A 144,179-nucleotide genomic window follows, 5' to 3' on the forward strand; every position below is an offset into this window, starting at 1 on the left:
CAGTGTGTGGTACTCCTGCAGTGTGTGGTTCTCCTGCAGTGTGTGATACTCCCGCAGTGTGTGGTACTCCCGCAGTGTGTGGTACTCCCGCAGTGTGTGGTACTCCCGCAGTGTGTGGTACTCGCGCAGTGTGTGGTACTCGCGCAGTGTGTGGTACTCGCGCAGTGTGTGGTACTCGCGCAGTGTGTGGTACTCCTGCAGTGTGTGGTACTCCTGCAGTGTGTATACTACTGCAGTGTGTGGTACTCCTGCAGTGTGTATACTCCTGCAGTGTGTGATACTTCTGCAGTGTGTATACTCCTGCAGTGTGTGGTACTCCTGCAGTGTGTGGTACTCCTGCATTGTGTGATACTCCTGCAGTGTGTGATACTCCTGCAGTGTGTGGTACTCCTGCAGTGTGTGGTACTCCTGCAGTGTGTGGTACTCCTGCAGTGTGTATACTCCTGCAGTGTGTATACTCCTGCAGTGTGTGGTACTCCTGCAGTGTGTGGTACTCCTGCAGTGTGTGGTACTCCTGCAGTGTGTGGTACTCCTGCAGTGTGTGATACTCCTGCAGTGTGTGATACTCCTGCAGTGTGTGATACTCCTGCTGTGTGTGGTACTCCTGCAGTGTGTATACTCCTGCAGTGTGTATACTCCTGCAGTGTGTGGTACTCCTGCAGTGTGTGGTACCCCTGCAGTGTGTGGTACCCCTGCAGTGTGTGGTACCCCTGCAGTGTGTGGTACTCCCGCAGTGTGTATACTCCTGCAGTGTGTGGTACTCCTGCAGTGTGTGGTACTCCTGCAGTGTGTGGTACTCCTGCAGTGTGTGGTACTCCCGCAGTGTGTATACTCCCGCAGTGTGTGGTACTCCTGCAGTGTGTGATACTTCTGCAGTGTGTGAAAAACCTGCAGTGTGTGGTACTCCTGCAGTGTGTGGTACTCCTGCAGTGTGTGGTACTCCTGCAGTGTGTGTACTCCTGCAGTGTGTGGTACTCCTGCAGTGTGTGGTACTCCTGCAGTGTGTATACTCCAGCAGTGTGTGGTACTCCTGCAGTGTGTGGTACTCCTGCAGTGTGTATACTCCTGCAGTGTGTATACTCCTGCAGTGTGTGGTACTCCTGCAGTGTGTGGTACCCCTGCAGTGTGTGGTACCCCTGCAGTGTGTGGTACTCCCGCAGTGTGTATACTCCTGCAGTGTGTGGTACTCCTGCAGTGTGTGGTACTCCTGCAGTGTGTGGTACTCCTGCAGTGTGTGGTACTCCCGCAGTGTGTATACTCCCGCAGTGTGTGGTACTCCTGCAGTGTGTGATACTTCTGCAGTGTGTGAAAAACCTGCAGTGTGTGGTACTCCTGCAGTGTGTGGTACTCCTGCAGTGTGTGGTACTCCTGCAGTGTGTGTACTCCTGCAGTGTGTGGTACTCCTGCAGTGTGTGGTACTCCTGCAGTGTGTATACTCCAGCAGTGTGTGGTACTCCTGCAGTGTGTGGTACTCCTGCAGTGTGTGGTACTCCTGCAGTGTGTATACTCCTGCAATGTGTGGTACTCCTGCAGTGTGTGATACTTCTCCAGTGTGTATACTCCTGCAGTGTGTGGTACTCCTGCAGTGTGTGATACTCCCGCAGTGTGTGGTACTCCCGCAGTGTGTGGTACTCGCGCAGTGTGTGGTACTCGCGCAGTGTGTGGTACTCGCGCAGTGTGTGGTACTCGCGCAGTGTGTGTTACTCCCGCAGTGTGTGGTAGTCCCGCAGTGTGTGGTAGTCCCGCAGTGTGTGGTAGTCCCGCAGTGTGTGGTTCTCCTGCAGTGTGTGGTACTCCTGCAGTGTGTGGTACTCCTGCAGTGTGCGGTACTCCTGCAGTGTGTATACTCCTGCAGTGTGTATACTCCTGCAGTCTGTGGTACTCCTGCAGTCTGTGGTACTCCTGCAGTGTGTGGTACTCCTGCAGTGTGTATACTACTGCAGTGTATGGTACTCCTGCAGTGTGTATACTCCTGCAGTGTGTATACTCCTGCAGTGTGTGATACTCCTGCAGTGAGTGGTACTCCTGCAGTGTGTGGTACTCCTGCAGTGTGTGGTACTCCTGCAGTGTGTGATACTCCTGCAGTGTGTGATACTCCTGCAGTGTGTGATACTCCTGCAGTGTGTGGTACTCCTGCAGTGTGTATACTCCTGCAGTGTGTGTACACTCCTGCAGTGTGTATACTCCTGCAGTGTGTGGTACTCCTGCAGTGTGTGGTACTCCTGCAGTGTGTATACTCCTGCAGTGTGTGGTACTCCTGCAGTGTGTGATACTCCTGCAGTGTGTATACTCCTGCAGTGTGTATACTCCTGCAGTGTGTGGTACTCCTGCAGTGTGTGGTACTCCTGCAGTGTGTATACTCCTGCAGTGTGTGGTACTCCTGCAGTGTGTGGTACTCCTGCAGTGTGTGATACTCCTGCAGTGTGTGGTACTCCTGCAGTGTGTGGTACTCCTGCAGTGTGTGGTACTCCTGCAGTGTGTGATACTCCTGCAGTGTGTGATACTCCTGCAGTGTGTGATACTCCTGCTGTGTGTGGTACTCCTGCAGTGTGTATACTCCTGCAGTGTGTATACTCCTGCAGTGTGTGGTACTCCTGCAGTGTGTGGTACCCCTGCAGTGTGTGGTACCCCTGCAGTGTGTGGTACTCCCGCAGTGTGTATACTCCTGCAGTGTGTGGTACTCCTGCAGTGTGTGATACTTCTGCAGTGTGTGAAAAACCTGCAGTGTGTGGTACTCCTGCAGTGTGTGGTACTCCTGCAGTGTGTGGTACTCCTGCAGTGTGTGTACTCCTGCAGTGTGTGGTACTCCTGCAGTGTGTGGTACTCCTGCAGTGTGTATACTCCAGCAGTGTGTGGTACTCCTGCAGTGTGTGGTACTCCTGCAGTGTGTATACTCCTGCAGTGTGTATACTCCTGCAGTGTGTGGTACTCCTGCAGTGTGTGGTACCCCTGCAGTGTGTGGTACCCCTGCAGTGTGTGGTACTCCCGCAGTGTGTTTACTCCTGCAGTGTGTGGTACTCCTGCAGTGTGTGGTACTCCTGCAGTGTGTGGTACTCCTGCAGTGTGTGGTACTCCCGCAGTGTGTATACTCCCGCAGTGTGTGGTACTCCTGCAGTGTGTGATACTTCTGCAGTGTGTGAAAAACCTGCAGTGTGTGGTACTCCTGCAGTGTGTGGTACTCCTGCAGTGTGTGGTACTCCTGCAGTGTGTGTACTCCTGCAGTGTGTGGTACTCCTGCAGTGTGTGGTACTCCTGCAGTGTGTATACTCCAGCAGTGTGTGGTACTCCTGCAGTGTGTGGTACTCCTGCAGTGTGTGGTACTCCTGCAGTGTGTATACTCCTGCAATGTGTGGTACTCCTGCAGTGTGTGATACTTCTCCAGTGTGTATACTCCTGCAGTGTGTGGTACTCCTGCAGTGTGTGATACTCCCGCAGTGTGTGGTACTCCCGCAGTGTGTGGTACTCGCGCAGTGTGTGGTACTCGCGCAGTGTGTGGTACTCGCGCAGTGTGTGGTACTCGCGCAGTGTGTGTTACTCCCGCAGTGTGTGGTAGTCCCGCAGTGTGTGGTAGTCCCGCAGTGTGTGGTAGTCCCGCAGTGTGTGGTTCTCCTGCAGTGTGTGGTACTCCTGCAGTGTGTGGTACTCCTGCAGTGTGCGGTACTCCTGCAGTGTGTATACTCCTGCAGTGTGTATACTCCTGCAGTCTGTGGTACTCCTGCAGTCTGTGGTACTCCTGCAGTGTGTGGTACACCTGCAGTGTGTATACTACTGCAGTGTATGGTACTCCTGCAGTGTGTATACTCCTGCAGTGTGTATACTCCTGCAGTGTGTGATACTCCTGCAGTGAGTGGTACTCCTGCAGTGTGTGGTACTCCTGCAGTGTGTGGTACTCCTGCAGTGTGTGATACTCCTGCAGTGTGTGATACTCCTGCAGTGTGTGATACTCCTGCAGTGTGTGATACTCCTGCAGTGTGTGGTACTCCTGCAGTGTGTATACTCCTGCAGTGTGTGTACACTCCTGCAGTGTGTATACTCCTGCAGTGTGTGGGACTCCTGCAGTGTGTGGTACTCCTGCAGTGTGTATACTCCTGCAGTGTGTGGTACTCCTGCAGTGTGTGATACTCCTGCAGTGTGTATACTCCTGCAGTGTGTATACTCCTGCAGTGTGTGGTACTCCTGCAGTGTGTGGTACTCCTGCAGTGTGTATACTCCTGCAGTGTGTGGTACTCCTGCAGTGTGTGGTACTCCTGCAGTGTGTGATACTCCTGCAGTGTGTGGTACTCCTGCAGTGTGTGGTACTCCTGCAGTGTGTGGTACTCCTGCAGTGTGTGGTACACCTGCAGTGTGTGGTACTCCTGCAGTGTGCGGTACTCCTGCAGTGTGCGGTACTCCTGCAGTGTGCTGTACTCCTGCAGTGTGCGGTACTCCTGCAGTGTGCGGTACTCCTGCATTGTGCGGTACTCCTGCATTGTGCGGTACTCCTGCATTGTGCGGTACTCCTGCATTGTGCGGTACTCCTGCAGTGTGCGGTACTCCTGCAGTGTGTATACTCCTGCAGTGTGTGATACTCCTGCAGTGTGTGGTACTCCTGCAGTGTGTGGTACTCCTGCAGTGTGTGGTACTCCTGCAGTGTGTGGTACTCCTGCAGTGTGTGGTACTCCTGCAGTCTGTATACTCCTGCAGTGTGTGGTACTCCTGCAGTTTGTATACTACTGCAGTGTGTGGTACTCCTGCAGTGTGTATACTCCTGCAGTGTGTATACTCCTGCAGTGTGTATGCTCCTGCAGTGTGTGGTACTCCTGCAGTGTGTGGTACTCCTGCAGTGTGTGGTACTCCTGCAGTGTGTGGTACTCCTGCAGTGTGTGGTACTCCTGCAGTGTGTGGTACTCCTGCAATGTGTGGTACTCCTGCAGTGTGTATACTACAGCAGTGTGTGGTACTCCTGCAGTGTGTATACTCCTGCAGTGTGTATACTCCTGCAGGGTGTGATACTCCTGCAGTGTGTATACTCCTGCAGTGTGTGGTACTCCTGCAGTATGTGATGCTCCTGCAGTGTGTTATACTCCTGCAGTGTGTGATACTCCTGCAGTGTGTGGTACTCCTGCAGTGTGTATACTACTGCAGTGTGTATACTCCTGCAGTGTGTATACTCCTGCAGTGTGTATACTCCTGCAGTGGGTGATACTCCTGCAGTGGGTGATACTCCTGCAGTGGGTGATACTCCTACAGTGGGTGATGCTCCTGCAGTGTGTGTACACTCCTGCAGTGTGTATACTCCTGCAGTGTGTGGTACTCCTGCAGAGTGTGGTACTCCTGCAGTGTGTATACTCCTGCAGTGTGTATACTCCTGCAGTGTGTGGTACTCCTGCAGAGTGTGGTACTCCCGCAGTGTGTATACTCCTGCAGTGTGTGGTACTCCTGCAGTGTGTGATGCTCCTGCAGTGTGTGGTACTCCTGCAGTGTGTGATACTCCTGCAGTGTGTGGTACTCCTGCAGAGTGTGGTACTCCTGCAGTGTGTATAATCCTGCAGTGTGTGGTACCCCTGCAGTGTGTGGTACCCCTGCAGTGTGTGGTACTCCTGCAGTGTGTGGTACTCCTGCAGTGTGTGGTACTCCTGCAGTGTGTGGTACTCCTGCAGTGTGTGATACTCCTGCAGTGTACGGTACTCCTGCAGTGTGTATACTCCTGCAGTTTGTATACTCCTGCAGTGTGTGGTACTCCTGCAGTGTGTATACTCCTGCAGTGTGTATACTCCTGCAGTGTGTATACTCCTGCAGTGTGTGATACCCCTGCAGTGTGTATACTCCTGCAGTGTGTGATACTCAGCAGTGTGTGGTACTCCTGCAGTGTGTGGTACTCCTGCAGTGTGTGATACTCCTGCAGTGTGTGGTACTCCTGCAGTGTGTGGTACTCCTGCAGTGTGTGGTACTCCTGCAGTGTGTATACTCCTGCAGTGTGTGGTACTCCTGCAGTGTGTGGTACTCCCGCAGTGTGTATACTCCTGCAGTTTCTGCTACTCCTGCAGTGTTTGGTACTCCTGCAGTGTGTGGTACTCCTGCAGTGTGTGGTACTCCTGCAGTGTGTGATACTCCTGCAGTGTGTATACTTCTGCAGTGTGTGGTACTCCTGCAGTGTGTGGTACTCCTGCAGTGTGTGGTACTCCTGCAGTGTGTGGTACTCCTGCAGTGTGTATACTCCTGCAGTGTGTGGTACTCCTGCAGTGTGTGATACTCCTGCAGTGTGTGGTACTCCTGCAGTGTGTGGTACTCCTGCAGTGTGTGGTACTCCTTCAGTGTGTGGTACTCCTTCAGTGTGTGGTACTCCTTCAGTGTGTGGTATTCCTTCAGTGTGTGGTACTCCTGCAGTGTGTGATACTCCTGCAGTGTGTGATACTCCTGCAGTGTGTGATACTCCTGCAGTGTGTGATACTCCTGCAGTGTGTGGTACTCCTGCAGTGTGTGGTACTCATGCAGTGTGTGGTACTCCTGCAGTGTGTGGTACTCCTGCAGTGTGTGGTACTCCTTCAGTGTGTGGTACTCCTGCAGTGTGTGATACTCCTGCAGTGTGTGATACTCCTGCAGTGTGTGATACTCCTGCAGTGTGTGGTACTCCTGCAGTGTGTATACTCCTGCAGTGTGTGGTACTCCTGCAGTGTGTATACTCCTGCAGTGTGTGGTACTCCTGCAGTGTGTGGTACTCCTGCAGTGTGTGTACTCCTGCAGTGTGTGGTACTCCTGCAGTGTGTGGTACTCCTGCAGTGTGTGGTACTCCTGCAGTGTGTATACTCCTGCAGTGTGTGGTACTCCTGCAGTGTGTGGTAATCCCGCAGTGTGTGGTACTCCTGCAGTGTGTGGTACTCCTGCAGTGTGTGAAACTCCCGCAGTGTGAGGTACTCCCGCAGTGTGTGGTACTCCTGCAGTGTGTGATACTCCTGCAGTGTGTATACACCTGCAGTGTGTGGTACTCCTGCAGTGTGTATACTCCTGCAGTGTGTGGTACTCCTGCAGTGTGTGGTACTCCTGCAGTGTGAGGTACTCCTGCAGTGTGTGGTACTCCTGCAGTGTGTGGTACTCCTGCAGTGTGCGGTACTCCTGCAGTGTGTATACTCCTGCAGTGTGTATACTCCTGCAGTGTGTATACTCCTGCAGTGTGTGATACTCCTGCAGTGAGTGGTACTCCTGCAGTGTGTGGTACTCCTGCAGTGTGTGGTACTCCTGCAGTGTGTGATACTCCTGCAGTGTGTGATACTCCTGCAGTGTGTGATACTCCTGCAGTGTGTGGTACTCCTGCAGTGTGTATACTCCTGCAGTGTGTGTACACTCCTGCAGTGTGTATACTCCTAAAGTGTGTGGTACTCCTGCAGTGTGTGGTACTCCTGCAGTGTGTATACTCCTGCAGTGTGTGGTACTCCTGCAGTGTGTGATACTCCTGCAGTGTGTATACTCCTGCAGTGTGTATACTCCTGCAGTGTGTGGTACTCCTGCAGTGTGTGGTACTCCTGCAGTGTGTATACTCCTGCAGTGTGTGGTACTCCTGCAGTGTGTGGTACTCCTGCAGTGTGTGATACTCCTGCAGTGTGTGGTACTCCTGCAGTGTGTGGTACTCCTGCAGTGTGTGGTACACCTGCAGTGTGTGGTACTCCTGCAGTGTGCGGTACTCCTGCAGTGTGCGGTACTCCTGCAGTGTGCGGTACTCCTGCAGTGTGCTGTACTCCTGCAGTGTGCTGTACTCCTGCAGTGTGCGGTACTCCTGCATTGTGCGGTACTCCTGCATTGTGCGGTACTCCTGCATTGTGCGGTACTCCTGCAGTGTGCGGTCCTCCTGCAGTGTGTATACTCCTGCAGTGTGTGATACTCCTGCAGTGTGTGGTACTCCTGCAGTGTGTGGTACTCCTGCAGTGTGTGGTACTCCTGCAGTCTGTATACTCCTGCAGTGTGTATACTCCTGCAGTGTGTGGTACTCCTGCAGTGTGTGGTACTCCTGCAGTGTGTGGTACTCCTGCAGTGTGTGGTACTCCTGCAATGTGTGGTACTCCTGCAGTGTGTATACTACAGCAGTGTGTGGTACTCCTGCAGTGTGTATACTCCTGCAGTGTGTATACTCCTGCAGGGTGTGATACTCCTGCAGTGTGTATACACCTGCAGTGTGTGGTACTCCTGCAGTATGTGATGCTCCTGCAGTGTGTTATACTCCTGCAGTGTGTGATACTCCTGCAGTGTGTGGTACTCCTGCAGTGTGTATACTACTGCAGTGTGTATACTCCTGCAGTGTGTATACTCCTGCAGTGTGTATACTCCTGCAGTGGGTGATACTCCTGCAGTGGGTGATACTCCTGCAGTGTGTGGTACTCCTGCAGAGTGTGGTACTCCTGCAGAGTGTGGTACTCCTGCAGTGTGTATACTCCTGCAGTGTGTATACTCCTGCAGTGTGTGGTACTCCTGCAGAGTGTGGTACTCCCGCAGTGTGTATACTCCTGCAGTGTGTGGTACTCCTGCAGTGTGTGATGCTCCTGCAGTGTGTGGTACTCCTGCAGTGTGTGATACTCCTGCAGTGTGTGGTACTCCTGCAGAGTGTGGTACTCCTGCAGTGTGTATAATCCTGCAGTGTGTGGTACCCCTGCAGTGTGTGGTACCCCTGCAGTGTGTAGTACTCCTGCAGTGTGTGGTACTCCTGCAGTGTGTGGTACTCCTGCAGTGTGTGATACTCCTGCAGTGTGTGGTACTCCTGCAGTGTGTGATACTTCTGCAGTGTGTGGTACTCCTGCAGTGTGTGGTACTCCTGCAGCGTGTGGTACTCATGCAGTGTGTATACTCCTGCAGTGTGTATACTCCTGCAGTGTGTATACTCCTGCAGTGTGTGGTACTCCTGCAGTGTACGGTACTCCTGCAGTGTGTATACTCCTGCAGTTTGTATACTCCTGCAGTGTGTGGTACTCCTGCAGTGTGTATACTCCTGCAGTGTGTATACTCCTGCAGTGTGTGATACCCCTGCAGTGTGTATACTCCTGCAGTGTGTGATACTCAGCAGTGTGTGGTACTCCTGCAGTGTGTGGTACTCCTGCAGTGTGTGATACTCCTGCAGTGTGTGGTACTCCTGCAGTGTGTGGTACTCCTGCAGTGTGTGGTACTCCTGCAGTGTGTATACTCCTGCAGTGTGTGGTACTCCTGCAGTGTGTGGTACTCCCGCAGTGTGTATACTCCTGCAGTTTCTGCTACTCCTGCAGTGTTTGGTACTCCTGCAGTGTGTGGTACTCCTGCAGTGTGTGGTACTCCTGCAGTGTGTGGTACTCCTGCAGTGTGTATACTCCTGCAGTGTGTATACTCCTGCAGTGTGTGGTACTCCCGCAGTGTGTGGTACTCTCGCAGTGTGTGGTACTCCTGCAGTGTGTATACTCCTGCAGTGTGTATACTCCTGCAGTGTGTGGTACTCCCGCAGTGTGTGGTACTCTCGCAGTGTGTGGTACTCCTGCAGTGTGTATACTCCTGCAGTGTGTATACTCCTGCAGTGTGTGGTACTCCCGCAGTGTGTGGTACTCCCGCAGTGTGTGGTACTCTCGCAGTGTGTGGTACTCTCGTAGTGTGTGGTACTCCTGCAGTGTGTGGTACTCTCGCAGTGTGTGGTACTCCTGCAGTGTGTGTTTCTCCTGCAGTGTGCGGTACTCCTGCAGTGTGTGGTACTCCCGCAGTGTGTGGTACTCCCGCAGTGTGTGGTACTCCTGCAGTGTGCGGTACTCCTGCAGTGTGCGGTACTCCCGCAGTGTGCGGTACTCCCGCAGTGTGCGGTACTCCCGCAGTGTGTGGTACTCCTGCTGTGTGCGGTACTCCTGCAGTGTGTATACTCCTGCAGTGTGTATACTCCTGCAGTGTGTATACTCCTGCAGTGTGTGGTACTCCTGCAGTGTGTGGTACTCCTGCAGTGTGTGGTACTCCTGCAGTGTGCGGTACTCCTGCAGTGTGCGGTACTCCTGCAGTGTGCGGTACTCCTGCAGTGGGTGATACTCCTGCAGTGGGTGATACTCCTGCAGTCTGTGGTACTCCTGCAGTGTGTGGTACTCCTGCAGTGTGTATAATCCTGCAGTGTGTGGTACTCCTGCAGTGTGTGGTACTCCTGCAGTGGGTGATACTCCTGCAGTGGGTGATACTCCTGCAGTGGGTGATACTCCTGCAGTGTGTGGTACTCCTGCAGTGTGTATAAACCTGCAGTGTGTGGTACTCCTGCAGTGTGTGGTACTCCTGCAGTGTGTATAAACCTGCAGTGTGTGGCACTCCTGCAGTGTGCTGGTTTCGCTGCAGCGTGCTGGGTTTTCCTGCAGTGTGCTGGTTTCTCTGTAGTGTACTGGTTTCCCTGCTATGTACTGGTTTCCCTGCTGTGTACTGGTTTCCCTGCTGTGTGCTGGTTTCCCTGCTGTGTTCTGGTTTCCCTGCTGTGCACTCGTTTCCCAGCTGTGTTCTGGTTTCCCTGCTGTGTACTGGTTTCCCTGCAGTGTGCTGGTTTCTCTGCAGTGTACTGGTTTCCCTGCTGTGTACTGGTTTCCCTGCAGTGTGCTGGTTTCTCTGCAGTGTACTGGTTTCCCTGCTGTGTGCTGGATTCTCTGCTGTGTACTGGTTTCCCTGCACTGTGCTGGTTTCCCTGCTGTGTGCTGGTTTCCCTGCTGTGTGCTGGTTTCACTGCTGTGTGCTGGTTTCCCTGCAGTGTGCTGGCTTCCCTGCAGTGTGCTGGTTTCTCTGCAGTGTGCTGGCTTCCCTGCTGTGTTCTGGCTTCCCTGCTGTGTACTGGTTTCCCTGCTGTGTGCTGGTTTCCCTGCTGTGTACTGGTTTACCTGCAGTGTGCTGGCTTCCATGCTGTGTGCTGGTTTCCCTGCTGTGTACTGGTTTCATTTCTGTATGCTGGTTTCCCTGCAGTGTGCTGGTTTCCCTGCTGTGTACTGGTTTCTCTGCAGTGTGCTGGTTTCCCTGCAGTGTACTGGTTTCCCTGCAGTGTGCTGGTTTCCCTGCTGCATACTGGTTTCCCTGCTGCGTACTGGTTTCCCTGCAGTGTACAGGTTTCCCTGCAGTGTGCTGGTTTCCCTGCAGTGTACTGGTTTCCCTGCTGTGTACTGGTTTCCTGCTGTGTACTGGTTTCCCTGCAGTGTGCTGGTTTCCCTGCTGTGTACTGGTTTCCCTGCAGTGTGCTGGTTTCCCTGCAGTGTACTGGTTTCCCTGCAGTGTGCTGGTTTCCCTGCTGCATACTGGTTTCCCTGCTGCGTACTGGTTTCCCTGCAGTGTACAGGTTTCCCTGCAGTGTGCTGGTTTCCCTGCAGTGTACTGGTTTCCCTGCTGTGTACTGGTTTCCTGCTGTGTGCTGGTTTCCCTGCAGTGTGCTGGTTTCCCTGCTGTGTACTGGTTTCCCTGCAGTGTGCTGGTTTCTCTGCGGGGTACTGGTTTCCCTGCTGTGTACTGGTTTCCTTTCTGTATGCTGGTTTCCCTGCAGTGTGCTGGTTTCCCTTCAGTGTACTGGTTTCCCTGTAGTGTGCTGGTTTCCCTGCTGTGTACTGGTTTCCCTGCAGTGTGCTGGATTCTCTGCTGTGTACTGGTTTCCCTGCACTGTGCTGGTTTCCCTGCTGTGTGCTGGTTTCCCTGCAGTGAACTGGTTTCCCTGCTGTGTGCTGGTTTCCCTGCAGTGTGCTGGATTCTCTGCTGTGTACTGGTTTCCCTGCTGTGTGCTGGATTCTCTGCTGTGTACTGGTTTCCCTGCAGTGTGCTGGTTTCCCTGCTGTGTGCTGGTTTCCCTGCAGTGTACTGGTTTCCCTGCAGTGTGCTGGTTTCCCTGCAGTGTGCTGGCTTCCCTGCTGTGTACTGGTTTCCCTGCTGTGTGCTGGATTCTCTGCTGTGTACTGGTTTCCCTGCAGTGTGCTGGTTTCCCTGCTGTGTACTGGTTTCCCTCCAGTGTGCTGGTTTCCCTGCAGTGTGCTGGCTTCCCTGCTGTGTGCTGGTTTCCCTGCAGTGTCCTGGTTTCTCTGCAGTGTGCTGGTTTCCCTGCTGTGTACTGGCTTCCCTGCTGTGTACTGGTTTCCCTGCTGTGTGCTGGTTTCCCTGCTGTTTACTGGTTTCCCTGCTGTGTACTGGTTTACCTGCAGTGTGCTGGTTTCCATGCTGTGTGCTGGTTTCCCTGCTGTGTACTGGTTTCGCTGCTGTGTGCTGGTTTCCCTGCTGTGTGCTGGATTCTCTGCTGTGTACTGGTTTCCCTGCAGTGTACTGGTTTCCCTGCAGTGTACTGGTTTCCCTGCAGTGTGCTGGTTTCTCTGCAGTGTGCTGGTTTCCCTGCTGTGTACTTGTTTCCCTGCAGTGTGCTGGTTTCCCTGCTGTCTGCTGGTTTCCCTGCAGTGTACTGGTTTTCTGCAGTGTGCTGGTTTCTCTGCTGTGTACTGGTTTCCCTGCAGTGTGCTGGTTTCCCTGCTGTGTACTGGTTTCCTGAAGTGCGCTGGTATCCCTGCTGTCTACGGGTTTCCCTGCAGTGTACTGGTTTCCCTGCTGTGTGCTGGTTTACCTGCAGTGTACTGGTTTCCCTGCTGTGTGCTGGTTTCCCTGCAGTGTGCTGGTTTCCCTGCTGTGTACTGGTTTCCCTGCTGTGTGCTGGATTCTCTGCTGTGTACTGGTTTCCGTGCACTGTGCTGGTTTCCCTGCTGTGTTCTGGTATCCCTGCTGTGTGCTGGTTTCCCTGCAGTGTACTGGTTTCCCTGCTGTGTGCTGGTTTCCCTGCAGTGTGCTGGCTTCCCTGCAGTGTGCTGGTTTCTCTGCAGTGTGCTGGTTTCCCTGCTGTGTACTGGTTTCCCTGCTGTGTACTGGTTTACCTGCAGTGTGCTGGTTTCCATGCTGTGTGCTGGTTTCCCTGCTGTGTACTGGTTTACCTGCTGTGTGCTGGTTTCCCTGCTGTGTGCTGGTTTCTCTGCAGTGTACTGGTTTCCCTGCAGTGTGCTGGTTTCCTTGCTGTGTACTGGTATCCCTGCAGTGTACTGGTTTCCCTGCTGTGTGCTGGATTCTCTGCTGTGTACTGGTTTCCCTGCACTGTGCTGTTTTCCCTGCTGTGTGCTGGTTTCCCTGCAGTGTACTGGTTTCCCTGCTGTGTGCTGGTTTCCCTGCAGTGTGCTGGTTTCCCTGCTGTGTACTGGTTTCCCTCCAGTGTACTGGTTTCCCTGCTGTGTACTGGTTTCCTGCAGTGTACTGGTTTTCCTGCTGTGTACTGGTTTCCCTGCAGTGTACTGGTTTCCCTGCTGTGTGCTGGTTTCCCTGCAGTGTGCTGGCTTCCCTGCTGTGTGCTGGTTTCTCTGCAGTGTGCTGGTTTCCCTGCTGTGTACTGGTTTCCCTGCTATGTACTGGTTTCCCTGATGTGTGCTGGTTTCCCTGCTGTGTACGGGTTCCCCTGCAGTGTACTGGTTTACCTGCAGTGTACTGGTTTACCTGCAGTGTGCTGGTTTCCATGCTGTGTGCTGGTTTCCCTGCTGTGTACTGGTTTCGCTGCTGTGTGCTGGTTTCCCTGCTGTGTGCTGGTCTCTCTGCAGTGTACTGGTTTCCCTGCAGTGTGCTGGTTTCCTTCCTGTGTACTGGTATCCCTGCTGTGAACTGGTTTACCTGCAGTGTACTGGTTTACCTGCAGTGTGCTGGTTTCCCTGCTGTGTGCTGCTTTCCCTGCTGTGTGCTGGTTTCGCTGCTGTGTGCTGGATTCTCTGCTGTGTACTGGTTTCCCTGCACTGTACTGGTTTCCCTGCTGTGTACTGGTTTCCCTGCTGTGTACTGGTTTCCCTGCTGTGTGCTGGATTCTCTGCTGTGTACTGGTTTCCCTGCACTGTGCTGGTTTCCCTGCTGTGTACTGGTTTCCCTGCTATGTACTGGTTTACCTGCAGTGTGCTGGTTTCCATGCTGTGTGCTGGTTTCTCTGCAGTGTACTGGTTTCCCTGCAGTGTGCTGGTTTCCTTGCTGTGTACTGGTATCCCTGCTGTGAACTGGTTTACCTGCAGTGTGCTGGTTTCCCTGCTGTGTACTGGTTTCCCTGCAGTGTGCTGGTTTCCCTTCTGTGTACTGGTTTCCCTGCTGTGCACTGATTTCTCTGCAGTGTGCTGGTTTCCCTGCTGTGTGCTGGTTTCCCTGCAGTGTACTGGTTTCCCTGCAGTGTGCTGGTTTCCCTGCAGTGTGCTGGCTTCCCTGCTGTGTACTGGTTTCCCTGCTGTGTGCTGGATTCTCTGCTGTGTACTGGTTTCCCTGCAGTGTGCTGGTTTCCCTGCTGTGTATTGGTTTCCCTCCAGTGTGCTGGTTTCCCTGCTGTGTGCTGGCTTCCCTGCTGTGTGCTGGTTTCCCTGCAGTGTCCTGGTTTCTCTGCAGTGTGCTGGTTTCCCTGCTGTGTACTGGCTTCCCTGCTGTGTACTGGTTTCCCTGCTGTGTGCTGGTTTCCCTGCTGTTTACTGGTTTCCCTGCTGTGTACTGGTTTACCTGCAGTGTGCTGGCTTCCCTGCTGTGTGCTGGTTTCCCTGCAGTGTCCTGGTTTCTCTGCAGTGTGCTGGTTTCCCTGCTGTGTACTGGCTTCCCTGCTGTGTACTGGTTTCCCTGCTGTGTGCTGGTTTCCCTGCTGTTTACTGGTTTCCCTGCTGTGTACTGGTTTACCTTCAGTGTGCTGGTTTCCATGCTGTGCACTCGTTTCCCAGCTGTGTTCTGGTTTCCCTGCTGTGTACTGGTTTCCCTGCAGTGTGCTGGTTTCTCTGCAGTGTACTGGTTTCCCTGCTGTGTACTGGTTTCCCTGCAGTGTGCTGGTTTCTCTGCAGTGTACTGGTTTCCCTGCTGTGTGCTGGATTCTCTGCTGTGTACTGGTTTCCCTGCACTGTGCTGGTTTCCCTGCTGTGTGCTGGTTTCCCTGCTGTGTGCTGGTTTCCCTGCTGTGTGCTGGTTTCCCTGCAGTGTACTGGATTCCCTGCTGTGTTCTGGCTTCCCTGCTGTGTACTGGTTTCCCTGCTGTGTGCTGGTTTCCCTGCTGTGTGCTGGTTTCATTTCTGTATGCTGGTTTCCCTGCAGTGTGCTGGTTTCCCTGCTGTGTACTGGTTTCTCTGCAGTGTGCTGGTTTCCCTGCAGTGTACTGGTTTCCCTGCAGTGTGCTGGTTTCCCTGCTGCATACTGGTTTCCCTGCTGCGTACTGGTTTCCCTGCAGTGTACAGGTTTCCCTGCAGTGTGCTGGTTTCCCTGCAGTGTACTGGTTTCCCTGCTGTGTACTGGTTTCCTGCTGTGTACTGGTTTCCCTGCTGTCTACTGGTTTCCCTGCAGTGTGCTGGTTTCCCTGCAGTGTACTGGTTTCCCTGCTGTGTACTGGTTTCCCTGCTGTGTACTGGTTTCCTGCTGTGTGCTGGTTTCCCTTCAGTGTACTGGTTTCCCTGTAGTGTGCTGGTTTCCCTGCTGTGTACTGGTTTCCCTGCAGTGTGCTGGATTCTCTGCTGTGTACTGGTTTCCCTGCACTGTGCTGGTTTCCCTGCTGTGTGCTGGTTTCCCTGCAGTGAACTGGTTTCCCTGCTGTGTGCTGGTTTCCCTGCTGTGTGCTGGATTCTCTGCTGTGTACTGGTTCCCCTGCAGTGTGCTGGTTTCCCTGCTGTGTACTTGTTTCCCTGCTGTGTGCTGGTTTCCCTGCTGTGTGCTGGTTTCCCTGCAGTGTACTGGTTTCCCTGCAGTGTGCTGGTTTCCCTGCAGTGTGCTGGCTTCCCTGCTGTGTACTGGTTTCCCTGCTGTGTGCTGGTTTCCCTGCTGTTTACTGGTTTCCCTGCTGTGTACTGGTTTACCTGCAGTGTGCTGGTTTCCATGCTCTGTGCTGGTTTCCCTGCTGTGTACTGGTTTCGCTGCTGTGTGCTGGTTTCCCTGCTGTGTGCTGGATTCTCTGCTGTGTACTGGTTTCCCTGCAGTGTACTGGTTTCCCTGCAGTGTACTGGTTTCCCTGCAGTGTGCTGGTTTCCCTGCAGTGTGCTGGCTTCCCTGCAGTGTGCTGGTTTCTCTGCAGTGTGCTGGTTTCCCTGCTGTGTACTTGTTTCCCTGCAGTGTGCTGGTTTCCCTGCTGTCTGCTGGTTTCCCTGCAGTGTACTGGTTTCCCTGCAGTGTGCTGGTTTCCCTGCAGTGTGCTGGCTTCCCTGCAGTGTGCTGGTTTTCTGCAGTGTGCTGGTTTCTCTGCTGTGTACTGGTATCCCTGCAGTGTGCTGGTTTCCCTGCTGTGTACTGGTTTCCTGAAGTGCGCTGGTATCCCTGCTGTCTACGGGTTTCCCTGCAGTGTACTGGTTTCCCTGCTGTGTGCTGGTTTACCTGCAGTGTACTGGTTTCCCTGCTGTGTGCTGGATTCTCTGCTGTGTACTGGTTTCCGTGCACTGTGCTGGTTTCCCTGCTGTGTTCTGGTATCCCTGCTGTGTGCTGGTTTCCCTGCAGTGTACTGGTTTCCCTGCTGTGTGCTGGTTTCCCTGCAGTGTGCTGGCTTCCCTGCAGTGTGCTGGTTTCTCTGCAGTGTGCTGGTTTCCCTGCTGTGTACTGGTTTCCCTGCTGTGTACTGGTTTACCTGCAGTGTGCTGATTTCCATGCTGTGTGCTGGTTTCCCTGCTGTGTACTGGTTTACCTGCTGTGTGCTGGTTTCCCTGCTGTGTGCTGGTTTCTCTGCAGTGTACTGGTTTCCCTGCAGTGTGCTGGTTTCCTTGCTGTGTACTGGTATCCCTGCAGTGTACTGGTTTCCCTGCTGTGTGCTGGATTCTCTGCTGTGTACTGGTTTCCCTGCACTGTGCTGTTTTCCCTGCTGTGTGCTGGTTTCCCTGCAGTGTACTGGTTTCCCTGCTGTGTGCTGGTTTCCCTGCAGTGTGCTGGTTTCCCTGCTGTGTACTGGTTTCCCTCCAGTGTACTGGTTTCCCTGCTGTGTACTGGTTTCCTGCAGTGTACTGGTTTTCCTGCTGTGTACTGGTTTCCCTGCAGTGTGCTGGTTTCCCTGCTGCGTGCTGGTTTCCCTGCAGTGTACTGGTTTCCCTGCTGTGTGCTGGTTTCCCTGCAGTGTGCTGGCTTCCCTGCTGTGTGCTGGTTTCTCTGCAGTGTGCTGGTTTCCCTGCTGTGTACTGGTTTCCCTGCTATGTACTGGTTTCCCTGATGTGTGCTGGTTTCCCTGCTGTGTACTGGTTCCCCTGCAGTGTACTGGTTTACCTGCAGTGTACTGGTTTACCTGCTGTGTGCTGGTTTCCATGCTGTGTGCTGGTTTCCCTGCTGTGTACTGGTTTCGCTGCTGTGTGCTGGTTTCCCTGCTGTGTGCTGGTCTCTCTGCAGTGTACTGGTTTCCCTGCAGTGTGCTGGTTTCCTTCCTGTGTACTGGTATCCCTGCTGTGAACTGGTTTACCTGCAGTGTACTGGTTTCCCTGCTGTGTGCTGGTTTCCCTGCTGTGTGCTGGTTTCCCTGCTGTGTGCTGGTTTCGCTGCTGTGTGCTGGATTCTCTGCTGTGTACTGGTTTCCCTGCACTGTACTGGTTTCCCTGCTGTGTACTGGTTTCCCTGCTGTGTGCTGTTTTCCCTGCCGTGTGCTGGTTTCCCTGCTGTGTACTGGTTTCCCTGCTGTGTGCTGGATTCTCTGCTGTGTACTGGTTTCCCTGCACTGTGCTGGTTTCCCTGCTGTGTACTGGTTTCCCTGCTATGTACTGGTTTACCTGCAGTGTGCTGGTTTCCATGCTGTGTGCTGGTTTCTCTGCAGTGTACTGGTTTCCCTGCAGTGTGCTGGTTTCCTTGCTGTGTACTGGTATCCCTGCTGTGAACTGGTTTACCTGCAGTGTGCTGGTTTCCCTGCTGTGTACTGGTTTCCCTGCAGTGTGCTGGTTTCCCTTCTGTGTACTGGTTTCCCTGCTGTGCACTGATTTCTCTGCAGTGTGCTGGTTTCCCTGCTGTGTGCTGGTTTCCCTGCAGTGTACTGGTTTCCCTGCAGTGTGCTGGTTTCCCTGCAGTGTGCTGGCTTCCCTGCTGTGTACTGGTTTCCCTGCTGTGTGCTGGATTCTCTGCTGTGTACTGGTTTCCCTGCAGTGTGCTGGTTTCCCTGCTGTGTATTGGTTTCCCTCCAGTGTGCTGGTTTCCCTGCTGTGTGCTGGTTTCCCTGCAGTGTCCTGGTTTCTCTGCAGTGTGCTGGTTTCCCTGCTGTGTACTGGCTTCCCTGCTGTGTACTGGTTTCCCTGCTGTGTGCTGGTTTCCCTGCTGTTTACTGGTTTCCCTGCTGTGTACTGGTTTACCTGCAGTGTGCTGGTTTCCATGCTGTGTGCTGGTTTCCCTGCTGTGTACTGGTTTCGCTGCTGTGTGCTGGTTTCCCTGCTGTTTGCTGGATTCTCTGCTGTGTACTGGTTTCCCTGCAGTGTGCTGGTTTCCCTGCAGTGTGCTGGTTTCCCTGCAGTGTGCTGGCTTCCCTGCAGTGTGCTGGTTTCTCTGCAGTGTGCTTGTTTCCCTGCTGTGTACTTGTTTCCCTGCAGTGTGCTGGTTTCCCTGCTGTGTGCTGGTTTCCCTGCTGTGTGCTGGTTTCCCTGCAGTGTACTGGTTTCCCTGCAGTGTGCTGGTTTCCCTGCAGTGTGCTGGCTTCCCTGCAGTGTGCTGGTTTTCTGCAGTGTGCTGGTTTCTCTGCTGTGTACTGGTTTCCCTGCAGTGTGCTGGTTTCCCTGCTGTGTACTGGTTTCCTGAAGTGCGCTGGTATCCCTGCTGTCTACGGGTTTTCCTGCAGTGTACTGGTTTCCCTGCTGTGTGCTGTTTTCCCTGCAGTGTACTGGTTTCCCTGCTGTGTGCTGGTTTCCCTGCAGTGTGCTGGTTTCCCTGCTGTGTACTGGTTTCCCTGCTGTGTGCTGGATTCTCTGCTGTGTACTGGTTTCCCTGCACTGTGCTGGTTTCCCTGCTGTGTTCTGGTATCCCTGCTGTGTGCTGGTTTCCCTGCAGTGTACTGGTTTCCCTGCAGTGTGCTGGCTTCCCTGCAGTGTGCTGGTTTCTCTGCTGTGTGCTGGTTTCCCTGCTGTGTGCTGGTTTCCCTGCTGTGTACTGGTTTCCCTGCTGTGTACTGGTTTACCTGCAGTGTGCTGGTTTCCATGCTGTGTGCTGGTTTCCCTGCTGTGTACTGGTTTACCTGCTGTGTGCTGGTTTCCCTGCTGTGTGCTGGTTTCTCTGCAGTGTACTGGTTTCCCTGCAGTGTGCTGGTTTCCTTGCTGTGTACTGGTATCCCTGCAGTGTACTGGTTTCCCTGCTGTGTACTGGATTCCCTGCTGTGTGCTGGATTCTCTGCTGTGTACTGGTTTCCCTGCACTGTGCTGTTTTCCCTTCTGTGTGCTGGTTTCCCTGCAGTGTACTGGTTTCCCTGCTGTGTGCTGGTTTCCCTGCAGTGTGCTGGTTTCCCTGCTGTGTACTGGTTTCCCTCCAGTGTACTGGTTTCCCTCCAGTGTACTGGTTTCCCTGCTGTGTACTGGTTTCCTGCAGTGTACTGGTTTTCCTGCTGTGTACTGGTTTCCCTGCAGTGTGCTGGTTTCCCTGCTGTGTGCTGGTTTCCCTGCAGTGTACTGGTTTCCCTGCTGTGTGCTGGTTTCCCTGCAGTGTGCTGGCTTCCCTGCTGTGTGCTGGTTTCTCTGCAGTGTGCTGGTTTCCCTGCTGTGTACTGGTTTCCCTGCTATGTGCTGGTTTCCCTGCTGTGTACTGGTTCCCCTACAGTGTACTGGTTTCCCTGCTGTGTGCTGGTTTCCCTGCAGTGTGCTGGCTTCCCTGCTGTGTGCTGGTTTCTCTGCAGTGTGCTGGTTTCCCTGCTGTGTACTGGTTTCCCTGCTGTGTGCTGGATTCTCTGCTGTCTACTGGTTTCCCTGCACTGTACTGGTTTCCCTGCAGTGTACTGGTTTCCCTGCTGTGTGCTGTTTTCCCTGCCGTGTGCTGGTTTCCCTGCTGTGTACTGGTTTCCCTGCTGTGTGCTGGATTCTCTGCTGTGTACTGGTTTCCCTGCACTGTGCTGGTTTCCCTGCTGTGTACTGGTTTCCCTGCTGTGTACTGGTTTACCTGCAGTGTGCTGGTTTCCATGCTGTGTGCTGGTTTCTCTGCAGTGTACTGGTTTCCCTGCAGTGTGCTGGTTTCCTTGCTGTGTGCTGGTCTCTCTGCAGTGTACTGGTTTCCCTGCAGTGTGCTGGTTTCCTTCCTGTGTACTGGTATCCCTGCTGTGAACTGGTTTCCCTGCAGTGTGCTGGTTTCCCTGCAGTGTGCTGGTTTCCCTGCAGTGTGCTGGTTTCCCTGCTGTGTACGGGTTTCCCTGCAGAGTACTGGTTTCCCTGCAGTGTGCTGGTTTCTCTGCAGTGTACTGGTTTCCCTGCAGTGTACTGGTTTCACTGCAGTGCGCTGGTTTCCCTGCTGTGTACTGGTTTCACTGCAGTGTACTGGTTTCCCTGGAGTGATCTGGTTTCCCTGCTGTGTGCTGGTTTCCCTGCTGTGCACTGGTTTCCCTGCAGTGTTCTGGTTTCCCTGCTATGAGCTGGTTGACCTGCAGTGTGCTGGTTTCCCTGCAGTGTACTGGTTTCCCTGCTGTGTACTGGTTACCCCGCAGTGTACTGGCTTCCCTGCTGTGTACTCGTTTCCCTGCAGTGTACTGTTTTCCCTGCTATGAGCTGGTTGACCTGCAGTGTGCTGGTTTCCCTGCAGTGTACTGGTTTCCCTGCTGTGTACTGGTTACCCCGCAGTGTACTGGCTTCCCTGCTGTGTACTCGTTTCCCTGCAGTGTACTGTTTTCCCTGCTGTGTACTCGTTTCCCCGCAGTGTGCTGGTTTCCCTGCTGTGTACTCGTTTCCCTGCAGTGTGCTGGTTTCCATGCTGTGTGCTGGTTTCCCTGCTGTGTACTGGTTTCGCTGTTGTGTGCTGGTTTCCCTGCAGTGTGCTGGTTTCCCTGGAGTGATCTGGTTTCCCTGCTGTGTACAGGTTTCCCTGCTGTGTACTGGTTTCACTGCAGTGTACTGGTTTCCCTGGAGTGATCTGGTTTCCCTGCTGTGTGCTGGTTTCCCTGCAGTGTACTGGTTTCCCTGCAGTGTGCTGGTTTCCCTGCTGTGTACTGGTTTCCCTGCTGTGTGCTGGTTTCTCTGCAGTGTACTGGTTTCCCTGCAGTGTACTGGTTTCCCTGCTGTGTGCTGGTTTCTCTGCAGTGTACTTGTTTCCCTGCAGTGTGCTGGTTTCCCTCCTGTGTGCTGGTTTCTCTGCTGTGTACTGTTGTCTCTGCAGTGTTCTGGTTTCCCTGCAGTGTGCTGGTTTCCCTGCTGTGTACTGGTTTCCCTGCAGTGTGCTGGTTTCCCTGCTGTGTACTGGTTTCCCTGCTGTGTGCTGGTTTCTCTGCAGTGTACTGGTTTCCCTGCTGTTTAGATTAGATTAGATTAGACTTACAGTGTGGAAACAGGCCCTTCGACCCAACAAGTCCACACCAACCCGCCACCCACCCATACCCCTTACCTAACACTACGGGCAATTTAGCATGGCCAATTCACCTGACCCGCACATCTTTGGACTGTGGGAGGAAACCGGAGCACCCGGAGGAAACCCACGCAGACACGGGGAGAACGTGCAAACTCCTGGTTTCTCTGCAGTGTACTGGTTTCCCTGCAGTGTACTGGTTTCCCTCCTGTGTGCTGGTTTCTCTGCTGTGTACTGTTGTCTCTGCAGTGTTCTGGTTTCCCTGCAGTGTGCTGGTTTCCCTGCTGTGTACTGGTTTCCTTGCTGTGTACTGGTTTCCCTGCTGTGTACTGGTTTCTCTGCAGTGTGCTGGTTTCCCTGCAGTGTACTGGTTTCCCTGCAGTGTACTGGTTTCCCTGCTGTGTGCTGGTTTCCCTGCAGTGTGCTGGTTTCTCTGCTTTGTACTGGTTTCCCTGCTGTGTGCTGGTTTCCCTGCTGTGTGCTGGTTTCCCTGCAGTGTACCGGGTTTCCTTGCTGTGTGCTGGTATCCCTGCAGTGTGCTGGTTTCCCTGCTGTGTGCTGGTATCCCTGCAGTGTGCTGGTATCCCTGCAGTGTACTGGTTTCTCTGCAGTGTACTGGTTTCTCTGCAGTGTGCTGGGTTTCCTTGCTGTGTAATGGTTTCCCTGCAGTGTACTGGTATCCCTGCAGTGTGCTGGTTTCCCTGCAGTGTGCTGGTTTCCCTGCTGTGTGCTGGTATCCCTGCAGTGTGCTGTTATACCTGCTGTGCAATGGTTTCTCTGCAGTGTGCTGGATTCTCTGCTGTGTACTGGTTTCCCTGCAGTGTACTGGTTTCCCTGCTGTGTCCAGGTTTCCCTGCTGTGTACTGGCTTCCCTGCAGTGTGCTGGTTTCCCTGCAGTGTACTGGTTTCCCTGCTGTATACAGGTTTCCCTGCTGTGTACTGGTTTCCCTGCAGTGTGCTGGTTTCACTGCAGTGTACTGGTTTCCCTGGAGTGATCTGGTTTCCCTGCAGTGTGCTGGTTTCCCTGCAGGGTGCTGGTATCCCTGCAGTGTGCTGGTATACCTGCTGTGCAATGGTTTCTCTGCAGTGTGCTGGTTTCTCTGCTGTGTGCTGGTTTCCCTGCTGTTTACTGGTTTCCCTGCAGTGTGCTGGTTTCCCTGCAGTTTGCTGGTTTCCCTGCTGTCTACTGGTTTCCCTGCTGTCTACTGGTTTCCCTGCAGTGTGCTGGTTTCCCTGCTGTGTACTGGTTTCCCTCTTCTGTACTGGCTTCCTTGCAGTGTGGTGGTTTCCCTGCTGTGTGCTGGTTTCCCTGCTGTGTACTGGTTTCCCTGCTGTCTACTGGTTTCCCTGCTGTGTGCTGGTTTCCCTGCAGTGTGCTGGTTTCCCTGCTGTGTACTGGTTTCCCTGCTGTCTACTGGTTTCCCTGCTGTGTGCTGGTTTCCCTGCTGTGTACTGGTTTCCCTGCAGTGTTCTGGTTTCCCTGCTATGAGCTGGTTGACCTGCAGTGTGCTGGTTTCCCTGCAGTGTACTGGTTTCCCTGCTGTGTACTGGTTACCCCGCAGTGTACTGGCTTCCCTGCTGTGTACTCGTTTCCCTGCAGTGTAATGTTTTCCCTGCAGTGTGCTGGTTTCCCTGCTGTGTACTGGTTACCCCGCAGTGTACTGGCTTCCCTGCTGTGTACTCGTTTCCCTGCAGTGTACTGTTTTTCCTGCAGTGTACTGGTTTCCCTGCTGTGTACTGGTTACCCCGCAGTGTACTGGCTTCCCTGCTGTGTACTCGTTTCCCTGCTGTCTACTGGTTTCCCTGCTGTGTGCTGGTTTCCCTGCTGTGTACTGGTTTATCTGCAGTGTTCTGGTTTCCCTGCTATGAGCTGGTTGACCTGCTGTGTGCTGGTTTCCCTGCAGTGTACTGGTTTCCCTGCTGTGTACTGGTTACCCCGCAGTGTACTGGCGTCCCTGCTGTGTACTCGTTTCTCTGCAGTGTACTGTTTTCCCTGCTGTGTACTGGTTTCCCTGCTGTGTACTGGTTTCCTGCAGTGTGCTGGTTTTCCTGCTGTCTACGGGTTTCCCTGCAGTGTGCTGGTTTCCCTGCTGTGTACTGGTTTCCCTGCAGTGTGCTGGTTTCCCTGCTGTGTACTGGTTTCCCTGCTGTGTGCTGGTTTCCCTGCTGAGTACTGGTTTCCCTGCTGTGTACTGGTTTCCCTGCTGTGTGCTGGTTTCCCCGCAGTGTGCTGGTTTCCCTGCTGTGTACTTGTTTCCCTGCTGTGTACTGGTTTCCCTGCTGTGTACTGGTTTCCCTGCAGTGTGCTGGTTTCCCTGCTGTGTGCTGGTTTCCCTGCAGTGTGCTGGTTTCCCTGCAGTGTGCTGGTTTCCCTGCTGTGTACTCGTTTCCCCGCAGTGTACAGGTTTCCCTGCTGTGTACTCGTTTCCCTGCAGTGTACTGGTTTCCGTGCTGTGTACTGGTTTACCTGCAGTGTGCTGGTTTCCCTGCTGTGTACTCGTTTCCCTGCAGTGTGCTGGTTTCCCTGCTGTGTACTGGTTTCGCTGTTGTGTGCTGGTTTCCCTGCTGTGTGCTGGTTTCCCTGCTGTGTACTGGTTTACCTGCTGTGTGCTGGTTTCCCTGCTGTGTACTCGTTTCCCTGCAGTGTGCTGGTTTCTCTGCTGTGTACTGGTTTCGCTGTTGTGTGCTGGTTTCCCTGCTGTGTGCTGGTTTCCCTGCTGTGTGCTGGTTTCCCTGCAGTGTGCTGGTTTCCCTGCTGTGTACTGGTTTCCCTGCTGTGTGCTGGATTCTCTGCTGTGTACTTGTTTCCCTGCAGTGTGCTGGTTTCCCTGCAGTGTGCTTTTTTCCCTGCAGTGTACTGGTTTCCCTGCAGTGTGCTGGTTTCCCTGCTGTGTACTGGTTTCCCTGCTGTGTGCTGGTTTCTCTGCAGTGTACTGGTTTCCCTGCAGTGTACTGGTTTCCCTGCTGTGTGCTGGTTTCTCTGCAGTGTACTGGTTTCCCTGCAGTGTACTGGTTTCCCTCCTGTGTGCTGGTTTCTCTGCTGTGTACTGTTGTCTCTGCAGTGTTCTGGTTTCCCTGCAGTGTGCTGGTTTCCCTGCTGTGTACTGTTTTCCTTGCTGTGTACTGGTTTCCCTGCAGTGTACTGGTTTCTCTGCAGTGTGCAGGTTTCCCTGCGGTGTGCTGGTTTCCCTGCAGTGTACTGGTTTCCCTGCTGTGTGCTAGTTTCCCTGCAGTGTGCTGGTTTCTCTGCTTTGTACTGGTTTCCCTGCTGTGTGCTGGTTTTCCTGCTGTGTGCTGGTTTCCCTGCTGTATGCTGGTTTCCCTGCAGTGTACCGGGTTTCCTTGCTGTGTGCTGGTATCCCTGCAGTGTGCTGGTTTCCCTGCTGTGTGCTGGTATCCCTGCAGTGTGCTGGTATCCCTGCAGTGTACTGGTTTCTCTGCAATGTGCTGTTTTCCCTGCAGTGTACTGGTTTCCCTGCTGTGTACTGGTTTCCCTGCAGTGTACTGGTATCCCTGCAGTGTGCTGGTTTCTCTGCAGTGTGCTGGTTTCTCTGCAGTGTACTGGTTTCCCTGCAGTGTACAGGTTTCTCTGCAGTGTGCTGGTTTCCCTGCAGTGTACCGGGTTTCCTTGCTGTGTGCTGGTATCCCTGCAGTGTGCTGGTTTCCCTGCTGTGTGCTGGTATCCCTGCAGTGTGCTGGTATCCCTGCAGTGTGCTGGGTTTCCTTGCTGTGTAATGGTTTCCCTGCAGTGTACTGGTATCCCTGCAGTGTGCTGGTTTCCCTGCAGTGTGCTGGTTTCCCTGCTGTGTGCTGGTATCCCTGCAGTGTGCTGGTATCCCTGCTGTGCAATGGTTTCTCTGCAGTGTGCTGGTTTCTCTGCAGTGTACTGGTTTCTCTGCAATGTGCTGGTTTCCCTGCAGTGTACTGGTTTCCCTGCTGTGTACTGGTTTCCCTGCTGTCTACTGGTTTCCCTGCAGTGTGCTGGTTTCTCTGCAGTGTGCTGGTTTCTCTGCAGTGTACTGGTTTCCCTGCAGTGTACTGGTTTCCCTGCTGTGTACTGGTTTCTCTGCTCTGTGCTGGTTCTCCTGCATTGTGCTGGTTTCCCTGCAGTGTACTGGTTTCCCTGCTGTATACGGGTTTCCCTGCAGTGTGCTGGTTTCTCTGCAGTGTGCTGGTTTCTCTGCAGTGTACTGGTTTCCCTGCAGTGTACTGGTTTCCCTGCTGTGTACTGGTTTCTCTGCTGTGTGCTGGTTCTCCTGCATTGTGCTGGTTTCCCTGCTGTGTACTGGTTTCCCTGTTCTGTCCTGGTTTCCCTGCAGTGTACTGGTTTCCCTGCAGTGTGCTGGTTTCCCTGCAGTGTGCTGGTTCTCCTGCATTGTGCTGGTTTCCCTGCTGTGTACTGTTTTCCCTGCAGTGTGTTGGTTTCCCTGCTGTGTACTGGTTTCCCTGCAGTGTGCTGGTTTCCCTGCAGTGTGCTGGTTCTCCCGCATTGTGCTGGTTTCCCTGCTGTGTACTGGTTTCCCGGCTGTGTGTTGGTTTCCCTGCAGTGTGCTGGTTTCCCTGCAGTGTGCTGGTTTCTTTGCATTGTACTTGGTTTCCCTGCAGTGTACTGGTTTCCCTGCAGTTTGCTGGTTACCCTGCAGTGTGCTCGTTACCCTGCTGTGTACCGGTTTCTCTGCAGTGTACTGGGTTTCCTTGCAGTGTGCTGGTGTCCCTGCAGTGTCCTGGTTTCCCTGCAGTGTACTGGTTTGTCTGCCGTGTACTGGTTTCTCTGCTGTGTACTGGATTCCCTGCTGTGTACTGGTTTCCCTGCTGTGTACTGGATTCCCTGCTGTGTACTGGTTTCCCTGCTGTGTACTTGGGTTTCCCTGTAGTGTACTGGTTTGCCTGCTGTGTACTGCTTTCCCTGCTGTGTACTGGTTTCCCTGCTGTGTACTGGTTTCCCTGCAGTGTGCTGGTTTCCCTGCTGTGTACTGGTTTCCCTGCTGTGTACTGGTTTCCCTGCAGTGTCCTGGTTTCTCCGCAGTGTACTGGTTTCCCTGCTGTGTACTGGATTCCCTGCTGTGTACTGGTTTCCCTGCTGTGTACTGGATACCCTGCTGTGTACTGGTTTCCCTGCTGTGTACTTGGGTTTCCCTGCAGTGTACTGGTTTGCCTGCTGTGTACTGCTTTCCCTGCTGTGTACTGGTTTCCCTGCTGTGTACTGGTTTCCCTGCAGTGTGCTGGTTTCCCTGCTGTGTACTGGTTTCCCTGCTGTGTACTGGTTTCCCTGCAGTGTACTGGTTTCCCTGCTGTGTGCTGGTTTCTCTGCAGTGTTTTTGTTTCGCTGCTGTGTACTGGTTTCCCTGCTGTGTGCTGGTTTCCCTGCAGTGTACTGGTTTCCTTGCAGTGTACTGGTTTCACTGCAGTGTGCTGGTGTCCCTGCAGTGTGCTGGTTTCCCTGCAGTGTGCTGGTTTCCCTGCAGGGTACTGGATTCCCTGCAGTGTGCTTGTTTCCCTGCTGTGTGCTGGTTTCCCTGCAGCATGCTGGTTTCCCTGCTGTGTGCTGGTGTCCCTGCAGTGTACTGGTTTCCCTGCAATGTGCTGGTTTCTCTGCGGTGTACTGGTTTCCCTGCTGTGTGCTGGGTTTCCCTGCGGTGTACTGGTTTCCCTGCTGTGTTCTGGGTTCCCTGCAGTGTGCTGGTTTCCCTGCTGTGTACTGGTTTCCCTCCAGTGTGCTGGTTTACCTGCAGTGTGCTGGTTTCCCTGCAGTGTACTGGTTTCCCTGCAGTGTGCTAGTTTCCCTGCAGTGTACTGGTTTCCCTGCAGTGTACTGGTTTCCCTGCAGTGTGCTAGTTTCCCTGCAGTGTACTGGTTTCCCTGCTGTGTACTGGTTTCCCTGCAGTGTACTGGTTTCCCTGCTGTGTACTGGTTTCCCTGCTGTGTACTGGATTCCCTGCTGTGTGCTGGTTTCCCTGCTGTGTACTGGTTTCCCTGCTGTGTGCTGGGTTTCCCTGCGGTGTACTGGTTTCCCTGCTGTGTGCTGGGTTCCCTGCAGTGTGCTGGTTTCCCTGCTGTCTACTGGTTTCCCTCCAGTGTTCTGGTTTACCTGCAGTGTGCTGGTTTCCCTGCTGTTTACTGGTTTCCCTGCAGTGTGCTGGTTTCCCTGCTGTGTACTGGTTTCCCTGCAGTGTGCTAGTTTCCCTGCAGTGTGCTGGTTTCCCTGCTGTGTACTGGTTTCCCTGCAGTGTACAGGTTTCTCTGCAGTGTGCTGGTTTCCCTGCAGTGTACTGGTTTCCCTGCAGTGTGCTGGTGTCCCTGCAGTGTGCTGGTTTCCCTGCAGCGTGCTGGTTTCCCAGCTGTGTGCTGGTTTCCCTGCAGTGTACTGGTTTCCCTGTACTGAGCTTGTTTCTTCGCTGTGTGCTGGTTTCCCCGCAGCGTGCTGGGATTTCCTGCATTGTGCAGGTTTCCCTGCTGTGTACTGGTTTCCCTGCTGTGTGCTGGTTTCCCTGCTGTGTACTGGTTTCCCTGCTGTGTGCTGGTTTCTCTGCAGTGTGCTGGTTTCCCTGCAGTGTACTGGTTTCCCTGCAGTGTGCTGGTTTCCCTGCTGTGTACTGGTTTCCTGCTGTGTGCTGGTTTCTCTGCAGTGTACTGGTTTCCCTGCAGTGTACTGGTTTCCCTGCTGTGTACTGGTTTCCTGCTGTGTGCTGGTTTCTCTGCAGTGTACTGGTTTCCCTGCTGTGTACTGGTTTCCCTGCAGTGTACTGGTTTCCCTGCTGTGTGCTGGTTTCTCTGCAGTGTTTTTGTTTCGCTGCTGTGTACTGGTTTCCCTGCTGTGTGCTGGTTTCCCTGCAGTGTACTGGTTTCCTTGCAGTGTACTGGTTTCACTGCAGTGTGCTGGTGTCCCTGCAGTGTGCTGGTTTCCCTGCAGTGTGCTGGTTTCCCTGCAGTGTACTGGATTCCCTGCAGTGTGCTTGTTTCCCTGCTGTGTGCTGGTTTCCCTGCAGCATGCTGGTTTCCCTGCTGTGTGCTGGTGTCCCTGCAGTGTACTGGTTTCCCTGCAATGTGCTGGTTTCTCTGCGGTGTACTGGTTTCCCTGCTGTGTGCTGGGTTTCCCTGCGGTGTACTGGTTTCCCTGCTGTGTTCTGGGTTCCCTGCAGTGTGCTGGTTTCCCTGCTGTGTACTGGTTTCCCTCCAGTGTGCTGGTTTACCTGCAGTGTACTGGTTTCCCTGCAGTGTGCTAGTTTCCCTGCAGTGTACTGGTTTCCCTGCAGTGTACTGGTTTCCCTGCAGTGTGCTAGTTTCCCTGCAGTGTGCTAGTTTCCCTGCAGTGTACTGGTTTCCCTGCTGTGTACTGGTTTCCCTGCAGTGTACTGGTTTCCCTGCTGTGTACTGGTTTCCCTGCTGTGTACTGGATTCCCTGCTGTGTGCTGGTTTCCCTGCTGTGTACTGGTTTCCCTGCTGTGTGCTGGGTTTCCCTGCGGTGTACTGGTTTCCCTGCTGTGTGCTGGGTTCCCTGCAGTGTGCTGGTTTCCCTGCTGTCTACTGGTTTCCCTCCAGTGTTCTGGTTTACCTGCAGTGTGCTGGTTTCCCTGCTGTTTACTGGTTTCCCTGCAGTGTGCTGGTTTCCCTGCTGTGTACTGGTTTCCCTGCAGTGTGCTAGTTTCCCTGCAGTGTGCTGGTTTCCCTGCTGTGTACTGGTTTCCCTGCAGTGTACAGGTTTCTCTGCAGTGTGCTGGTTTCCCTGCAGTGTACTGGTTTCCCTGCAGTGTGCTGGTGTCCCTGCAGTGTGCTGGTTTCCCTGCAGCGTGCTGGTTTCCCAGCTGTGTGCTGGTTTCCCTGCAGTGTACTGGTTTCCCTGTACTGAGCTTGTTTCTTCGCTGTGTGCTGGTTTCCCCGCAGCGTGCTGGGATTTCCTGCATTGTGCAGGTTTCCCTGCTGTGTACTGGTTTCCCTGCTGTGTGCTGGTTTCCCTGCTGTGTACTGGTTTCCCTGCTGTGTGCTGGTTTCTCTGCAGTGTGCTGGTTTCCCTGCAGTGTACTGGTTTCCCTGCAGTGTGCTGGTTTCCCTGCTGTGTACTGGTTTCCTGCTGTGTGCTGGTTTCTCTGCAGTGTACTGGTTTCCCTGCAGTGTACTGGTTTCCCTGCTGTGTACTGGTTTCCCTGCTGTGTACTGGATTCCCTGCTGTGTGCTGGTTTCCCTGCTGTGTACTGGTTTCCCTGCTGTGTGCTGGGTTTCCCTGCGGTGTACTGGTTTCCCTGCTGTGTGCTGGGTTCCCTGCAGTGTGCTGGTTTCCCTGCTGTCTACTGGTTTCCCTCCAGTGTTCTGGTTTACCTGCAGTGTGCTGGTTTCCCTGCTGTTTACTGGTTTCCCTGCAGTGTGCTGGTTTCCCTGCTGTGTACTGGTTTCCCTGCAGTGTGCTAGTTTCCCTGCAGTGTGCTGGTTTCCCTGCTGTGTACTGGTTTCCCTGCAGTGTACAGGTTTCTCTGCAGTGTGCTGGTTTCCCTGCAGTGTACTGGTTTCCCTGCAGTGTGCTGGTGTCCCTGCAGTGTGCTGGTTTCCCTGCAGCGTGCTGGTTTCCCAGCTGTGTGCTGGTTTCCCTGCAGTGTACTGGTTTCCCTGTACTGAGCTTGTTTCTTCGCTGTGTGCTGGTTTCCCCGCAGCGTGCTGGGATTTCCTGCATTGTGCAGGTTTCCCTGCTGTGTACTGGTTTCCCTGCTGTGTGCTGGTTTCCCTCCTGTGTGCTGGTTTCCCTGCTGTGTACTGGTTTCCCTGCAGTGTGCTGGTTTGTCTGCTGTGTGCTGGTTTCCCTGCAGTCTACTGGTTTCCCTGCTGTGTGCTGGTTTCTCTGCAGTGTGCTGGTTTCCCTGCAGTGTACTGGTTTCCCTGCAGTGTGCTGGTTTCCCTGCTGTGTACTGGTTTCCTGCTGTGTGCTGGTTTCTCTGCATTGTACTGGTTTCCCTGCAGTGTACTGGTTTCCCTGCTGTGTGCTGGTTTCTCTGCAGTGTACTGGTTTCCCTGCAGTGTACTGGTTTCCCTCCTGTGTGCTGGTTTCTCTGCTGTGTACTGGTTTCCCTGCAGTGTGCTGGTTTCCCTGCAGTGTGCTGGTTTCCCTGCTGTGTACTGGTTTCCTTGCAGTGTACTGGTTTCCCAGCAGTGTACTGGTTTCTCTGCAGTGTGCTGGTTTCCCTGCAGTGTGCTGGTTTCCCTGCAGTGTACTGGTTTCCCTGCTGTGTGCTGGTTTCCCTGCAGTGTACTGGTTTCCTTGCTGTGTGCTGGTATCCCTGCAGTGTACTGGTTTCCCTGCTGTGTGCTGGTTTCCCTGCTGTGTGCTGGTTTCCCTGCAGTGTACTGGTTTCCTTGCTGTGTGCTGGTATCCCTGCAGTGTGCTGGTTTCCCTGCTGTGTGCTGGTATCCCTGCAGTGTGCTGGTATCCCTGCAGTGTACTGGTTTCTCTGCAGTGTACTGGTTTCTCTGCAGTGTGCTGGGTTTCCTTGCTGTGTAATGGTTTCCCTGCAGTGTACTGGTATCCCTGCAGTGTGCTGGTTTCCCTGCAGTGTGCTGGTTTCCTTAATGTGTACTGGTTTCCCTGCTGTGCAATAGTTTCTCTGCAGTGTGCTGGTTTCTCTGCAGTGTACTGATTTCTCTGCAATGTGCTGGTTTCCCTGCAGTGTACTGGTGTCTCTGCAGTGTACTGGTTTCCCTGCAGTGTGCTGGTTTCCTTAATGTGTACTGGTTTCCCTGCAGTGTACTGGTTTCACTGCAGTGTGCTGGTTTCCCTGCTGTGTACTGGTTTCCCTGCAGTGTGCTAGTTTCCCTGCAGTGTGCTGGTTTCCCTGCTGTGTACTGGTTTCCCTGCAGTGTACAGGTTTCTCTGCAGTGTGCTGGTTTCCCTGCAGTGTACTGGTTTCCCTGCAGTGTGCTGGTGTCCCTGCAGTGTGCTGGTTTCCCTGCAGCGTGCTGGTTTCCCAGCTGTGTGCTGGTTTCCCTGCAGTGTACTGGTTTCCCTGTACTGAGCTTGTTTCTTCGCTGTGTGCTGGTTTCCCCGCAGCGTGCTGGGATTTCCTGCATTGTGCAGGTTTCCCTGCTGTGTACTGGTTTCCCTGCTGTGTGCTGGTTTCCCTCCTGTGTGCTGGTTTCCCTGCTGTGTACTGGTTTCCCTGCAGTGTGCTGGTTTGTCTGCTGTGTGCTGGTTTCCCTGCAGTCTACTGGTTTCCCTGCTGTGTGCTGGTTTCTCTGCAGTGTGCTGGTTTCCCTGCAGTGTACTGGTTTCCCTGCAGTGTGCTGGTTTCCCTGCTGTGTACTGGTTTCCTGCTGTGTGCTGGTTTCTCTGCAGTGTACTGGTTTCCCTGCAGTGTACTGGTTTCCCTGCTGTGTGCTGGTTTCTCTGCAGTGTACTGGTTTCCCTGCAGTGTACTGGTTTCCCTCCTGTGTGCTGGTTTCTCTGCTGTGTCCTGGTTTCCCTGCAGTGTGCTGGTTTCCCTGCAGTGTGCTGGTTTCCCTGCTGTGTACTGGTTTCCTTGCAGTGTACTGGTTTCCCAGCAGTGTACTGGTTTCTCTGCAGTGTGCTGGTTTCCCTGCAGTGTGCTGGTTTCCCTGCAGTGTACTGGTTTCCCTGCTGTGTGCTGGTTTCCCTGCAGTGTACTGGTTTCCTTGCTGTGTGCTGGTATCCCTGCAGTGTACTGGTTTCCCTGCTGTGTGCTGGTTTCCCTGCTGTGTGCTGGTTTCCCTGCAGTGTACTGGTTTCCTTGCTGTGTGCTGGTATCCCTGCAGTGTGCTGGTTTCCCTGCTGTGTGCTGGTATCCCTGCAGTGTGCTGGTATCCCTGCAGTGTACTGGTTTCTCTGCAGTGTACTGGTTTCTCTGCAGTGTGCTGGGTTTCCTTGCTGTGTAATGGTTTCCCTGCAGTGTACTGGTATCCCTGCAGTGTGCTGGTTTCCCTGCAGTGTGCTGGTTTCCTTAATGTGTACTGGTTTCCCTGCTGTGCAATAGTTTCTCTGCAGTGTGCTGGTTTCTCTGCAGTGTACTGATTTCTCTGCAATGTGCTGGTTTCCCTGCAGTGTACTGGTGTCTCTGCAGTGTACTGGTTTCCCTGCAGTGTGCTGGTTTCCTTAATGTGTACTGGTTTCCCTGCAGTGTACTGGTTTCACTGCAGTGTGCTGGTTTCCCTGCTGTGTACGGGTTTCCCTGCAGAGTGCTGGTTTCCCTGCAGTGTGCTGGTTTCTCTGCTGTGTACTGGTTTCCCTGCAGTGTGCTGGTTTCTCTGCAGTGTGCTGATTTCTCTGCAGTGTGCTGGTTTCCCTGCAGTGTACTGGTTTCACTGCTGTGTACGGGTTTCCCTGCAGAGTGCTGGTTTCCCTGCAGTGTGCTGGTTTCTCTGCTGTGTACTGGTTTCCCGGCAGTGTGCTGGTTTCTCTGCAGTGTGCTGGTTTCCCTGCAGTGTACTGGTTTCCCTGCAGTGTACTGGTTTCCCTGCTGTGTACTGGTTTCCCTGCAGTGTGCTGGTTTCTCTGCAGTGTACTGGTTTCCCGGCTGTGTACTGGTTTCCCTGCTGTGTACTGGTTTCTCTGCTGTGTGCTGGTTCTCCTGCATTGTGCTGGTTTCCCTGCTGTGTACTGGTTTCCCTGTTCTGTCCTGGTTTCCCTGCAGTGTACTGGTTTCCCTGCAGTGTACTGGTTTCCCTGCATTGTGCTGGTTTCTCTGCAGTGTGCTGGTTCTCCTGCATTGTGCTGGCTTCCCTGCTGTGTACGGGTTTCCCTGCAGTGTGTTGGTTTCTCTGCAGTGTACTGGTTTCCCTGCAGTATGCTGGTTACCCTGCAGTGTGCTGGTTACCCTGCAGTGTACTGGTTTCCTTGCTGTGTGCTGGTATCCCTGCAGTGTGCTGGTTTCCCTGCTGTGTGCTGGTATCCCTGCAGTGTGCTGGTATCCCTGCTGTGCACTGATTTCTCTGCAGTGTGTTGGTTTCCCTGCTGTGTACTGGTTTCCCTGCGGTGTGCTGGTTTCCCTGCAGTGTACTGGTTTCCCTTCAGTGTGCTGGTTTCTCTGCAGTGTGCTGGTTTCCCTGCTGTGTGCTGGTTTTCCTGCAGTGTGCTTGTTTCTCTGCAGTGTACTGGTTTCCCTGCTGTGTGCTGGTTTCCCTGCAGTGTACTGGTTTCCCTTCAGTGTGCTGGTTTCTCTGCAGTGTGCTGGTTTCCCTGCTGTGTGCTGGTTTCCCTGCAGTGTACTGGTTTCCCTGCAGTGTACTGGTTTCTCTGCAGTGTGCTGGTTTCCCTGCAGTGTGCTGGTTTCCCTGCAGTGTACTGGTTTCCCTGCTGTGTGCTGGTTTCCCTGCAGTGTACTGGTTTCCCTGCTGTGTGCTGGTTTCTCTGCAGTGTACTGGTTTCCCTGCTGTGTGCTGGTTTACCTGCTGTGTGCTGGTTTCCCTGCAGTGTACTGGTTTCCTTGCTGTGTGCTGGTATCCATGCAGTGTGCTGGTTTCCCTGCTGTGTGCTGGTATCCCTGCAGTGTGCTGGTATCCCTGCAGTGTACTGGTTTCTCTGCAGTGTACTGGTTTCTCTGCAGTGTGCTGGGTTTCCTTGCTGTGTAATAGTTTCCCTGCAGTGTACTGGTATCCCTGCAGTGTGCTGGTTTCCTTAATGTGTACTGGTTTCCCTGCTGTGCAATGGTTTCTCTGCAGTGTGCTGGTTTCTCTGCAGTGTACTGATTTCTCTGCAATGTGCTGGTTTCCCTGCAGTGTACTGGTGTCTCTGCAGTGTACTGGTTTCCCTGCAGTGTGCTGGTTTCCTTAATGTGTACTGGTTTCCCTGCAGTGTACTGGTTTCACTGCAGTGTGCTGGTTTCCTTAATGTGTACTGGTTTCCCTGCTGTGCAATGGTTTCTCTGCAGTGTGCTGGTTTCTCTGCAGTGTACTGATTTCTCTGCAATGTGCTGGTTTCCCTGCAGTGTACTGGTGTCTCTGCAGTGTACTGGTTTCCCTGCAGTGTGCTGGTTTCCTTAATGTGTACTGGTTTCCCTGCAGTGTACTGGTTTCACTGCAGTGTGCTGGTTTCCCTGCTGTGTACGGGTTTCCCTGCAGAGTGCTGGTTTCCCTGCAGTGTGCTGGTTTCTCTGCTGTGTACTGGTTTCCCTGCAGTGTACTGGTGTCTCTGCAGTGTACTGGTTTCCCTGCAGAGTGCTGGTTTCCCTGCAGTGTGCTGGTTTCTCTGCAGTGTGCTGGTTTCCCTGCAGTGTATTGGTTTCACTGCTGTGTACGGGTTTCCCTGCAGAGTGCTGGTTTCCCTGCAGTGTGCTGGTTTCTCTGCTGTGTACTGGTTTCCCTGCAGTGTGCTGGTTTCTCTGCAGTGTGCTGGTTTCCCTGCAGTGTACTGGTTTCCCTGCTGTGTACTGGTTTCCCTGCAGTGTGCTGGTTTCTCTGCAGTGTACTGGTTTCCCGGCTGTGTACTGGTTTCCCTGCTGTGTACTGGTTTCTCTGCTGTGTGCTGGTTCTCCTGCATTGTGCTGGTTTCCCTGCTGTGTACTGGTTTCCCTGTTCTGTCCTGGTTTCCCTGCAGTGTACTGGTTTCCCTGCAGTGTGCTGGTTTCCCTGCAGTGTGCTGGTTCTCCTGCATTGTGCACGTTTCCCTGCTGTGTACTGGTTTCCCTGCTGTGTGCTGGTTTCCCTGTTGTGTGCTGGTTTCCCTGCTGTGTGCTGGTTTCCCTGCTGTGTGCTGGTTTCTCTGCTGTGTGCTGGTTTCCCTGCTGTCTACTGGTTTCCCTGCTGTGTGCTGGTTTCTCTGCAGTGTACTGGTTTCCCTTCAGTGTGCTGGTTTCTCTGCAGTGTGCTGGTTTCCCTGCTGTGTGCTGGTTTTCCTGCAGTGTGCTTGTTTCTCTGCAGTGTACTGGTTTCCCTGCTGTGTGCTGGTTTCCCTGCAGTGTACTGGTTTCCCTTCAGTGTGCTGGTTTCTCTGCAGTGTGCTGGTTTCCCTGCTGTGTGCTGGTTTCCCTGCAGTGTACTGGTTTCCCTGCAGTGTACTGGTTTCTCTGCAGTGTTCTGGTTTCCCCGCAGTGTGCTGGTTTCCCTGCTGTGTACTGGTTTCCCTGCAGTGTACTGGTTTCTCTGCTCTGTGCTGGTTCCCCTGCATTGTGCTGGTTTCCCTGCTGTGTATTGGTTTCCCTGCAGTGTGCTGGTTTCCCTGCTGTGTACTGGTTTCCCTGCTGTGTGCTGGTTTCCCTGCTGTGTACTGGTTCCCCTGCATTGGGCTGGTTTCCCTGCTGTGTGCTGTTTTCCCTGCAGTGTACTGGTTTCCCTGCAGTGTACTGGTTTCCCTGCTGTGTACTGGTTTCCCTGCAGTGTACTGGTTTCCCTGCAGTGTGCTGGTTTCCCTGCAGTGTACTGGTTTCCCTGCAGTCTACTGGTTTCTCTGCAGTGTACTGGTTTCCCTGCAGTGTGCTTGTTTCCCTGCAGTGTACTGGTTTCCCTGCAGTGTGCTGGTATCCCTGCTGTGTACTGTTTTCCCTGCTGTGTACTGGGTTTCCTTGCAGTGTGCTGGTTTCTCTGCAGTGTGCTGGTTTCCCTGCTGTGTACTGGTTTCCCTGCTGTGTACTGGTTTCCCTGCAGTGTATTGGTTTCTCTGCAGTGTACTGGTTTCTCTGCAGTGTGCTGGTTTCCCTGCAGTGTACTGGTTTGTCTGCAGTGTGCTGGTTTCCCTGCTGTGTGCTGGTTTCCCTGCAGTGTACTGGTTTCTCTGCAGTGTACTGGTTTCTTTGCAGTGTGCTGCTTCCCCTGCAGTGTGCTGGTTTCTCTGCAGTGTACTCGTTTCCCTGCAGTGTGCTGGTTTCTCTGCAGTGTACTGGTTTCCCTGCTGTGTACTGGTTTCCCTGCAGTGTTCTGGTGTCCCTGCAGTGTACTGGTTTCCCTGCAGTGTGCTGGTTTCTCTGCAGTATGCTGGTTTCCCTGCAGTGTGCTGGTGTCCCTGCAGTGTACTGGTTTCCCTGCAGTGTGCTGGTTTCTCTGCAGTGTACTGGTTTCCCTGCTGTGTACTGGTTTCCCTGCAGTGTGCTGGTTTCCCTGCTGTGTACTGGGCTTCCCTGCAGTGTGCTGGTTTCCCTGCTATGTGCTGGGCTTCCCTGCAGTGTGCTGGTTTCCTACAGTGTGCTGGTTTCCCTGCTGTATACTGGGCTTACCTGCAGTGTACTCGTTTCCCTCCAGAGTGACCCAGAACCATTCCCTAGAATGACACTGAGCCATTACCTAGAGTGACCATCACCCATTCGCCGGAGTGACCGTCACCCATTCCCAAGACTGACCCTGACCCATTCCACTGAGTGACCCTCATCCATTCCCCACAGTGACCATCACCCATTCCCCAGAGTGACCCTGACACATTTCCCAGAGTGACTATCACCCATTCCCCAGAGTGATAATCACCCATTCCCCAGATTGACCCTGGGCCACTCCAGGGAGACCCTGACCCATTCCCCAGAGTGACCATGACTCGATCCCCAGAGTGACCGTGACCCGTTCCCCAGAGTGATAATCACCCATTCCCCAGATTGACCCTGGGCCACTCCAGGGAGACCCTGACCCATTCCCCAGAGTGACCGTGACTTGATCCCCAGAGTGACCGTGACCCATTCCCCAGAGTGACCATCACCCATTCCCCAGATTAACCCTCATCCATTCCCCAGAGTGATCCTGACCCATTCCCCAGAGTGAGCATCGCCCATTCCCCAGAGTGAGCATCGCCCATTCCCCAGACTGACCCTGACCCATTCCCCAGAGTGACCATCACCCATTCCCCAGAGTGACCCTGACCCATTCGCCGGAGTGACCGTCACCCATTCCTCAGATTGACCCTGACCCATTCCCCAGAGTGACCATCACCCATTCGCCGGAGTGTCCGTCACCCATTCCCCAGAGTGACCCTGACACATTCCCCAAAGTGACCCTCACCCATTCCCCAGAGTGACCCTGACCCATTCCCCAGAGTGATCCTGACCCATTCCCCAGAGTGACCATGACCCATTCCCCAGAGTGACCATCGCCCATTCCCCAGATTGACCCTCATCCATTCCCCAGACTGACCCTGACCCATTCCCCAGATTGACCCTCATCCATTCCCCACAGTGACCATCACCCATTCCCCAGAGTGACCCTGACACATTTCCCAGAGTGACCATCACCCATTCACCAGAGTGACCCTGACTCATTTCCCAGAGTGACCATCACCCATTCTCCAGAGTGACCATCACCCATTCCCCAGATTGACCCTCATCCATTCCCCACAGTGACCATCACCCATTCCCCAGAGTGACCCTGACACATTTCCCAGAGTGACCATCACCCATTCCCCAGAGTGATAATCACCCATTCCCCAGATTGACCCTGGGCCACTCCAGGGAGACCCTGACCCATTCCCCAGAGTGACCGTGACTCGATCCCCAGAGTGACCGTGACCCATTCCCCAGAGTGACCGTGACCCATTCCCCAGAGCGACCCTGAACAATTCCCCAGGGTGACCGTGACCCGTTCCCCAGAGTGACCATGACCCATTCCCCAGAGCGACCCTGACCAATTCCCCAGGGTGACCGTGACCCGTTCCCCAGAGTGACCATGACCCATTCTCCAGAGTGACACTGAGCCATTCTTCCGAGAGACCATGACCCATTCCCCATAGAGACCCTGACACATTCCCCAGAGTGACACTGAACCATTCCCCAGAGTGACCCTAGCCCATTCCCCAGAGTAACTGTGACCCATTCCCCAGAGTGATCCTGACCCATTCCTCAGAGTGATCCTGACCGATTTGCATGAGTGACCGTGACTCATTCCCCAGAGAGACCTAGACCCATTCCCAGAGTGACCGTGACCCATTCCCCAGACTGACCAGCAACCGTTTCCCAGAGTGACCGTGACCCATTCACGAGAGTGACTCTGACCCATTCCCCAGGGTGATCCTGAGCTATTCCCGAGAGTGGCTCTGACCCATTCTTCAGCGTGACCATGACCGATTTCCCAGAGTGACCATCACCCATTCCCCAGAGTGACCATCACCCATTCCCCAGAGTGACCATCACCCATTCCCCACATTGACAATTATCCATTCCCCAGAGAGACCCTGACCCATTCCCCAGAGTGACCATCACCCATTCTCTAGAGACACCTCGACCCATTCCCCAGAGTGATCGTGACCCATTCCCCAGAGACACCAAGACCCATTCCCCAGAATGACTATCACCCATTCCCCAGAGTGATCATCACCCATTCGCCGGAGTGACCGTCACCCATTCCCCAGAGTGACCCTGACACATTCCCCAGAGTGACCATCAGCCATTCCTCAGATTGACCCTGACCCATTCCCCAGAGTGACCATCACCCATTCGCCGGAGTGTCCGTCACTCATTCCCCAGAGTGACCCTGACACATTCCCCAAAGTGACCCTCATCCATTCCCCAGAGTGACCCTGACCCATTCCCCAGAGTGACCATCACCCATTCCCAAGACTGACCCTGACCCATTCCCCAGAGTGACCGTCACCCATTCCCCAGAGTGACCAACACCCATTCCCAAGACTGACCCTGACCCATTCCCCTGAGTGACCCTCATCCATTCCCCAGAGTGACCATCACCCATTCCCCAGAGTGATAATCACCCATTCCCCAGATTGACCCTGGGGCACTCCAGGGAGACCCTGACCCATTCCCCAGAGTGACCATGACTCGATCCCCAGAGTGACCGTGACCCGTTCCCCAGAGTGACCGTGACCCATTCCCCAGAGCGACCCTGAACAATTCCCCAGGCTGACCGTGACCCGTTCCCCAGAGTGACCATGACCCATTCCCCAGAGCGACCCTGACCAATTCCCCAGGGTGACCGTGACCCGTTCCCCAGAGTGACCATGACCCATTCTCCAGAGTGACACTGAGCCATTCTTCCGAGAGACCATGACCCATTCCCCATAGAGACCCTGACACATTCCCCAGAGTGACCCTGAACCATTCCCCAGAGTGACCCTGGCCCATTCCCCAGAGTAACCGTGACCCATTCCCCAGAGTGATCCTGACCCATTCCTCAGAGTGATCCTGACCGATTTCCATGAGTGACCGTGACTCATTCCCCAGAGAGACCTAGACCCATTCCCAGAGTGACCATGACCCATTCCCCAGACTGTCCAGCAACCGTTTCCCAGAGTGACCGTGACCCGTTCACAAGAGTGATCGTGACCCATTCACCAGAGTGACTCTGACCCATTTTTCAGGGTGATCCAGAGCTATTCCCCAGGGTGATCCTGAGCTATTCCCCAGAGTGGCTCTGACCCATTCTTCAGCGTGACCATGACCGATTTCCCAGAGTGACCATCACCCATTCCCCAGAGTGACCCTGACACATTCCCCAAAGTGACCCTCATCCATTCCCCAGAGTGACCCTGACCCATTCCCCAGAGTGACCATCACCCATTCCCCAGATTAACCCTCATCCATTCCCCAGAGTGATCCTGACCCATTCCCCAGAGTGAGCATCGCCCATTCCCCAGAGTGAGCATCGCCCATTCCCCAGACTGACCCTGACCCATTCCCCAGAGTGACCATCACCCATTCCCCAGAGTGACCCTGACCCATTCGCCGGAGTGTCCGTCACCCATTCCCCAGAGTGACCCTGACACATTCCCCAAAGTGACCCTCATCCATTCCCCAGAGTGACCCTGACCCATTCCCCAGAGTGATCCTGACCCATTCCCCAGAGTGACCATCACCCATTCCCCAGAGTGACCATCGCCCATTCCCCAGATTGACCCTCATCCATTCCCCAGACTGACACTGACCCATTCCCCAGATTGACCCTCATCCATTCCCCACAGTGACCATCACCCATTCACCAGAGTGACCCTGACTCATTTCCCAGAGTGACCATCACCCATTCCCCAGAGTGACCATCACCCATTCCCCAGATTGACCCTCATCCATTCCCCACAGTGACCATCACCCATTCCCCAGAGTGACCCTGACACATTTCCCAGAGTGACCATCACCCATTCCCCAGAGTGATAATCACCCATTCCCCAGATTGACCCTGGGCCACTCCAGGGAGACCCTGACCCATTCCCCAGAGTGACCGTGACTTGATCCCCAGAGTGACCGTGACCCATTCCCCAGAGTGACCGTGACCCATTCCCCAGAGCGACCCTGAACAATTCCCCAGGCTGACCGTGACCCGTTCCCCAGAGTGACCATGACCCATTCCCCAGACCGACCCTGACCAATTCCCCAGGGTGACCGTGACCCGTTCCCCAGAGTGACCATGACCCATTCTCCAGAGTGACACTGAGCCATTCTTCCGAGAGACCATGACCCATTCCCCATAGAGACCCTGACACATTCCCCAGAGTGACACTGAACCATTCCCCAGAGTGACCCTGGCCCATTCCCCAGAGTAACTGTGACCCATTCCCCAGAGTGATCCTGACCCATTCCTCAGAGTGATCCTGACCGATTTGCATGAGTGACCGTGACTCATTCCCCAGAGAGACCTAGACCCATTCCCAGAGTGACCGTGACCCATTCCCCAGACTGACCAGCAACCGTTTCCCAGAGTGACCGTGACCCATTCACGAGAGTGACTCTGACCCATTCCCCAGGGTGATCCTGAGCTATTCCCGAGAGTGGCTCTGACCCATTCTTCAGCGTGACCATGACCGATTTCCCAGAGTGACCATCACCCATTCCCCAGAGTGACCATCACCCATTCCCCAGAGTGACCATCACCCATTCCCCACATTGACATTTATCCATTCCCCAGAGAGACCCTGACCCATTCCCCAGAGTGACCATCACCCATTCTCTAGAGACACCTCGACCCATTCCCCAGAGTGATCGTGACCCATTCCCCAGAGACACCAAGACCCATTCCCCAGAATGACTATCACCCATTCCCCAGAGTGATCATCACCCATTCGCCGGAGTGACCGTCACCCATTCCCCAGAGTGACCCTGACACATTCCCCAGAGTGACCATCAGCCATTCCTCAGATTGACCCTGACCCATTCCCCAGAGTGACCGTCACCCATTCCCCAGAGTGACCAACACCCATTCCCAAGACTGACCCTGACCCATTCCCCTGAGTGACCCTCATCCATTCCCCAGAGTGACCATCACCCATTCCCCAGAGTGATAATCACCCATTCCCCAGATTGACCCTGGGGCACTCCAGGGAGACCCTGACCCATTCCCCAGAGTGACCATGACTCGATCCCCAGAGTGACCGTGACCCGTTCCCCAGAGTGACCGTGACCCATTCCCCAGAGCGACCCTGAACAATTCCCCAGGCTGACCGTGACCCGTTCCCCAGAGTGACCATGACCCATTCCCCAGAGCGACCCTGACCAATTCCCCAGGGTGACCGTGACCCGTTCCCCAGAGTGACCATGACCCATTCTCCAGAGTGACACTGAGCCATTCTTCCGAGAGACCATGACCCATTCCCCATAGAGACCCTGACACATTCCCCAGAGTAACCCTGAACCATTCCCCAGAGTGACCCTGGCCCATTCCCCAGAGTAACCGTGACCCATTCCCCAGAGTGATCCTGACCCATTCCCCAAAGTGACCTTCGCCCATTCCCCAGATTGACCCTCATCCATTCCCTAGAGTGACCCTGACCCATTCCCCAGAGTGACCATCACCCATTCCCCAGAGTGACCATGACCCATTCTCCAGAGTGACCATCGCTCATTCCCCAGATTTACGCTCATCCATTCCCCAGAGTGACCATCACCCAATCCCCAGAGTGACCCTGACACATTTCCCAGAGTGATAATCACCTATTCCCCAGATTGACCCTGGGGCACTCCAGGTAGACCCTGACCCATTCCCCAGAGTGACCATGACTCGATCCCCAGAGTGACCGTGACCCATTCCCCAGAGCGAACCTGAACAATTCCCCAGGGTGACCGTGACCCATTCCCCAGAGTGACCATGACCCATTCCCCAGACCGACCCTGAACAATTCCCCAGGGTGACCGTGACCCGTTCCCCAGAGTGACCATGACCCATTCTCCAGAGTGACACTGAGCCATTCTTCAGAGAGACCATGACCCATTCCCCATAGATACCCTGACACATTCCCCAGAGTGACCTTGAACCATTCCCCAGAGTGACCCTGGCCCATTCCCCAGAGCAACCGTGACCCATTCCCCAGACTGATCCTGACCCATTCCTCAGAGTGATCCTGACCGATTTCCATGAGTGACTGTGACTCATTCTTCAGAGAGACCTAGACCCATTCCCAGAGTGACTCTGACCCATTCCCCAGGGGGATCCTGAGCTGTTCCCCAGAGTGGCTCTGACCCATTCTTCAGCGTGACCATGACCGATTTCCCAGAGTGACCCTGACCGATTTCCCAGAGTGACCATGACACATTACCCAAAGTGAACTTCAGCTCTTCCCCAGAGTTACCGTGACCCATTCCCCAGGGTGACCCTGACGCATTACCCAGAGTGACCATCACCCATTCCCCAGAGTGATAATCACCTATTCCCCAGAGTGACCACCACCCATTCCCCAGATTAACCCTCATCCATTCCCCAGAGAGACCCTGACCCATTCCCCAGAGTGACCATCACCCATTCCCCAGAGTGACCATCGCCCATTCCCCAGATTGACCCTCATCCATTACCCAGAGTGACCCTGACCCATTCCCCAGAGTGACCATCACCCATTCCCCTGAGTGACCATCACTCATACCCCAGAGTGACCATCGCCCATTCCCCAGATTGACCCTCATCCATTCCCCAGAGAGACCGTGACTCATTCCCCAGAGGGACCAGTCCCCATTCCCCAGAGTGACCATCACCCATTCCCCAGAGTGACCCTGACTCATTTCCCAAAGTGACCATCCCCCATTCACCAGAGTGATAATCACATGTTCCTCAGAGTGACCATCACTCATTCCCCAGATTGACCATCACCCATTCCCCAGAGTGACCCTGACACTTTCCCAGAGTGATAATCACCCATTCCCCAGATTGACCCTGGGCCACTCCAGGGAGACCCTGACCCATTTCCCAGAGTGACCATGACTCGATCCCCAGAGTGACCGTGACCCGTTCCCCAGAGTGACCGTGACTCATTCCCCAGAGCGACCCTGAACCATTCCCCAGAGTGACCCTGGCCCGTTCCACAGAGTAACCGTGACCCATTCCCCAGAGTTTTCCTGACCAATTTCCATGAGTGACCGTGACTCATTCCCCAGAGAGACCTAAACCCATTCCCAGAGTGACCATGACCCATTCCCCAGACTGACCAGCAACCGTTTCCCAGAGTGACCGTGACTCGTTCACAAGAGTGACCGTGACCCATTCACCAGAGTGACTCTGACCCATTCCCCAGGGTGATCGTGAACTATTCCCGAGAGTGGCTCTGACCCATTCTTCAGCGTGACCATGACCGATTTCCCAGAGTGAACATCACCCATTCCCCAGAGTGAACCTGACCGATTTCCCAGAGTGACCATCACCCATTCCCCAGAGTGACCCTGACCCATTCCCCAGGGTGACCATGACCCATTCCCCAGAGTGACCATCAGCTCTTCCCCAGAGTTACCGTGACCCATTCCCCAGGGTGACCCTGACACATTTCCCAGAGTGACCATCACCCATTCCCCAGAGTGACCATCACCCATTCCCCAGAGTGACCCTGACCCATTCCCCAGAGTTACCGTGACCCATTCCCCAGGGTGATCGTGACCCATTGCCCAGAGACACCAAGACCCTCATCCATGAATGACTATCACCCATTCCCCAGAGTGTCCCTGACCCATTCCGCAGAGTGACCATCACCCATTCGTTGGAGTGACCATCACCCATTCCCCAAAGTGACCCTGACCCATTCCCCAGAGTGACCATCACCCATTCGCCGGAGTGTCCGTCACCCATTCCCCAGAGTGACCCTGACACATTCCCCAAAGTGACCCTCATCCATTCCCCAGAGTGACCCTGACCCATTCCCCAGAGTGACCATCACCCATTCCCCAGATTAACCCTCATCCATTCCCCAGAGTGATCCTGACCCATTCTCCAGAGTGACCATCACCCATTCCCCAGAGTGACCATCGCCCATTCCCCAGATTGACCCTCATCCATTCCCCAGAGTGACCCTGACCCATTCCCCAGAGTGACCCTGACCCATTCCCCAGAGTGACCATCACCCATACCCCAGAGTGACCAACGCCCATTCCCCAGATTGCCCCTCATCCATTCCCCACAGTGACCATCACCCATTCCCCAGAGTGACCCTGACACATTTCCCAGAGTGACCATCACCATTCCCCAGAGTGATAATCACCCATTCCCCAGATTGACCCTGGGCCACTCCAGGGAGACCCTGACCCATTCCCCAGAGTGACCATGACTCGATCCCCAGAGTGACCGTGACCCATTCCCCAGAGTGACCGTGACCCATTCCCCAGAGCGACCCTGTACAATTCCCCAGGGTGACCGTGACCCGTTCCCCAGAGTGACCATGACCCAATCTCCAGAGTGACACTGAGCCATTCTTCAGAGAGACCATGACCCATTACCCATAGAGACCCTGACACATTCCCCAGAGTGACCCTGAACCATTCCCCAGAGTGACACTGGCCCATTCCCCAGAGTAACCGTGACCCATTCCCCAGAGTGATTCTGACCGATTTCCATGAGTGACCGTGACTCATTCCCCAGAGAGACCTAGACCCATTCCCAGAGTGACCATGACCCATTCCCCAGACTGACCGGCAACCATTCCCCAGAGTAACCGTGACCCGTTCGCAAAAGTGACCATGACCCATTCACCAGAGTGACTCTGACCCATTCCCCAGGGTGATCCTGAGCTATTCCCGAGAGTGGCTCTGACCCATTCTTCAGCGTGACCATGACCGATTTCCCAGAGTGAACATCACCCATTCCCCAGAGTGAACCTGACCGATTTCCCAGAGTGACCATCACCCATTCCCCAGGGTGACCATGATCCATTCCCCAGAGTGACCATCACCCATTCGCCGGAGTAACCGTCACCCATTCCCCAGAGTGACCCTGACACATTCCCCAAAGTGACCATCACCCATTCCTCAGATTGACCCTGACCCATTCCCCAGAGTGACCATCACCCATTCGCCGGAGTGTCCGTCACCCATTCCCCAGAGTGATCCTGACACATTCTCCAAAGTGACCCTCATCCATTCCCCAGAGTGATCCTGACCCATCCCCCAGAGTGACCATCACCCATACCCCAGAGTGACCATCGCCCATTCCCTAGATTGACCCTCATCCATTCCCAAGAGAGACCCTGACACATTCCCCAGAGTGACCATTACCCATTCCCCAGAGTGACCCTGACTCATTTCGCAGAGTGACCATCACCCATTCACCAGAGTGATAATCACATGTTCCTCTGAGTGACCATCATCCATTCTCCAGATTGGCCCTCATCCATTCCCCACAGTGACCATCACCCATTCCCCAGAGAGACCCTGACACATTTCCCAGAGTGACCATCACCCATTCCCCAGATTGACCCTGGGCCACACCAGGGAGACCCTGACCCATTCCCCAGAGTGACCATGACTCGATCCCCTGAGTGACCGTGGCCCGTTTCCCAGAGTGACCATGACCCATTCCCCAGAGCGACCCTGACCAATTCCCCAGAGCGACCCTGACCAATTCCCCAGGGTGACCGTGACCCGTTCCCCAGAGTGACCATGACCCAATCTCCAGAGTGACACTGAGCCATTCTTCAGAGAGACCATGACCCATTCCCCATAGAGACCCTGACACATTCCCCAGAGTGACCCTGAACCATTCCCTAGAAAGACCCTGGCCCATTCCCCAGAGTAACCATGACCCATTCCCCAGACTGATCCTGACCGATTTCCATGAGTAACCGTGACTCATTCCCCAGAGAGACCTAGACCTATTCCCAGAGTGACCCTGACCCATTCCCCAGACTGACCAGCAACCGTTTCCCAGAGTGACCGTGACCCGTTCACAAAAGTGACCGTGACCCATTCACCAGAGTGACTCTGACCCATTCCCCAGGGTGATCCTGAGCTATTCCCCAGAGTGGCTCTGACCCATTCTTCAGTGTGACCATGACCGATTTCCCAGAGTGACCATCACCCATTCCCCAGAGTGACCCTGACCAATTTCCCAGAGTGACCATCACCCATTCCCCAGAGTGACCCTGACCCATTCCCCAGAGTGACACTATTCCATTCCCCAGGGTGACCATGACCCATTCCCCAGAGTGACCATCAGCTCTTCCCCAGAGTTACTGTGACCCATTCACCAGGGTGACCCTGACACATTTCCCAGAGTGACCATCACCCATTCCCCAGAGTGACCATCACCCATTCCCCAGAGAGAGCCTGACCCATTCCCCAGAGTGACCATCACCCATTCTCTAGAGACACCTCGACCCATTCCCCAGAGTGATCGTGATCCATTCCCCAGAGACACCAAGACCCTCATCCATGAATGACTATCACACATTCCCCAGAGTGACCACCACCCATTCCCCAGATTAACCCTCATCCATTCCCCAGAGTGATCCTGACCCATTCCCCAGAGTGACCATCACCCATTCCCCAGAGTGACCATTGCCCTTTCCCCAGATTGACCCTCATCCATTCCCCAGAGTGACCCTGACCCATTCCCCAGAGTGACCATCAACCATTCCCCAGAGTGACCCTGACCCATTCCCCAGAGTGACCATCACCCATACCCCAGAGTGACCATCGCCCATTCCCCAGATTGACCCTCATCCATTCCCCAGAGAGACCCTGACACATTCCCCAGAGGGACCACCACCCATTCCCCAGAGTGACCCTCATCCATTCCCCAGAGTGACCCTGACCCATTTCCCAGAGTGACCATCACCCATACCACAGAGTGACCATCGCCAGTTCCACAGATTGACCCTCATCCATTCCCCAGAGAGACCATGACCCATTCCCCAAAGTGACACTGAGCCATTCTTCAGAGAGACCATGACCCATTCCCCATAGAGACCCTGACACATTCCCCAGAGTGACCTTGAACCATTCCCCAGAGTGACCTTGACCCATTCCCCAGGGTGACCCTGACACATTTCCCAGAGTGACCATCACCCATTCCCCAGAGTGATAATCACCCATTCCCCACATTGACAATCATCCATTCCCCAGAGAGACCCTGACCCATTCCCCAGAGTGACCATCACCCATTCTCAAGAGACACCTCGACCCATTCCCCAGAGTGATCGTGACCCATTCCCCAGAGACACCAAGACCCATTCCCCAGAATGACTATCACCCATTCCCCAGAGTCACCATCACCCATTCGCCGGAGTGACCGTCACCCATTCCCCAGAGTGACCCTGACACATTCCCCAAAGTGACCATCACCCATTCCCCAGAGTGATAATCACCAATTCCCCAGTGTGATCCTGACCCATTCCCCAGAGTGACCATCATCCATTCCCCAGAGTGATCCTGACCCATTCCCCAGAGTGACCATCACCCATTCCCCAGATTAACCCTCATCCATTCCCCAGAGTGACCCTGACACATTCCCCAGAGTGACCATCACCCATTCCCCAGATTGACCCTCATCCATTCCCCAGAGTGACCCTGACCCATTCCCCGAGTGACCATCACCCATTCCACAGAGTGACCATCACCCATTCCCAGAGTGATCATCGCCCATTCGCCAGATTGACCCTCATCCATTCCCCAGAGTAACCCTGACACATTCCCCAAAGTGACCATCACCCATTCCCCAGAGTGACCCTGACCCATTCCCAAGAGTGACCATCATCCATTCCCCAGAGTGACCCTGACCCATTCCCCAGAGTGACCATCACCCATTCCCCAGAGTGATCCTGACACATTCCCCAGAGTGACCATCGCCCATTCGCCAGATTGACCATCACCCATTCCCCAGAGTGACCCTGACCCATTCCCCAGAGTGACCATCACCCATTCCCCAGAGTGATAATCACATGTTCCTCAGAGTGACCATGACCCATTCTCCAGAGTGAGCATCACCCATTCCCCAGATTGACCCTCATCCATTCCCCACAGTGACCATCACCCATTCCCCAGAGTGACCCTGACACATTTCCCAGAGTGACCACCACCCTTTCCCCAGAGTGATAATCACCCATTCCCCAGATTGACCCTGGGCCACTCCAGGGAGACCCTGACCCATTCCCCAGAGTGACCATGACTCGATCCCCAGAGTGACCGTGACCCGTTCCCCAGAGTGACCGTGACCCATTCCCCAGAGCGACCCTGAACAATTCCCCAGGCTGACCGTGACCCGTTCCCCAGAGTGACCATGACCCATTCCCCAGAGCGACCCTGACCAATTCCCCAGGGTGACCGTGACCCGTTCTCCAGAGTGACCATGACCCAATCTCCAGAGTGACACTGAGCCATTCTTCAGAGAGACCATGACCCATTTCCCATAGAGACCCTGACACATTCCCCAGAGTGACCCTGAACCATTCCCCAGAGTGACCCTGGCCCATTCCCCAGAGTAACTGTGACCCATTCCCCAGAGTGATCCTGACCCATTCCTCAGAGTGATCCTGACCGATTACCATGAGTGACCGTGACTCATTCTCCGGAGAGTACTAGACCCATTCCCAGAGTGACCATGACCCATTCCCCAGACTGACCAGCAACCGTTTCCCAGAGTGACCGTGACCCATTCACAAGAGTGACCGTGACCCATTCACCAGGATGATCCTGAGCTATTCCCCAGAGTGGCTCTGATCCATTCTTCAGCGTGATCATGACCGATTTCCCAGAGTGACCATCACCCATTCCCCAGAGTGACCATCACCCATACCCCAGAGTGACCATCACCCATTCCCCAGAGTGACCCTGACCCATTCCCCAGGGTGACCATCACCCATACCCCAGAGTGATCATCACCCATTCCCCAGAGTGACCATCACCCATTCCCCAGATTGACCCTGAACCATTCCCCAAGGGACACCGACCTATTACCCAGAGTGACCAGCAGCCCTTCCCCAGAGTTACCGTTACCCATTCCCCAGGGTGACCCTGACCCATTCCTAAGAGTGATCGGTACCCATTCTCCAAATTGACAGTGACCCATTCCCCAGAGAGACCTCGACCCATTCCCCTGAATGACCAGCAGTCGTTCCCCAGAGTGACCGTGACCTGTTCCCTCGAGTGTCCGTGACCCATTCCCCAGAGTGACCCTGACCCATTCCCCAGAGTGATCCATTTCCCAGAGTGACCATCTCCCATTCCCCAGAGTGATCCAGATGCATTTCCCAGAGATACCTAGACCCATTCGCTAGAGAGACCTAGACCCATTCTCCAGCGTGACCCTGACCCATTCCCCAGAGAGACCTAGTCCCATTCCCCAGACTGACCGGGACCCATTCCCCAGAGTGACCATGACCCATTACCCAGAGAGACTGTGACCCATTCCCTAGTGTGACCATCACACATTTCCCTGAGTGACCGTGACCAATTCCCTAGAATGATCATCCCCCACTCCCAAATGTGACGATCACCCATTCCCCAGAGTGTCCGTGATCCATTCCCCAGAGTGACCATCACCCATTCCACAGAGTGAACGTGACCCGTTCCCCCAGAGCGACCATGACCCATTCCCCAGAGTGACCCTGAATCATTCCCCAGAGTGACCCTGACCCATTCCCCAGAGTAACCATGACCCATTCCCCAGAGTGATCCTGACCCATTCCTCAGAGTGATCCTGACCCATTCAGCAGAGTGACCCTGACCAATTTCCCAGGGTGACCATGACCCGTTCCCCAGAGTGATCGAGACCCATTCCCCAGAGAAACCAAGACCCATTCCCCAGACTGACCGTGACCCATTCCCCAGAGTGACCGTGACCCATTACCCAGAGAGACTGTGACCCATTCCCTAGTGTGTCCATCACACATTTCCCTGAGTGATCGTGACCCATTCCCTAGAATGATCGTTCCCCACTCCCAAAAGTGACCATCACCCATTCCCCAGAGTGACCGTGATCCATTCCCCAGAGTGACCATCAGCTCTTCCCCAGAGTTACCGTGATCAATTCCCCAGGGTGACCCTGGCACATTTCCCAGAGTGACCATCCCCATTTGCCGGAGTGTCCGTCACCCATTCCCCAGAGTGACCCTGACACATTCCCCAAAGTGACCCTCATCCATTCCCCAGAGTGATCCTGACCCCTTCCCCAGAGTGACCATCACCCATTCCCCAGATTAACCCTCATCCATTCCCCAGAGTGACCATCACCCATTCCCCAGAGTGACCATCACCCATTCCCCAGAGTGACCATCGCCCATTTCCCAGATTGACCCTCATCCATTCCCCAGAGTGACCCTGACCCATTCCCCAGAGTGACCATCACCCATTCCCCAGAGTGACCATCACCCATTCCCCAGAGTGACCCTGACCCATTCCCCAGAGTGACCATCACCCATACCCCAGAGTGACCATCACCCATTCCCCAGATTGACCCTCATTCATTCCCCAGAGAGACCCTGACCCATTCCCCAGAGTGACCATCACCCATTCTCTAGAGAAACCTCGACCCATTCCCCAGATTGACCCAGATCCATTCTCCAGAGTGACCATCACACATTCCCCAGAGTGACCCTGACACATTTCCCAGAGTGACCATCACCCATTCCCCAGAGTGACCATCACCCATTCCCCAGGTTGACCCTGGGCCACTCCAGGGAGACCCTGACCCATTCCCCAGAGTGACCATGACTCGATCCCCAGTGTGACCGTGACCCATTCCCCAGAGCGATCGTGACCCATTCCCCAGAGCGACCCTGAACAATTCCCCAGGGTGACCGTGACCCGTTCCCCAGAGTGACCATGACCCATTCCCCAGAGCGACCCTGACCAATTCCCCAGGGTGACCGTGACCCGTTCCCCAGAGTGACCATGACCCAATCTCCAGAGTGACACTGAGCCATTCTTCAGAGAGACCATGACCCATTCCCCATAGAGACCCTGACACATTCCCCGGAGTGACCCTGAACCATTCCCCAGAGTGACCCTGGCATATTCCCCAGAGTAACCGTGACCCATTCCCCAGAGTGATCCTGACCCATTCCTCAGAGTGATTCTGACCGATTTCCATGAGTGACCGTGACTCATTCCCCAGAGAGACCTGGACCTATTCCCAGAGTGACCCTGACCCATTCCCCAGACTGACCAGCAACCGTTTCCCAGAGTGACCGTGACCCGTTCACAAGAGTGACCATGACCCATTCACCAGAGTGACTCTGACCCATTCCCCAGGGTGATCCTGAGCTATTCCCCAGAGTGGCTCTGACCCATTCTTCAGCGTGACCATGACCGATTTCACACAGTGACCATCAACCATTCCCCAGAGTGATAATCACCTATTCCCCAGAATGAACCTGACCCATTCACCAGAGTGACCATCACCCATTCCCCAGATTGACCCATATCCATTCCCCACAGTGACCATCACCCATCCCCCAGAGTGACCCTGACCCATTCACCAGAGTGACCATCACCCATTCTCTAGAGAAACCTCGACCCATTCCCCAGAGTGATCGTGACCCATTCCCCAGAGAGACCAAGACCCATTCCCCAGAGTGACTATCACCCATTCCCCAGAGTGACCATCACCCATTCGCCGGAGTGACCGTCACCCATTCCCCAGAGTGACCATCACCCATTCTCTAGAGAAACCTCGACCCATTCCCCAGATTGACCCAGATCCATTCTCCAGAGTGACCATCACACATTCCCCAGAGTGACCCTGACACATTTCCCAGAGTGACCATCACCCATTCCCCAGAGTGACCATCACCCATTCCCCAGGTTGACCCTGGGCCACTCCAGGGAGACCCTGACCCATTCCCCAGAGTGACCATGACTCGATCCCCAGTGTGACCGTGACCCATTCCCCAGAGCGATCGTGACCCATTCCCCAGAGCGACCCTGAACAATTCCCCAGGGTGACCGTGACCCGTTCCCCAGAGTGACCATGACCCATTCCCCAGAGCGACCCTGACCAATTCCCCAGGGTGACCGTGACCCGTTCCCCAGAGTGACCATGACCCAATCTCCAGAGTGACACTGAGCCATTCTTCAGAGAGACCATGACCCATTCCCCATAGAGACCCTGACACATTCCCCCGAGTGACCCTGAACCATTCCCCAGAGTGACCCTGGCATATTCCCCAGAGTAACCGTGACCCATTCCCCAGAGTGATCCTGACCCATTCCTCAGAGTGATTCTGACCGATTTCCATGAGTGACCGTGACTCATTCCCCAGAGAGACCTGGACCTATTCCCAGAGTGACCCTGACCCATTCCCCAGACTGACCAGCAACCGTTTCCCAGAGTGACCGTGACCCGTTCACAAGAGTGACCATGACCCATTCACCAGAGTGACCATCACCCATTCTCTAGAGAAACCTCGACCCATTCCCCAGAGTGATCGTGACCCATTCCCCAGAGAGACCAAGACCCATTCCCCAGAGTGACTATCACCCATTCCCCAGAGTGACCATCACCCATTCGCCGGAGTGACCGTCACCCATTCCCCAGAGTGACCAACACCCATTCCGCTGAGTGATAATCACCAATTCCTCAGAATGACCCTGACCTATTCCCCAGAGTGACCATCACATGCTCCGCAGATTGACCCTGACCCATTCCCCAGAATGACCATCACCCATTTGCCGGAGTGACCGTCACCTATTCCCCAGAGTGACCCTGACATATTCCCCATAGTGACCCTCATCCATTCCCCAGAGTGACCATGACCCATTCCCCAGAATGACCCTGACCCATTCCCCAGAGTGACCATCACCCATTTACCGGAGTGACTGTCACCTATTCCCCAGAGTGACCCTGACACATTCCCCATAGTGACCCTCATTCATTCCCCAGAGTGACCCTGACCCATTCCCCAGAGTGACCATCACCCATTCCCCAGAGTGACCATCACCCATTTGCAGGAGTGACCGTCACCCAATCCCCAGATTGACCCTGACTCATTCCCCAGAGTGACTATCACCCTTTTACTGGAGTGACCGTCACCTATTCCCCAGAGTGATCCTGACACATTCCCCATAGTGACCCTCATTCATTCCCCAGAGTGATCCTGAGCCATTTCCCAGAGTGACCATCACCCATTCCCCAGAGTGACCATCACCCATTCCCTCGAGTGACCCTGACACATTCCCCAGAGTGACCATCACCCATTACCTCGAGTGACCCTGACACATTCCCCAGAGTGACCATCACCTATTCCTCAGATTGACCCTGACTCATTCCCCAGAGGAACCATTCCCCATTCCCCAGAGTGACCATCATCCATTCCCCAGAGTGATAATCACCCATTCCCCAGATGGACCCTGGGGCACTCCAGAGAGACTCTGACCCATTCCCCAGAGTGACCATGACTCAATCACCAGAGTGATCGTGACACGTTCCCCAGAGTGACCGTGACACATACCCCAGAGTAACCATCACCCATTCCCCAGACTGACCATCACCCATTCTCTAGAGAAACCTCGACCCATTCCCCAGAGTGATCGTGACCCATTCCCCAGAGAGACCAAGACCCATTCCCCAGAGTGACTATCACCCATTCGCTGGAGTAACCGTCACCCATTCCCCAGAGTGACCAACACCCATTCCGCAGAGTGATAATCACCTATTCCCCAGAATGACCCTGACCCATTCCCCAGAGTGACCATCACAAATTCCCCAGATTGACCCTGACCCATTCCCCAGAATGACCATCACCCATTTGCTGGAGTGACCGTCACCTATTCCCCAGAGTGACCCTGACACATTCCCCAAAGTGACCCTCATCCATTCCCCAGAGTGACCATCACCCATTCCCCAAAGTGACCATCACCCATTTGCCGGAGTGACGGTCACCTATTCCCCACAGTGACCCTGACACATTCCCCAGAGTGACCATCACCCATTCCCCAGAGTGACCATCACCCATTCCCCAGAGTGACCATCACCCATTCCCTCGAGTGACCCTGACACATTCCCCAGAGTGACCATCACCCATTCCCCAGAGTGACCATCACCCATTCCTCAGATTGACCCTGACTCATTCCCCATTCCCCAGAGTGACCATGACCCATTCTCCAGAGTGACCGTGACACATTCCCCATATTGACCCTCATCCATTTCCCAGAGTGACCATCACCCATTCCCCAGAGTGATAATCACCCGTTCCCCAGATGGACCCTGGGGCACTCCAGGGAGACTCTGACCCATTCCCCAGAGTGACCATGACTCGATCAACACAGTGACCGTGACTCGTTCCCCAGAGTGACTGTGACACATTCCCCAGAGTGACCAACACCCATTCCCAAGAGTGACCATCACCCATTCCCCAGAGTGATAATCACCCATTCCCCAGACTGACCATCACCCATTCTCTAGAGAAACCTCGACCCATTCCCCAGAGTGATCGTGACCCATTCCCCAGAGAGACCAAGACCCATTCCCCAGAGTGACTATCACCCATTCCCCAGAGTGACTATCACCCATTCGCCGGAGTGACTGTCACCCATTCCCCAGAGTGACCAACACCCATTCCGCAGAGTGATAATCATCTATTCCCCAGAATGACCCTGACCCATACCCCAGAGTGACCATCAGCCATTTGCCGGAGTGACCGTCACCTATTCCCCAGAATGACCCTGACACATTCCCCATAGTGACCCTCATCCATTCCTCAGAGTGACTATCACCCATTCCCCAGAGTGACCCTGACACATTCCCCAGAGTGACCATTACCCACTCTCCAGATTGAACCTCATTCATTTCCCAGAGTGACCATCACCCATTCCCCAGAGTGATAATCACCTATTCCCCAGAGTGGTCCTGACCCATTCCCCAGAGTGACCCTCACCCATTCCCCAGATTGTCCCTCATCCATTCCCCAGAGTGACCCTGACCCATTCCCCAGACTGACCATCACCCATTCCTCAGAGTGACCATCACCCATTCGCTGGAGTGACCGTCACCCATTCCCCAGAGTGACCAACACCCATTCCGCAGAGTGATAATCATCTATTCCCCAGAATGACCCTGACCCATACCCCAGAGTGACCATCACCCATTTGCCGGAGTGACCGTCACCTATTCCCCAGAGTGACCCTGACGCATTCCCCATAGTGACCCTCATCCATTCCTCAGAGTGACTATCACCCATTCCCCAGAGTGACCCTGACACATTCCCCAGAGTGACCATCACCCACCCTCCAGATTGAACCTCATTCATTTCCCAGAGTGACCATCACCCATTCCCCAGAGTGATAATCACCTATTCCCCAGAGTGACCCTGACACATTCCCCAAAGTGACCCTCATCCATTCCCCAGAGTGACCATGACCCATTCCCCAGAGTGACCATCAGCATTCCCCAGATTGACCCTGACCCTTTCCCCAGAGTGACCATCACCCATTTACCAGAGTGACCGTCACCTATTCCCCAGAGTGACCCTGACACATTCCCCAGAGTGACCCTGGCCTATTTCCCAGTGTCACCATCAGCATTTCCCACAGAGCCCTGACACATTCCCCAGAGTGACCATCACCCATTCCCCACATTGACTCTGACCCATTCCCCAGAGTGACCATCACCCATTCCCAAAAGTGACCATCACTATTCCCCAGATTTACCCTGACCCATTCCCCAGAGGGACCATCCCCCATTCCACAGAGTGACCATCACACATTCCGCTGAGTGACCCTGACACATTTCCCAGAGTGACCATCACCAATTCACCAGAGTGACCCTCACCCATTCCCCAGAATGTCCATGAGCCATTCCCCAGAGAGACTCTGACCAATTCCCCAGACTGACCATCACCCATTCTCTAGAGAAACCTCGACCCATTCCCCAGAGTGATCGTGACCCATTCCCCAGAGAGACCATCACCCATTCTCTAGAGAAACCTCGACCCATTCCCCAGAGTGATCGTGACCCATTCCCCAGAGTGACCATCACCCATTCTCTAGAGACACCTCGACCCATTCCCCAGAGTGATCGTGACCCATTCCCCAGAGTGACCATCACCCATTCTCTAGAGAAACCTCAACCCATTCCCCAGAGTGATCGTGACCCATTCCACAGAGAGACCAAGACCCATTCCCCAGAGTGACCATCACCCATTCGCCAGAGTGACTGTCACCCATTCCCCAGACTGACCCTGACACATTCCCCAAAGTGATCATCACTCATTCCCCAGAGTGACCATCACCCATTCCCCAGATAGACCCTGACACATTCCCCAGAGTGACCATCACCCATTTGCCAGAGTGACCGTCACATATTCCCCAGAGTGACCCTGACACATTCCCCAAAGTGACCCTCATCCATTCCCCAGTGACCCTGACCCATTCCCCAGAGTGACCATCACCCATTCCCCAGAATGACCATTACACATTCCCCAGATTGACACTCATCCATTCCCCAGAGTGACCCTGACCCATTCCCCAGAGTGACCATCACCCATTCCCTCGAGTAACCCTGACACATTCCCCAGAGTGACCATCACCCATTCCCCAGAGTGACCATCACCCATTCCCCAGAGAGACCATCACCCATTCCCCAGAGAGACCCTGACCCATTCCCCAGACTGACCATCACCCATTCTCTAGAGAAACCTCGACCCATTCCCCAGAGTGATCGTGACCCATTCCCCAAAGAGACCAAGACCCATTCCCCAGAGTGACTATCACCCATTCCCCAGAGTGACCATCACTCATTCGCCGGATGACCGTCACCCATTCCCCAAAGTGACCAACACCCATTACGCAGAGTGATAATCATCTATTCCCCAGAATGACCCTGACCCATACCCCAGAGTGACCATCACCCATTTGCCGGAGTGACCGTCACCTATTCCCCAGAATGACCCTGACACATTCCCCAGAGTGACCATCACCCACTCTCCAGATTGAACCTCATTCATTTCCCAGAGTGACCATCACCCATTCCCCAGAGTGATAATCACCTATTCCCCAGAGTGGTCCTGACCCATTCCCCAGAGTGACCCTCACCCATTCCCCAGATTGTCCCTCATCCATTCCCCAGAGTTACCCTGACCCATTCCCCAGACTGACCATCACCCATTCGCTGGAGTGACCGTCACCCATTCCCCAGAGTGACCAACACCCATTCCGCAGAGTGATAATCACCTATTCCCCAGAGTGACCCTGACACATTCCCCAAAGTGACCCTCATCCATTCCCCAGAGTGACCATGACCCATTCTCTAGAGAAACCTCGACCCATTCCCCAGAGAGACTCTGACCAATTCCCCAGACTGACCATCACCCATTCTCTAGAGAAACCTCGACCCATTCCCCAGAGTGATCGTGACCCATTCCCCAGAGAGACCATCACCCATTCTCTAGAGAAACCTCGACCCATTCCCCAGAGTGATCCTGAGCCATTTCCCAGAGTGACCATCACCCATTCTCTACAGAAACCTCGACCCATTCCCCAGAGTGATCGTGACACATTCCCCAGAGTGATCGTGACCCATTCCCCAGAGTGACCATCACCCATTCTCTAGAGAAACCTCGACCCATTCCCCAGAGTGATCATGACCCATTCCCCAGAGAGACCATCACCCATTCTCTAGAGAAACCTCGACCCATTCCCCAGAGTGATCGTGACCCATTCCCCAGAGTGACCCTGACACATTCCCCAGAGTGACCATCACCCACTCTCCAGATTGAACCTCATTCATTTCCCAGAGTGACCATCACCCATTCCCCAGAGTGATAATCACCTATTCCCCAGAGTGGTCCTGACCCATTCCCCAGAGTAACCCTCACCCATTCCCCAGATTGTCCCTCATCCATTCCCCAGAGTGACCCTGACCCATTCCCCAGACTGACCATCACCCATTCCTCAGAGTGACCATCACCCATTCGCTGGAGTGACCGTCACCCATTCCCCAGAGTGACCAACACCCATTCCGCAGAGTGATAATCATCTATTCCCCAGAATGACCCTGACCCATACCCCAGAGTGACCATCACCCATTTGCCGGAGTGACCGTCACCTATTCCCCAGAGTGACCCTGACGCATTCCCCATAGTGACCCTCATCCATTCCTCAGAGTGACTATCACCCATTCCCCAGAGTGACCCTGACACATTCCCCAGAGTGACCATCACCCACCCTCCAGATTGAACCTCATTCATTTCCCAGAGTGACCATCACCCATTCCCCAGAGTGATAATCACCTATTCCCCAGAGTGACCCTGACACATTCCCCAAAGTGACCCTCATCCATTCCCCAGAGTGACCATGACCCATTCCCCAGAGTGACCATCAGCATTCCCCAGATTGACCCTGACCCTTTCCCCAGAGTGACCATCACCCATTTACCAGAGTGACCGTCACCTATTCCCCAGAGTGACCCTGACACATTCCCCAGAGTGACCCTGGCCTATTTCCCAGTGTCACCATCAGCATTTCCCACAGAGCCCTGACACATTCCCCAGAGTGACCATCACCCATTCCCCACATTGACTCTGACCCATTCCCCAGAGTGACCATCACCCATTCCCAAAAGTGACCATCACTATTCCCCAGATTTACCCTGACCCATTCCCCAGAGGGACCATCCCCCATTCCACAGAGTGACCATCACACATTCCGCTGAGTGACCCTGACACATTTCCCAGAGTGACCATCACCAATTCACCAGAGTGACCCTCACCCATTCCCCAGAATGTCCATGAGCCATTCCCCAGAGAGACTCTGACCAATTCCCCAGACTGACCATCACCCATTCTCTAGAGAAACCTCGACCCATTCCCCAGAGTGATCGTGACCCATTCCCCAGAGAGACCATCACCCATTCTCTAGAGAAACCTCGACCCATTCCCCAGAGTGATCGTGACCCATTCCCCAGAGTGACCATCACCCATTCTCTAGAGACACCTCGACCCATTCCCCAGAGTGATCGTGACCCATTCCCCAGAGTGACCATCACCCATTCTCTAGAGAAACCTCAACCCATTCCCCAGAGTGATCGTGACCCATTCCCCAGAGAGACCAAGACCCATTCCCCAGAGTGACCATCACCCATTCGCCAGAGTGACTGTCACCCATTCCCCAGACTGACCCTGACACATTCCCCAAAGTGATCATCACTCATTCCCCAGAGTGACCATCACCCATTCCCCAGATAGACCCTGACACATTCCCCAGAGTGACCATCACCCATTTGCCAGAGTGACCGTCACATATTCCCCAGAGTGACCCTGACACATTCCCCAAAGTGACCCTCATCCATTCCCCAGTGACCCTGACCCATTCCCCAGAGTGACCATCACCCATTCCCCAGAATGACCATTACACATTCCCCAGATTGACACTCATCCATTCCCCAGAGTGACCCTGACCCATTCCCCAGAGTGACCATCACCCATTCCCTCGAGTAACCCTGACACATTCCCCAGAGTGACCATCACCCATTCCCCAGAGTGACCATCACCCATTCCCCAGAGAGATAATCACCCATTCCCCAGAGAGACCCTGACCCATTCCCCAGACTGACCATCACCCATTCTCTAGAGAAACCTCGACCCATTCCCCAGAGTGATCGTGACCCATTCCCCAAAGAGACCAAGACCCATTCCCCAGAGTGACTATCACCCATTCCCCAGAGTGACCATCACTCATTCGCCGGATGACCGTCACCCATTCCCCAAAGTGACCAACACCCATTACGCAGAGTGATAATCATCTATTCCCCAGAATGACCCTGACCCATACCCCAGAGTGACCATCACCCATTTGCCGGAGTGACCGTCACCTATTCCCCAGAATGACCCTGACACATTCCCCAGAGTGACCATCACCCACTCTCCAGATTGAACCTCATTCATTTCCCAGAGTGACCATCACCCATTCCCCAGAGTGATAATCACCTATTCCCCAGAGTGGTCCTGACCCATTCCCCAGAGTGACCCTCACCCATTCCCCAGATTGTCCCTCATCCATTCCCCAGAGTGACCCTGACCCATTCCCCAGACTGACCATCACCCATTCGCTGGAGTGACCGTCACCCATTCCCCAGAGTGACCAACACCCATTCCGCAGAGTGATAATCACCTATTCCCCAGAGTGACCCTGACACATTCCCCAAAGTGACCCTCATCCATTCCCCAGAGTGACCATGACCCATTCTCTAGAGAAACCTCGACCCATTCCCCAGAGAGACTCTGACCAATTCCCCAGACTGACCATCACCCATTCTCTAGAGAAACCTCGACCCATTCCCCAGAGTGATCGTGACCCATTCCCCAGAGAGACCATCACCCATTCTCTAGAGAAACCTCGACCCATTCCCCAGAGTGATCGTGACCCATTCCCCAGAGTGACCATCACCCATTCTCTACAGAAACCTCGACCCATTCCCCAGAGTGATCGTGACCCATTCCCCAGAGTGATCGTGACCCATTCCCCAGAGTGACCATCACCCATTCTCTAGAGAAACCTCGACCCATTCCCCAGAGTGATCATGACCCATTCCCCAGAGAGACCATCACCCATTCTCTAGAGAAACCTCGACCCATTCCCCAGAGTGATCGTGACCCATTCCCCAGAGTGACCATCACCCATTCTCTAGAGAAACCTCAACCCATTCCCCAGAGTGATCGTGACCCATTCCCCAGAGAGACCAAGACCCATTCCCCAGAGTGACCATCACCCATTCGCCAGAGTGACTGTCACCCATTCCCCAGACTGACCCTGACACATTCCCCAAAGTGATCATCACTCATTCCCCAGAGTGACCATCACCCATTCCCCAGATAGACCCTGACACATTCCCCAGAGTGACCATCACCCATTCCCCAGAGTGACTATCACCCATTCGCCGGAGTGACCGTCACCCATTCCCCAGAGTGACCAACACCCATTCCGCAGAGTGATAATCATATATTCCCCAGAATGACCCTGACCCATACCCCAGAGTGACCATCACCCATTTGCCGGAGTGACCGTCACCTATTCCCCAGAATGACCCTGACACATTCCCCATAGTGACCCTCATCCATTCCTCAGAGTGACTATCACCCATTCCCCAGAGTGACCCTGACACATTCCCCAGAGTGACCATCACCCACTCTCCAGATTGAACCTCATTCCTTTCCCAGAGTGACCATCACCCATTCCCCAGAGTGATCATGACCCATTCCCCAGAGAGACCATCACCCATTCTCTAGAGAAACCTCGACCCATTCCCCAGAGTGATCGTGACCCATTCCCCAGAGTGACCATCACCCATTCTCTAGAGAAACCTCAACCCATTCCCCAGAGTGATCGTGACCCATTCCCCAGAGAGACCAAGACCCATTCCCCAGAGTGACCATCACCCATTCGCCAGAGTGACTGTCACCCATTCCCCAGACTGACCCTGACACATTCCCCAAAGTGATCATCACTCATTCCCCAGAGTGACCATCACCCATTCCCCAGATAGACCCTGACACATTCCCCAGAGTGACCATCACCCATTCCCCAGAGTGACTATCACCCATTCGCCGGAGTGACCGTCACCCATTCCCCAGAGTGACCAACACCCATTCCGCAGAGTGATAATCATATATTCCCCAGAATGACCCTGACCCATACCCCAGAGTGACCATCACCCATTTGCCGGAGTGACCGTCACCTATTCCCCAGAATGACCCTGACACATTCCCCATAGTGACCCTCATCCATTCCTCAGAGTGACTATCACCCATTCCCCAGAGTGACCCTGACACATTCCCCAGAGTGACCATCACCCACTCTCCAGATTGAACCTCATTCCTTTCCCAGAGTGACCATCACCCATTCCCCAGAGTGATAATCACCTATTCCCCAGAGTGACCCTGACACATTCCCCAAAGTGACCCTCATCCATTCCCCAGAGTGACCATGACCCATTCCCCAGAGTGACCATCAGCATTCCCCAGATTGACCCTGACACATTCCCCAGAGTGACCATCACCCATTTACCAGAGTGACCGTCACCTATTCCCCAGAGTGACCCAGACACATTCCCCATAGTGATCCTCATCCATTCCCTAGAGTGATCCTGACCCATTCCCCAGAGTGACCCTGGCCTATTTCCCAGTGTCACCATCAGCATTTCCCACAGAGCCCTGACACATTCCCCAGAGTGACCATCACCCATTCCCCACATTGACTCTGACCCATTCCCCAGAGTGACCATCACCCATTCCCAAAAGTGACCATCACTATTCCCCAGATTTACCCTGACCCATTCCCCAGAGGGACCATCCCCCATTCCACAGAGTGACCATCACACATTCCGCTGAGTGACCCTGACACATTTCCCAGAGTGACCATCACCAATTCACCAGAGTGACCCTCACCCATTCCCCAGAATGTCCATGAGCCATTCCCCAGAGAGACTCTGACCAATTCCCCAGACTGACCATCACCCATTCTCTAGAGAAACCTCGACCCATTCCCCAGAGTGATCGTGACCCATTCCCCAGAGTGATCGTGACCCATTCCCCAGAGAGACCATCACCCATTCTCTAGAGAAACCTCGACCCATTCCCCAGAGTGATCGTGACCCATTCCCCAGAGTGACCATCACCCATTCTCTAGAGAAACCTCGACCCATTCCCCAGAGTGATCGTGACCCATTCCCCAGAGTGACCATCACCCATTCTCTAGAGAAACCTCAACCCATTCCCCAGAGTGATCGTGACCCATTCCCCAGAGAGACCAAGACCCATTCCCCAGAGTGACCATCACCCATTCGCCAGAGTGACCCTGACACATTCCCCAAAGTGATCATCACTCATTCCCCAGAGTGACCATCACCCATTCCCCAGATAGACCCTGACACATTCCCCAGAGTGACCATCACCCATTTGCCAGAGTGACCGTCACATATTCCCCAGAGTGACCCTGACACATTCCCCAAAGTGACCCTCATCCATTCCCCAGTGACCCTGACCCATTCCCCAGAGTGACCATCACCCATTCCCCAGAATGACCATTACACATTCCCCAGATTGACACTCATCCATTCCCCAGAGTGACCCTGACCCATTCCCCAGAGTGACCATCACCCATTCCCTCGAGTAACCCTGACACATTCCCCAGAGTGACCATCACCCATTCCCCAGAGTGACCATCACCCATTCCCCAGAGAGATAATCACCCATTCCCCAGAGAGACCCTGACCCATTCCCCAGACTGACCATCACCCATTCTCTAGAGAAACCTCGACCCATTCCCCAGAGTGATCGTGACCCATTCCCCAAAGAGACCAAGACCCATTCCCCAGAGTGACTATCACCCATTCCCCAGAGTGACCATCACTCATTTGCCGGATGACCGTCACCCATTCCCCAAAGTGACCAACACCCATTCCGCAGAGTGATAATCATCTATTCCCCAGAATGACCCTGACCCATACCCCAGAGTGACCATCACCCATTTGCCGGAGTGACCGTCACCTATTCCCCAGAATGACCCTGACACATTCCCCATAGTGACCCTCATCCATTCCCCAGAGTGACTATCACCCATTCCCCAGAGTAACCCTGACACATTCCCCAGAGTGACCATCACCCACTCTCCAGATTGAACCTCATTCATTTCCCAGAGTGACCATCACCCATTCCCCAGAGTGATAATCACCTATTCCCCAGAGTGGTCCTGACCCATTCCCCAGAGTGACCCTCACCCATTCCCCAGATTGTCCCTCATCCATTCCCCAGAGTGACCCTGACCCATTCCCCAGACTGACCATCACCCATTCGCTGGAGTGACCGTCACCCATTCCCCAGAGTGACCAACACCCATTCCGCAGAGTGATAATCACCTATTCCCCAGAGTGACCCTGACACATTCCCCAAAGTGACCCTCATCCATTCCCCAGAGTGACCATGACCCATTCTCTAGAGAAACCTCGACCCATTCCCCAGAGAGACTCTGACCAATTCCCCAGACTGACCATCACCCATTCTCTAGAGAAACCTCGACCCATTCCCCAGAGTGATCGTGACCCATTCCCCAGAGAGACCATCACCCATTCTCTAGAGAAACCTCGACCCATTCCCCAGAGTGATCGTGACCCATTCCCCAGAGTGACCATCACCCATTCTCTAGAGAAACCTCAACCCATTCCCCAGAGTGATCGTGACCCATTCCCCAGAGAGACCAAGACCCATTCCCCAGAGTGTCCATCACCCATTCGCTGGAGTGACCGTCACCCATTCCCCAGAGTGATAATCATCTATTCCCCAGAATGACCCTGACCCATACCCCAGAGTGACCATCACCCATTCCCCAGAGTGACTATCACCCATTCGCCGGAGTGACCGTCACCCATTCCCCAGAGTGACCAACACCCATTCCGCAGAGTGATAATCATCTATTCCCCAGAATGACCCTGACCCATACCCCAGAGTGACCATCACCCATTTGCCGGAGTGACCGTCACCTATTCCCCAGAATGACCCTGACACATTCCCCATAGTGACCCTCATCCATTCCTCAGAGTGACTATCACCCATTCCCCAGAGTGACCCTGACACATTCCCCAGAGTGACCATCACCCACTCTCCAGATTGAACCTCATTCATTTCCCAGAGTGACCATCACCCATTCCCCAGAGTGATAATCACCTATTCCCCAGAGTGACCCTGACACATTCCCCAAAGTGACCCTCATCCATTCCCCAGAGTGACCATGACCCATTCCCCAGAGTGACCATCAGCATTCCCCAGATTGACCCTGACACATTCCCCAGAGTGACCATCACCCATTTACCAGAGTGACCGTCACCTATTCCCCAGAGTGACCCAGACACATTCCCCATAGTGATCCTCATCCATTCCCTAGAGTGATCCTGACCCATTCCCCAGAGTGACCCTGGCCTATTTCCCAGTGTCACCATCAGCATTTCCCACAGAGCCCTGACACATTCCCCAGAGTGACCATCACCCATTCCCCACATTGACTCTGACCCATTCCCCAGAGTGACCATCACCCATTCCCAAAAGTGACCATCACTATTCCCCAGATTTACCCTGACCCATTCCCCAGAGGGACCATCCCCCATTCCACAGAGTGACCATCACACATTCCGCTGAGTGACCCTGACACATTTCCCAGAGTGACCATCACCAATTCACCAGAGTGACCCTCACCCATTCCCCAGAATGTCCATGAGCCATTCCCCAGAGAGACTCTGACCAATTCCCCAGACTGACCATCACCCATTCTCTAGAGAAACCTCGACCCATTCCCCAGAGTGATCGTGACCCATTCCCCAGAGAGACCATCACCCATTCTCTAGAGAAACCTCGACCCATTCCCCAGAGTGATCGTGACCCATTCCCAAGAGTGACCATCACCCATTCTCTAGAGAAACCTCAACCCATTCCCCAGAGTGATCGTGACCCATTCCCCAGAGAGACCAAGACCCATTCCCCAGAGTGACCATCACCCATTCGCCAGAGTGACTGTCACCCATTCCCCAGACTGACCCTGACACATTCCCCAAAGTGATCATCACTCATTCCCCAGAGTGACCATCACCCATTCCACAGATAGACCCTGACACATTCCCCAGAGTGACCATCACCCATTTGCCAGAGTGACCATCACATATTCCCCAGAGTGACCCTGACACATTCCCCAAAGTGACCCTCATCCATTCCCCAGTGACCCTGACCCATTCCCCAGAGTGACCATCACCCATTCCCCAGAATGACCATTACACATTCCCCAGATTGACACTCATCCATTCCCCAGAGTGACCCTGACCCATTCCCCAGAGTGACCATCACCCATTCCCTCGAGTAACCCTGACACATTCCCCAGAGTGACCATCACCCATTCCCCAGAGTGACCATCACCCATTCCCCAGAGAGATAATCACCCATTCCCCAGAGAGACCCTGACCCATTCCCCAGACTGACCATCACCCATTCTCTAGAGAAACCTCGACCCATTCCCCAGAGTGATCGTGACCCATTCCCCAAAGAGACCAAGACCCATTCCCCAGAGAGACCAACACCCATTCGCCGGAGTGACTGTCACCCATTCCCCAGAGTGACCAACACCCATTCCGCAGAGTGATAATCATCTATTCCCCAGAATGACCCTGACCCATACCCCAGAGTGACCATCACCCATTTGCCGGAGTGACCGTCACCTATTCCCCAGAATGACCCTGACACATTCCCCATAGTGACCCTCATCCATTCCCCAGAGTGACTATCACCCATTCCCCAGAGTAACCCTGACACATTCCCCAGAGTGACCATCACCCACTCTCCAGATTGAACCTCATTCATTTCCCAGAGTGACCATCACCCATTCCCCAGAGTGATAATCACCTATTCCCCAGAGTGGTCCTGACCCATTCCCCAGAGTGACCCTCACCCATTCCCCAGATTGTCCCTCATCCATTCCCCAGAGTGACCCTGACCCATTCCCCAGACTGACCATCACCCATTTACCAGAGTGACCGTCACCTATTCCCCAGAGTGACCCTGACACATTCCCCAGAGTGACCCTGGCCTATTTCCCAGTGTCACCATCAGCATTTCCCACAGAGCCCTGACACATTCCCCAGAGTGACCATCACCCATTCCCCACATTGACTCTGACCCATTCCCCAGAGTGACCATCACCCATTCCCAAAAGTGACCATCACTATTCCCCAGATTTACCCTGACCCATTCCCCAGAGGGACCATCCCCCATTCCACAGAGTGACCATCACACATTCCGCTGAGTGACCCTGACACATTTCCCAGAGTGACCATCACCAATTCACCAGAGTGACCCTCACCCATTCCCCAGAATGTCCATGAGCCATTCCCCAGAGAGACTCTGACCAATTCCCCAGACTGACCATCACCCATTCTCTAGAGAAACCTCGACCCATTCCCCAGAGTGATCGTGACCCATTCCCCAGAGAGACCATCACCCATTCTCTAGAGAAACCTCGACCCATTCCCCAGAGTGATCGTGACCCATTCCCCAGAGTGACCATCACCCATTCTCTAGAGAAACCTCGACCCATTCCCCAGAGTGATCGTGACCCATTCCCAAGAGTGACCATCACCCATTCTCTAGAGAAACCTCAACCCATTCCCCAGAGTGATCGTGACCCATTCCCCAGAGAGACCAAGACCCATTCCCCAGAGTGACCATCACCCATTCGCCAGAGTGACTGTCACCCATTCCCCAGACTGACCCTGACACATTCCCCAAAGTGATCATCACTCATTCCCCAGAGTGACCATCACCCATTCCACAGATAGACCCTGACACATTCCCCAGAGTGACCATCACCCATTTGCCAGAGTGACCGTCACATATTCCCCAGAGTGACCCTGACACATTCCCCAAAGTGACCCTCATTCATTCCCCAGTGACCCTGACCCATTCCCCAGAGTGACCATCACCCTTTCCCCAGAATGACCATTACACATTCCCCAGATTGACACTCATCCATTCCCCAGAGTGACCCTGACCCATTCCCCAGAGTGACCATCACCCATTCCCTCGAGTAACCCTGACACATTCCCCAGAGTGACCATCACCCATTCCCCAGAGTGACCATCACCCATTCCCCAGAGAGATAATCACCCATTCCCCAGAGAGACCCTGACCCATTCCCCAGACTGACCATCACCCATTCTCTAGAGAAACCTCGACCCATTCCCCAGAGTGATCGTGACCCATTCCCCAGAGAGACCAAGACCCATTCCCCAGAGTGACTATCACCCATTCCCCAGAGTGACCATCACTCATTCGCCGGATGACCGTCACCCATTCCCCAAAGTGACCAACACCCATTCCGCAGAGTGATAATCATCTATTCCCCAGAATGACCCTGACCCATACCCCAGAGTGACCATCACCCATTTGCCGGAGTGACCGTCACCTATTCCCCAGAATGACCCTGACACATTCCCCATAGTGACCCTCATCCATTCCCCAGAGTGACTATCACCCATTCCCCAGAGTAACCCTGACACATTCCCCAGAGTGACCATCACCCACTCTCCAGATTGAACCTCATTCATTTCCCAGAGTGACCATCACCCATTCCCCAGAGTGATAATCACCTATTCCCCAGAGTGGTCCTGACCCATTCCCCAGAGTGACCCTCACCCATTCCCCAGATTGTCCCTCATCCATTCCCCAGAGTGACCCTGACCCATTCCCCAGACTGACCATCACCCATTCGCTGGAGTGACCATCACCCATTCCCCAGAGTGACCAACACCCATTCCGCAGAGTGATAATCACCTATTCCCCAGAGTGACCCTGACACATTCCCCAAAGTGACCCTCATCCATTCCCCAGAGTGACCATGACCCATTCTCTAGAGAAACCTCGACCCATTCCACAGAGAGACTCTGACCAATTCCCCAGACTGACCATCACCCATTCTCTAGAGAAACCTCGACCCATTCCCCAGAGTGATCGTGACCCATTCCCCAGAGAGACCATCACCCATTCTCTAGAGAAACCTCGACCCATTCCCCAGAGTGATCGTGACCCATTCCCCAGAGTGACCATCACCCATTCTCTAGAGAAACCTCAACCCATTCCCCAGAGTGATCGTGACCCATTCCCCAGAGAGACCAAGACCCATTCCCCAGAGTGACCATCACCCATTCGCCAGAGTGACTGTCAACCATTCCCCAGACTGACCCTGACACATTCCCCAAAGTGATCATCACTCATTCCCCAGAGTGACCATCACCCATTCCCCAGATAGACCCTGACACATTCCCCAGAGTGACCATCACCCATTTGCCAGAGTGACCGTCACATATTCCCCAGAGTGACCCTGACCCATTCCCCAGAGTGACCATCACCCATTCCCCAGAATGACCATTACACATTCCCCAGATTGACACTCATCCATTCCCCAGAGTGACCCTGACCCATTCCCCAGAGTGACCATCACCCATTCCCTCGAGTAACCCTGACACATTCCCCAGAGTGACCATCACCCATTCCCCAGAGTGACCATCACCCATTCCCCAGAGAGATAATCACCCATTCCCCAGAGAGACCCTGACCCATTCCCCAGACTGACCATCACCCATTCCCTAGAGAAACCTCGACCCATTCCCCAGAGTGATCGTGACCCATTCCCCAGAGAGACCAAGACCCATTCCCCAGAGTGACTATCACCCATTCCCCAGAGTGACCATCACCCATTTGCCGGAGTGACCGTCACCCATTCCCCAGAGTGACCAACACCCATTCCGCAGAGTGATAATCATCTATTCCCCAGAATGACCCTGACCCATACCCCAGAGTGACCATCACCCATTTGCCGGAGTGACCGTCACCTATTCCCCAGAATGACCCTGACACATTCCCCATAGTGACCCTCATCCATTCACCAGAGTGACTATCACCCATTCCCCAGAGTGACCCTGACACATTCCCCAGAGTGACCATCACCCACTCTCCAGATTGAACCTCATTCATTTCCCAGAGTGACCATCACCCATTCCCCAGAGTGGTAATCACCTCTTCCCCAGAGTGGTCCTGACCCATTCCCCAGAGTGACCCTCACCCATTCCCCAGATTGTCCCTCATCCATTCCCCAGAGTGACCCTAACCCATTCCCCAGACTGTCCATCACCCATTCCTCAGAGTGTCCATCACCCATTCGCTGGAGTGACCGTCACCCATTCCCCAGAGTGACCAACACCCATTCCGCAGAGTGATAATCACCTATTCCCCAGAATGACCCTGACCCATTCCCCAGAGTGACCATCGCCCATTCCCCAGATTGAGCCAGACCCATTCCCCAGAGTGACCATCACCCATTCCCCAGAATGACCATCACCCATTTGCCAGAGTGACCGTCACCTATTCCCCAGAGTGACCCTGACACATTCCCCAAAGTGACCCTCATCCATTCCCCAGAGTGACCATGACCCATTCCCCAGAGTGACCATCAGCATTCCCCAGATTGACCCTGACCCTTTCCCCAGAGTGACCGTCACCTATTCCCCAGAGTGACCCTGACACATTCCCCATAGTGACCCTCATCCATTCCCCAGAGTGACCCTGGCCTATTACCCAGTGTTACCATCAGCATTTCCCACAGAGCCCTGACACATTCCCCAGAGTGACCATCACCCATTCCCCACATTGACCCTGACCCATTCCCCAGAGTGACCATCACCCATTCCCAAAAGTGACCATCACTATTCCCCAGATTTACCCTGACCCATTCCCCAGAGGGACCATCCCCCATTCCACAGAGTGACCATCACACATTCCGCTGAGTGACCCTGACACATTTCCCAGAGTGACCATCACCAATTCACCAGAGTGACCCTCACCCATTCCCCAGAATGTCCATGAGCCATTCCCCAGAGAGACCCTGACCAATTCCCCAGACTGACCATCACCCATTCTCTAGAGAAACCTCAACCCATTCCCCAGAGTGATCGTGACCCATTCCCCAGAGAGACCATCACCCATTCCCCAGAGTGACCATCACCCATTCGCCGGAGTGACTGTCACCCATTCCCCAGACTGACCCTGACACATTCCCCAAAGTGATCATCACTCATTCCCCAGAGTGACCATCACCCATTCCCCAGATAGACCCTGACACATTCCCCAGAGTGACCATCACCCATTTGCCAGAGTGACCGTCACATATTCCCCAGAGTGACCCTGACACATTCCCCAGTGACCCTGACCCATTCCCCAGAGTGACCATCACCCATTCCCCAGTATGACCATTACACATTCCCCAGATTGACACTCACCCATTCCCTCGAGTAACCCTGACCCATTCCCCAAAGGAACCATTCCCCATTCCCCAGAGAGACCCTGACACATTTGCCAGAGTGACCATCACCCATTCTCCAGAGTGATAATCACATATTCCTCAGAGTGACCATGTCCAATTCTCCAGAGTGACCCTGACCCATTCCCCAGAGTGACCGTGATCCTTTTCCCAGAGTGACCATCAGCCATTGCCCAGAGTGTCCATGACCCAGCTCAGGCAGCCTTGTTGAATAAACAATCAGGTGTTTATTGAATTTATCGAACTATTTTGCGGTGATGATGCGGAGATGCCGGTGTTGGACTGGGGTGGATAAAGTTAAAAATCACACAGCACCAGGTTATAGTCCAACAGGTTTAATTGGAAGCCCTCGCTTTCGCAGCACTGCTCCTTTATAAGGTAGCTCGTATTTCGAGAGGATGATAGGACCATTCTAAATCTCATTCCTTCCTGGTTCTGCTCAAGCCCCTGGGGTACCATGTGTCTCAGTGGTTAGCACTACTGCCTCACAGCACCAGGGACCTGGGTTCAATTCCACCCGCGGCCAAATGTCTATGTGGAGTTTGCACATTCTCCCCGAGTCTGTGTGGGTTTCCCCCTCGAGGTTAGTGTGGATTGGCCAAGGGGAATCCATGGTGACAAGGATAGTATCGGAGGGTGGCTCTGTTTGGGAAGCCCATCGGAGGGTCACAGCTGGCTCATGGCTGGACACCCTCTTGTCACACTGCAGGAATTCGATAACTTGACCATCAGACACAAGGGCAGGAAGGTCCTCCTCATCACCAAACAGGGAAACAGCAAAAGGGGCCAAAAATAATGGAGAAATATCCTGTACTCTCTCTATAACATCCTACAACCCTCCCACTCTCTGTAACCTCCTCCACTCCCTACAACCCTCCCTCTCTCTATAACATCCTACAAACCTCCCTCTCTCAGTAACCTCCTCCACTCCCTACAACCCTCCCTCTCTCTATAACATCCTACAAACCTCCCTCTCTCAGTAACCTCCTCCACTCCCTACAACCCTCCCTCTCTCTATAACATCCTACAAACCTCCCTCTCTCAGTAACCTCCTCTAGACCCTTACACCCCTCCCTCCCTGTGTAACTTCCTCCAGTCCCGATAATTCTCTGAGAACTCTGTGTTCCTTCATTACTAGCCTGCTCCATGTCCCCTACTTTATTTCCTCCATCACTTGCAGTTGCCTGATCAGCTGTCTCACCTGAAAGCTGTGCGGCAGCATGCCCAGACCTCTCTGGTCCTGTTTCTGAACCTCCCCATTGAATGGTATATTTGGTGCAACCGTCAAAACAGGTACCCCCAACACTCAGTGTCAAAGGTGGCCTGGTCATCCTGTGACTCATTATCCAGGGTTTTACCAGGGTCAAGGTGCTATGTAAATACAGTACAGCAAATAACAGGCTGTGGTTTCCCTGGGATTTGGAGAAAAAATTGATTTGTCTCTGGATGCCTCTGCTTGCTGGCCAATGGGAGATGGGAGAATGGCAGCACCCAGGCAGGGGGCGAGGGTACAGGAGATGGGGGAATGGCAGTGCCCAGACATGGGGCGAGGGTACAGGAGATGGGGGAATGGCAGTGCCCAGACATGGGGCGAGGGTACAGGAGATGGGGGAATGGCAGCCCCAGACATGGGGCGAGGGTACAGGAGATGGGGGAATGGCAGTGCCCAGACATGGGGCGAGGGTACAGGAGATGGGGGAATGGCAGTGCCCAGACATGGGGCGAGGGTACAGGAGATGGGGGAATGGCAGTGCCCAGACATGGGGCGAGGGTACAGGAGATGGGGGAATGGCAGTGCCCAGACATGGGGCGAGGGTACAGGAGATGGGGGAATGGCAGCCCCAGACATGGGGCAAGGGGACAGGAGATGGGGTGAGCATGAGGTTAAGAGGTGGAATGGCTCTCTCCTTGCTCCTGTGTCCGGCTTTGAGAAGAATCAAACTGAGGAGAGGAGCTTTGACAGCTTCCTGCAGCTAATATTGACTGCACAAGCTCATCTTTTCACTACAAGGTGGGGTAAGTAGAAATTTCAATGTTATTGTCAGAACCTCAAAGATCTGTAGGAAACCCGGATTTCCAACTCACCAACGAAATCAAAGATCAGCCTTCTCACAGAGTCTTCCACCAACAGCCCCTTGAGATGGATGGGGTATTGGCACCTACATTTGAATTCTTCCCTTGACGGAGCCCTCACACTGAACTCCCGCTCACCCTCTGCCATTGAGAGATTCGCTTCATCTGTAAGACCACTGCAGCATGGAACGTGAGTGAGACCGGCCTCTCGTACTATACAAGGCATTGTCTCAACCTGGTCTCCACTCGGTCCCATCAATGCAGCCTTCCAGCATGACCCCCACCCCCCCCCCCCCTTGGCCATGTACACCACCCACCTGCATGGTGCCAATCTCGCCGCACTGGGGACCAGGCCACCCAGCAGCACTTAGACAAGTTAGCCTCAGCACCCTCTCTCAATGCAGATCAGTCCACTCCAGAAATCAGGGGAGGCACCACCATGGCAGTTGGGAACTTTAGACTGGAGGCTCTGGTGAATTGGGGAAGGCGGCACACCAGTCAGGAATGCATTAGAATAATCAGGTTGCGAGGTAACAAGGGCCTGGATGAAGGTATCAACATCAGACAGTGTGACAGCAGTGAGAGTGGGCAGTCTCGGTGATCTATGGTACCATCCTGGTGAAGGCGGTCTCGGTCAGGTGTTGGACATGAATCCAATGCCTTAGGCCTGTGCCACGTGGTGTGACAGTGGGGCAAAGTTTCAACGTTGCTATCTCCAGTTTTATGAGAAAACAAAATAAAGGGTTAATTTCAGAAATCAATGACCTCCATCTAAAGCCATCCACTAAGTCACACTATCTGCAGGCATCCCTGACAGCTGCCTAAAATCTGACTGGGGTCCTTTAGATTGGATAATGAGGGACCCGACGACATCTCAGCTCCTCCTTATCGGAAAACTGGCCATGAAGGAACACAGCTGGAATTCCCCTCAGGAACATTTCACTGCCAGATAGTTTTCCTGTCAATTGAATATTTTATTAACTATTACTGTGCCAGCCAGAAGAAGCCTTTGACTGGAGTTCTATTTTCTCTGAGGTTGACACAGTAGAGTTCGTATCTGAATAAATAGATGTAGACATTAAAAAGCCTGTAGAATGGGCGTGGAGCTGGCAAATTAATTGCAATATAGAAATATCTGAGGCAGTGTGTTTTGTTAGGGAGACTACGTTTGGTCATGTACTATGTGAATAATTAGGAATGGTGGCCAATCTGGGCAATGGATACACAAATCATGATAAACAGTGACACAGGTTAATAAGGTCATAGCGATGCAAACACAGCTCTGGGATTCATTCAGAATGGAATATAATTGAGAACTAAATAAGTTATTTTCTATTTGTATTCACCCTTGGTTAGACTATTTTTGCCGTGCTATAAACAGTTCAAAGCTACATATTAGAGAAAGGATACAGAGGCAGAGGAGAAGGTGCTGAAGGATTTACAGAGATGCTTCCGGAACTGAGCACAGTGATTAAGAGGGAGCTTATGTTTTCGAAAGAGAAGACCAAGGATTGGGGAGGAGATGAAGAGCCTAAGGGAGTGTGGACAATGCGGAAGCACCAATGGCCGGTTCAGTTGGATTGGTCTCTTGATGTGATGTAAGCAACAACAACTTTAATTTGTATGATGCCTTTAGTATCATAAAAGTTCACTGCTTCACAGGTGAAATTATAAAGCAAACTCGACTTGTGTTGAGTTTGTAACTCGATTGCAAATGCTGCAGAGGGGATTGGCCACTTCGGAGGGCAATCACACTCAGCCAGATTGGTGCAGGGACAGGAGTCACAGATAGGCCCAAACTGCAGCATGGGCCAGCAGATTTAATTGGGATTCATCACCAGGTGAAGAATTAGGGAAATCTTTGCAGAATCTGCAGTAAGGTTAAGACAGAATTACATTGTGGTTACAGGGCTAGACCAGCTGTATATCACAGAAACAGGCCATTCAGCCCAACCACTCAGTTCCAGTATCCATGCTGCTTTGGGACTCCTCATTATCCTGTAGAATTGTCGAGTTGCACAGAGTCTGGAGCCCATACCCCCAGCTGGCATTCCCAGTGCAGTCGGGAGGCTGCAGCACTGTCAGGCCTGGCACCTATCAGATGTGACAGGAAACCAAGCTGTGCTCCATCCTCCCTGGGGAAATGTAAAAAAGCCCAAGAGGAAAAGCATGGATCATCACCCTGCGATTCTGGATTAACATCAAGCATTCAGTTAATATCACAAAAAAAAGCTTCATCTGATCATTATCCCTTAGAGTGATAGACAGCTGCAGCATGGAGACAGAGCCTTTGCTTCAATTAGTCCATGCAAACCAAATATCCTAAATTAATCCAGTCCCATTGGCCAGCACCCGGCCCATAACCCTCCAAACCCTTCCTATTCATATACCCATTAAATGTTGCAATTGTACCAGCCTCCACCACATCCTCCGGCAGCTCATTCCATAGACGCACCACCCTCTGTGTGAAAACGTTGCCCCTTAGGTCTCTTTTATATCTTTCCCCTCTCACCCTAAACCTATGCCCTCTAGTTCTGGACTCCCCGACCCCAGGGAAAAGACTTTGCCTATTTATCCTATCCATGTCCCTCATAATTTTGTAAACCTCAATAAGGTCACCCCTCAGCCTCCGACGCTCCAGGGAAAACAGCCCCAGCCTGTTCAGCCTCTCCCTGTAGCTCAGATCTTCCAACCCTGGCAACATCCTTTTCTGAACCCTTTCAAGTTTCACAACAGCCTCCCGATAGGATTGCATGCAGTATTCCAACCGTGGCCGAACTAAGGCCCTTTACAACCGCCTCTGGTTCTGAGCCCTTGCACAGGAACTACACTTAATGCTTCATTCATACAACAGACCTATGGGGCCATGTCAAGTTGAGGCATCTGGCGTTGCATTGGGAGGAGGGGAGGAGGGTGGGGATGTGAGAGGCTAGCACACGTCACTTCAACCCGCGTTGTCTTTTCAGGAAGACCCCCCCCACCCCCTGGGCTGATCCTGGTGGATCCTGTGACCAGAGGACCCTGCTATCAAGGTATGGCAGGCAATCAGAGGTCATAGGGGAGGTGGTGGCTACTTCCTCAATGAAGGGTACTGGTGTGCCAGGGCAATGGGCTGAGATAGGTCACAGCGTCATCATGTCTTGGGGGGGGGGGGGGATGGTAGTTCACAGGGCAGGTCTGGAGGGAGGTCAGCACGGAGCTGCTTCTTATTGGTCTTCCACTGCCCAGCACCGAGGTCTTCAGGCTTCCAAACATGGGCTCCCCACCCCCCTCCAGCCCTGTCCGGGAGCTGACAGTCAGACAGTGCTATTGATGGATACGCTGCAGAGCTGCCCACAGCAGGACTGATTCCAGCAGCAACAGGAGGAGACCTAAGCCAGTTACTGTCGGGGCCTCAGTGTGTAAGAGAGCTGGAAACCCACATACAGCCCTTCCTGTCCTGTCCAGCCTCTGGTGTAGATGACAGGATGCCAGCAGGTTCTGACCATGTGCAGATCCCACCTCCAAGCTCACCACAAGAGAGAGAGAGGGAGAGAGAGAGGGAGAGAGAGAGAGAGAGAGAGAGAGAGAGAGAGAGGCAGAAAATGCCACCAATGGAATGGTCACAGCACCACATGAGGTCACTCAGCCCTTTGAATCCATGCTAGCTCTCTGCAGGGACAACTCTGCAATTTCCCCTCCCTAGCCCTTTCCCATTGCCCTAACCTTCATCTGATTCTCCAAATCCTTCCTCATTTCAACCGATCCCCACTGCACTCTGAGACAGTACATCCTGGATTTTTTTTGTGAAAATAAAATTGTCCTCGTGTCCATGTTAGTTCTTTCGCCAATCACTTTAATTCAGTCCCTTCCATCTCCCCATCAACTCCTTCTCGGTTCCTCATCATTTTCAACATCTCTATCAAATCTCCTCTCGACGTTCTCTTCACGTTGGAGAACAGCTCCAGCTTCCCCAACCTATCTCAAAACTCAAGTTCCCCATCCCTGAGCCATTCCCAGAAATTGTCCCGAACACTTCCTCGTGTCTTCATATTGTCTCTGCAGTGCAGTGTCCACAGCCGAACACCAGACACCAGCTGAGGACACCTCAGTACTTTGCAAAGGTGTGTCCGAGCTTTCCCTGTGTTTTGACCCTTTGTCACATGCACTTGGAAACTCCCATCAGCCACGTCACCTTTATCAACGTTCTCTTCTAACTCAGTAAAAAAAATCGATCTAGTTAGTTCGACCCAATTTGTTACTCACAAATCCGTATTGGCTTCCCACTGGGAAATGTGTAAAAAAAACAGTAAAACTTGAGAATAGTTGCTCTGGTCATACCGGAGCTCTTGTTTTGACCAGTCTGGATTTTTTGTTCTGAGGGGGCCTCCATAATGAAATCCCCCTTTCAGGAAGACCCCCCACCCCCTGGGCTGATCCTGGTGGATCCTGTGACCAGAGGACCCTGCTATCAAGATATGGCAGGCAATCAAAGGTCATAGGGGAGTCCTAGACTTTCATTGATAAACATTCTCCCACTCCCGAGGTTAAAGTGACTGGCCTGTAGAGACTGGGCTTCTCCTTAACCTTCTCATTTTGACTGAGAATGCAATATTGTACAGGTCTGTAACTGGCTGGGAAGGGACCTGAGTGACATCATATCGACAAACCCATGCTTCTTTCATTCCTTGCTGGTGATATCAAATTGAGCTTCAGCGGTTTTAAATTAGGGAACAGCTCCAGGTCTAACTCAGGTCTCCTCAAATCTCTGTAACTTTCACCTGCAGCTATTTGTAATCTCTGTCGAACCTCCCCCAGTGTCGTGTCTTACCTACCACTGATTATCCTCTTCCTTCAGCTCCCAGCTCCCTAACTTCTGGAATTCCATCCGTCAGCTTCCTTGCCTCTTGAGCTTCATCCTCCTTCAAGATGCTCCTTAAAACCTACCTCGCGACCAATATTTTGCTCACTTGTCCGAATATCTCATGATAATAGGCCTCACTTCCACTCCTATGTCTCATTTTTCTCAAATTCATGTTTCACTCAAAAACGTTCTGGAAGGTTTCTCAACTGTGAGACTGCACCAGCTCCTCAAACAGTGGAGAAATAGAAGAGAAATTACATGTATGTACAAGAAAGGTCCACCTGTAATTTACATATAGATTGGACAAACCCAATTAACACCAGTATTGTGGAGGAGGGTTTCCTGGAGGGAGGTTGTGATACTTTTTCTTAGACCAATACGTTGAAGAACCTACTAGAGTACAGGTTATTCTAGAGTGGGTACTGTGAAATGAGAAAGGATTCATTAACAATCTCATTGGTGGCACGGTGGCTCAGTGGTTAACACTGCTGCCTTACGGTGCAATGGGCCCAGGTTCGATTCCAGCCTCCGGTGACTGGCTGTGTGAAGTTTGCAATTCTCCTTGTGTCTGCGTGGGTTTCCTCCGGGTGCTCCGGTTTCTTCCCACAATCCAAAGATGCGCAGGTTAGGTGAATTAGCCATGCTAAATTCCCCATAGTGTTCAGGGATGTGTGGGTTAGGTGCATTAGTCAGGGGTAAATGTAGAGTGATAGGGTAGGGGAATGGGTCTGGGTGGGTTACACTTCGGAGGGTCGGTGTGGATTTGTTGGGCCAAAGGGCATTTGTAGATATTCTAATTCTTAAAAAAAATTGTGGGGAGAGCAACTGTGATATGATAGAATTCTTCATTAAGCTGGAGAATGAAATACTCCAAATCAAATGTAGGAACCCTGAATCTGAATAACGGGAACTATAAGGATATGAGGTGCAAATTAGTAATGATGGATTGGGGAATTTTACTGAAGGAGTTAACCGTGGATGGGCAATCATTAATATTTAAAGAATGTATGCATGAATTACAACAATTAATTCCTGTCTAAGGAAAAGAAAGGACAGATGTCTTAGCCATAGCTTTTGAAATACATTAAGGATGGTATTAGATCCAAAAAGGAAACATATAAAATTGCCATAAAAAAGCAGTAAGCCTGAAGATCGGGAGCATTTTACAATTCAGCAAGGAAGACAAAAAAGTTTGACCAAGGTGAGAAATAGAGTACAAAGAATACAAAATTGCAGGGAACATAGAAACTGACATTAAAGGCTTCTATGAATATGTGTTGCTGGAAAAGCACAGCAGGTCAGACAGCATCCGAGGAGCAGGAGAATTGACGTTTCGGGAATAAGCCCTTCTTCACGAATCTGCCCGAAACATCGATTCTCCTGCTCCTTGGATGCTGCCTGACCTGCTGCGCTTTTCCAGCAACACATTTTCAGCTCTGATCTCCAGCATTTGCAATCCTTACTTTCTCCTATAAATATGTGACAAGATAAAGATCAGTAAAGCCAAATGTACAGTCAGAACCCAGGGAAATTATGATTAGATTAGATTAGATTCCCCACAGTGTGGAAACACCCCCCTTGGCCCAAAAAGTCCACACTGACCCTCTGAAGAGTAACCCACATTTCCCCCTGTCTAACGCACCTAACACTACGGGCAATTTAGCATGGCCAATTCAGCTAACCTGCACATGTTTGGACTGTGGGAGGAAACCGGAGCACCCGGAGGAAACCCACACAGACACGGGGAGAATGTGCAAACTCCACACAGACAGGCAGGAATTGAACCTGGGTCCCTGGTGCTGTGAGGCAGCAGTGCTAACCACTGAGCCACCATGCAGAATAAATAAATGGCAGAAGAATTGAACACAAACATTGGTTCTATCTTCATAAAAGAACCTCAAAAACATATTAGGGACCCAAGGGTCTAGTGAGAGCATGGAATTGAAGGAAGGAGAAGGTGGGGACAGCAGATGCTGGAGATCAGAGTCAAGAGCGTGGTGCTGGAAAAGCACAGCAGGTCAGGCAGCATCTGAGGAGCAGGAAAATTGACATTTTGGGCATGAGCCCTTCATCAGGAATGAGGCTTGTGGGTCAGGGCTGAGAGATAAATGGGAGGAGCGGAGGTGGGGGGAAGGTAGCTGGGAAAGCAACAGGTGGATGAAGGTGAGGGAGAAGGTGATAGGTCGGGGGTAGTGACGGACGGGTCTGGAGGGCAGTGCCGAGTTGGAGGGATAATGTGGGGGGAGGGGAAATGAGGAAGCTGTTGAAATCCACATATATCCCGTGTGGTGGATGAGGAGGTTAAACAGTTCATCAACTTTACCAACACCTTCCACCCCAACCTCAAATTCACCTGGACAATCTCAGAAACCTCCCTCCCCTTCCTGGACCTCTCCATTGCTGTCTCTGGCGACCGACTCACCACAGACATATACTACAATCCCAACGACTCCCATAGCTACCTGGACTACACCTCCTGCCACCCTACCTCCTGTAAAAACGCCATCCCTTATTCCCGATTCCTCCACCTCCACCACATCTGTTCCCAGGATGACCAATTGCACCTCAGAAATCCCAGATTTCTTCCTCTTTCTTGGCAACTTCCCTTCCCAAGTGGTTGACAATGCCCTCCAGCGCATCTCCTCCACTTCACGCACCACCACCCTTGAATCCCACCGCTCCCAATGCGACAAGGACAGAACACCCCTGGTCCTCACCTTCCACCCCACCAACCTCTGTATACATCATATTATCCTCCGCCATTTCCGCACCTACACACGGACCCCACCACCAGAGATACATTGCCCTCCCCACCTCTATCAGCGTTGCAAAAAGACCATTCCCTCTGCGACTCTCTCATTAGGTCCACGCCCCACTCCCCACTCCTGGCACCTTTCCCTGCCACCGTGGAGCTGCAAACCTGCACCCACACCATTCCCCTCACCTCCATCCAAGGCCCCAAGGGATCCTTCCACATCTGTCAAAAATTGACCTGTACCTCTACCAATGTCATCGACTGCATCCATTGCACCCGGTGTGGTCTCCTCTACATCGGGGAGACAGGACGCATTCTTGAGAATCATTTCAGAGAACATCTCTGGGACAGCCGTACCCACCAACCCCACCCCGTGGCTGAACACTTCAACTCCCCTCCCACTCTGTCAAGGACGTGCAGATGTTGGCCTTCTCTGCTGCCAGGCCATTACCACCCGACGCCTGGAGGAGGAACACCTGCAATTCCGCCTTGGGACCCTGCAACCACACGGGATCAATGTGGATTTCAACAGCTTCCTCATTTCCCCTCCCCCCACATTATCCCTGTCCCAAACCTCCAACTTGGCACTTCCCTCCACACCTGTCCATCACTCCCCCCCCCCCCGACCTATCACCTTCTCCCGCACCTTCATCCACCTATCGCTTTCCCAGCTATCTCCCCCCCAACCCCACCCCCCTCTCCCATTTATCCCTCAGCCCCGACCCACAAACCTCATTCCTGATGAAGGGCTTATGTCCGAAACGTCGATTCTCCTGTCCCTCGGATGCTGCCTGACCGGCTGTGCTTTTCCAGCGCCACCCACTGGAATTGAAGGAAATCAATATTAACAAGAAAATGGCGCTGGGGAAATGAATGGAGGGTAAAACCTGACAGATCACCAAAGTCTGATAACCTACATCCCAAAGCAGGATAGGAAGGGGGCCCGGGAAATATTGGACACCTTTTGTTCATCTTTTAAGCTGCGGTAGAATCTGGAGCAGTTTATGGATTGGAGGATGGCTATGAAAAAGGGAGAGAGAGAGAGAAAATGAGAATTCCAGTTGGCCTAACAGTAATTAGTCTAATATCAGGAATAGGAGAAATGTTAGAGTCTGTTATAAGAGATGTGTGGTAATAAAACATTTAGAAAGCAATAGCACAATTGGACAAAATTAGGATGGGCTTATGAAGACAAATCATGCCTAACAGGTCTTCTGAGGGTCTAACTTGTAGAATAGAGGAGGGAGAACCAGTGGATGTGGTACATTTGGATTTTCAGAAGGTTATTGAGAGGTTCCCTCAAAGTTAAAGCACGTGGGATGGGGCTTATCTCTCAGTGCGGTGTGAGAAGTTGTTGTCAGACAAGAAACTGAGTGGGAAGGATTGGGTCTTCAAGGTGGTTTGGATGATGAGAGAGTGAGCAACCCCATGTCAGTTGCAGTACAACACTGCTAAATGTGAAGTTATGGTAAATGTTCTATTACCACACATCTCTTATAATAGACTCTAACATTTCTCCTATTCCTGATATTAGAAATGTGAAAGACAGAAAGATGGAGTATTATTTAAATGGTGATATATTGGGGGGTTTGGATATACAAGGGATCTGGGTGTCCTTGTACAATAGTCAATGAAAGTAGACAGGTAGGTGCAGCAAGCAATTAGGAAAGCAAATGGTATATAGCCTTCAGTACAAGAGAATTTGAATTTCTAAGTAGGATGCCTTACTGCAGTTATAGGGGGTCTTGGTGAGACCACACCTGAGGGAGAACAGCAGAGTTTACTCGACTGATACAGGGAATGGCTGAACTCTCCTGTGAGGGCAGACTGATTCAACTGAGCCTGTATTCTCTCGAATATAGAAGAATGGGAGGGGATCTTATTGAAACGTATAAAATACAAACAGAACTGGACAGGCTCGATGCAGGGAGGATGTTTTCTCTGGTTGAAGAGTCTAAAACCAGGGGACATAGTCTCGAGATATGGGATAGACCATTTAGGAGTGTCATAAGGTCAAAGAGTTATACAGCACAGAAACAGATCCTTTGGTCCAACTTGTCTATGCTGACCAGATATCCTAAACTGATCTAGTCCCATTTGCCAGCACTATCCCTCTAAACCCTTCCTATTCATATACCCAACCAGATGCCTTTTAAATGCTATCATTGTACCAGCCTCCACTACTTCCTCTGGCAGCTCATTCCATACACTCACCATCCTCTGTGTGAAAAGGTTACCCCTCAGGTTCTTTTTAAACCTTTCCCCTCTCACCTTTAACCTATGCCCTCTAGGTTTGGAATCCCCTACCCTGGGGAAAAAAGGCCTTGGCTATTCACCCTGTCCATGCATCTCAGGATTTTATAAACCTCAATAAGGAATCATCTGTACTAATGGGAAATGTGAGGTCAGGAGATATTTCTTCACAGGATCGGTAGTGAACTTGTGGTATTCTCTACCACAATAGGCTGTGGAGGTCAAGTCACTGAATATATTCAAAAACAAGAGACAGATACTTTTTTTTTAGATCGAAGGTAACAGGAGGTTTGGGCTGGGAACATTGGACTGTGGCATTGGGTTGGAGGATCAACCTTGGTCATTGTGAACAGCAGAACAAGCTTAAAGGGCCAAATGGCCTACTCCTGCTCCACATTTCTATGTTTCCAAATACAAAGCTGTTGTTTAGATTGTTGGCCTTTTTGTTACATTGTCTCTGTGTGAACAATGCATACACAGGGATGAGGCCTTGAATTAAGGTTTCCCCAATGTTTATTGAGCAAGCAAATCCGAAGTGAAGGAATCAGTTTAACTGTCACTGCTGTCTGTTGGGAGAAAAGAAAATATCTGTTTCACAATTAACATATCTGAATATTCATGAGTGTACACAAAGTACTTGTTTCACAGGAGATATGAAGATGATCTAAGACAGATTGAGGACAAGTGAAATGTTTGGGACATGAAAATGTGTTTAGTGAAAGTACAGGCTGTTGTAAATTAGGTAGTTTGACAAAAAATACTAATGTGCCACTCTCCAGCAAGTATTTGCATCAGTTCTTTAACAGTTTCTGTGTTGTGCTTTTCTTGTTTAAATTGCTGTGAATGATTGCACGTACTGTGAGAGAAGTCCAAAGTACAGACTGTAAAAAGCTCAAGAGCATTGTAAAGAGCAACGCTTGGCATAAACCTGGCTGCAAGTGACTGATTGATTGCAAAAATGTTTTTTTTTTGGAGTCTGTCAGTGATATTAAGAAAGAGAAGAGCTTGCACATATACAATGATTTTCAGGATATCCCACCGATTTGCTGTCTATGATGTCCTTTATACAGTTGTGATTACCGATATAACGTGTAAAATGTGACAGCCAAATTATGCCCAGCAAGTTCCCAAAAAAAAACACAATTTGGTAAATCAGCAAATTAACTGTGCTCAGCCAAACGTCCGTTTCTTCAATTGTGTTGTCTGGTGTCACACTGAGTTTGGGTTCAAAACAGCATGATCAAGGAGAAAGCAAAGTCAAGAACGGTCTTCAGAAACTGGTTTTTGGCTTCAAAGCCACACCATTTACTAAACATTAATATTAGATATGGAATAAATGGACATATCAGGCTCTGACTTATAGTTCCATTAGGGAAGGCACTAGGAAAGGCTTGATATATTCTTCAGGCTTATATTACATCTTCAAGAAGTGACCTCTTTTACTATAATGAGTACATTATTTGAGAAAGGATGGACAGTTTTGTTTTCACTGAAGTGGGGATTTGGAACTACATCTGTAACAGGATAATGTAGAATTGGATTGCTTAGGGTTTCAGATTGATCTTGTCACATATGGCATTTTTTCAGATGAGAGGTCTGTATCCTCTGGTCAGATGGTTGATTGTTCTTTAAATATTCAGTGTGCTGTGTAGAATGTTCTGCATTAATGGAGTTTCAGCTGTATAAAGGGGTGTGAGCAGTATTCTAAACTCTGCATCCACTGCTAGTGATCTTCTTATTCCAAAGTTAGATCCTCTTTTGATTGAAGCAGGTCAGCGATCTGTTAAAGAGACTTTTACAATTCTGTCTCAACTGAACTCAAGTAAATTTCCATAGTCGCATGTTTCAGAAAGTATGTGTAGGTCATTAGCAAAGCTATCAATCATGTCTCTGGAAAGTTGATATCAGGTATTGAAGCACAATCACACCAGTGTCTTATTTGTCCTTGAAGTGAAATATTGATCATAAGCTGTTGCGAGGTTGTCAGGTGTACTTTTTTGGTCATTGACATCTTGTCTATGTAACACATGGTCTGATGATCTCAGGGGGTAGAGAACTGGTCTATCCCGTTCCACATTTGATTTGTTGTCCAATCTCTGCTAATCTTTCCACATCTGCTAATTCACTATTTATCAATTGGATCAGGAATCTTAATTTTTTTCTAATGGAAAGATTAGTGCTGATAAATTTCGTTGATCACTATTAGGTATTTGAAGTCATTTATTTTCTTTATTGGGAAAAATATTAATCGGGTATAGATGTCCTTTTGCTGCACTCATTTTGTTGGTATTTTTAGTTGATTAAATTGTCTTTGAATTTTTTGTTGTAAAGATTTTTGTTGCAGTATGAAAAATGAAAGTTAAAATTACTGCCATTGTAATAGTTGGTCGGCCTTTACCAAGATGGTGCCTTCATAGAGATGTTCCTTTTCCAAGGTGGCTGAAGGATTTCCCACAGGATCTCTCAAAATAGCTTCACTTAATATGACTCAATGATATTTTTGACCATACCAAAGATGTCTACCGTGCCATCACTCAAACTGAATTTGTTTTCTGTACCCAAAGTATTTTTGTACCAAATTCAACATGACACAATCAGATCCATGCTCTTTTCCTTTATCTGATTGTTTTTGTATTTTAATGAATGAAATCGATAAAACTTCTAAACTGCCAAATAATTATTTGACTTAGCCAGTTAAACCATCAAAATAATAAAGATTTCACTAACTTTACTGTTAGAGCTCTGGTACTTTACATTGCAATAATGATTTATATAACCATCATAGAATCCCTAAGGTGTGGAAACAGGCCGTTCAGCCACACCGACCCTCCGAAGGGTAACCCACTCAGACCCATTCTGCTACGTTTACCCCTGACTAATGCCCCTAACCTGCACAACCCTGAACACTGTGGGGTAATTTAGCAAGGCCAATTCACCCTAACCTGCATAGCTTTGGACTGTGGGAGGAAACCGGAGCACCCTTTGCTCTGGAAGGATTACTTTAACCTGTTGTTGTTAACTTTGTGGTCAAATAAATAGTTCAGAAATTTGTTACCCCTATTAGAAGTCTTAACTATCTTCTTTAGCCTAATTATTCAGGTGGAATTGGAAAAAAATTTGTCCCTACTTTAGAGGATCAAATTTCCTTCGGGTATCTATTAATCAGCCTCTTTTCATTAGTACACAACTTGGATTTCTCCTCTTTGCTGATCATGGCCCTTTACGGTTCTTACTGCGTTTCAACAAAACGGTTTGTTTGCCCTATCACTGGCTGTCCAAGGCTTTCTTAAGACTTTGTGTTGCAGTGGTTTCTCAGAGAGTTTTCTGCTCGGAGTTATTTATTCAGAGAAACCGCTCAGCTCTGTGGCCTGTTGGGTTGTGAGCTGGCCTGAAACCTGTGCCACCGATTTATTGAAAAGAGTATCTCTTGAATTCTTCTCTCTCCATTTAGGGGACCCATCACTATCACTGTACTGACACGATTTCTGGCAAAGTCACACCCTCAAATTACATTTTTTAATTCATTCACAGGAGTGAGGGCGTGGCTGGACCAACATTTATTGCCCATCCCTAATTGCCCAGAGAACCAAGTCAACTGCATTGCTGTGGGTCAGAGCCACACGTAGGCCGGACCAAGTAAGAATGGCCGTTTCCTCCCTTACAAGGGCATCAGTGAACCAAATGGGTTTTTCCAGCAATCGGTAATGGATTCGAATGGCCATCATTAGACTCTTCATTCCAGAGTTTTTTTTATTGAATTGTTAGCACTGCTGCCTCACAGCACCAGAGACCCGGGTTCAGTTCCCGCCTCAGGCGACTGACTGTGTGGAGTTTGCACGTTCCCCCAGTGTCTGCGTGGGTTTCCTCCGGGTGCTCCGGTTTCCTCCCACAGTCCAAAGATGTGCGGGTCAGGTGAATTGGCCATGCTAAATTGCCCGTAGTGTTAGGTAAGGGGTATATGTAGGGGTATGGGTGGGTTGCGCTTCGGCGGGTAGGTGTGGACTTGTTGGGTCGAAGGGCCTGTTTCCACACTGTAAGTAATCTAAAAGTAATCTAAAATTCCACCACCGGCCATAGCAGGATTCAAACCTGGATTCCCCAGAACCCAGACTGTGACAACAATAAACCTTGCCTTCTCATCTTTCTCCACCTGTCTGCAGTCTTTGGCATAGTTGACCTCCTCCTCCTATTGCCCAGCTGGGAAGAGCTCTGCTCAACTGGTTCCATTCTTACCTGTCTAATCATGGTTTCTCTTCCTGCCCCACACCCTATTATCTCCTGTGTCCAAAGCCTCAATGTATAAGCCCTTGGCTGAGACCATCAATTTCCACCCTGACCACGTTGCCTGATTCCACATTTCTCAGCTCATCTGCTTGCTGAAACCCTCACATTCGGGTCTTCATTACTTCAGCCTTTGACTAACCGACTCCTGGCTGGTCTCCCACATTCTGTTCTCTGGAACTTGATGGAATCTGTAGCAGTGATGGCCAGAGCATAACTCCTACAAACTGCTAGCACTGATGTACACTGGCTCCCCATCAGCCAACACCACATTTTTTATAAAAATTCACCTGTATTTTCAAATCCTCCTTTTTATCTCTGGAGTCTCTTCCTGACATCTGACCTTCCAGAACATCTGAACCCTTCTCCAAATCTGGCCTCCTTTATCAAAGCCAATTGGAATGGCTGCACCACTGGTGGCTGTGCACTGAGTTTCCCAGGTCCCAAGTTCAGGGATAACCTCTCTACATCTCCCCCCACTCTCTATCTCACTGTGCTCCTTCAAGGTACTCCTTAAAACCTGTCCTTTTGACCAAGATTTGTTGGCCACCTGTAATATCTCTTTTTTTTAAAAAATGTAATCAATTCATGGGATGTGGGCATCACTGGCTAAACCAACATTTATTGCACTTCCCTGATTTCTTTGAGAAGCTCATAGTCAGCTGTCTTCTTGAACCTCTGCAGTCCTTGCAGCTAGGTGCCAACTCCTCCCACGGCCCCCTCAACCATGGTCTCACTTCCCTTCACCAAACCGTCATGTCCCCCGACCATCCACCACCTCTGGGGATCTCCCACCCACAGCTTCCAATCCCACACATCCCCCTCCAACCGAAGATTCACAAACCTGACTTCTCCAGTCAACCCATTGTCTCAGCCTGTTCCTGTCCCACTGAACTCATCTCTGCATGACCTGACACTGTCCTGTCCCCCTTGATCCAGGAACTCCCCACCTTCATTCGGGCCACTACCCACGTCCTTCACCTCCTCCAAGACTTTCGTTTCCCTGGCCCCCCCTACATCTTATCCTCACCATGGACATCCAGTCCCTGTACACATCTATCCATCATGACAAAGACTTCCAAGCCCTCTGTTTCTTCTTCTGACGCCACCTCAACCAGTCCCCTTCCACCGACACCCTCATCCACCTGGGTCCACTGGTCCTCACCCTCAACAACTTCTCCTTCCAATCCTCCCACTTCCTCCAAACCAAAGGGGTAGCCATGGGCACCCGCATGGGCCCCAGGTATACCTGCCTCTTCATCAGGTACGTGGAACAGTCCATCTGCCTCGTGCTCTCACGAGGAGGTTGAACAGTTCATCAAATTCACTAACACATTCCACCCCGACCTTAAATTCACCTGGATTATCTCAGGCACCTCCCTCCCCATCCTGGACCTGTCCATCTCCATTTCCAGTGACCGACTCAACACCGACATCTACTACAAAACCCACCAACTCCCACAGCTACCTGAAGTACACCTCCTCCCACCATGCCTCTTGTAAAAACGCCATCCCTTATTCCCAATTCTTCCTCCTCTGCTGCATCTGCTCCCAAGAGGACCAGTTACACCACAGAACACCCCAGATGGCCTCCTTCTTCAAAGACTGCAATTTCCCCTCCTATGTGGTCGACAATGCCCTCCAACGTATCTCCTCCAGTTCCCACACCTCGGCCTCTGAACCCCACCCCCTCCAACCACAACAAGGACAGAACCCTTTGGTCCTCACTTTCCATCCCACCAACCTCCAGATACAACGCATCAGTCTCCATCACGTCTACCACCTCCAAACAGACTCCACCAACAGGGATATATTTCCCTCCCCACCCTCCCCCTATCAGCATTTCGGAGAGACCATTCCCTCCGCAACTCCCTTTTCAGATCCGCACCTCCCCCTCCCCCCACCCACTCCTGACACCTTCCCCTGCCACCATAGGAAATGCAAAACCTGCGCCCACACCTCCCGCCTCACCTCCGTCCAAGGCCCCAAAAGATCCTTCCACATCCAACAGAAATTTCCCTGCACTTCCACACACATCATCTACTGTATCCATTGCACCTGATGTGGTCGCCTCTAAATTGGGGAGGCAGGGCGCCAATTTCCCGATCATTTCAGAGGACATCTCTGGGACACCCGCACCAACCTCACCACCCCATGGCTGAACACTTCAACTCCCCCTCCCACTCCACCAAGGACATGCAGGCCCTGGGCCTCCTCCATTGCCAATCCCCAACTACCCAACGCCTGGAGGAAGAATGCCTCATCTTTTGCTTTGGCACCCTGCAACCACACAGGATCAATGGGGATTTCACCCGTTTCCTCATTTCCCCTCCCCCCACCTTATCCCAGTCCCAAGCCTCCAACTCAGCACCGCCCTCCTGACCTGCCCACCATCTTTCTCATCTATCTGCTCCACCCTCCTCTCTGACCAATCACTTTCACCCCCACCTTCATCTACCTACCACTTTCCCAGCTACATTCCCCCCCCTCCCCACAGCCTCACCCTTCACCCTCCCATGTTTTGTCTCAGCTCCCCCGGCCTACAAGGTCTTAGCCCCAAAACGTTGAGTCTCCTGCTCCTCGGTTGCTGCCTGACCTGCTGTGCTTTTCCAGCACCACACTCTCAACTCTGATCTCCAGCATCTGCAGTCCTCACTTTCTCCTGTAGGGAGTTCCAGCATTTTGGATCAATGGGAATCCGGGGGTAACCTCTCCGGTGGTTGGAGTCATACCTGGCCCATAGGAAGATGGTTGTGGTTGTTGGAGGTCAGTCATCTCAGCTCCAGGACATCTCCGCAGGAGTTCTTCAGGGTAGTGTCCTAGTATCCTAGGCCCAACCATCTTCAGCTGCTTCCTCAATGACTTTCCCTCCATCATATGAGGATGTTCGCTGATGATTGCACAGTGTTCAGCACCGTTCATGACTCCTCAGATACTGAAGCAGTCTGTGTTGAAATGCAGCAAGACCTGGACATTATCTAGACTTGTGCTGACAAGTACCAAGTAACATTCACACCATAAAAGTGCCAGGCATTGCTCACCTCTAGGAAGAGAAAATCTAACCTTTGTCCCTTGATAGTCAATGGCATTAGCATCATTGACTCCTCCCCTATCAACATCCTTGGGGTTACTATTGACCGGAAATGAACTGACCTAGCTACATGAACAAAGTGACTTCAAGAGCAGGTCAGAAGCTGGGAATCCTGCAATGAGTAACTCACTTCCTGACTCCCCAAAACCTCAAATTCAGGATTTTGATGAAATATTCCCCATTTTCCTGGATAAGTGCAGCTCCAACAAAACTGAAGAAGCTAAACACCATCCAGGTCACAGTAGTCCATGTGATTGACGAGAAAGTGAGGACTGCAGACGCTGGAGATCAGAGCTGAAAATGTGTTGCTGGAAAAGCGCAGCAGGTCAGGCAGCATCCAAGGAGCAGAAGTATCGACGTTTCGGGCATAAGCCCTTCTTTAGCATTTGATTGACATCTCATTCACAAATGTCTACTCTCTTTTATGCAGAAGTGTGTCCTTTCCATAAGCTGCTTTGCAGAAATTCACAAAAAAATCTTTAAATAACTCCTTCCAAGCTCACAACTTCCATCTAGAAGGACAAGGGTAGTAGATACATAGGAACACCACCATCTCCTGCAGGCAGGTTCCCCTCCAAGCCACTCACTAACCTGACTTGGAAATATATCACCATTCCCTGAGGAACTCCTACAGAGATGTCCTGGAGCTGAGATGACTGACCTCCAACAGCCACAACCATCTTCCTATGTGCCAGGTACGACTCCAACCACCGGAGAGTTTACCCCCGGATTCCCATTGATCCCAGTTTTGCTGGGGCTCCTTGATGCCACACTCGGTTAAATGCAGCCTCACTGACCAGGGCTGTCACTCTCCCCTCCCCTCTGGAATTCAGCTCTTTTCTCCAAGTTTGGACTAAGGCTATAGTGAGATCAGGAGCTGAGTGACCCTGGTGGGACCCAAACTGGGTATCACTGAGCAGGTTATTGCTGAGCAGGTGCTGCTTGATAGCACTGTTGCTGACCCTCTACATCACTTTCCTGATGATCGAGAGTAGACTGATGGGGAAGTAATTGGCCAGATTGGATTTATTCAGCTTTTTGTGTGCAAGACATACCTGGGTAATTTTCATAATGTTGGGTAGATGCTAGTGATGTAGCTGTACTGAAAGAGCTTGGTTAGGGGAGCAGCAGGTTCTGGAGCACCTCTTCAGTACAATGTGGTCAGAGCCCATCGTCTTTACCCTATCCAGTGCCTCCAACAGTTTCTTGATCTCAAACTGGCTGAAGACCGGTATCTGTGACATTGGGAACCACTGGAGCAGGCCGAGATGGATCGCCCACTTGGTACTTCTGTCTGAAGAGTACTGTGAAAGCTTCATCTTTATCTTTCACACTGATCTGCTGGGCTCTTCCATCATTGAGGATGGGGGCATTTGTGGACCCTCCCCCTCCAGTGAGTTGTTTCATTGCCCACCAGCATTCATGACTGGATGGTCACAGGGCTTAGATCTGATCTGTTGGTTATGGGATCACTTAGCTCAGTCTTTCACTTGCTGCTTATACTGTTTAACCCACCTGATGGCTAGCTTCACCAGGCTGACACCTCCTTATTGAGTGTGTCTGGTGCTATTGCTGGTGTGAAGCAGGACTGATCCCAGACAGATGTATCTGCAGCAGGCAGGCTGGTGAGGATATGGTCAAAGATGGTTTTCCCTCTTGTCGGTTCCCTCACCGTTAGCTGCAGACCCAGTCTAGCAGCTGGGTCCTCATGTGGCTCAGTTTCCAATTCTGCTCCTAGAAGGGTATAGACAGGGTGGATAGAGATAAGCTTTTTCCCAGGGTCAGGGATTCAATAATGAGAGGTCACGCATTCAAGGTGAGAGGTGAAAAGCTTAAGGGGGATACACGCAGCAAGTACTTTACACAGAGAGTGGTAGGTGCCTGGAACACGTTGCCAGCAAAGGTAGTAGACGCAGGCACGGTCGATTCATTTAAGGTGCATTTGGATAGATGCATGTGTAGGTGAAGGGCAGAGGGATACAGATCCTTAGGAATTGGGCAATAAATTTAGACAGTGGATTTGGATAGGCTCAGGCTTGGAGGGCCGAAGGGCCTGTTCCTGGGTTGTAAGTTTTCTTTGTTCTTTGTTCTGGAGGTACTTCTGGTCTTTTTATTAACAGCACTCTATTTCCTGCTGCCATTTGTTTGGTTGTGGACAAGCATTGGCCTAGTCACCAGGACGAATTCCCGTGTTCATTTTTGTAAGGGTCATGGGGAGCAATGGATATTGGTTGGACCATCAACAAAACTAATGTTACAATCACTCAATTTCCAAATAATGGGGGATCCATCTTTTGGAAGTGACATTAAATTGAGGCCCTCTTTGCTCTCTCAAGGTGGATTTTAATAAACCCGTGGCACTTTCAGAAGTGTAACGGAGTTCTGCCTAATGTCCTGATCAACATTTAACCCCGAACCAATAGCATTAAAAGCCGATGATTTACTCATCATCACATTGGTCTTTCATCCAAGTGTTAGCCAAATAATAACTTAAATTACATTAACTCTGCACACTCACAGGTACTGCACAGATCAGTAAGTGTGTCCCTTGTACACCCCTCCTCAGCTTGGCCCAGTCCATAGCCCACACCTGAGTCAGATGGTATAGGCTCAAATCTGACTCCACATTGCAATATTCAGACAGGTATTCCCAGTGCTGAGCCTAGAGTATACTGCACTGCTGTGTGTGCTATCGTTCAATGGAGGTGTCAAACGGGCAAGAAAGAAAAAAAAAGCCCTAAAACCCTTTCTTTGAAGAACAGGAGCAGTCTCCCCTGTGTCCTGGACATTATTTATTGCTTAAATAATTTTGCCAAAACATATTATCTGATCATCACCTCAGAGTTGCTGATGGGACCTTCATAATACAACAGTGAGAAATCTTCAAAACATTCATTTGTTGGCTGAAAAGGACTTGGGCCTCCCTCAGGTTGGGAGCTGTGCTACATAAATGCAGGTTATTGTTAATAAAACACGGATGTTCTTGAATGTAATATAACTCTTGGTCATCTTACATCACCATCGTGCATGCTTATCCACTGATCATGTTGTCGGTTCTGACACAGTAAACAATAGTTTATCTCAGTCACAGGTTCCTATTGGAGATAAGGGGCTGGGATGAATGATTTATAATCTCTGGTCACATTAATGAGCTGTTTGGTGAAGGAGTCGGTGAGAAGGTTCCATTGTGATTCCTGGGGAGCAGGGTTTAACCCCATTAATACCTTTGTGAAGGAGCAAGAGGTGATTCAGATTACATCAGACACTGTATTGTTTCCCTGAGGACCATCCTGCTATCCAGTTGCTATAGTTACCAGCTATTGCTCATGTCCTGGTGAGTGTGTCATTCACATTTATTGGCCTACCTGTGTCTGCTTCTTATCACATTACAGAAACAAGGACAAATGTGGCTTGTAATGATGCAACAGAGGTCAGGCATTCTCTGCACAGCCTGTTGTTCCCTCAGTTTCAGTTTGCCAGCTCACTCTGTGCTCAGATTGGCTTCCCCAGGTCCCAAGTGACAACAGTGAGTGCACTTGGAAAACTAACACATTGTCTGTAAAGAGCCTGCCTGTGGAAAGTGGTTACATAAATCAAGCTCTTTCTTTCCCTCCTCTTCATGGAGATATTGGCAATTGGAGCATGTGATTTAACGGCATGCCTTAGGTTAAAGGGACAGGCACAGGAAAAGAAGTTCGGAATTGGAACGATTCTGATCCTGACATTGTACCAGGCGGAGTTTAACGATCTCACCAGAGCAGGCAAGCTGAGAAAGGGCACTCCTGCTTCTTCCTGGTGCTGGCACTAAACACATTGACAGGGATCGAGACCGATCCCCAAATCAGAGAGGTTTTTAAAGCGTTTACAGATAAGGTGGACAGAGGGAATGTTTCCGCTAGTTAGCCGTACCGTATTTACGAATGTGAGACCCTCTACAACATGAAATGGTTCAGATAAACAGCAGAAGAGGAAATGAGATAAACACGAGAGGTAGAAAGCAGTTGTGGGGCGTTTGAGGGCGGAGATTTGCTGAATGGGTTAGATTAAGATGCTTGTGTGGAACATTTACACAGTAGGGCCGGGTCAGTCTGCATGGTAAATCTGTACGTTGTGAAATTCTGAGTAATTTAAGTGATGCTGTGAGTGCTTGAATGGTCTGGCTTTCGTATGCATGACACTGTTCACTGCATTTTACAGTGGCATTGACCTCACTGTCACATAATCTTACCCTTTGGAGGGTTTGTTAGCTCAGGGACAGGTTACAAAGAGATCTTGATCAACTGGGTCAGTGGGCTGAGGAGTGGCAGATGGAGTTTAATTTGGATAAGCAGGACTTGTACAATTAATGGTGGGGCCCTGGGTAGTGTTGTAGAACAGAGAGACCTCAGGGTTCAGGTACATAACTCTTTGAAGTTTACATCACAGGTAGACAGGTTGGTTATGAAGGCATTTATCATTCTTGACTTCATTGCTCAGACCATTGAGTTTAGGAGTTGAGACATCATCTTGAGGTTGTGCAGGGCATTGCTGAGGCCTCTTCTGCAGTACTATGTGCAGTTCTGGTCATCCTGTTATAGGGAAGATATTATTAAGCTGGAGAGGGTTCAGAAAAGATTTACAGGATGGTGCCCGAAATGAAGGGTTTCAGGGTTATAAGGAGGGTTGAAAAGTGTGGCGCTGGAAAAGCACAGCAGGTCAGGCATCATCCAAGGTACAGGAGAATCGACGTCTCGGGCATAAGCCGTTCATCAGGAATTCCTCAGGACTGTTTATTCTCCTGCTCCTTGGATGCTGCCTGACCTGCTGTGTGTTTACAGTGCCACATTTTTGACTCTGATCTGCAGCTCTCACTTTCTCCTCAGTTATAAGGAGAGGCTGAAGAGACTGCGACCTATTTCACTGGAGCATTGGAGGTTGAGGGGTGACCTTACTGAAGTTTATAAAATCGTGAGGGGTGTAGATAAGATCAATATCAGGGTGCAATATTTGAAGACTTGGGGGGAATATCTTCAAGGAGGGAGGAGGAAGATTTAAACAAGATATGAGAGGCAACTTTTTTTACACAGTGGTTCGCTTGTGGAATAAATTCCCAGGGGAAATGATAGATGCGGGTATGGCTACAACATTTAAAAGGCATTTGAATAAGTTCATGAATAAGGAATGTTTGAAGGGATACGGGTCAAGTGCAGACAGGCGGGACTAGTTTATCTCGGGATTTTGGTAGCATGGACTGGTTGGACCGAAGGGTCTATTTCCGTGCTATATGACTCCATGACCAACAAACTTCTCTTCTTCAAATAATATCATTCAGGCAGACAGACAGACAGACAAATTTAACATCACCGCCTCCAGTTGTAGAGCATTGCCCAGTACTGCACCCCCACCAAAAATTAAAATACAAACATTGAAGGCACAGTGGCTCAGTGGTTAGCACTGCTGCCTCTCAGTACCAGGGTCACAGGTTTGATTCCAGCTTTGGGCAACTGTCTGTGTGGAGTTTGCACATTCTCCCTGTGTCTGCGTGGGTTTCCTCCGGGTGCTCCGGTTTCCTCCCACAGTCCAAAGATGTGCGGGTCAGGTGAATTGGCCATGCTAAATTACCCGTAGTGTTAGGTGCATCATTCAGAGGGAAATGGGTCTGGGTGGGTTACTCTTTGGAGGGTCGCTGTGGACTGGTTGGGCTTAAGGGCCTGTTTCCACACTGTGGAATCTAAGCTAATCAAAACAGTTGTGCTCTATGCTTGGTGAATACAAGATTCTAGGAGAAAGTGAGGACTGCAGATGCTGGAGATCAGAGCTGAAAATGTGTTGCTGGAAAAGCGCAGCAGGTCAGGCAGCATCCAAGGAACATTCCTGAAGAAGGGCTCATGCCCGAAACGTCGACTCTCCTGCTCCTTGGATGCTGCCTGACCTGCTGCGTTTTTCCAGCACCACATTTTCAGCTCTGAATACTAGATTCCCAAACATCAGCCCAGTTGTTTTATAATGAATGGTTTTGCAGGTTGGGTTTATAACACGTTGGCCAGTTTTGAAGAATGAGAGGTGATTTTGTTTAAAACATAAAAAATTCTGAGGGAGCTTGACCCCTACATGTTTCTTTCAATTTCCCCTTGTACAGGAATCTAGAATTAGAGAACTCTGTTTCAAAGTAAAAGATTTCCAATGTAAGACAGAAGAGGAGGAACAACTTCTTTTGGAAAGTCAATAATCTTGTGAATTCTCTTCCTCAAAGAGCAGTGGGGTCTGGCTCATTTCAGACACTCACAGCTGAGCTGGATGGGCTTTTGGTGAACCAGGGAGCTATGACAACGCAGGGGCTCAGGCAGGAAGGTGGAGTTCAGGCCGCAGTGAGAGCAGCCGGGGTCTGATTGGATGGTGGGGCCAGGCTCATGGGGATGAAGTGACCTATTCCTGCTCCGATTTTCCGCAGCCTTTTGAGAATTTGAGGCGGAGATGGAGGCTGCCAACTCATGACTGTACATATTTCTGGAGGTGTCACCACAGACCATCCAGTGTCCGATCATACTCAGTGACTGCCTCCAGCCCTCTCCAAGTCCAACATCATGTCACCTTGATGTCCCACAGCAATCTGAAAACCACTGGGATGTTTCATAATCTGACTGGATGATTACTGATGGTTAGGTTAACCAGCTTTCCCCCGTATTTAAATATCTATATACATTTCAATCAAACGTTCTCAAAGTCTATTTTAATCATATTTTTAAGGCTGGTATTTCTTCTTTTGTTTATTTTCTCCTTGCAACAGTGCCCTGGATATTAGATTCTGATTCTTGCGGACTCCAGGTTAATCCCAGAAGACTTGCAATCCATACAGTATAAATTGAAAACCTGGACTCAACTAAACAACAAATTGTCAGTGGGATAAATGGTGACAGTGGAACTAAAGAAAAACACAGATGAGGCAAACTGAAATTGAGGGAACAATAGGCTGTGCAGAGAATGCCTGACCTCTGCTGCATCATTACAAGCCACATTTGTCCTTGTTTCTGTAATGTGATAAGAAGCAGACACAGGTAGGCCAATAAATGTGAATGACACACTCACCAGGACATGAGCAATAGCTGGTAACTATAGCAACTGGATAGCAGGATGGTCCTCAGGGAAACAATACAGTGTCTGTCTGAATCACCTCTTGCTCCTTCACAAAGGTATTAATGGGGTTAAACCCTGCTCCCCAGGAATCACAATGGAACCTTCTCACCGACTCCTTCACCAAACAGCTCATTAATGTGACCAGAGATTATAAATCATTCATCCCAGCCCCTTATCTCCAATAGGAACCTGTGACTGAGATAAACTATTGTTTACTGTGTCAGAAACGACAACATGATCAGGGAGATAATGCAGTGAGATTGCCGAAAGTTACATTACATCGAAGAACATCCGTGTTTCACTAACAATAACTTGCATTGATATAGCGCCTTTCACAATACGATGCCTTAAAGTATTTTGTAATCATCTTAAGTATTTTATGGAAGTGTGTTACGGTTTGAATGTGGGAAATGAGGAAGCCGCCATGCTCTCAGAAATATCCCACAAGCAGGCTTCTAATCATCACTTATAATGATGTTGATTGCAGGTGAACAATTGGTCAGAACTGTGAGGAGAACGCTGGCTGCTCTCCTCCAATATAAAGTTTCAGGATTGTCACGTTCATCGGAGGGTGCATTAGTCTCATCTAAAGAGCAGGTTCGGTGATGTGGCACATATTTCTCTGCGTTTAGAGTTTCTTTTTTAGTGTGTGTACTCATCTCCGTGTAGTGTGTGCTATGTTCAGCCAGTATGAATGAGAATTGTCTGTTGCCAAGGTAATTGCTCATGTGGGTCATGTTGCATTCTGTGTACCTGCTTGTGTGCTATTGGCTAGACCGGTCAGGAGATAACCGACGTGGAAAAAAATAGCTCAGGTTTAGTTACTGTGCTGTTGAATAGTGTGTTTGCAATAAATGCCAAAAGACTTTTTTTTATGTGAGTTGTGAAACTAAATGTTTGCAAAAACCTTGCTGTTGCCACACAGATTTCTATTTACCCATAAACAGGGCGAGGAGCTCAGATAGCTTATCTGATTGGAAGTTCAAAGTAAAGTCAGGCTGGCATATTGGAAATATTGGCCCAGATTTTTGTTTTAGTTGAGAATAATAGTGAGGCTAAAAGCAGTCACTGGTATTGCAGAATGCGTGGTAGGAGAACATTCCATATTTCCACAGATTACAGATTTCCACAGACCGGGAAAAATTCCTCTCCAATTTACTCTGCTCCGACACAAACCTTGTGATGAGAGCACCTTCACAAAAAAAGACTCAGCTCTGAAATACATGTAAAGTTGGTGAACTTATCCACTAAACCCGCCAGAAAATGTTAGGGCTTGCCTATTCAAATATAGGTGAATTGTTCCTTTTTTCAATAAAGTGGTGGTCACAGAGAAATAATCTCTGCACTGAAAGTGTGCTTTTAACAGCATAGATTCTCATTCCCACAGATGTCAACTATGTTTGGAGAATTTCTTTACTTGTGTCTCTTATCTAATAAATATCACCTTGCTTTCATTCACTATTGACCCATGGTTTCACTATGAATTACAGTACATACTAAAATTCACATTTCCTGGTTTGGACTCTTTGTGTATCTCAGTGAGGATTCTTCCATTTGATTGGTCAATGTGTTCCTTGCTGTACGTGCACAGGTCCCCTAGGGGACGCTGCACAGGAAATGATCTCAATGAAGAAGAAGTTGTTCCAATAAACCTTACAGAAAGTCTGGCATATGTCAGCATAATGACTTTACTTTCAGCACTGACCATAAAATCAGGATCATTCTTGATAGAACAAAAACCAGGTCATGATTCATCAACAATGACTCAAAATCCTGGCATTCACTACACATGTTGGAAAGTAGATGTAATGTTTAGCACAGAAATAGGCCATTCAGTCCAACAGGTCCAATCTGTTGTCTAGCTCTGATGCTAATCTCCTCCCATCCTAATGTCATCTCATGCGATCAACAAATCAAGAAGGGAACCCAACCCCAGCTGCTCAGGTTATTGACAGACAAGTCATTAAATACTGGCCTCATCAGCAACACCCACACATCTACAATTATTATCACAACATTACTTTTATTTTTAAATTCAGCGTTTTGAACAAAAGATTCAGAAAACAAGTTGGCTTTGTGGTCAGAGGTTATTTTTGTGTCAGTGGAAATCCCCAGGTCTTGTTGCAGTTTCCAAGCACTGACAAACATCAGACAAGATATAGCAGCACCAGCAAATCAGAGACCCTGCGCATATCAGAAACAATATCCTGTGCATGTTAACTGTTTAGTCGTCTTCATAGGTGTCCTGTGCTGGCTAACAATGTATCTCATTACACCCTGTCTCTGAAATACCCTCCAGCCCTCCTTCTCTGCAACCTCCTCCGGTCTTTACAACCCTCCCTGTCTCTGTGACCTCCTGCAGCCCCTACGCTCTCCCTCTCTCAGTAACCTCTTCCAGCCTCTATTGCCCTCCAAGTCTCTATGACTGCCTCCAGACCCTACAACCGTCTCTCTCTCTGCAACCTCCCCCAGCCCCTATAACCCTCCCTCCTCCAGTCCTCGAATACCCTCTGAGATCTCTGTGTTAGCCCAATTAGACCCTCTTGTGCATCTTCAATTTGCCACAGTGCCCTGGGAGCTGTCCCCAAACCCCTTCCCCAGTTGCAAATGCTCTTTACTGGAGATTTACTTCACTCTCTCTCTCTCTTTGGTCAATATTTTGGTCCAAATCTCTTCTCAAATTGATACCATTCCTGTCAAGCAACGTGTGGCTTTTTGCTATTTAAAAGCCCAGCTGTTAGGGACTAATGTACCCACTACATTTTCTGTGTGTTGCCGTCACTGGACCTGTTTACTCTAAAACAGGAACAAGACTTTAGCTGGTGCTGTCAGCTCCTCAGTATTATGTCTACGAGCATATTGTTCTGAGAATGACTATTTCCCTGATAACCACTCAACAAATCCCGTGGCTCTGCAGCCAGCTGGAAATCCCATTCAACATTAATGGTGTGAATCACAGACATCAAAACATGAAACAAATAACCAGAGGGGACGGTTCTATGAGGAGACTTGGGTTACCAAGGAGACAGTGACGCAAGTGTGTTCCATTTCTACAACCTGGCAGACTGCCAGCCACTTCTCTTCAGCCGATTACTGGAGTAATGCCTAATGCCCATCTAGATTTAACCTCCTGTGACTGCTGCCTCCAATCCAAACCAGTCGAGGGTGACACCCTTGACAGACAAATCTCAAAGCAAGCTGGGTCACTGCAAGAAAAAATACAAATGCATCTAGGGGTGTGCGAGTTGTCCCAGTAATTGGGTCACACAGAGATAAAAAACAATGGCTGCAGATGCTGGAAACCAGATTCTGGATCAGTGGTGCTGGAAGAGCACAGCAGTTCAGGCAGCATCCAAATTGCAGTAAAATTGACTTTGCTGCATTTTGAATGCTGCTGTGCTCTTCCAGCACCACTGATCCAGCATTGGGTCGCAGAGACTATCTGAACGCTGGCGAGAATGGTGAGTGAAAGGAACCAATCAGCACATTCCCCCCCCACCCCCTTTTGCCCTCTGAGGTTCGAGATTGAAGTCACTTGCTCTGCCCAGAGGGGATTATTGCAACAAAAAAGGTTAATACAAGCCAAACCGAAAGAACTGCAGATGCTGGAAATCAGACACAAAAACAGAAGTTGCTGGAAAAACTCACCAGGTCTGGTAGCATCTGTGTAGAGAAAGCAGAGTTTCGGGCCCAGTGACTCTGCTTTCTCTCCACTGATGTTACCAGACCGGTTGAGTTTGCCCAGCAGTTTGTGGGGGTTTTTTTTGCCCTATTCCAGGGCTAATACAGTCAAATCTTCATCTTAGCCACAAGCATGGGAACACAAGACTCAGGGACAGACCAGGTGGTTCACTCTGCTCACTGTGCAATGAGGTCACGGCTGATTTTGCATTTTATCTTCATTTACCCATCTCGGTTACATAGCTCACTGAACAGTCAACCCTTTCAATCTTATCACTGACATTTTCAGGTGGGAGGGTTGGGGTGTAGAGGTGGGAGGTGTGAAGGAGGAAGAGTTTTCCAGATCTCCACCGTTCTTTGTCTGAGTTGAAGATGTCCTGGCATCAACCCCTGAACAGTCAAATTCCACTGTTCATGATCTGCCCCTTGTTCTGGGCATCCCCTCGCCTGCAAAAATAGTTCCTCTTCTGTTACCCAATCAAATCCTTTAATCACCGTCAACACTTCAATGAGATCACCGGCTTAACCTTCTGCACTCTAGGGTGAGGGCCAGGTTTCCTTTGACAAGTGAGTTTACAGTCGCCTATTCCTTGAGTCACACTCTCATCTTGAGCTGAATCCTCTGCAGGCAAACCGAAAGCAACGGGCTGCGTGCAGCTGCAGTGCAGTAATGAAAGAAAATTGGCAGCTCTGTATTTCCTAGTTCCTCTCACTGCTGCAATGTGCCCGTGATTCAAGTCAAATTCAAATTTAACGATGAATTTAGACAAAAGGTACTGGAGAGTTGTCATGCAATCCTAATATAGGATAAATATTCACAATGCGAATTACTCTCTCAAATTCCCTGCTCAAACCTTTCTGTCTCTCATCCCTCCTTTCCCTAATTCCTGTCTCCTCGTGAGGCTCAAGTGTTTTATCTTTGGGCTTGGGAAACTTCACCGCATCCACGCTGCTCTATAAATGCAAGTTGTTGTTGTGCAATGATCTCGAGAAGGAATGGTTAAAACTTGGGAGAAAAGCTCCAAATATAAAAGACCTTATTTCCTCCTGGATTTCAGAAGGTCATCGGGACATAGATTTAAAAACAATGAGCAGGTGCTGAGAGGATAAATAAAGACAAAGAAAGATCTTGTATTTGTATTTTGCATGACCTCAGAATATTCCAAAGTATTTTGCATCCAATAAAGTACTTTTTGATATCTGTTTATTACTGTTCTAATTTAGGAAACATCACAGACAATTTGTGCACAACAAGCTTTCCCGAATAGTGAACAATGCTTCCCAAATATTGACTTAAATGAGTTCCCAAATACTGATTCCTGATGAAGGACTTATGCTCGAAACGTCGAATTCTCTATTCCTGAGATGCTGCCTGGCTTGCTGTGCTTTGACCAGCAACACATTTGCAGCTGTGATCTCCAGCATCTGCAGACCTCATTTTTTACTTAAATGAGTTTGTGCTAAGCCTGGGGGTTCTCCCTCTCAGTTAATCAATCAAACATGGAGTGATCAAGTGGTCACAGAAGGGAAACTTATGGCATCATTCAGTTGGAACTCGGAAAAGTGTTCAAATGTGGTTGAAAAATGCTGCAACGCTTTCCATTATAAATCTGGCAGGCCCCAGGTTTAACAATGAGACTTCGGTTGCAGAGACCAGTGTGAAATGGCAGGGTGCACTTCAGGATTGAAAGCACGTGATAACTGTTTGAGCATTCACGGGCTGTAGCGGGAGCATCATCACAATGCAGATTTACAACGAGAGTCTAACCTGAAACTGGAGGCAGGCTCTGAGGAGAGGTGAGACTCTCCTTGAGGCCAGCATTTCAACTCCATTTCTTTGGAGATACAGTCATGGCTCAGAACACTTGCACCTTAACCTCTTGAGTTAAAAAGTCATCAGTTCAAATCCCCCTCCAGAGATTTCAACACATAATGAAGGCCTGCACAGCACTGAGGGAGTGCTACACTGTCAAAGGTGCCATTGTTTAGATGCTCATAGGCTTAGATGGAGGCAGAAAAATCACATTCCAAGACTTTGAAGAAAATTGGGGGAACTCTCCCTAGGAAAAAAACAAGGATTGCAGATGCTGGAAACCAGAGTCTAGATTAGAGTGGTGCTGGAAAAGCACAGCAGGTCAGGCAGCATCCGAGGAGCAGGAGAATCGACGTTTCAGGCAAAAGCCCTTCATCAGGAATCTGCTGTGCTTTTCCAGCACCACTCAAACCAAACTCTCCCTAGGATCCAGGCCCATATTTGTCCCTCAATCTGTTTAAAATAGATTATTAATTTGATTTAGCTGCTTGTGGAATCTTGCTGTATGCAAAGTTAGAGGGTGCACTTCCTGCAGCACAACAGTAACTGCTCTGTCAAAGGTCCCTCACTGGCTGGAAGATGTCGAGTAAAGTTGAATCTGTAAATAGTAAGCTATGTCAGGGCATGAGGTGGAGCATCACAAGATGGTGAAGGGACTGTGAAGAGAGATGTAGCAGCGTAGACCTCACTGTAAGACTAAATGCAGAAACAGTAATACTGAAGAAACAATTGCCTTCAAAAGGTCTGAGACACCAGCAACCTCTTTTAAGCACCCAACCTCCTCAAAGACCACCACCACAATAACAAAGAAAGCGCTTTGGGACAGCCTGGGCTTGGATATTCACTCCAGGCTCAGGAATTGGAAGTGTTTCCGGTGTTGATTTGCAGACAACACATGCAAAGGCCCAATGGAGCTGCAGGAGGGTGTGTTTCAAGTTGGTGGCACTGAGTACTCTCTGCAGGCATTAGCTATCCCCAGAGTGTAACTGGTAAGTCAGCATGGGGCTTGCTGCTGTTGTGCAAGATGGAACCGACAGGAAAGGAAAGGAACTGCAACCTCACAATCCCATCAAGGGCTGAATCATTTAACCATCAGTTTCTTAATGTGCTCTGCTCAGGGGATGGTGACTGTGTGTCATCACATGAGCACCTCAACCTGATTCTCCCTTTTCGATTCAGGGGTTTGAAGAATAAAATAATCAACAGCTTCCCACTTTGTTCCCAACAGGCATGTACTAACATGCTCCAGAATGCTTGCTCTTCCCCATTTGGATCTTTGAAATCTGACTCAACTCCTTTCCAGCCCATTAACTCTCCCCTTGACAGCCACAGCATGTCACAGAGGTGTCGGCAGACTGAGCAAATACACCCTGTGTCCAAGCTCATGCCCATGGACACAATTGCAAACCCAGCCCTCAGTTCTGTGAGAGGCCCTTGCAAATACAAATCCCTCATTTTGGTGACAATCCAATTAGGTATCTCACCGAGGTGAAATCAAAGTGTTCTTATTTTGCTAAGCCATGTATGTACTCCAAATGAGCTATTAATAGTTCAGTTCCTGGAAGACAAAACCAGCCCTGGTTAATCACTGATGGGCAATCTCAAAAAGATAAGCCACACAAAGGCATCATAGGAAGAAATTAGAAAATATCATCCTCCATCAGCACAGATCCTCTCCTGAAGTTATAATCAAGACGTTGGATTGTCTTTGAGCCAGATTAGTGATAAAGGGGGACATCCGGGCATTGAGACAATGGGATGGAACCACTTGGTGATTCTTTAAGATGTTAAAAACAATGGGACTGGAATGACAATTCTCCCCAGGGTAATGCTGAGCTGAGGGCTTCTAGTCTCTGCAAACAGAATGAGGAATGAACTTCAGTGAAAGAAAACGGGCAAAGGTCTTGGGTTTAAGACACATTCACTTCATTGGCACCACTTCACTTTGTGGGCAGCACGGTGGCACAGTGGTTAGCACTGCTGCCTCACAGCGCCTGAGACCCGAGTTCAATTCCCGACTCAGGTAACTGACTGTGTGGAGTTTGCACGTTCTCCCCGTGTCTGCGTGGGTTTCCTCCAGGTGCTCCGGTTTCCTCCCACAGTCCAAAGATGTGCGGGTCAGGTGGATTGGCCATGCTAAAATGCCCGTAGTGTTAGATTAGAGGTATGGGTGGGTTGCGGGTCGGTGTGAACTTGTTGGGCTGAAAGGCCTGTTTCCACACTGTGAGTAATCTAATCTAATTTGTGTGAAAGGTACACTTTTGGGAATAGCTGAACAGACTGTGGGGGGATGGGGGGACACAGTGCCTCAGTAGCTAGCACTGCTGTTTCACAATGCCTGGGACCCGGGTTCAGTTCCACCCTCTGTCTTTGAATGCTCAGGTTTCCTCCCACTGTCCAAAGATATGCAGGTAAGGTGGATTGGCCAGGTTAAATTGCCTTTAGTGTCCAGAGGTGTGCAGGCTAGATGGGAAATGCAGGGTTAGAGGGATAGGGCAGAGGTGTGGGTTGTTCTTCAGAGGTTTGACATGGACTTGATGGGCTGAATGACCTTCCTCCACACTATAGGGATTCTATGATTGGTGGAGTTCTTTAGAATTATGAAGGGGTTTTGACAGGCTAGACATAAAGAAAATACCTCTTCTTGTGAGGTGACCAAAACTAGTTATGATAAATATAAGAGAGTCACCAATAAATCCAGCCTGCAATTCAGGAGAAACGTTTTTTAACCAGACAGTGGTGAGAATGTATAACTTGCTTGACAGAATTGTTGAACTCCCGATATGAAGTGTGTGAGGCAAAGTGCCAAGATATATTTAGACAAACACATGAGGGAGAACGGAATAGAAATTCTGCTGTTTGCATAAAATGAATGTGAGCGTAAGGAAGCTGGTGTGGGGAATAAATCCTGGCCTAGGCCAAGGAGGTTGAATGGCTTATTTTGGTACTGTAAATCCTATGGAATATCTACTTAATGTGGATAGCATTGCTGACAGCTCTTGGAGAAGTAACTAGCTGAGCGGGCGCCATGGTCAGCAGGGACCAGTGTGGGCTGAAGGGCCTGTTTCCATGCTGTATTACTCTGCGACTCTAAGTGAGTGTTGAAGAACTTAATGCAGGGAAGCATCCCAGATTGGATTATGAATCGACCAATACACAGAGGCATACTGACCAATGTTTGTCCCTCTAGGCAGAGGAGATCTGGTATAGAAAGAGACTCACAGCTCTTAACAGGGAACCGCACCCCGTCCCACCCTGTTTAGCGGAAAACCCTCAAGAGAGACATTATCCGGACCGTACAGGAAGAGCCTTATCATAGAGATGGGGTGGGTGGGGGAGCTTAGATTCAGCAGCGACTTTGACTGGGACCGGTCATCTGCTGCAGGAGCATAGTTCCTTGAAAGTGGAGTTGTAGGGGGACAGGGTGTTGAAGAAGGCACTTGGTACACTTGCCTTCATTGGTGAAAACATTGAGTATAGGAGTTGGAATGTCATGTTGCCGGTGTACATTGGAAAGGCCACTTTTAGAATATTGCATACAATTCTGATTGCCCTTCTTAAAAAAGGATATTAGTAAACTTGAGAGGATGAAGAAAGGATTTACAAGGATGTTGCTGGGACTGGAGAGTGTCAGTTATATGGAGAGACTAAATAAGCTGAGTGTTTTTCCCTGGAGCATCAGGGGCTGAGGGGTGACCTTATAGGGGTTTACAAAATCATGAGGAGCATGGATAGGGTGAATAGCCAAGGTCTTTTTCCTCGGATGGGGAATTCCAAAACTAGAGGGCATAGATTTGAGGGGTAAAATTTAAAAAGGGCCTGAAGGGCAACTATTTCACACAGCAGGTAGTGCATGTATAGAATGAGGAAGTGGTGGAGCTTGGTACAATGTTAGCATTTCAAAGTCACCCGAATGGGCACATGAATAGGAAGGGTCTAGAGGGATACAGACCAACTGCTGGCCAATGGACTAGACTGCTGTGGTGGAGTGTGACCCCTGGCTACAGGAGGCCTGAAGTGCAAGGACTCCTGAAGACCTGGGACACCTGGCAGACGCCATGTTTGAAGACCCCTTTGTACAGACGATTAACTCAATTTAACACTCTGTGGCCACAAAACACTTATTGCTGCATCTTTCTAGATGTATGTGACAATAAATAACTCACTCACCAAAACATCTGGTTGGCGTGGACAGTTTGCCTGCTGGGCCTGTTTCAGTGCTGTCTGACTCGATGATTCAGAGTTCACCTAAAGTATTGCTGGAAATTTCATTGCACAACCCACTCGGCCTGACACAGTCCCTGACCCTTCCAGCCACCTCTAATACCATTACCAATCATAAATGGAAGATAACGAAAGAAAGGTAAACACTCCTTTTTAAACAGGCCAGTAATTCTACTCCTGAACACTATGCTTGCGACAGTGTCCTTCCAAAAATCTACCAGACAATCCCGGGGGTGTTACTACCCCGTGATCCAGGAACACTGCATAACCAAAACCATTGAGAATCACCATTGGTTCCAACCTGAAATGTTGACTTCCCTTCTCCTCTGATGCTGCTTGACCTGCTGTGCTTTTTCCAGCTCCTCTCTGACTCTCCAGCATCTGTAGTTCTCCCAATCTCCAAGTCATCATTGCCATCAACATTCATCTTCCAATTAGGGCTACCCAGGACTCAGTTATTTATGAAAGCCCTCGCTGTGTCATATGACGTAAGGCATAAAACAAAGACCTGCATTTATAAACACTGTAGGACCCCCACCCCCAGCGCACCTTACCCTAACGAGCCACTTTTGAGGTTGTGGGCAGGTCGTGGGTGTAATGTTGGTCAGTGTCAACCGAGGCTCAGTGGATGACCCTCTTCCTTCTCTCTTCTATGGTTGTGAGTTCAAGCCTCACCTAAAGCAGTAACCTGTCGAAAAGTGTAGTTAAAGAGGGGAGTTTCCAGCAGACCATTTAAAGGAAGGGGATTATACAACTTGAGGGGCTAGGCTGCTCAAAACTTAGCAGGTAATGGCCAACCAATTAAATTCAGAGTAGAGCAAGAGGTTGGCAGTGGACAAGCACCAGGGAATGTGAGGGGTATGAGGCTGGGGAGGAATTTGATGAGAATTTTAAAATTAAGCTGGCGTGGAAAGTTAGTATCTGCATCATTGCTCCAGATTTTATACAAAATAAAACTAACAGAAAAATCATGACTGCGTGTCTCTCAAGAGTAGATTATTCAAGCTTTGCCATATAAATTCTGGCAAATATGATCTATGTTCTAAATAGTTGTTTATGCAACTCCTGTTCTGATGCCCTATGCCATTTACCACTGACAAACTCAAATACAGATGATTATCTAAACCATTTGGTGTGGGATTTTTATTTATAATGCAGCAAAATTCTTTAATTTTGTGTATGTGTGTGTGTGTGAGTGTGTGTGTATGCATGTGTGTGTGTGTGTGTGAGTATATGTGTGTGTGTGTGTAAGCATGTGTGTGTGTGTATGTGTGTGAGTATGTGTGTGTGAGTGTGTGTGTATGCATGTGTGTGTGTGAGTATGTGTGTGTGTGTATGCATGTGTGTGTGTGAGTATGTGTGTGTATGCGTGTGTGTGGGTGTGAGAGTATGTATGTGTGAGTACATGTGTGTATGTGCGTGTGTGTGTGTGAGTATGTGTGTGTGTATGTCTGTGTGTATGTGTGTGAGTATGTGTGTGCATGTATGTATGGTTGTGAGTGTGTGTATGTATGTGTGTATGTGCGTGTATGTATGTGAGTATGTGTGTGTATATGTGTGTGTGTATGTATGCGTGCATGTGTGTGTCTGTGTGTGTGGGTGTGAGAGTATGTGTGTGTGAGTGTGTGTGTGTATATGTGCATGCTTGTGTGTATGTCTGTGTGTGTGGGTATGTGTGTGCGTATATGTATGATTGTGAGTGTGTGTATGAGTGTATGTGTGTGTGAGTATGTGTGAGTGTATTTGTGTGTCTATGTGTGTGTGAGTGTATGTGTGCATGACTATGTGTGTGTGTGCATGTGTGTGTATGTATGTGTCAGTATGTGTGTGTGTATGCGTGTACATGTGAGTGTGTGAGTGTGTGCGTGTGAGTATGTGTGTGTATGTGTGTGAGTATGTGTGTGTGTATATGTGTGTGAGTATGTATGTGTCAATATGTGTGCGTGTGAGTATGTGTATGTATGCGTGTGTATGTGTGAGTATGTGCTTGTGTGTGTGTGAGTATGTGTATGTGTGTGTGAGTGTGTGTGTGTGTGTGTGTGTGTGTGTGCGTATACATGTGTGCGTGATGTGTGTATTGTGGCCTTGCTGGCAAACTGAGCTAATATATAAGGTATATGAAAACTTACAGTGCAATCTGGAACTATAAGTGACTCAATTTCAATGGCACCATGAGAAATGTGAAGGGGAAAATAGCCTTTTCTGTTACCTTCTCTCTCTCTCTCTCTCTCTCTCTCTCTCTCTCTCTCTCTCAGCTTGCAAAAGCAAACATTACATGTTTCTCTCTCTCTAACAGGAGCTTTGTGACACAACTATTTTGTGCAAGAAAGGAAGTGGTTGAAAGAGGTTCTGATGGTTTTTGGTGAAACACAGCTGTAACTCAGCAAAAAACAGGGAAGCAGTGGGTTTGAAATGGGCTGAACGCTGAACCCTCCCACTGCCAAATTTGTCAAGAGGCAAATATTCAGTTTTGAATTCATAAATAACAATACAGGGGTTTTTGACTCGCGTAACAGCTTCTGTTCAAGTTAACAGTTCAGAGTAGCAAGTGAGACGAACATAACATTTGAAAAAATCTTTTTTCAAACTGTGATTATTAAAGAGTTTTTTTTAAAGAAATGCAAAAAATTGAAAATAATATTTAGTTTATGTTTTGAGTCTCTCTGACGAACCCTTGAAAAAGCCTTTTTCCAGCCTGTGTTATTAGATACTGCACTTGACTAATTCAGAAGCTAGCTGGAGTATGGAATATTCTAGATGCGCCTGCATGCTAGCAACAATGACCTCATGCCAACCCACATTCTTTAGCAATCTTGGCACAATGCCCAGCTTAATGGGTGTGTGTGTGTGTGTGTGAGAGAGAGAGACAGCACAGAAATCTAACCTCAACAACCCATTGCCTACTTAGTCAAATTTCCATGGCGACTGCTTTCTATCTCAGCTCCACTTTGTTAGTGTTAACACTGCTGCTGACTTCAGCGGTGTATAAAGGGTTGCCAACCCGCCAAGGATTGTCCTGGAGTCTCTCGGAATGTATTATTAATCTCCCAGACACACTGCTGGGAGGAAACTCAAGCCAGGAGGAAAAATCTTTGCGGTGTGGTGGAGGGGCTTGGAATTTATTTCAGTTTTCTTTTCCTTCACTCATGCAAGCGTTTTTTTTCTTCCACTAGAAAGTGGACCTGGTGATGGGGTGTGAAGTCTCCAGGGGATAAGAGTTGGAAACTGGGTCAAAAACATGGATTCCTTCCTTCACTTGCTGCTGTCCTCCAGGACGCCCCTCCAACAAGGCCAGTTTCACAGCGCCCCTGCGCCCCCCCCCCCCCCCATCCTTGGGAGTGGTCAGCAGACAGTGTTGAGGAGGTCGCTGGTAAGATTTCCTCTGTGACTTGAGGAGGGCAGGGACTGCTGACTGCTGCAGGAAGCTCTGCTCTCTCCTGTGCATTGCTGCTCCTGTGACAAAAGCATTATTTTAATCAGCTGAATGGGGGGGAGGGGAGGTATGAGTTGGGGGTGGGGGGTGGGGGTGGAGGTGGTATTTAGCTCAGGCACAAGTTGCGTCAGTGATGTCAATGGCAGCTCTTAACTGTGGCAAGGATTGTCACAGATCCTGCTGAATAACTCCCTGAGAGAGAGAGAGAGGCTCACTGGGAAAGCAGGATTCAAAAGCTTAACTGTTATTTGCTAGTCATCTTAATCAATGCGCCCCATCAGCTGATGCTAGCACTGCATACCATAAATAATGTCTGCACAAGGCCCATCCTGTCAGACTGAAGGGGCCTCTCTCAGGCTATGGCAAGCAGCCAGCCGCTCACATAGGCACATCAGTTCAGAGCACAAACAACCTCGCTCTCAGCTCCCAGTGCAGCCTCTGTCCCAATTTCCATTTTACAGACTTCCAGCCACGCAACAGGGAGGGAGAGACAGAGACTCCCAGAATTCAAGTGAAATCAGAGACGTTACACAAGCTAATTCGAGCCTCTCTCTAGGTCATGACTTTTAGCAATGGTTTCACTCTGCTGCTGATGAATCTCTTTCTCGCAGCTCCAAGTACACAAGCGCTCTTCCTCACACATTCCCTCCATTATTTACCCCAGTCTCAAACCAACTGATATCACCGTTCTAAAAATAGGAGCGACTCTTCCAGGCAGCTCATTCTAAAGGGCAGATGGCCACGCAATTCAGATCCTGAGTACTGTCAGCAGTTTGCCCCTGATGTTTTCCTCTCGCTCCTTTGTAGATATTTTCCTAATCAGCCTGTTCGATTATTGTACACTTCTGGAGCAGGAGGGACCTGAACCAAGGTCACCTACCCAGAGGTAGGGGCGCTGCCACTGTGCCACAAGAGTTCAAAATCACACAACACCGGGTTATAGTCCAACAGGTTTAATTGGAAGCACACTAGCTTTCGGAGCGACGCTCCTTCATCAGGTGATTGTCTCCAAATCATGTACCACAAGAGCCCTTCTCCAGCTCTTTCATTCTGTACTTCACAGAAAGCCCTAAAACGTTTGGATTTCTCGGAACACAACAGTAAAAGAACAAACTAACACACTCAGAAGTTACTCGGTGGTTTGTCATTTTGTTTCTGAGAGGTATGTATCCTGGGAGGAGAAAGTGAGGACTGCAGATGCTGGAGATCAGAGCTGAAAAATGTGTTGCTGGAAAAGCGCAGCAGGTCAGGCAGCATCCAAGGAGCAGGAGATTTGATGTTTTGGGCATAAGCCCTTCTTCACGAAAGGGACCCAGGTATCCTGGACCCAGTCCAGAGAGTTAAGCTCAGTCTTTCAACTGGAATCCCATTTGTGCTGTCGGTTGAATTTTTAAGGAATCCAAGTACTACTTCAAAGCACTTCAAAGTGCCTTAGCCAATGTTTCTCCCCTTACCAACGGAAACAGGGTATCTGCTGTGTGCAAATTGGCTGCCACAACTCCATCATCACAACAATGACTGTGCTTCAAAGGGATGTCATCATATCCCCACTGTGAGGGAGCAGGCCAGTTGGCCCATTGAGTCCAGATCAACCCTCCAAAGAGCAAGCCATTCCACCTCTGCAACCCTGCATTTCCCACCGCTAATCTACCCAGTCTGCACATCCTGGGACAATTTAGCTTGTCCAGGCCACCTAACTCACACATCTTTGGATTGTGGGAGGAGCCCAGAGGAAACCCATACAGTGACGGAGAGAATGTGCCAAACACTACACAGAGAGTTGCCCAAGGGTGGAATCAAACCTGGGTCCCTGGTGCTGTGAAGCAGCAGTGCTAACCATTGAGCCACCATGTCACCCTTGCTGTAAAGTGCTTTGGGATGTGAAAGGTGTTATAGAAATGCATGTCTTTTTTTGCAGTGCTGACACATTCCATCGAATTGGTCTGGTGAAGAAGGATACCATTTGTCTCATTAGATTCCTTGTGACTTCAAAGTCCCATGTCACAGATTCGAAAAGAGTAGTAGTGCTGGATCTAGTAATGGGCAGTGAACCAGCGAGGTAGGAGAAGCTTTTTTACTATGACAGTGCCTTGGGATGGAGAACGACTCGTATCCATTCCAGTTTAATAATTTCTGAAGTGACTGACAAGTCCGAGCATAATCTACAGATTTTGGCTCAGAAATAGTTGAATCCAAATGGGCGGAGATAGGAAATAACAGGAAGAAATCACTGTTGGCAGTAGTCGATGGGCCCAAGGGGTTGGGAAGGAAAATGAACACAATAACTATCACCAGAGAACAAGTAAGGAAACAATTGGGTCTGAAGGGCCAGTAAGTCCCCCTGTAACTGAGAGAGTATTAAAGAAAGTAGCTATAGTGGATTCACAAACCCTTACTTTCTGAAAAGGTCCCAGGGCATTGGAAAACTGCCAATGTAACACCTTTATTTAAAAAACATTAGGAAGCCACAAAACAGGTAACTACAGGCCAAGTAGTTTAACATCTGTCATTGAGAAAATATGAAGGGCCTGTCAGAAAGGATGGAACAACAGAACATTTAGTAGTATATGATATAACCATGGTTCCGTGTGGGCGGAGTCATGCCTAACTAATTTATTATGGCTCTCTGAGGAGGTAACCAGCATAATAGATAAAGGGGAAGCACAGGATATAATATACTTTGATTTCCAAAAGCCTTTTAATGCATCAGGCTATTTACAGTAAAAACGCATGGTGTTGGGTCGTATATAATCATGGTTAAAAGATTGACTTATTAATAGAAAACAGAGTTGGAATACTTTTCAGGATGGCAACTTGTAAGTCTCAGAGGATTATAAGCAGTGGAGAACCACAGGGATCAGCAGTGGGGCTGCAATTATTTAGATAAATGCGAGATGCTGCATTTTGGAAAAGCAAATCAGAGCAGGAGTTATCCACTTAATGGTAAGGTCCTGAGTAATGTTGCTGAACAAGGAGACCTTGGAGTGCAGGGGTTAAGGTCTCCTTGAAAATGGAGTTGTAGGTAGGTAGGATGGTGAAGAAGATGTTTGGTATGCTTTCCTTTCTTGTTCAGAGCATTGAGTATAGGAGTTGGGAGGTCATGTTGCGGCCGTACAGGACATTGATTAGGCCATTTTTGGAATATTGCGAGCGATTATGGTCTCCTTCCTACTGGAAAGAGGATGTGAAACTTGAAAGGGTTTAGAAAAGATTTACAAGGATGTTGCCAGGGTTGGAAGTTTTGAGCTGTAGGGAGAGGTTGAATAGTCTGGGGCTGTTTTCCCTGGAGCATCAGAGACTGAGGGGTGACCTTATAGAGGTTTATAAAATCATGAGGGCATGGATAGGATAAATTGACTAAGTCTTTTCCCTGGGGTAGGGGAGTCCAGAACTAGAGGGCATAGGTTTAGGGTGAGAGGGGAAATAAATAAGAGACCTAAGGGGCAACTTTTTCACACAGAGGGTGGTATGTGCATGGAATGTACTGCCAGAGGAAGTGGTGGAGGCTGGTACAATTACAGCATTTAAAAGGCACCTGGATGGGTATACACATACGAAGGGTTCAGAGAGATATGGGCCAAGTGCTGGCAAACGGGTCCTGATAAATGGCTTTTGCCCGGAACGTCGATTTCCCTGCTCCTCCAATGCTGCCTGACCTGCTGTGCTTTTCCAGCACCACTCTAATCTTGACTCTGAACCCCAGCATCTGCAGTACTCACTTTCATCTAGATTAGGTTAGGTTATCTGTTCGGTATGGATGAGTTGGACCGAAGGGGCTGTTTCCGTGCTGTGCATCTCGATGACTCTAACTCGGATCAGGAAAGTGAATAGACAATCACCAAGTTTATGACACAAAAACAGGAGGGAGGGCAAGTAATGAGGCAGACAAAACGAGGGATTTAGACAGATTAAATGAGTCGAAGGTCACCCCAAAAAAGATTCACTCAGTTGATCCTGGGTTTGGATCAATTTTCTTATGAGGGGAAGTTGAGTAGTTGGGCTTGTACTCATTGCGTTTGGAAGAATGGTGGAATATTTTATTAAATAAGTTTGTTAGGGGGTTTGACAAAGTAGATGCAAAGAGATTATTTCCCCTTGTTGAAGAGTCTAGGACATAATCTCAGAATAAGGGGTCGCACATTTAAGGAGAAATGACTTTTCTCAGAGCGTTCTGAAGAAGTATTACTGAACCTAAAACTTTAACTCTGCTTTCTCTTCCAGCAATTTCTGTCTTTGTTTTTCCCAGAGGGTAGTGAATTTATGGAATTCATTACTGCAGACCACTTTCAAGATTGGGTCATCAAGCATATTAAAGGCTGAGGTAGACAGATTTTTAACCATTAAGGAAATTCAAGAGTTTTAGGGAAAGGCTGGAAAGTGGAGATTGAGGATTATCAGATCAGTCATGATCTTATTGAATGACAGAGCAGGCTCAATGGGCTGAATGGCTCGTTTCTTATCCTACATCTTATTGTCTTATTATTGCCCGAGCTATGCTGATTGGAGTCATACCTGGCACATAGGACGATGGCTGAAGTTACAGAGTCATAGAGATGTACAGCACGGAAACAGACTCTTCAGTCCAACCTGTCCATGCCGACCAGATCCCGACCCAATCTAGTCCCACCTGCCAGCACCCGGCCCATATCCCTCCAAACCCTTCCTATTCATATACCCATCCAAATGCCTCTTAAATGTTGCAATTGTACCAGCCTCCACCACATCCTCCGGCAGCTCATTCCATACACGTACCACCCTCTGCGTGAAAAAGTTGCCCCTTAGGTCTCTTTTATATCTTTCCCCTCTCACCCTAAACCTATGCCCTCTAGTTCTGGACTCCCTGATCCCAGGGAAAAGACTTTGTCTAAGCATCCTATCCATGTCCCTCATAATTTTGTAAACCTCTATAAGGTCACCCCTCAGCCTCTGACGCTCCAGGGAAAACAGCCCCAGCCTGTTCAGCCTCTCCCTGTAGCTCAGATCCTCCAACCCTGGCAACATCCTTGTAAATCTTTTCTGAACCCTTTCAAGTTTCACAACATCTTCCCGATAGGAAGGAGACCAGAATTGCACACAATATTCCAACAGTGGCCTAACCAATGTCCTGTACAGCCGCAACATGATCTCCCAACTCCTGTACTTAGTACTGTGACCAATAAAGGAAAGCATACCAAACGCCTTCTTCACTATCATATCTACCTGTGACTCCACTTTCAAGGAGCTATGAACCTGCACTCCAAGGTCCCTTTGTTCAGCAACACTCCCTAGGACCTTACCATTAAGTGTATAAAATCCTGCTAAGATTTGCTTTCGCAAAATGCAGCACCTCACATTTATCTGAATTAAACTCCATCTGCCACTTCTCAGCCCATTGGCCCATCTGGTCCAGATCCTGTTGTTATCTGAGGTAACCCTCTTCGCTGTCCACTACATCTCCAATTTTGGTGTCATCTGCAAACTTGCTAACTGTACCTCTTATGCTCGCATCCAAATAATTTTTGTAAATGACGAAAAGTAGTGGACCCAGCACTGATCCTTGTGGCACTCCACTGGTCACAGGCCTCCAGTCTGAAAAACAACCCTCCACCACCACCCTCTGCTTTCTACCTTTGAGCCAGTTCTGTATCTAAATGGCTAGTTCTCTGTGTATTCCATGTTATTGAAGGTCAGTCATCTCAGCTGCAGGACATCTCTGCAGAAGTTCGAGGGCCACCCATCTTCAGCTGCTTGATCAATGACCTTCCTTCCATCATCAGGTCAGGAGTGCGGATGTTTGCGGATGATTGCACAATGTCCAATATGATTCGCAGTCCCTCAGATGAAACAGTCAATGTTCAAATGCAACAAGATTTGGAAATTACCTGACTTGGGCTAGTGCCACACAAATACCAAGCTATGATCAGCTCCAATAAGAGGCAATCTAACCACTGCTCCTTGACATTCAATGGTGTTACCATGATTGAACTCCCCCAATTGACATCCTCAGGGTTGCAATTGTCCAGAACCTCAACTGGACTCACCATATAAACAAAGTGGGTACAAAAGCAGGTCAGAGCCTGGGAATACTGTGTTGAGAGTGGGGTGTTGGAAAAGCACAGCAGGTCAGGCAGCACCCTAGGAGCAGGAAAATTGACATTTCGGGCCGGAACCCTTCATCAGTAATGGCTCCAGCCTGAAACATCAATTTTCCTGCTCCTCGGATGCTGCCTGACCTGCTGTGCTTTTCCACCAGCACACTCTTAACTCTGATCTCCAACATCTGGAGACCTCAACATCTGCGACAAGTAACTCACTTTCTGACTGCCCGCCGTATACAAGGTCAGGTTGGGAGTGTAATGGATTGCTCTCTGCTTGCCTGGATGGGTGCAGTTCCAACAGCACTCAAGAAGTTTGACACCATCTAATACAAAGCAGCTACTTGATTGGCACCAGATCCACAATTATCTCCTCCCTTCATCACTGGTGCACTGCAGAAATTCACCAAAGATCTTCAGACAGCACCTTCTAATCCCACAACCACTTCCACTAGAATGTCAATGGCAGCGGATACATAGGAACATCACTCCCTGCACGTTCGCCTCCAAGCCATTCACCATCCCAACTTGGAAATATATCGGCATTCCTTCACTGACGCTGGGTCAAAATCCTGGAATTTCCTCCTTAATGACATTGTGCGTCTACTTACAGCAGGCGGACTGCAGCAGTACAAGAAGGCAGCTCACCACCATCTTCTCAAGGGCAGCTCGGGACAGGCAATACAAGCTAGTCCAACTAGCAATGCCCACATTCCACGAATGAACAAGAAAACAACTATGCACAATGATCCATTGACAATATCATGGCATCCATATCAGTCTATGTTCAATCATTTGTGAAAGCATCAATATTTTATTAATATTTCATGAGAGATAAAATGCAGATGACCACACCTAATAAACTGAATGGGACAGTCCAATGATTAGTGTTTGTTGTGTATTGTGAATAGATGGGAAGTCAGCATTGCTGACTTGTTACACTTCAGTCATTGGTTTGATCCCTTGTTTGGCTTCCCTCCATTGCTGATTGTTCAGATGCCTATCTCTTGGACTGTATATAGTTGATCTCTTCCCAGCTCTAACTTTGATCACCATGATAAGGGATGCTCCAATTGAAGTGTTAAAGGTGATTTGATAGATGGACAGACAGAAGCTGTGTCATGGACGAGGGCAAAACCACGAGGGGACATGACACTTTTAACCCTCATGCTGGTAGAAATCTAGAACCCCCTCCCCAACCCTACTGTTATGAACATTGATAGCGAGGTGGGGATTGAATTTCAAAGCAGAAATTGATGGGTTTTCTAGGAATAAGGAGAATGAGTGGGGCAGCTCAGTGGTTAGCACTGCTGTCTCTCAGCGCCAGGACTTGATGCCAGCCTTGGGCAACTGTTTATGTGGAGTTTGGATGTTCTCCCTGTGCCTAGAAACGTACAGCACAGAACAGGCCCTTCGGCCCACGATGTTGTGCTGAGGATTATTCCTAATCTAAACTAAAATAACCTAACCTACGCACCCCTCAATTCACTGCTGTGTGCATGTCCAGAAGTCGCTTAAATGTCCCTAATGACTCTGCTTCCACCACCACCGGCAACACATTCCATGCATTCACAACTCTCTGCATAAAAAAAATCCCCCCCCCCCCCAAATATCTTAAAACAATGACCCCTCGTGCCAGTCAATCCTGCCCTGGGGAAAAGTCTCTGGCCATTGACTCTATCTAAGTGCCTGTGAGGGTTTCCTGACCCCTTACAAAGATGTACAGGTTAAGGGAATTGTTTATAGTGTCCAGGGATATGTAAATTAAATGGATTCCCTGTGGGGAATGGAGGATTATAGGGATAGGGTGGGTCCGGGTGGGATACTTTTTCGGAGGTCTCTGTGAACTCGATGGGCATTGTAGGGATTCTAAGATGCAAAAAAAAGCCAGTGGTCTTGAAGGGCTTTTGCCTGAAACTCCTGCTCCTCGGATGCTGCCTGACCTGCTGTGCTTTTCCAGCACCACTCTAATCTTGACTCTTGATATGGCAGACCAGGCTGGAGACACAATGGGACCTTTCGCTCCCAATATTCCTGCACAATGGGATCCAATCAATGCTTTTACTCCAATACCCCAGACCCGATCGGCAACTAAAGAGAGGGGGGGGGGAATAACTGGACAGTAGGTGGGCGGGGGGATGGGAATTGTAGTATTGGAAAAAGAGACCACAGCTTTTTTCCCCCCAGCTGCTGTAAAAATGGAATCAGCCATGCTCAACCAAGCAGCAAAGCAAAAACTGGGTTTGGAATGCAAACCCACGCTTTAAGGACGAGGTAGGCGGCTTCTGGAAGGTCACATGGCGACAGGAAAGGCTCCCTGAGTTTAAATGGCGACAGGGCTCTGCAAACCTGTAAATAAGGAAGTGAAAACAAAAGACACTCGGGTGGCCAACCGCATTCTCTTTTATTCTGCTTATTCTCTGATCCCGTGTAATTGCTGACTGCTATCACTCGGATATAGTAAAAGAACTACAGAGGGTACAGAATGAAACACGAACGCATTCCCCTCTTGTAACAGTTCGGTTCTCCAGTGTGTATCCTGTTCCCAGTTTAAATAAAGGGACATGGCAGAGTGAGTGACAGGTAAAAATACTGCAGTGTCCAGGCGTGCATGCACATCAGAGGAACTGGAAGGGGCGTGTGTGTTGGGAAGGGGTATTAACTGTGGTTGGTTGAAATACATACACTTCCCTTTTGGATCAGAGCGGCCTCTCTGAGGAGCCTGCGCCCTTTTAACTGTTTTGTTGAATAATGATTTACGGTTGGACGAACGGAGGCGGGGAGGGTTTTTTTTGTTTTTAATTTCATCATCCTGCAAGATATATAAACTGTTTTGCAAAGAGCCCCGCATCCACGTCACCTTGGCAACTGCAACGTGTTTCTGCCAAGCTGTCCAATGTTAACAAGGCAGAGCCTTGCTCAGGAGAATGAGGTTCACAGTACAATGCAGGCAGAGCAGGGCGGTACATCACTACTTCGGCCTCGCAGTCGGCCTCTTTTGACTTCCAGATATATATACTTACACACACATAAAGAATTTTAAAAAAACCAACTAGGCAACCGAACAGAAATTCCTTTCTTGGTGTTAGCTGCAGTGATGAATGGTTGCTGAAAGCCCAGTGGTTTGTCTAATAATAGTTTATTCAGCTGGCCTGTTGGTTACCATGCCTTGTTTAGCATCAACCTCCTGCCCCCACCCCACACAGCTCACTCTCAGAGCGGAATGCAAGGGGACATGTCTGTACCTCGTTGCAATGCAGCAACAAATAAAATTAGCACACAGGCGTCCTAACTCCAGAGCGACTGCTGTTTGGACCCCTGCACTCCGCCTCACTGAGGGATGATGATGATTTGAAATTGTTGCTGGCAGCATTTTCTTCCCGCCCTCCCCAGACTGGTTGTTATCGCTGGGTGGTGAAAACATGAAACGAGTTGCGGATAACGCATTTGTTCTTCTTGGGGCAAGGGGCGAACAGAACGGACAGTTATTCAACATCTTGAAGGACTTCTGCTGGAAATAGTGACTGCTTGTACCGGCAAGGAGATACAGCTGCTGGGAACAGATTTCAAATGATTGGCATAAGATTGAGGCGCGGGGGGGACCAGGAGAAGTCATTGGTACAATGTACTTCAGTCATTTTCTGAAGGTTACACTTTTGAAAAGGAGGAATTTTTTATAGCTAGCATAAGCACGTTGGGCCGAATGGCCTCGTGTACAGAATTGTAGATTGATGCTCACTTTCTTGCACTGATGTGAATCTCTTGGCTAATGTACAATTTGTGTTGGGTCTCAAGGTGATCATAGGATTTGAAGTGTCCAGGGCTGAAATGTTCTCAAATCTTGGAAACTTGCATATGGAATTGCTCTTTTTAAAAGAAAATCACAAGATGTGGGCATCCTTAACTAGGCCAGCAATGAGCGCCCAACACTAATTGCCCAGAGTGGAATTACAAGTCAGTTACACGGAGCTTGCTGGGTCTATATTGTCTGCAGTTTTGTATGTAACTGTATTGTTTAATGTACAAATGTCATTGTCACTGTCTTGTCATATGTGGAACTGGGATTTGAGGTTTGTCCTCATCTCCCTGTGAAATAGTTGAACGGTAGGGTTTGGGGCCTAGCTTTGCTGCTCCTCTCCCTTGTAAAATTGCTGTCCCTTGTATAGCTGTAAATGTTTTTTGTAACTTTCTTATTTAATAAAATAATGTCAGTTACATTGGTGCGGGTCTGGAGTCACATGTAGGCCAGACCAAGTAAGGATGGCAGATTTCCTTCCCTAAATGATACAGTAAATCAGATTCCACCCCCCTCCCCCAAACAGTCGACGGTAGTCAACATTAGAGCCAGGTTTTTTTTTGAAATTCAAGATTTTACTGAATTGAAATTTGACCATCTGTCATGGCGGGGTGTGCCCAGATCTTTGGCCTGGCCTACAGGGTTAGCAGTCCAGGCTGGAAAATACATTCATCTTTGAAAACAATTTGCATTTGTATAAACTCTTTCATAACTTCGGGGGCACTCCAAATCGTTTTCCAAAGTAGTTTGAAACGCAGCCGTTGTTGTGGGTTTGGGCTGGGGGGGGGGGGGAATTCCAGGTGTGTGATATTGAAATCTCACAGCCAGATGTATTTTCTTCTCTTTCTGTCAACGGTCCATGGGAAATTTACATCTCTGAAGCACGGAAGGATAAATAAAACCAACTTCTCAAAACATGCCCACATACCTTGGCAAACGACAGCTGCTTTTGCAATTCTTTTCTCATGCAGTAACATGCTGTCTTCCGCATCCTCATACTTTGTATAATAACGTGTGGGTGTCATATGCGCGCACACACACACAGCCTCAGGGCATTGACGGGTTTCTATTAGTGCTTGTCTGGTTCCGCTTTTCATTCAAGTTTCAAAAATACACCCAAGGCGATTTGACTTTTTTCTAGTCACGATACCAGCTCCAACTCCTTGCCAAAAAAAAACAAAGACACCCTCCCCAAAGCACCGCGGGCAAGTGATGTCAAATGCACCCTGTCAGTTGTGATTGGGTCCGATTAAATTGCACTTATTCTAACGTCTCTACTGCTCATCTGCAAGAGGCCGGTTTGGACTTGCCAACATTGCAGGATGTAATTGTGTATTTTTCCGCAGCTTTCACCTCACGCCTGGAATGCCAGGCCAGCCCAGTCCTGCTGATGCAATTCTATGTCCACTGCTCCAGTTTCCAGGAAGGAGGTTCATGCTTTGTGCTTTGTTACAGACTTTCTCTGAAGTTCAGGACTCCCTGAGTTGGTTATTCTAGCAGAGCGCACCCACACCAGTCCTCTCACGACAGCATGTAATAGGCCTCAAGTGAAACAGCAGTGCGAACTAACGCCATATTTCCAAAAACACATCATATCCTAGCTGTCCTTAAACCTCTTACCTAAACGTCCCCCCCCCCAAACCTCCCAGATAGCCCCCTTGGCAAGTCTCAAATATTACGCTCCTACCACAAGCCCCTTGGTACGAGGGAACTCCACCGCTGGGGCTGTTACTGCGTTTTACAGCTCAAATGCAGTCCAACAAGGTAAACTATCTAGGGGCTGAAGAAACTATTTTGCAAAAAACAAGTGTAAATATGCAGCTTAGAGCTGGTGTAAGCTACAAAAGGAATTGGACGAAGATTGTGTGATCTTAAACGGGACCTCGCTATTGTTTACAGATCCCACCACTAACTATGGAATACCAGTAAGGCCTCTGGTTACTGGGAGAGAATTTTAAACTCGTCGGTTCTCAGTAAAGCATCAGGCTATAAGAAATGCCCAATGCCTTTCCCACAGCACGTGTTGCTTTCTGCTAAGATTCCTTGCAGATGCAGTCAGGTTAACTGCAGGAGACAGAGAGTTGGGAATGTTGGAAGTATAGGTTGGATATTGAACTGGACATGTTGGTCATTGGCTTCCATTTATTGTCAATCCCTTTTAGGGGAAAGATGCAGAAGCAGGGAGAGTCTAGACCATTAGAATAATGCCTCCGGGTGCCAAAGACAATTTTGCACTGATTTGTAAACTGGGCCACACCATATTACTATTTGGCTGTGTTGCTGGTCAAATACTTGATCCCAATTCAGTGCTAGAACTATCTATTGAATGTCAGATCAACATCATGCGCAGCGGAAATGGATGAGAAATTGTGAATAAACATTTGAGAAGAAGTTGGAATTTTTGGCAGTGTGGAGTGGCAGTTTGTATGGGAGAGGCGGCTGGGTTTTGGGGACGGATTAATAACGGATATCTGTCAGCACAAAATGATAAAGGCCTTCATTGCGATGCCCACTGTTCAAACCAAATCCAATTAGTTCCATTATCTTGTTCTTTCCCCATAGCTCCAGCAAGTATTTAGCCAATTTCTTTCCTAATTGTTATAGAACCGGTTTTCACTCTCCTCTCCAGCAGTGCATTAAGATCACACAACCAATTTCTTTAATATTTAATAAAATCAGATAATAAAATGCTACAGGGATCCCTCAGAGCAATAGAGATAGGAATCTGGACAAACACACCCACCGGCAATAAATCACTCCTCATTCGGAGCTGTTCACATTTACAGGAGAGATAACAATTATACTCCGAGATCCAAAATACAAAGAGCTGGGCTGATTGAGTTACTGTGACTTTGATGCTCCTCAATGTTCAAAGAACAATTACAGTGGGCTACCTGACCATTTTAATTCAGGGAAGGATTCTCCAATCTGCCATACTATTGTACATACATTGATTTCACACACACTACTTCCGTGCCCTTGCATAACTCTACTGGCATTTCCGGTCTTCTCTCTCTGAAAGATTGAATGTTCCAGGAAGAGTGAGAATCAATTTAAATTTCCCCAACTGAGCATGTCATTGTTGGCTCAGGGTAACCCAGGACATGGAGCAAACAAGTAGCAAATGGAGTCGAGACATAGATCAATACTCGACCTGATTAAATGCTGGTACAGTCAAGGGGCCGAACAGCCTCTTGCTGTTACTATGACCTGAGTCAACACTGTGAAAATATAGTCATGCTTAAGCTGACTAACACACACCTCTGAACTAGATCAACCTGTCAACTTGTAAGCTGCTTCTGCTAAACATGCCTAATTATTTTTCAGAAATTCCTCACTGAGCAGTAATGCTGCACCTACATAATACAGCCAGTGCAACACTATCTTAAATATAAACACTATTGTATAGGAGGAAGCAAAGAGACAGAGAAAACCAGTAAATGCAGCCTTGAAAAAACAAATACAACATTTTGAGTGTACATGATCTATCTTCTTGTCAGTGAACTGAGCGACCTGCATTTCCCAAACAACTTACAACAGCAGCAATGGTTGTCTCACTTTGAGCAAAATGATTCCAAGTGCACCATGCCGTTTGGGATCCAGCACGTGAGAACTTATGGTCAGCTCTCAAAGGGTTAAAAAAAATCAAGAACAACCACTTGAATCAGCTGTACCCAATCTTAAACTAACACCTCAAAAAGCTGCCATTAAAAGGCTAACTTTCGTACATGATTACAACACGGTTTGGCTGTAATGAAGTGATTATGAATACTGTTTTAAAGGAAGTGTAGGTGGGTAAGCATCAGATCTCAAAATGAACGGAAGATACCTAACCCGCCCCTGCTACTTTACATTGAAAACAGACAATTGCCTTAAGAATAAATGAATTTCTTGATGCGAGGAAACATGGGGGGGGGGGGGGGGGGGGCGGGAGGGAGAAAGATAGAGGAAAGGACAGGAGCTGAAGGGGTTCTTATGTATCACTCTCTGCTTCAACTTTGTTTCCCTCCATAATTACTGTCCCTGCCTCGTACAAATCTTGAGAGGGCGCATTTGAAAACAAAAGTTATCACGGCAATTAATTAAACACACCTCAAATAACAGGGTTCAAATCAACAAATACTGATTTTGGATTTGCAGTTATCTGTGGGGATTTGAACAGGCTCACTGCACAATATGTTTACATCTCTTTTCAAGACCAATATCTCATTGACTTTATTGAAAGGGTGACTACCTTGGTGGGACTATAATTAATTCTTTGGATTGCATTGAAGCAGCACGGTGTGAGTGTGACGAGGAGGCGTGCTAGCACCACATTGTACCCAGAACAAAAGGCATTTGGGTGACTCAGGGATTCCAGGAGCTGTCATCTGATCAAGTATTTTTTAAAAAAAAGCTGAATGATTCCACATCTCCAGCTGAGAATCAGGAAGAAACGTGTTATTCTGCAATCACAGCGACTGAACGATGATCTGGCAAAATAACTACCTTCACCAGTGAATTCTTCTCTAACCCAAGCTTAGGTTTGGTTTGATGGGTGGAACCTGTGATTACCACAAGCTAGTCCCTTCACCGTGACACCATTTATTTATGAACTATTTTGAGAATTGGGGTCATAATTTGTCATAATCTTCTATGCTTAGCTATACGGACTCACTTGTGCACATTCTGGTGGATGGGGGGAGGGAGCAAGTGGAAAACAGAGATGTTCAGTATGCATTGCCCATGTTAATGTTTCATTAAAACATTCATATCAACAAAAAAAAATGCCAGAAATTCAGAGAAACAGCACAATTGGGGAGGGGTGTAAGTTGGGGTATATTTTGTAATTACGTCCTATTGGAATAGCCAGTCACTGCCCTCTCCCTTGTGTCTAGCACTGAAGCCAGCAGACACTGATCAACAGGATTAGAAACTATGAATGTACATCTGAGATCAGTCTTGTATGTCAAGGGAAGTCACGTGGCTCTGCCTTACTGCTGATGCTGCAGATTCCCTTCCCCCAGCACCCCACGAACTACAGTGATGCAGCAAAACATGCAACAAGCATCATTTGTTTTATTTTTAGAACAGGCTTTCTTACAAAAAGATGCAGCCTTTCCCCAACTTTAAAAAAGAGCAAAGTTGACTCGCTTTCCTCCAAAAGACATGCAACGCCGTAGTTAAGTGATACTTTGACTTCCCTGGGCACTGTAAATATCAGATATGAACCCTTTCCTTTTCTGGCAGTATTGTGGCTGGCAAGTGTAAGTGATAAAGTCATTCTCAGCTGGGTCCTGGCACAGTGATAAATGGAGTCTTTGTTAAAAATTTAAATTGTCTGCCAAAATCTAAACACTGAATTACACCAAACAAATAACATAGCTGGACGGGGAGTGGGGGGGGGGGGGGGGGGGGGGGGGGGGAGAGAGAGAGAGAGAGAGAACAGATTTATTGTAGCCAACTGTGCGTGTGTACGTGTGTGGGGGGTGAAGAAAGAGCAAGAAAGAGAGCCACAAACAGACAAAGATGTCTTAGGCATTTCTACCACTTCCTGAGTAGTTTTTACACAGTCAATCTAAAGAACAAAAATCGATAGCCAGACAAGAATCATGCCACTAAAGTCAAAGTACATGCATGTTGTCTTGCACTGTGCTTTTCAATAAAACAGAAACGTCTGCAGTTTTCAAGGTCACACCATAGCACCTTTTTCATTTTATATGTATATATAACCACTCCCTACTGTACCCAGTGACATCACAATGCTCACAACACTGTCAATGTGCTCCCGCTCCACCCCACTCAAGCATTACTCATTTCAAAAGGAAGAAGTAATCACAGACGCTAACAAAGTATTAATAAAATGCCAGAAAACTGTATTTGGCAATTTTAACAAGTGCATACAGGTACAACTAGAAGCATTCAGTTTTTTTTTGCCCAAGTGCTCTGAAAGCAATGTTAGTCACAGTCTACATTAAACAGTCACTGTCACCAAGAAAAAGGCCAGTACAGAAAGGTTTTGCCAATAATGTATAATAATGATTTACATCAGAGAGAGAGGAAAAACGATTATGAGTACATACCTTCTTAATCTTCAAAAAATATAGAAACACAATGTATTGAAAATCAAAATTGTACAGCCATGTTTACGTGTTGAGTATATACAATTAAATCAGTTTTTTGGGATTTTCAAGAGGGTCGTTCTCTCTTTTTTTAAAAAAAAACACAAACACACAAACGTGAATCATGGGTCTCTCTCCTTTTTTACTTTGACGTCTCCAGCGAGGATGGTGGCAATCTCTCCTTGCATGAAAGCCCAGGGCACATTGGAGCCAACCAGTGGGCACTTCTCTCCACTGGGGCAGTACACCTCGCCTGTGGCTCCCTGTTGCTTGATGCTCTCCCTGGAGCAGGGGAAGCAGAATTTGTGCGAGGGCACCGATGGGCACTGCACAAAGTGGGTGTCCTCCAAGCGTTCGTGGCATAACGTACAACAGAGTGGCACGCTGCTGGGCACCGAGGAGTCTGGAATGTTTGGCGGGTGGACCGGCTCGATGCCTGGGTGGGGATTGCCCGCCGGCGCGGCTCCATCCCGGTGACCCATCCGCCTCTGGCTGAGGGACGATGGCGAGAGGGGGCTGCTGCTGTTGCGTCGGGTGGTCGAGTGGACCTGTCCGGCCTCCTTTGGCGAGTGCACGCTGCCCGCGTTGTCTGCCACCAGGATCAGGGCGGCCATGGGAGACTGTCCATTCTGCCCACCGTCCGGCGGCGTGGAGTGGGGGGATGGCGAGGGGGCATAAGACGCTGGCGTCATCTTCAGCCCGTCGGTGGATATCAGGGGCCAGGGCTGCCCCTCCCCGTTGACCTTGCTGCCAAGGGGTGGCCCAGTGCCTTCTGAGTCTGGTTCAGGCGAGGCTTTCCTTTTGCGTCCTCCTCGGGTACCTGGTGAGGGAGGGAGGGGAGGGAGGGAGGGGGAGCGAGGGCACGTCAAATTAAAGGCAGATTGGCAACAGAGGTAAACAACAGTAGCGGGAACCTGAGCAAAACATAAACGCACACTCATTGTCTTGACTGCCTTAGGAGTCAAGGCCACTTCCCGGAAGTAGCACGCTGCTATCACAGGCCCGATGGGCCGAGCGGCCTGTCCCTGCCATCACACCCCACCTTCCTGATCCTAGCTTCACCCCACTGTGCTTGCAAACACAGAGAGGAGGGGGGGGGGGTCCGTTAGTTCCCAGGAACATGCAAAGGGTGTCCCCCCCACCTCCCCCTGCAGCAACTTGGTGCACTGGGCTGTTGGCGCAGGAGAGCCGAGAGTGCTGCACTCTTGTAGCGCCTACCTGACTTGGCTGCAGCCGCCGCCGCCGCCGCTGCTGCCGCCGCCGTGGCCTCGAAGGCCAGCACCCGGCCGTGCTGCAGCGGGTGCTCCTTCTTGAAGCGGACATCGAAGGGCGGGTGTCCGGCCAGGCTCATCAGCGTCTCCTTCACCGTCTTGGGCTTGCCGGCCCAGTCCTTGAGGCTGTCGGCCAGCTCTTCGGCTCGGTGCTTGCCGCTGCACTCCTTGGCGCTCGCCTCGTGTTCCGGGGCCGCGGAGGAGGAGGAGGCGGCGGCGGACCCGCTCCCGGGCCGTTTGTTTACATCCAGGAGGCGGCCGTTCACACCACCGTGCGGCTGCGAGGAGGAGGCGGCGGAGGAGGAGGACGGAGTAGGCGGAGGAGGCAGAGGGTGCGAGCTGCCGTTCACCATGGGCACCAGGCTGGGCAGCGGCGGCGGCGGCGCGGCGCCCCTCCTCGAGTTGGGGCTCTGCCGGTTCAGCTCGGGCGGCTCGTCCGCCCCCTTGGCGTAGCCGTTCAGCAGCGAGCCGTTCTGCCGGGCCGCGGCCGGGAAGTCCAGGCGCGGCGGCGGCCGGTCCGACGCCAGCGGGTAGCGGTCCAGCGGCCGGGGCGGCCCCGCCGAGCAGCCGTCCGCCGGGTGCCCCAGCGGCGCCGTGCTCTCCTTGGCCAGCGCCGCTTTGGCGGCGGCGACCGCCACCGGGACCGGCCCGGGCGAGCGGCCCTCCTGGAAGCCGTGCGCCCGCTTCAGCTGGCGGGCCGTGTCGATCACGAACTCGATGCGGTCGGCGCCCTCGTAGTTGACGCAGCCCCGGCACACGGGCTCGGTGAAGTCCCAGATCATCGCCCACGGCATGCGGGGCAGGTCGCACAGGTAGCAGGACTGTCTCCGGGTGGAGGCGACCGTGGCGGACGACATGGCGAGCGGCGCCTCGGAGATCCTCCTTCTGCCCGTGAGTTAGATCTGGAGGAGAGATGTGGGTGAGGAGGGGGAGGAGAGGGGGGTGGGGGAAGTCTCCGGCTCACCGTGTCGCACCCGCTGCTCTCACAGTCTGTGGGTGGGTGGGTGTCTCACTCTGTGTGTGTGTGTGTGTGTGTGTAATGCAGGGTTCGCCCTCCGTCTCTGCCACCTTTTCTTGCTGACTATGCAACAATCTCGGTGCAACAAAAAAAAGATACAGTAACAATCCAGCAGCAGCAGCAGCAACAACAACACGGCGATGTTCACACAGAGAGAGAGAAACAGAAACAAAGTATCTACATCAAATGGTTACTAAGTTGCAACTTCATGGCGAGCGGCAGCGCCTGTCCCCGGAGCGCGCGGCCCGGACTCACTCGCTCTCTCTCCCTCTCGCTGCCCCTTCCTCGCTTGCCCCGGCCTGACGTCACCTGTCAATCACTCACCCCTCCTCCCCGGGCCCAGCGTTTCTTCGACAGGTGCGCGTGCGCCAACCTCTCCCCCCCCCTTCCCCCTCGCAATCCCTTCACCAGTGTGAGGAGATGGAGTGGACCTCTGGTGTGACGTACTGCCATTGTCTTTGCCCCTCCCCCCCACACAAAAAGAGGTAGAGGTGCGCATGCGTCCCTCCTCCTCCATCCTCTATTCCTTCTCACGCTCCATATCCAGAAGAGGCTCCGTTTACCAACATTCCATTCGGAATGCCAGGGCGGGCGGCGGCGCGCACCACCACCACCACCCCGCGTCCCCGGGGGCGCGCGCGCGTCACCGGCACCCGTGCATGGCTAGCTCTGCACGTTTTTATTCTTTTTTTAAAAAATTGTTTATTTCGCAGCAGCAATGCAAAACAAATAACAAGGAGCCGGGGCCAGCCTCACCAGGCGGAAATGCCACTCAGTGCAAAGACAGCGCCGCTGAGGAAAAACGCGCGCGTCCACACACACACACACACACAGAGGACGGCAGTGAAAGGAGATCCTGAGTGCACTGCAAATTCGGTGATTCAACCACTCTAAAATTAGAAGCGGCTGTCATGAATGGGACTTTTTCTTCACCCCAACCCGCCCCACACAACCCCAATAAACCAGAATGCAGATTTTTAAAATACTTTCGTGTGCTTTGCTCCCCCTTCTTTCCTCACCTGGCGGGCTCGCCTTCTTTAACCCTTCAGGGGCTTCCTGCTGCATTGCTCCCGGTTGTTGGCATTAACCATTTCCGAACCAAAAGCCTGCAATGGAAGTGCACTGGTGAGAGATTGGTGTGCATTTTGCTACATTGAAAAGCGCCCTCCCTCCCTGATCCGTCTCATATTGAGGGGACTTTAAGGTGTACATGAAGTTCTGGAAATAATTTGCAAAGTAAAACTGACGGGGTGGGGGTTGGGTGAAGCAGTGAACATAGACTCATTCTCTGTACTGTCTGCACATAGTACAGCCCAAGATGAGGTCAAGGTCCGGTTCCAATGCCCTCCTGTTGATATTGGAAATGTCACAGGAACTTCTGCCAACTACATACTGCAAGCCTTTGACTTTCCTGTGTTTTCTTTTGGCACTGCAAATGAAGGAGTCTAATTGTGCATCAACTGTAGTTGCAAAAAAACAACAACCCTTACCCCCATTTTGTTTCATTTTTGGTAGATGCTATGCTCTCTGCGTACGGTTTGCACATTTATTTTTTTCTCTCGCATAGTTTCGTTTTTAAATCCGCAGGGGATTACATATGGTGCAACACGCGGCTGTTGCACATCGTTATTATTTGACACATGTTTTCTCCGAGTTCTCTTGTCAATGGTGCATTGTAGCGTGTTTACAACTTACAGGGCACTTCGGAAGATTCCCCTTCTAAATAATGAGCTCATTGCAAAATGTGTCATCAAAAAAATTACTCTGGCGCTGGCGGGGGGTTGGATAAATGTCAACATTCAAGCAGAAATGCCGAACATTGCGCGCTACTATTTCCAATGTAATGACATTAATTCACAAGTGGCAAACCATTTTGTTTTAAGTTTTTGAAGGACGCGGATTGTAAACACGAAAAAAAATACAGTTTATTTAATGCGTAAGAAGGATAACTATGAACAAGTAAAAGTCAACATACGCGGCTTGGATTTTGATAATAAAGTCTGTGAAACGACTGAGTAAGCAAACAGTGAACACATTTCCATTTTAAGAAATGTGTGCTGCTAAAAATGTGTGGCTATTTAAAACAGCAGCTGCACATCCAAGCGGGCTTCAATAAAAGGGAGTGCTTGGGGCACATGGGACTTATAGTTTGTAACTTTATAATTACCACGTACCAGTTTGCCTAAGGCAAATGTTGGGGTGGGTTCCGTTTCCCTCTCTATAACAGACTTGGTATGTACATGTCCCCAGAAGGGGGAATTGGGGGAGACTTCCCCCCCCCCCCCCTTTTCGAGTTGGACACAAAGCAGCGAGGTTTCCCAGTGCTGCTCTGAACCGGGTGAGGCAATGCGTAAGAAATGTGCACACACACAAAACAACAACACGATCTGGGTGGGGGTTGCTGCTGAGTGCCTGCGATCATTAGTTTTCTGAAAGAGGATGTTAGGCAGTTCAGTCACGTACACACACACACACTCTCTCTCTCTCAGTGCCCAACCCCTCAGGCTCTCGCTCAGCGCGGGCACCCAGCCAAGCTATCAGTGCGCAGGCGCTGTCCCCTCCCCCTCCCCCCCACCGCCTGGCAAAGGGAAACTTGGAGCGGAGCCAGCAGTCATTGCAGCAAGCGAAGCTATCCCAACAAGGCAAGCTTCACAATCCTGCCCTCCCGCTTCCAGCACTGGAGAACCTCGACATCTGCTCACCTCCTACAGACACCCTGAACTCATGTGTACCGAAATAAGGCATTCACATCACATCAGTACACAAGTATCTTAGTGTATTCATGTAACATTATCAAGGAAGTATATGAGGACAGTTGTGTCGAACAAAGAGCAGACGGCATGAATGGCCTGTTTCTATGTTCATTTCATGAATACGTTTTTGTTATCAGTAAATTATATATGTTGCTTATATATAATACGCCATAGAATGCATAGCGTCGATATTAAAATGCAAAGAGTCATCTCTGTTTTGTTATTGTATCAGCAACGCCACCAATTTCGTTGACAAATAAACACGATTGGCACAATTCACGATCAACTGAAAAGGTTGCGAAACGCCATTTGTTGCATCACACACTTGTCCTAACTGCAGTAGGATGTTTCAAGTGTTTGCAGGACTTTTCACGATGGGGGGTGGGGGGGGGGGGGGGGGGAAGGGGGGTGTTGCGAACATGCCACGTAGGCTCATTTCTCATCCGCTCTCTCCCTCGTTGCAACAGCAGGAAACAGTGGACACATCCCACAGCTCATACTGGTAAATGCAGAGGCTTGTAAACACTGTGCCGATTCCAGCTGTAATATTCTCGGCCTCAGTATGATTGAGATGCGAAGATTAAGCTTATGTTTCTGAGATCTTTCTCACACACGAGTAATTCTGTCGAAGCGGTTTGTGGGCGCATGTTTGAAAGCGTGATTCTGATTTCAGTCCATATTTCATTGTTCAGCACTGGCCTTTGCATCGTGTGTGTACCGGCAGAAGGAATGGCTTCGAAATAAACCAATTGTGTGAATCCCGACTCTTAGTTTAATTACACGAGTGCATACATTCCAACAATGACCTGTACCGAGTCTCTTTTGTTTTATAAAATGATCAGTGTAGCTGCTTTAGAATAAATGCACAAACATTTCTGTTCGGAGCTGACCGAAGGAATTGACAGTAAATTCTGTTCAGCGTCAAATTCAGGCCACTACAGATTCGAGATTGTTTGAATTGATGGGATTATGCATGCCGCTCTGATTTCCTTTTTTCTTTTTTTTAAAAAATAAATCCCCTTGGGTACAGATGGGGAAAGAATGATGTTTGAAGACACACATGACTAATTAGCCTGTCTGACTCCATTCCTATACATCAGCATTCGGCTTTGTTTACTGATACAGATGCAAGCTGAATGCTAATCTGGTGAGCGAAACCAACACGTGGTTTGTGCAGACAGCAGATGGGAACTTCTGATGTAAAGGTTTTTTTTAAATATAAAGGCTTTGTAACCCTTGCAGTTCCGGAACAGCTTTGTCTTGGCGGTGGAACGTACAGGAGCGACACTCCCACCCTATTGCTAGCTGCTCTTTCCTGTTGGAGGATTGCGGGTCATTTACTTGCATGTCGTTAACAACAGTTTTTTTTAAGAACTGACAGGAAAAGGACGGGACCTGTTTTCGTTTCTGTAGCAAGGCGTCCATTCACAGCCCTGGGTGAGGTCACTGGTCTGAAGGCGTGGCCGGAGCTCACATCAATCTCTCCCAGAGAATGAGCATCCTATCCTGCAGCCCTCACGTCATATGTTAACATGAAATGAGCCCACAATTTCCTGATTCAGACAAGACTGATGAGCCACTGGCAGAGATACTGATGTCTGGGAACCCCGCATCGCCCGGTTCTATCTCCTACCCAAGATTCACAAGCCTGACTGGTCCAGCCAACCCATCATCTCAGCCTACTCCTGCACTGCTCATCTCCACCTACCTCTGGTATCCCTGCTGGTCCAGGAACTCCCCACATACGTTTGAGACACCACCCATGCCCTCAGTCTCCTCCAAGACTTTCGTTCCCTTGGCCCCCAATGCTTCATCTTCACCATGGACGTCCAGTCCGTATACACCCCCATCTGCCATGATGAAGCCCTCTGTTTCTTCCTCTCCCGGTGTCCTCACCAGGACCCCTCCACTGACACTCTCATTCATTTGGCTGAATTGGTCCTCACCCTCAATAATTTCTCCTTCAAATCCTCCCAATTCCTCCAGACCAAAGGGGTAGCCATGGGCACCCGCATGGGCCCCAGCTATACCTGTGTGTTTATCAGATACATGAACCACTCCCCACCTCTTCCTCCGCTACATTGATGACTGCATTGGCACCACCTCGTACTCCCATGAGGAGGTTGAATAGTTCATCAACTTCACCAGCACATTCCACCCTGACCTTAAATTCACCTGGACCATCTCAGACACCTCCCTCCCCTTCCTGGACCTCTCCATCTCCACCAACAGTGTCTCAACATTGACATTTTCTACAAACCCACTGGCTCCTCGCAGCTACTTGGATTACACCTCCTCCCACCCTGCCTCCTGCAAAAACTCTATCCCTTATTCCCAATTTCTCCGTCTCCGCTATATCTGCTCCCAGAAGGACCAGTTCCTCCACAGAACACACCAGATGGCCTCCTTGCCTTCTTCTTTAAAGACCGCAATTTCCCCTCCCATGTGGTCGATGATGCCCTCCAGCGCATATCCTCCATTTCTCACATCTCTGCCCTCGAACCCCAACTCTCCAGCCGTAACAAGGGCAGAACACTCCTTGGTCCTCACCTTCCACCCCACCAACCTCTGTATACATCATATCATCCTCCACCATTTCCGCCACCTCCAAACGGACCCATTATGGCCCATTGTGTCAGAGGCAAGGTGCTAGTATGGATAGAGGCTTGGCTGTCTCACAGAAAGCAAAGAATGGGGATAAAAGGGTCCTTCTCAGGATGGCAAATGGTGTTCTGCAAGGCTCAGTGTTAGGACCACCACTTTTCACTTTATACATTAAGAAACTGAGGGCATCTGCCTAAGATTGCAGACGATACAAAGATAAATAGAAGGACAAGTAGCATTAAGGAGGTGAGGAGGCTGTAGAAGGAATTGGACACAAAACACATGCATGTAAGTCTATGGGGTGAATTTGTATTTGCAAATACATTCTATTTTGTTCAAAGAGCACACAGTCTGAAGGCAGTCAGTCCTTGTGACATTTTATAAATTCCTACTTTGGTAATAGAACCAGTCTGGCTCAAGATTGGGTTACAGACAGACTCTGACCTCACCTTTAATGCATTGTCTGAGCTGAGATGTCATTTTTTTAAAAATTAAACCTTAAGTTATCTCGTGAATGTGCCTTGAAAAAAGTTCTGGGATGTACATACTAATGAATCAAAACCTGCGACCCCGTTCTAAGTGATTAAAGACTTAATGGCAATCTAGATTTGTGCAGTACGTCATATCAGTTGGATGACACTTTGATCTTTAGCTATAAAATGTTTTGTCCTATGATCCTACCCCACTAGCTTTCTGATGAAGGAGCAGCACTCCGAAAGCTAGTCCTTTCAAGTAAATCTGTTGGACTATAACCTGGTGTTGTGTGATTTTTAACATTGTGTCTTTGTTGAGTCTTTGAAAGCTCTAACCAGAGGCTTCCGTTTCCCTGGACAGTGTTGCTGATCTTGTTGGTGATGACCTTGTCAGATCTAGTGCTTTCAATCACACTTTACTCTCAAATGAGTTTGTTTCAGGCCCAGTTCAGCGCTGAGGGAGTGCCTCACAATTGGATGGCCCTGTCTTTCAGATGAGCCTGAGACCTTTGATGCCCTACCTTTCACATGAGTCTAAAAGATTCCGTTATTTTGAAGAAAAACAAGGCCATTCCCTGTCACCCCATCAAAATATCAGTAATCCGGTCACTCATTGCTGAATGGTGGGAGCTTGCTGTGTGCATATTAACTGATGTGTTTCCCACATTACGATAGTGACATTTGAAATCGCACTTTAAAAATGCTGTGGAATACATTGGACTGCCCTGGAGTCAGGAAAGGCATTGAATAAATGCAAGTCTTTTTCTCTTTGTCATCTACTTAACTCCCTCATGCCTCCCTGATGCTCACTGGATTTCCTCCATTCATGGGACAGAGTTTCGCTGATTCAATTTCTTGCTGATTTGTGGTAAATGTAATTCTGTCATAGGTACGATGGACACAATATTTATTAAATAAGTTGTCTTCAGATTAAATTGGACATATTAAAGCTCACATGGCTGTTTAATTCATACTGAGACTTTAAGGTCTGGTAATTAGGGGTGGGAAGAATTGGGTTAACATGTCTGTACAAGCTGAGCAGATATAGCTGATGTTATAAAGGATGCCTTGTCATCGGTGCCCCTTTAGAGCATCTTATCAGCCTTTGTATCTGAAGATTTATGAAGGATTTTTGTTTGAACAAGGAACTCTGACAGCCTTGCAGTGTCTAAATCACCAGGGAGGAGCAACCAATGCTGTGAGGCAGCTGAATCAACATCATTCGAGATAGTCATTAACACACGATGCCTTGAAGATTTCCTGGCATTTCAGTTGTGAATATTAATTTAGCTCCCCCTCATTGCTGTGAGGACTCAATAACTCCTTTCATTTGCTGGTTCAGTGCTGGCATTCAGCCGTCTGAGAGAGGTGCCCTGGTGTAAGCCCTACATCAGAATTTGGACAAAAATCCAGAGCCCATACCGAGGGAGCGCTGCACTGTCAGAGGTACTGCCTGTTCAGATGAGACATTAAAGTGAGACAAAAGCAGACATTAAAAGAAATGTCCAGGTGATTTTTTTTAAAAACTGGCAAGTTCTGTCTCATATTTATTCCTCAGTCAACATCACTAATATAGATTAAATGTTCATTTCTCCATTAGATATTGCTGTGTTTTATTTGACCTTTGCATCCAGTATAACAATGACTATGTTTCAAAGGACTTCATTGGTTGGGAAATACCTCAGGACATCCTACTCTAACACGTCCTTTGACGAGACATCATAGGGTTCACCTTTCCTTCGGTCTATCCAGTTTACTGATTTTTATAAATCCCATCTAACCGTGCAGATTCAACGTCCTGTTATGGGCCGATGGGCTGAGGGGTGGCATGTGGAGTTTAACTTAGATAAATGTTAAATGCTACATTTTGGAAAGGCAAATCAGAGCAGGGCTTACACACTTAATAGTAAGGTCCTAGGGACTGTAGCTGAACAAAGACACCTTGGAGTGCAGGTTCATAGCTCCTTGAAAGTGGAGTCGCAGGTAGATAGGATAGTGAAGAAGGTGTTTGGTATGCTTTCCTTTAGTGGACAGAGTTGGGAGGTCATGTTGTGACTTTTCAGGACATTGGTTAAGCCACTTTTGCAATATTGTATGCAATTCTGGTCTCTCTCATAACAGAAGAATGTTGTGAAACTTGAAAGCATTTAGAAAAGATTTACAAGGATGATGCCAGGTTGGGACTGTTTTCCCTGGCACATCGGAGGCTGAGGAGTGACCTTAAAGAGGTTTATAAAATCATAAGGGGCATGGATATGGTAAATAGACAGGGTCTTTTCCCTGAGGTCGGGGAGTCTAGAACTAGAGGGCATAGGTTTAGGGTGAGAGGGGAAAGATATAAAAGTGACCCAAGGGGCAACTTTTTCACACAGAGGGTGGTACGTAAATGGAATGAGCTGCCAGAAGAAATGGTGGAGGCTGGTATAATTACAGAATTTAAAAGGCATTTGGATGGGTATATAAATAGGAAAGGTTTAGCGAGATATGGGCCAAGTGCTGGCAAATGGGACTAGATTGGATGAAGATATCTGGTCGGCATGAATGAGTTGGACTGAAGGGTCTGTTTCCGTGCTGTACATCTCTATAACCCGAACCTTATTCTCTCTCTTATCTTCTTAGCATCGTGTTCTGGGTTGTTGTTGTAACAAAACCACCATTTTAAGAAATGCAGGAGCCAGTCAGCTCCTGGCCCAGTTAGATAGAGTCATACAGTGATAGAATTGAGCAGCACAGATACATTCCCTTCAATCCAACTTGTCCATGCCGACCAAATATCTAAATTAATCCAGCATTTGGCCCAGATCCCTCTAAACCCTTCCTATTCATATGCCCATCCAGATGCCTTTTAAATGCTGTAATTGTACCAGCCTCCACCATTTCCTCTGGCAGCTCATTCTATACATGCACCACCCTCTGTGTGAAAAAGTTGACTCTTAGATCCCTTTTATATCTTTCCCCTCTCACCCTGAATTTGTGCCTCTAGTTCTGGACTCCTCCACCCTCAGGTAAAGACTTTGAATATTTACCCTATCTATGCCCCTTATGATTTTATAAACCTCTATAAGGTGACCCCTTAGCCTCCAACATTTCAGGGAAAACAGTCCCAATCTATTCAGCCTCTCCCTATAGCAGAAACCCTCCAAGCCTGGCAACAGGCTTGTAAATCTTTTCTGAATCCTTTCATGTTTCACAATATCCTTCTGCTAGGAAGGAGACCAGAATTGTATGCATTATTCCAAAAATGGCCTAACCAACGTCCTATACAGCCACACCATGACCTCTCAACTCCTACACTCAATGCGCTGACTAATAAAAGCAAGCATACCAAACATCTTCACTATTCATCTACTTGCGAGTCCACTTCCAAGGAACACTCCAAGGTGTCTTTGTTCAGGAACACTCCCCAAGAGCTTACCATTAAGTGTATAAGTCCTGCCTTGATTTGCCTGTCCAAAATGCAGCACCTCACATTTATCTAAATTAAACTCCATCTGCCACTCTTTGGCCCATTGGCCCATTTGATCAAGGCCCCATTGTAATCCAACGTGACTTTCATTGCTGTCCATTACACCTCCAATTTTGGTGCCATCTGCAAACTTACTAGATCTGTATATTAATTCTCTTTTAAAGGTAAAATCGCCCCACTGTGCGTCGTCTTGAAATGGTGCAACAAAAAGAACCTTCACATGACCACAGTGATTGATCCCAACTGTCTTGGTTAGTTCCCTGCCCCTATCCTTCTTGCAATCGGTCTAAGTTCCTGATACCAAGCAGGAAAGGATGTCCACATAAAGTCCTTGGCTAAAGATAGACTCAGTCTTGACAAAGAGATGATACATATTACTTAGTAGGTAGTCACAGTACGTCTGAGGGACATGATGATCTCTTGTGAGGTATCAGGCTCAATTTAAAAGTTCAAATTTCTGCTATTGAAACATTCTTGTACACAAAACTGGTCACTACACATTGGGAGTCTGGTTAGCTCCACCCAGCCTTTGTGTCCTGATGAGTAATGAGTGATTTCATGATATTAGTTAAACCTTTCAGGTGCTAACTGCCCTATGCAACAAGCTTCATCTACCCTCAAGGATAAAGAAGGCAAGGGAAAGCATGATGAACGGGAAGCACCAAGGATCAGAGGGCCCTTGGTGTGTGTATACACCGGTCCCAGGACTGGTCAATAAACTGGTTAAGAACGCTTATGGCATCAAGTTTAAGAGCAGGAGGGAAATCTGAAACAGCATAAAATGTTGCTTAGGTCACAGTTAGATTATTGCATATAGGTCTGGAATCCACATTATAGGAGGGATATGATAGCCCTGGAGAGGGCGCAGAGGAGATTTACCAGGATGTTGCATGGGCTGGAGAGTTTCACTTATAGAGTCATACAGCATGGAATCAGACCCTTTGGTCCAACTCATCCGCACAACCAGACATCCCAATCTGACCTAGTCCCATTTGCCAGCATTTGGTCCATATCTCTCTAAACCCTTTCTATTCATATACCCATTCAGATGCCTTTTAAATGTTGTAATTGTACTAGCTTTCATTACTTCTTTTGGCAGCTTGTTCTATTAATGCAGCATCTCCTGTGAGAAAAATGTGCCCCTAAGGTCCTTTTTAAATCTTTCTCCTCTCGCCTTAAACCTATGCCGTCTAGTTTTGGACTCACCCTGTCCATGCCCCTCAATAAGGTACCCCTCAATCTCTGATGCTTCAGGGAATAAAACCCTAGACTATTCAGCCTCTCCCTATAGCTCAAACCCTTTAATCCTGGTAACATCCTTACAAATCGTTTCTGCACCCTCTCAAGTTTAACAATATCCTTCCGAAAGAAGGATGACCAAAACTGTATGCAGTATTCTAAAAGTGGCCTCATCAGTGTCCTGTATAGCCACAACATGACATGCCAACTCCTATACTCAATGTTCTGACCAATGAAGGCAAGTGTGCCAAACTCTCCTTCTCCACCCTGTCTATCTGCAATTCCACTTTCAAGGAAATATGCACTGACACCCAAAGGTCTCTTTGTTCAGCAACACTCCCTAGGGCCTTACTATTAACTATATAAGTCTTACCCTGGTTCACCTTATTAAAATGCAACACCTTACATTTATATAAATTAAACTCCATCTGTCACTCCTTGACCCATTGGCCCATCGGATCAAGGCCCCATTATTCTCTGGGATAATCTCCTTCATTGTCCACTGCACCACCTACTTTGGTGAAACGTAAAGCAATGGATCCAGCACCAATCCTTGTGGTACACCACTGGTCCCCAGTTCATAAACCAACCCTCCATCACTTCTCTCTGCCTCGTACCTTTTCAGGCTAATTGTGTATCCAATTGACGAGCTCCTCCTGGATCCCATATGGTCTTACCTTACTAACCAGTCTTTGTGAAGAGAGATTGTAGAGACTTTTTTTTTCCCTTAGAGCAGAGGACTTTGAGAGGAGATATGACAGAGAAGGTATGATGGTCATAGATAGGTAGACAGAAATAAATATTTCCCCTTTCTGGGGCAGAGGTTTAGAGAGGATGTGAGAAAAAACCTTTTCGCAGATGGAAATCTGGAATTCATTACCTGTAAAGATGGTCCAGACAGAAATCCACATGATAAATCAGCAGCATTTAGATATGCAAAACCAAGCCATACAAGGTTATGGGCCATGTGCTGGAAAATGGGATTAGAAATGGGTTGTTTTTGACTGGCGTGGACATGGTCGGCCAAAGGGCCCTTTTCTGTGCAGAAAATCTCATTGACTCTGTAATCGTAGTTCCGTATCTCTAGATTTTGCCCAACATTAATTGACGCCTAGCTTCACGCAGGAGATTCCCATTACTCTTTGTGTGAAGTTAAAATTTATAGTCCAACAGCTTTGTTTGGAAGCACTAGCTTTCGAGGCACTGTCTCTTTCTCAGGAATGAAGATGCTTTTCTGGCACCAACCCAGAATGGCCTGGCTCGAAGGTTATGGTAATGCTCGTTCATTGTTGACTGCCCCACCAGTTTCTCTCTATCGACACTAATATCATAATCATCTCAATTAGATCACCTCTTCATTTACTACACTCAAGGGGATGCAAGCCCAGTCTAGGCAACATGTCCTCAAGCCTTTCAGCTTCAGTATCACTCCAGCATGTAGACAGATAATTAGCTGCACCTCTCAGCCAACTTATCAGTAGAGCTGCTAAGTTACAGTACAGTGCTGCCATCCAACATCTAGACTCGAGGAGGTTATCACAGCATCCAGAAATCACTACCTTCAACATGTAAATCTCAAATTCATAACCTCCCAACTTTTAGATGGGAATGTTACCATTGACCAAAGCATTCAATTGATGCTCCCCTATACTTTCTGAGCCGTGACACTGTTATTACTTGCCTCATGGAGGCAAATCGCTCATAATGACAGCTTGCTACTTATTCCTTATAGTTTCGCCTGAAGCAATAGACAGTCAGACTTCCCTGTGTAAGCCTTTGCAGATGCAACTTATCTGTAGCTCAAGGATACATACTACCAAATCCATTTGCTGTGACGTAGGAACAAGCCAGCTGCTGTCAAAGTAAATCTGCAGAGTAAGGGTGTAAATAGTGTATGCCAATATTTAAACTGATAATAGGAGGTCTTCCAGTTGTCAGGAATGTTTTGAGTATTGTTGAGATTGAAGCAATTTAATAGTTGTAAAAAGGGGCAATTTAATAGTATCCTATTTCTTCACCTTCAATATTTTTGCCCCGTTGTATCATGGTCAGCTTTTATTAAGCAGAACGGTTTGCTACGAGTGGAAAGTAAACTTAGTTAAGAAAGATAATAATGTGTGCCACACAGCCAGGTACAAGTTATTGGCCTTTATTTCAGGAAGAAAATCAATATTTGTCAACATTCTCCCCTGCGGGCTTTTCTGTTTGGAGGGAGAGTGTTTCATGTTTTTTTTAACCAGATGGAGTTTTCTGACTCTGAGGTTTTAAAAAATAATTTTTCAGCAAATGTTCAATGTTTCAAAACTGCCAAAGCTAGCTATTGGGTTCCGGAGAGATCAATTTAGCTGAGACGATGAAAGTTGGGTTCAGGATTGCTGCTCCAGGATCATACCAATGCCCCTCTGTAGCTTTGAACATTTCCCTCCTCTGGGTTTCAGAAGATGACAGGTTCATTTCTAACCTATGCAAATTCTGAAGTTGCTGTTTGTAATCTGAGTTTTCAAAGATGAGAGGTGATTATGTGACATTCTTCCAGCCATGATTCATTGACGCGCTCTCCTGTTTCAAAATTGAAAGTTCATAGAGCAGAATGCAGAATGTCACCAATATGGTTTGCATGTGAGAGCTAATGTTAGGCATGACACAGGAGGAAGTATTCTTGTCTCTGAATCGAAAGGCTGTGCGTTCCAGTCTTGCTCCAGGGACATGAACACATGAGGACAGAGAGAGAACTGTGCTGGGGGAGGGCTTCTATTTTTAGGCGCAATATTAAATAAAGGTCCCGTCAAGTAAACGTCGGAAATCCCCTGGTACGATTCAAAGAAGAGGAGTGGTGTTCTAACCTGTATCTTGTTGGTTTCCCAGACAACGCTTATCTGTCAACCCCCTCCACCCTTGACAATATTTCTCCATCAATGCCTTGAATCTCACTCCCTTTATCAGTGCACAGTGGTAGCAGAGTGCACCATCCACAAGTTGCACTGCAGCAACTCACTTCTATTTTCTAGAAAGGCCTCATTTAAGTGGCAAACCTTGAAGATGAAGTAGCATTGCAGGAAGAAAATTACTATCAAGTAGGTTCAACATGATTTTGTGAAAGGAGAATATTTTTAACAAATTTTTTTTTGAGAATGTAGCAAGCAGAATGGAGAAGGGAGAACCAGTATTGAATTGAATTGAGTTAAGCTCATTGTCACATGTACTCACATGGGTGCAGTGAAAAGTTTAGAAATCACTACTTACTGCGCCATCGCAGGCAAGTGCTGAGATACAGAATCTTGGTGCAAAGCAGAAAAATAAAGAAAACAAAGTTAAAAGGTTAAATATTACCATCCTTCTTACTTGTAGCACATAAAAGGGTTATTGTATAAAATAATGATTCATAGTTTTTGGGCTGATGTATTAACGTAGATATAGCAGTGGCTAACTTACAAGAATGAATATTGGGTTAATTGTTTTATGCTCAGTTTGACAAATTGTAACAAACACAGTGATCAGTACTGGGGCCTGAACTATATCTAACTTCTGTTAAAGACTACATAAAGGGCTCAAATATTTGGAGCCAAATTTGCTGAAACAAAGTCAGAAAGTAAGCAAGCTGTGAGGAGGATACAGAGCACCTTCCGAGGAATATTAATAGATTAAGTGAATGGCAAAAATGTGGGCAACTGAAATATGATGTGTGAAAATGTGAGTTTGTCTACTTTGGCAGGAAGAATAGAAAAGTGGAATCTTGTTCAGATACAGAGAGGCTGCATTATTGTTTGGTACAAAGGGATCGGAGTGTCTGTGTATATGAATTGCAAAAAGCCAACATGCGGATACGGCATCTATTCAGGGAGATATTGCAGGAGGTGGATAGAGTGTAAATGTAGGGCAATCTAACTACAAGCACAAGGCTTTAGTGAAACCATATCTGGAGTACTGTGAATGGGTTTGATCCTTACTTTAGGACAGATATACTCGATTTGGATATAGTTCTCTGAAGATTCATTAGGCTGATTCCTTGGATGAAGGGATTGTCTTATGAAGAAATGTTGAGCAAGTTGGACCTATATTTATAGGGTAAAAGGTTAATGTTAAAATGTAAGTAAGATAATCACCAGTGTGTAAGATCACATCGTCAGAACGACTGGGAAATGGTTCCGTCTTGAAGCCTCATGTAAATCCGTGTCCTGTACATAAATTGGAGATCATTTCAAAGGTCACGAAAAGGTATTGTTTATCAACAGCCAAGCTCTTGCAGTTTGAGAGGTGACCTTATTAAAACATGGAATGTTCTAAGGGAGCTGGACAGGATGGATACTAACAGGATCTTTCAGAGTCTTAGTCATAGATTCATACAGCACGGAAACAGACCCTTCGGTCCAACCAGTCCATGCTGACCATAATCCCAAACTAAACTAGTCCCCACTGCCTGCTCCTGGCCCATCTCCCTCCAAACCGTTCCTATTCATGTCTTTTAAATGTTGTAACTGTACTTGCATCAACCACTTTCTCAGGAAGTTCATTTCATATGCACACCACCCTCTACGGAGAAATCCAGAG

The 144,179-nt window shown here is 50.0% G+C and overlaps 1 protein-coding gene across 1 annotated transcript; it reads right to left on the bottom strand.

Annotated features, from left to right (window-relative positions):
- Window positions 1-126,540: 126,540 nt before the first annotated feature.
- Window positions 126,541-130,191, bottom strand: irf2bp2a (interferon regulatory factor 2 binding protein 2a). The gene is made up of 3 exons (XM_060852531.1): window positions 130,116-130,191; window positions 128,026-128,980; window positions 126,541-127,627 (listed from the first exon to the last, which is right to left on the bottom strand). Exons 2-3 carry the CDS (start codon window positions 128,933-128,935, stop codon window positions 126,930-126,932), a joined length of 1,608 nt encoding a protein of 535 aa, XP_060708514.1. The 5' UTR covers window positions 128,936-128,980; window positions 130,116-130,191; the 3' UTR covers window positions 126,541-126,929.
- Between the last annotated feature and the right edge of the window lie 13,988 nt (window positions 130,192-144,179).

This window comes from Hemiscyllium ocellatum, chromosome 3, assembly GCF_020745735.1.
Source record: "Hemiscyllium ocellatum isolate sHemOce1 chromosome 3, sHemOce1.pat.X.cur, whole genome shotgun sequence".
Classification (NCBI taxonomy): Eukaryota; Metazoa; Chordata; class Chondrichthyes; order Orectolobiformes; family Hemiscylliidae; genus Hemiscyllium; species Hemiscyllium ocellatum.

Bases quoted from the DNA above. Each gene is read 5' to 3' on its own strand.
- irf2bp2a (XM_060852531.1), bottom strand. From the start codon at position 128,935: ATGTCGTCCGCCACGGTCGCCTCCACCCGGAGACAGTCCTGCTACCTG. The intron at 127,628-128,025 runs GTAGGCGCTACA...CTCCCTCACCAG, and splicing joins GGCGGCTGCAGCCAAGTCAG to GTACCCGAGGAGGACGCAAA.